Here is a 132,126-nt window from a genome sequence, read left to right on the forward strand (position 1 = left end):
TTACAAACAACAAGTGCTGGAGAGGATGTGGGGAAAAGGGACCCCTCCTACATGTTGGTGGGAATGTAAACTGGTACAGCCACTATGGACAACAGTATGGAGATTTGGGGGTGTCAGTGACACTAAGGAGCAGCACAGAAGCACTTCATCAGGGGAATGGAGGCCAAGGGAAGAGTGAGGGAATAGGACACCGGTGTTGTCATGTCCAAGAGATGTAGCACGAAGAGCTCAAGCTTTAGAACTAGAGGACACCAGTGATCACTGCCTTTCCACATAGATGGGAAAGGGTCATATGAGGACACAGTGAGAACAGGGCCAGGTACAAGCCCAGAGAGGGCTTTCATCAGAAACCAACCCTTCCAGCACTTGATCTTGGACATCCAGCCCCAGAATTGTGAGAAAATAAATTTCAGCTCTTTGAGACACTCATTCTATATTTTGTTGTGGCAGCTCTAGCAGAACTGATAATCATAGCCACATAGAAAACAGTAAAAGTTTAAAAATGCAAACAAAGAAAATTATCATAATTCCATTACACAGACTTCCAGAAAATTTGAGGGATATATTTTTCATTTCTTTAAAAACATACCAGGAATATTTTCTTTCATCATCAAATATGAATCTCAGATTCTGTTGAGCTTTGTTGAAGAATAAAATCCTTAGTTTTAGACCTGCCAAGGTTTAGGGATGCTGGGGTGGCATGAGGGAAATCTTTGTGGTGATGGAATATTGATGGATCTTGATTGCAGTGACAGTTGCAGGAATCTACATATGTGATAAAACGACATGGAGTTACACACACACATCGTACCAATGTCAGTTTCTTCATTTAAATATTGGACTATCATTATATAAAAATGTCATCTTTGTGGGAAAATGACTGAAGATTACACAAGACTGCTTGGTACTCTTTTGCAACTTCCTCTTAATCTATATTTCAAAATAAAAATTAAAAGGTCTGAGTTCTCTGAGCTTGCAGTACCGCTCTCCTCCCCTGGGAAGATTCTTGGCTTCTTTTTTTTTTTTTTTTCCCAGCATGGCCACCAAACACCAGTCTTCACTTCCACCCCAAGTGAAGAAACCAAAGAAAGCGAGGCCAACTCCTGCCTCCAGGCCAGACCAGGCATGTGCTTCTTCAACTTTGCTGAAGGAAGAAAAAGAATAACAAGAAGCAATTGAACATATTGATGAAGTGCAAAATGAGATAGACTTAATGAACAAGCCAGTGAGGAGATTTTGAAAGTAGAATAGAAATATAACAAACTTCACCAACCATTTTTTCAAAAGAGGTCAGAATTGATGGCAAAAATCCCAAAATTTGGGGTAGCAATATTTGATAACCATCCACAAGTGTCTGCACAGCTTGGGGAGGAGGATGAAGAGGCACTACATTATTTGACAAGAGTCAAAGTGACAGAATTTGAAAACATTAAATCAGGTTTCAGAATAGATTTTTACTTTAATGAAAACCCTTACTTTGAAAACAAAATTCTCCCCAACGAATTTCATCTGAATGAGAGTGGTGACCCATCTTCAAAGTCCACTGAAATCAAATGGAAATCTGAAAATGATTTGATGAAATAATCAGATCAAACACAGAATAAAGCCAGCAGGAAGAGACAGCATCAGGAACCAGAAAGCTTCTTCACCTGGTTTACTGATCATTCTGATACAGGTACAGATGAGTTAGGAGAGGTCATCAAAGATGATATTTGCCAAATCCATTACAGTACTACTTGGTTCCTGACATGGATGATGAGGAAGGGGAAGGAGAAGAAGACAACAATGATGAAGAGGATGAAGGATTGGAAGATACTGATGAAGAAGGGAATGAGAATGAAGGTGAAGAAGATGAGGGGGAGGAAGGAGAGGAAGATGAAGGAGATAGATGACTAATGAAAGGAACGATGATGGATTCCAACCTTTTTTTTTATTTTCTCCAGTCCCTGAGAGCAAGTAGCAGTCTTTTTTGTTCTCTCCTCTTGTTCTCAGTAGCCCTGCTTTTGAAGTCTCTTTTCTCTTTATACCATGGTTCAAACTTATTTGGGGGGTGGGGGGGGGAATACCTTGAGCAGAATTCAGTGATGCTAGAAGAATACTAGATTCTTCAGTAAAGAATCTCTACCCATTTCTGTTCCAAATTCATTTTTATCCCTTCCTGTCTCAACAAAAATTTTATGGAATCAATACCACCATGCTCTGCGAGAAAAAAAAGAAAAACCTTCTGCTCCCTTAGCTCTGCTGGAAACTGGAGGGTGCTAGGCCCCTGTGTAGTAGTGCATAGAATTCTAGCTTTTTTCCTCTTTTCTCTGTATATTGGGCTCAGAGAGTACACTGTGTCTCTATATGAATGTGGACAGTTAGCATTTACCAACATGTATCTGTCTACTTTCTCTTGTTTAAAAAAAAAGAAAAAATACTTTAAAATCAGGTTTATAGGGTTAGCAAAGGGTGGTTTCAGATGTTTGTGGGTTAGTGGGCATTTTGACAACATGGCCTCCTTTGGCATGTTTAATTGTGATGTTTAATGAAATCCTTAAGTTAAGACATTTTAAAATAAAATTCTCTCCTAATGATGACTTGAGCCCTGCCGCTTGCTGGGAGAATCAGCAGAACCTGTAGGATCTTATTTGCTATCAAAGTTCTCTATTGTAATTTTGCTCCTGTTTATTCTTAAACTTTTCTTTTTGTTTCACTGGAAAGGAAAGATAATGCTCAGTTTTAAACGTTAAAAGTGTACAAGTTGCTTGGTTACAATAAAACTAAATGTGTACACAAAAATATTTTTTAATCTGTTAATATATAGCAAATAAATAATTCTATTCACTCTGAACCAAGGTCCTCATACATGCAAAAAGACCAGTAAAATGAGTCTTCATGTTTGATATAGGTCTTCATATATCAAAACAATATAAAAACCACTTTTGAAGAGTCTTGCGGTACAAATACCAGTAATGTTATGCAAATGCTTAGAAATTTCAGAGAAGTAATCATCAGGCAAAACAGGAGGAAGAAACATCCAGACCAGTGATTTCCTGTTAAGTAATGAAAAGCAGCATGCATGTGCTAAGTCGCTTCAGTCATGTCCGACTCTTTGTGACCCTATGGGCCATAGCCTGCCAGGCTCCTCTGTCCACAGGATTCTCCAGGCAAGAATACTGGAGTGGATCACCATGCCCTTGTCCAGGGGATCTTCCCAACACAGCTATCAAACCCATGTTGGCAGATAGGTTCTTTACCACTAGCGCCACCTGGATGAGCCCCATGAAAAGCAGAAGTCATACTGAAAGCCAGAAGTCCCTCCCCGACACACAGAGAAAGATAAGACATCTTCTGTGGCTGGGCTTTCTGCTCTCTGCACCATGAGAAACAAGTATCTAAGTTTGCTTCCAGGTAAGTAGAATTATAACGATGGAGTTAGACAACTAAAGCTGTCTGAGACTCTTTATCCAGTTTGAGAATTTCCTCTGTTCTTTACTTTTAAAAGCTTTTGCTTTATTTCTGGTTTTCCCACTATCTTTACAAAGGAAAGCAGGGAAGGAAATTTAAGAAGGGTATTAACTCAATTATGTTAAGTTCTCAAAGGAGAAGGTTGGTGAAACTTTTAATTAGTTAGTTAATTTATATTTTTGGTTGTGCTGGGTCCTTGCTGTTGTATGTGGGCTTTCTCTGTTTGCTGTGCATGGAGGCTCCTTTTGGCTGCAGTGCAAGGGCTTCTCATTTTTTTGGCAACTCCCTCTTTTATTTTTTTAATATAAATTTATTTATATTAATTGGAGGCTAATTAATTTACAATATTATAGTGGTTTTGCCATACATTGACATGAATCCGCCATGGGTGTACATGTGTTCCACATCCTGAACACGCCTCCCACCTCCCTCCCCATCCCATCCCTCTGGGTCATCCCAGTACACCAGCCCCAAGCACCTTGTCTCATGCATTGAACCTGGACTGGCGATCCATTTCACATATGATAATATACATGTTTCAATGCCATTCTCGCAAATCATCCCACCCTCAACCTGTCCCACAGAGTCCAAAAGACTGCTCTATACATCTATGTCTCTTCTTCTGTCTCGCATACCGGGTTATCGTTACCACCTTTCTAAATTCCATTTATATGCGTTAGTATACTGTATTGGTGTTTTTCTTTCTGCCTTACTTCACTCTGTATAATAGGCTCCAGTTTCATCCACCTCATTAGAACTGATTCAAATGTATTCTTTTTAATGGCTGAGTAATATTCCATTGTGTATATGTACCACAGTTTTCTTATCCATTCGTCTGCTGATGAACATCTAGGTTGCTTCCTTATCCTGGCTATTATAAACAGTGCTGTGATGAACATTGTGGTACATGTGTCTCTTTCAATTCTGGTTTCCTTGGTGTGTGTGCCCAGCAGTGGGATTGCTGGGTCATATGGCAGTTCTATTTCTAGTTTTTTAAGGAATCTCCACTGTTCTCCATACTAGCTGTACTAGTCTGGATTCCCACCAACAGTGTAAGAGGGTTCCCTTTTCTCCACCCTCTCCAGCATTTATTGCTCATAGACTTTTGGATAGCAGCCATTCTGACTGGCATGAAATGGTACCTCATTGTGGTTTTGATTTGCATTTCTCTGATAATGAGTGATGTTGAGCATCTTCTCATGTGTTTGTTAGTCATCTGTATGTCTTCTTTGGAGAGATGTCTGTTTAGTTCTTTGGCCCATTTTTTGATTGGGTCATTTATTTTTTCTGGAATTGAGCTGCAGGAGTTGCTTGTATATTTTTGAGATTAATTCTTTGTTGTGCAGAAGCTTTTAATTTTAATTAGGTCCAATTTGTTTATTTTTGCTTTTATTTTCAATATTCTGTTAGGTGGGTCATAGAGGATCCTGCTGTGATTTATGTCGGAGAGTGTTTTGCCTATGTTCTCCTCTAGGAGTTGTATATTTTCTGGTCTTACATTCATATCTTTAATCCATTTTGAGTTTATTTTTGTGTATGGTGTTAGAAAGTGTTCTAGTTTCATTCTTTTACAAATGACCAGTTTTCCCAGCACCACTTGTTAAAGAGATTGTCTCCATTGTATATTCTTGCCTCCTTTGTCAAAGATAAGGTGTCCATAGGTGTGTGGATTTATCTCTCAGCTTTCTATTTTGTTCCATTGATCTATATTTCTGTCTTTGTGCCAGTACCATACTGTCTTGATGACTGTGGCTTTGAAGTCAGGCAAGTTGATTCCTCCAGTTCCATTCTTCTTTCTCAAGATTGCTTTGGCTATTCGAGGTTTTTTGTATTTCCATACAAATTGTGAAATTATTTGTTCTAGTTCTCTGAAAAATACCATTGGTAGCTTGATAGGGATTGCATAGAATCTACAGATTGCTTTGGGTAATATACTCATTTTCACTATATTGATTCTTCTGATCCATGAACATGGTCTATTTCTCCATCTATTTATGTCCTATTTGATTTCTTTCACCAGTGTTTTATAGTTTTATATATAGAGATCTTTTATTTCATTAGATAGATATATTCCTAAGTATTTAATTCTTTTTGTTGCAATGGTGAATGGAATTGTTTCCTTAATTTCTCTTTCTGTTTTCTCATTGTGTATAGGAATGCAAGGGATTTCTGTGTGTTAGTTTTATATCCTGCAACTTTACTATATTCATTGATTAGCTCTAGTAATTTTCTGGTGGAGTCTTCAGGGTTCTCTATGTAGAGGATCATGTCATCTGAAAACAGTGAGAGTTTTACTTCTTCTTTTCCAATTTGGATTCCTTCTATTTCTTTTTCTGCTCTGATTGCTGTGGCCAAAACTTCCAAAACTATGTTGAATAGTAGTGGTGAGAGTGGGCACCCTTGTTGTTTTCCTAACTTTAGGGGAAATGCTTTCAATTTTTCACCATTGAGGATAATGTTTGCTGTGGGTTTGTCATATATAGCTTTTATTATGTTGAGGTATGTTCTTTCTATTCCTGTTTTCTGGAGAGTTTTTATCATAAATGGATGTTGAATTTTGTCAAAGGCTTTCTTTGCATCTATTGAGATAATCATATGATTTTTATCTTACAATTAGTTAATGTGGTGTATTACATTCATTGATTTGTGGATATTAAACAATCCTTGTATCCCTGGGATAAAGCCCACTTGGTCATGATGTATGATCTTTTTCATATGTTGTTGAATTCTGATTGCTAGAATTTTGTTAAGGATTTTTGCATCTATGTTCATCAGTGATATTGGCCTGTAGTTTTCTTTTTTTGTGGCATCTTTGTCAAGTTTTGGTATTAGGGTGATGGTGGCCTCATAGAATGAGTTTGGAAGTGTACATTCCCCTGCAATTTTCTGGAAGAGTTTGAGTAGGATAGGTGTTCAGTTCAATTCAGTTCAGTCGCTCAGTCATGTCCGACTCTGCGATCCCATGAATCGCAGCAGCCAGGCCTCCCTGTCCATCACCAACTCCCGGAGTTCACTCAAACTCATGTCCATTGAGTCGGTAATGCCATCCAGCTATCTCATCCTCTGTCGTCCCCTTCTCTTCTTGCCCCCAATCCCTCCCAGCATCAGAGTCTTTTCCAATGAGTCAATTCTTTGCATGAGGTGGCCAAAGTATTGGAGTTTCAGCTTTAGCATCAGTCCTTCCAATGAACACCCAGGACTGATCTCCTTTAGAATGGACTGGTTGGATCTCCTTGCAGTCCAAGGGACTCTCAAGAGTCTTCTCCAACACCACAGTTCAAAAGCATTAATTCTTCTGCACTCAGCCTTCTTCACAGTCCAACTCTCACATCCATACATGACCACAGGAAAAACCATAGCCTTGACTAGATGAACCTTTGTTGGCAAAGTAATGTCTCTGATTTTGAATATGCTATCTAAGTTGGTCATAATTTTCCTTCCAAGGAGTAAGCGTCTTTTAATTTCATGGCTGCAGTCACCATCTGTAGTGATTTTGGAGCCCAGAAAAATAAAATCTGACCAGCTTGGCTTTGTTGATTTTTGCTGTGGTCTCCTTTGTTTCTTTTGCATTTATTTCTGCCTTAGTTTTTAAGATTTCTTTCCTTCTACTAACCCTGGGGTTCTTCATTTCTTCCTTTTCTAGTTGCTTTAGGTGTAGAGTTAGGTTATTTGTTTGACTTTTTTCTTGTTTATTGAGGTAAGCTTGTATTGCTATGAACCTTCCCCTTAGCACTGCTTTTACAGTGTCCCATAAGTTTTGGGTTGTTGTGTTTTCATTTTCATTCATTTTTATCCATGTTTTGATTTCTCTTTTATTTCTTCTGTGATTTGTTGGTTATTCAGCAGCGTGTTGTTCAGCCTCCATATGTTGGAATTTTTAATAGCTTTTCCCCTGTAATTGACATTTAATCTTACTGCATTGTGGTCAGAAAAGATGCTTGGAATGATTGAATTTTTTAAATTTACCAAGGCTAGATTTATGGCCCAGGATGTCATCTATCCTGGAGAAGGTTCCATGTGCACTTGAGAAAAAGGTGAAATTCATTGTCTTGGGGTGAAATGTCCTATAGATATCAATTATGTCTAACTGGCTATTGTATCATTTAAAGTTTGTGTTTCCTTGTTAATTTTCTGTTCAGTTGATCTATCCATAGGTGTGAGTGGTGTATTAAAGTCTCCCACTATTATTGTGTTACTGTTAATTTCCCCTTTTTACTTGTTAGCATTTCCCTTACATAATGTGATGCTCCTATGTTGGGTGCATATATATTTATAATTGTTATATATTCTTCTTGGATTGACCCTTTGATCATTATGTAGTATCCTTCTCTGTCTCTTTTCACAGCCTTTATTTCAAAGAGTATTTTATCTGATATGAGTGTTGCTGTTCCTGCTTTTTTTTTTTTTTTTTTTTGGTCTCCAATTGCATGAAATATCTTTTTTCAGCCTTTCACTTTCAGTCTGTATGTTTCCCTTGTTTTGAGGTGGGTCTCTTGTAGACAGCATATATAGGGGTCTTGTTTTTGTATCCATTTAGCCAGTCTTTGTCTTTTGGTTGGGGCATTCAACCACTTTATGTTTAAGGTAATTATTGATAAGTATGATCCAGTTGCCATTTACTTTGTTGTTTTGGGTTCGAGTTTATCCACTTTTCTGTGTTTTCTGTCTAGAGAAGATCCTTTAACATTTGTTGGAGAGCTGGTTTGGTGGTGCTGAATTCTCTCAGCTTCTGCTTGTCTGTAAAGCTTTTGATTTCTCCTTCATATTTGAATGAGATCCTTGCTGGGTACAGTAATTTGGGTTGTAGGTTTTTCTTTCATCACTTTAAGTATGTCCTGCCATTCCCTTCTGGCCTGAAGAGTTTCTATTGAAAGATCAGCTGTTATCCTTATGGGAATCCCTTGTGTGTTATTTGTTGTTTTTCCCTTGCTGCTTTTAATATTTGTTCTTTATGTTTGATCTTTGTTAATTTGATTAACATGTGTTTTGGGATGTTTCGTCTTGGGTTTATCCTGTTTGGGACTCTCTGGGTTTTTTGGACTTAGGTGATTATTTCCTTCCCCATTTTAGGGACGTTTTCAACTATTATCTCCTCAAGCATTTTCTCATGGTCTTTCTTTTCATCTTCTTCTTCTGGGACTCCTATGATTCGAATGTTGGGGCATTTAACATTGTCCCCGAGGTCTCTGAGATTGTCCTCATTTCTTTAATTCTTTTTTCCTTTTTCCTCTCTGATTCATTTATTTCTCCCATTCTGTCTTCTACCTCACTTATCCTATCTTCTGCCTCTGTTATTCTACTTTTGGTTCCCTCCAGAGTGTTTTTGGTCTCATTATTGCATTATTCATTATATATTGCCTCTTTTTTATTTCTTCTAAGCCCTTGTTAAACATTTCTTGCACCTTTTCAATCCTTGTCTCCAGGCTATTTATCTGTAACTACATTTTGTTTTCAAGATTTTGAATCATTTTTACTATCATCATTCAGAATTCTTTGTCAGGTAGATATCCTATCTCTTCCTCTTTTGTTTGTTTTGGTGGGCATTTATCCTGTTCCCTTACTTGCTGAGTATTTCTCTGCCTTTGCATCTTGTTTATATTGCTCTGTTTTGGGTGGCCTTTCCATATTCTGGCAGTTTGTGGTTCCTCTTTATTGTGGAAGTTTCTTGCTGCGGGTGGGGCTGGAAGGGTGGCTTGTCAAGGTTTCTAGGTTAGGAAATCTTGTGTCGGTGTTCTGGTGGATGGAGCTGGATCTCTTCTCTCTGGAGTGCAATGAAGTGCCCAGTAATGAGTTTTGAGATATCTATGGGTTTGGTGTGACTTTGGGCAGCCTGTATATTGAAGTTCAGGGCTATGTCCCTGTGTTGCTGGAGATTTTGCTTGGTATGTCTTGCTCTGGAACTGGTTGGCTCTTGGGTGGTGCTTGGTTTCAGTGTAGGTATGGAGGCTTTTGATGAGCTCTTATTGATTAATGTTCCCTGGAGTCAGGAGTTCTCTGGTGTTCTCAGGTTTTGGACTTAAGCCTCCTGCCTCTGGTTTTCAGTCTTATTCTTACAGTAGCCTCAAGACTTCTCCATCTCTATAGCACCAATGATAAAACATCTTGGTTAATGATGAAAAGTTTCTCCACAGTGAGGGCCACCCAGAGAGGTTCACAGTGTTACATGGAGAAAAGAAGAGGGAGGAGGGAGATAAAGGTGACCAGGAGAAGAAGATGGGGGATCAAAAGAGGAGAGAGCAATCTAGCTAGTAATCATTTCCCTATGTGCTCTCCACAGTCTGGGCTGCTTAGAGATGTTCATGGAGTTACACAGAGAAGAGACGAGGGAGAAAGGAGACAGAGGTGGCCAGGAGGATAAAAGGGAGAATCAAAAGGAGAGAGATCCAGCCAGTAATCAGTTCCCTAAGTGTTCTCCACAGCCTGGAACACACAAAGAGATTCACAGAGTTGGGTAGAGAAGAAAAGGGGGAGGGAGGAGATAGAGGAAACCTGGTGGAGAAAAAGGAGAGTCAAAAGGGGGAGAGATCAGGCAAGCTAGTAATCTTGCTCCCAAGTAAAACTGGGTACTGAAGATTGGGTTCTTAAAGGTACAAAATTGATAACAAATACCGAAAAGCAAAGATTAAACATCTAGGGTAGAGGCTAGACTCTCAAAAATACAATATTAAAAAAACAGAACAAAGTCACAAAAATAATAAAATATATATGTGAAGTTTGCTTAAAAACAGGGTCTTTTTTTTTTTCAAGGTAATAGTAGGTTATAAAAATGAAAATTAAAGGAGCAATAGAGACTTAAAATTTTTTAACATTTTTAATTTAAAAAATGATAATAGTAAAAATATATCTAGGAATTTCTCTGGAGCTGTTGCGGACAGTGTGGGGTCAATTCATTTTCAGATAGTTCTTTGATCCAGCTTATACTTCTCAAGATCTATAGGCACCTTCCTATGTAGTCGGTGCTAACTACAAGGTTTTAATCTTTTGCACCTGTCACTTCCAAAGTGGTTCCCTCTGTTTATTTTAGCTTTTTCTGTTTGCTGGCCTCTTCAGTGTCTAATTTCTGCCCTGACACAAGGGGGCGATGGTGGTCACTTTTTTAGGCTCACTTGTTCAGTTGTGCTGTGGGGAGGGAGGAACACTGCAAACAAATATCACTGGCATGTGTGGGGAGTGCTCGCAGTGTCTCGGCCACACTGGGTTTGCCCCTGCTCACAGCGTGTGTGCTTTCATGGTCTACACTTCTCAGGCTCTAGATTGCTCTGCCGGGACTGTCTGAGGCGGGCCCTGGGTTGCGTGCACTTCCCAGGCTTAAGCCGCTCAGGTTCAGGTTCTCAGGTACTCCACAAAGGCACAGACTGGGTTGGGCCTGCATTCTGTGCCCTTCCCATGTCCAAGCAGCTCAGATGATCAGGTGCTTGGCAAGCACAGTCACCCCTAGGTGGGGGGTGCGTCTTATCCCCTCCCCCATCCCAGCCACTCAGTTTTCTGGGTGCACAATGGGTGCACCTTCTCAGGTGTGCCGTGTGTCTCTTCTGGGGAGCTGATCTCTGGCTATGACCCTCCTGGTGAATGTCAACCATCCAGAATCCCAAGAAGTCTTGGTTAGCAGTGAAGCCTGCTTTCAGTTTGGTAGAGATGCCTCTTTGGAGCCAGGACTGCCCCCTTCCAGCTCTGGCTGCTCCCGCCTGCCTGTCTCCTGCGGGGGATGGGCCAGTCCACAGCTGACTAGCTCTGCTCAGTCCTTTGTTCTGTGAGCAGGCCTGGCAGTGTCTTAGGTTAGAGCTTTTCACTGGATAGTTCTCTCTCTCTCTCTCTCTCTCTCTCTCTCTCTCTCTGGCTATCCCCCAGTCTGGGTTGATATCTCATGTTAGTTCCCTCAGATTGTCCTTGGGGCATTCAGGCCAGGTCCTTACCCTAAGCAATGCAGTCCTCGCCTCCCTGCCCAGCCCCCGCTTGCTAGCGGTGGATGCTAGCATCTGGGCTGCTTTTCCGCTGGAAGTTGCCGTTAGGCACGGAATCTGTGGGGTTTAATTAGGTATTTATTTAGTTTTCCTTGCACTTATGTTGCCCTATGAGATTCCAAGACTTGCCACAGACCCGCAGGTGAGAGTGTTTCCTGGTGTTTGGAAATTTCTCTTTTTTAAGACTCCCTTCCTGGGACAGATCTCCGTCCCTACCTCTCTTGTCTCTCATATCTTTTATATTTCATCCCATCTCCTTTCAAAGACAATGGGCTGCCTTTCTGGTGCCTGATGTCCTCTACAAGCATTCAGAAGTTGTTTTGTGGAACTTGCTCAGTCTTCAAATGTTCTTTCCATGAATTTGTGGGGGAGAAAGTGGTCTCCCTGTCCTATTCCTCCACCATCTTAGGACCACCCCCAACTCTCTCTTTTAAAAAAAACTTTGTATTACATATTGACATATAGCTGATTAAGGGATAGGCTAGCTACTCCAATATTCTTGGGCTTCCATTGTGGTTCAGCTGGTAAAGAATTGCAAGCAATGTGGGAGACCTGGGTTTGATCCCTAGGTTGGGAAGATTCCTGGGAGAAGGGAAAGGCTACCCACTCTACTATTCTGGCCTGAACAATTCCATGGACTGTATAGTCCATGGGGTCCAAAGAGCTGGACACAACTGAGCGACTTTCACTTTTACTTTTCATAGCCGATTAACAATGTTATGATAGTTTCAGGTGGGCAGCAAAGGCACTCAGCCTTACATCTATATGAACCCATTCTCCTCCAAACTCTGGTGGCTTCTCATTGCAGAGCATGGTCTCTATGTGTGTGGCTGTGGCTCATGGGGTTAAGTTGTTCTGCAGCATGTGGGACCATCCAGACCAGGAATTGAATTTGTGTCCCCTGCATTGGCAGGCAGATTCTTGCCCACTGGACTACCAGGAAAGTCCCAAGTTGGTGAAATAAATTCCTAGTGAAACTTAACTAAGATTTCTCATTTTACCACCTATATTAGCCCAGGTTCTCAAGACGAACAGAACCAATAGGATGAATCTATAGAGGTGAGAAAGGATTTTATTTAAGAAACTGATTCATGAAGTTGTGGAGGTTGGAAAGTCCAAAAATCTCAAGAACCAGCAGCACACTGGAAACCCAGGATGATCTGATGTTGCATCTCACATTCAAGGGTCACCAGAAGCTTTTTTTTCTTCTTCAAGGAGGTCCATTTTCTTTTTCCTCTTAGGCCTTCAACTGATTGGATGAGGTTCACCTAAATTATGGAGGGTAATGTGGTTTATTCAGAGTCTACTGATGTAAATCTTAAATCAGAAACAGACTCACTGACTTAGAAAATAAGCTTATGATTACAGGGGGGAAGTGAGGGATGAGAGATAGATTGGGAGTTTGGGATTCACATGTACCCACTTCTATATTTAAAATAGATAATCAACAAGCACCTATTGCATAGCACAGGGAACTCTATTCAATATCCTGTAATAACCTAAATGCAAAAACAATTTGGAAAAGAATAGATATATGTATATGTATAATGAAGAGAAGCGAAAAGCAAAGGAGAAAAGGAAAGATATAAACATCTGAATGCAGAGTTCCAAAGAATAGCAGTAAGAGATGAAGTTCAGTGATCAATGGGAAAGACTAGAGATCTCTTCAAGAAAATCAGAGATACCAAAGGAACATTTCATGTAAAGATGAGCTCCATAAACAACAGGAAATGATATGTACCTAACAGAAGCAGAAGATATTAAGAAGAGATGGCAAGAATACACAGAAGAACTGTACAAAAAGACCTTCACAACCCAGATAATCATGATGGTGTGATCACTGACCTAGAGCCAGACATTCTGGAATGTGAAGTCAAGTGGGCCTTAGAAAGCATCACTACGAACAAAGCTAGTGGAGGTGATGGAATTCCAGTGGAGCTCTTTCAAATCCTGAAAGATGATGCTGTGAGAGTGCTGCACTCAATATGCCAGCAAATTTGGGAAACTCAGCAGTGGCCACAGGACTGGAAAAAGGTCAGTTTTCATTCCAATCCCAAAGAAAGGCAATGCCAAAGAATGCTCAAACTACCGCACAATTGCATCATCTCACATGCTAGTAAAGTAATGCTCAAAATTCTCCAAGCCAGGCTTCAGCAATATATGCATGCACCGTGAACTTCCTGATGTTCAAGCTGGTTTTAGAAAAGGCTGAGGAACCAGAGATCAAATTGCCAACATCTGCTGGATCATGGAAAAAGCAAGAAAGTTCCAGAAAAACATCCATTTCTGCTTTATTGACTATGCCAAAGCCTTTGACTGTGTGGATCACAATAAACTGTGGAAAATTCTGAAAGAGATGGGAATACCAGACCACCTGATCGGCCTGTTGAGCAATTTGTATGCAGGTCAGGAAGCAAATGTTAGAACTGGACATGGAACAACAGACTGGTTCCAATAGGAAAAGGAGTTCGTCAAGGCTGTATATGGTCACCCTGTTTATTTAACTTATATGCAGAGTACATCATGAGAAACACTGGACTGGAATAAACACAAGCTGGAATCAAGATTGCCGGGAGAAATCTCAATAACCTCAGATATGCAGATGACACTACCCTTATGACAGAAAGTGAAGAGGAACTAAAAAGCCTCTTGAGAAAATGAAAGTGGAGAGTGAAAAAGTTTGCTTAAAGCTCACATTCAGAAAATGAAGATCATCGCATCCGGTCCCATCACTTCATGGGAAATAGATGGGGAAACAGTGAAAACAGTGTCAGATTTCATTTTTCTGGGCTCCAAAATCACTGCAGATGGTGACTGCAGCCATGAAATTAAAAGACACTTACTCCTTGGAAGGAAAGTTATGACCAACCTAGATAGCATATTCAAAAGCAGAGACATTACTTTGCCAACAAAGGTTCGTCTAGTCAAGGCTATGGTTTTTCCTGTGGTCATGTATGGATGTGAGAGTTGGACTGTGAAGAAGGCTGAGCGCTGAAGAATTGATGCTTTTGAACTGTGGTGTTGGAGAAGACTCTTGAGAGTCCTTTGGACTACAAGGAGATCCAACCAGTCCATTCTGAAGGAGATCAGCCCTGGGATTTCTTTGGAAGGAATGATGCTAAAGCTGAAACTCCAGTACTTTGGCCACCTCATGAAGAGTTGACTCATTGGAAAGACTCTGATGCTGGGAGGGATTGAGAAGGGGACGACAGAGGATGAGATGGCTGGATGGCATCACTGACTCGATAGACGTAAGTCTGAGTGAACTCCAGGAGTTGATGATGGACAGGAAGGCCTGGCGTGCTGCGATTCATGAGGTCGCAGAGAGTCGGACACGACTGAGCGACTGATCTGATCTGATCTAATCCGATAATTGAATCTCTTTGCTATACATCTGAAACTAACACAAAATTGTTAATCAACTGTGATCCACTATAAGATAAAGATGAAAGAAATTATTTTTCCTGCCAAACAATGCTAGTTCATGTAAAACCTTCACAGCAATATCTGGAATAGTGTGAGACCAAATATGTGGGTACAGCGGCCCAGCCACATTGATACATAAAATTAACCATAATATCAACTAAACCTTATTAGTCTTCAGTCATCTACAACTGAAATAAAGCTCATGCTATTATGCTATTACTACCATTGCACTCATTTGATCAAACCAGTCAGTTCTGAAGAATATCAACTCTGAATATTCTTTGAAAGGACTGATGCTGAAGCTGAAGCTCCAATACTTAGGCTACCTGATGCAAAGAGCTGACACACTGGGAAAAAAATGCTGATGCTGGGAAAAATCGAGGGCATGAGGAGAAGGCGGCAATAGAAGAGGAGATGTTTGGATAGCATCATTGACTCAAGGGACATGAGTTTGAGCAAACTCTGGGAGGTAGTGGAGGACAGAGAAGCCTGATGTGCTGCAGTCTATGGGGCCACAAAGAGTTGGACACGACTTAACAACTGAAGAACAACTCATTTTGCATTGGGGAAATTGTGCTTCAAAGGACAGGTGACATTTCCAAAGACAAGTGGCCACCAAGTGAAAGTTTGTATGCAGACTTGGGTCTCCAAATCCATTCTCCACCAGGATCCTCTGTCACATAACAGTGTTGAAGTGGCAGTACAGCCTGGAGGAGGAATTCTTTTTTATCTTTCCTAAGAAGAAAGATCCTGTAAGGCACACAGCTCTGAAAAGATTTTCTTAGGGTTCAATTTCTCACTTGGATGGGATGACAGACTGGGTACTGTTTGTAGGTAGACTTGATCCCTTTACACCCACAGTGGTTTCATATCACAAAGCCTACTGCTGTCAGTGATTCATTTCAGGCCTGGACTGAGATCAAGGAGAGGAGCTGTGCCCTCAGTGCACTACAGAAAGGCCAGGAGCTCATCTGCAGGGAACCATAGCAGCCACAGCTGCTGAACCTAGAGAGGCCACTTATCCAGGGCAGACTGGATCTACCTGCAGATACCTTAGTTCTCATATCTACCTGTCCTCACCCTCTCCTGATCCCAGGGTTCCATGTCCTACTGACATCATCATGAGGTAGGGCTTGGACTGTGTAACTCCAAACTTGGACCGCAATATCCATGCTCTTCCTATGTGTCCTGAAACATGTAACTTCAACAGAAGAAACCATCCTGGAGAGAAATCCAGAGAGATTTCGGCCACTGCCAGAGGACCAAGAACCTGAGTATGGGCAAAGGCACCAATCTGAGGACTTTCTTCCTCCTTCAAATATGCACCCTCATTTGGGAGAGTTTGGGGTTTCTAAGATGTGTCCTTGTCATCAGCTCTCTGTGTATACTCTGTCCCTTTACATCTAGCACCTGAGGTTCCATGAGGGCTGTGCCTGTCAGTAACTGATTCCTTGTGGAGTCCCAGGAGATGCAGGGGAAAGGCAGAGTCCTCAGTTCTGTGCAAAGCACAGGAACCTTGGGGAGGCTGCTGGAAAGTGGTGGGCAGCAGAGACACCACCATCTCCCCAGGAGGCAGGGGCCACATGGAAAGGCTTGAAATTGAAGCTCCATTTTCCTATGTTTGTCATCTCTGTCTTTCTGCCCCAGGACTCTTGGTGCTGCTGCTGTTTCCAATGGGACCTACAGCCCAGAACAGTAAAGGTGAGTCTGGGGAAAGGTGGAGAATGCATGCCAGGGTCTGGGTTCTCTCACCGACAAGGGAGAGAAGGAGACTTATTTTTCAAGTGAGGTTCAGAAATGGTTCTCTGGGAACAAGAGAAGTTGTTTCTTCTACCCAAATGCCCAGAGTGTTCTGAGCTCTTCCCCTTGGATAGCATTGTCTCTTCCCCTTCCTCCCTCCCTTCCTCCCATTCATGCTTCCTTCCATTCTGCCCATGGACCCCCAGATGATAGCTTTCTTTCATTCTCTGGAACTTCTGATGACGGTCTCCATCCCCACTTCTTCCCCCCACAGCCTGCGCTCTGCGATGCCCTCCAAACTCCTCATGTGTCAATGGTACCACCTGCCGCTGCACTCCAGGATTCATTTCTGTTTCTGGGGAGATCTTCACGGACCCCTTGGAGAGCTGTTATGGTATGAAGACTTGGGGTGGTGGCAGGACATGCAGAGAATGTGGGGTACAGCCCAGTACCCATGGGAAACATGGATATTTGGTGGGTGCCTCAGGCTTTGTCCTCAGAACTGTCAAGCACAGAAAAAAGAAAAACAAAAAGATACAAAGGTGGAGAGATGAGACATGAATAATCCTGGCTTCCTGGAGAGGAGCTGGGTCTTCAGGAGTCTGGAGTCTGAGCCTCAGTTTGTCCTTTCAGGACTGAGGAGGGAGATGCAGAACATCTACCCACTCCCCACTTCAGCACTGCCCACTGTGTCCCTATCTGGGCTGCCAGTCAGAGGGCTAGGAAGATCAGAGCTGACTGCACAAGCTTCAGGGATGGCTTGTTCCAGCTGCATCCTAGACTCAGCAGTATTGACCAAGAGTCTAAATTGTTCCAAAAAGACATGGATTACATATCAGGCCTAGTGCTGCCGAGTCAGGTAGGGGATGGGGATCTCTGTCTTGAGGGGACACACATCTTTGGGAGGTGACCCTTTGCCCTGTTGTGTTCCAGACATCAATGAGTGTGGACCGCCCTCACCAGTGTACTGTGGAATTTCAGCAGACTGCCAGAACCTGGAAGGAGGCTACTACTGCACATGCAGCCCAGGATATGAGCCTGTTTCTGGGGCAACAATCTTCAGGAATGAGAGTGAGAACACATGTCGAGGTAAGAATGAGGCTGCATTTCCTGCCTCTCATTTTTGACATTTCAGGGCCAAAATGCTGAGTCATTTCTGAAGCATCCAGGGGACAGGACCTTGGTTACAGGTGTAGCACCCAGGTCTGAGTTGGGACAGTTTACAGATACCTGTCCCACCCGCACAGAGAGGCAGATGGTACGAGCCAGGGACCCAGGTCCCGGCTTTGCCACCTGAGAGCTGCATGTGTGACACTGGCCAGGACTCTTTTTCAGAAATCACTGTTAACATGGGAGATGTGATAATATTATTGTGATTTTCTGTTTTCTTTTAAGTACCCCTATCTTGCACAAATAAAAACAAAAGCAACTTTGCCAAGATCAGTACGTGACCTTGGACAAGTTAATTCACCTCTCTCTGTGCCCCAGCTTACCTGACTATAAAAAATGGGGGCAGGAGGAATTATGGTGTTTACCTCATAGAATTGCTGGAAAGGTATATGAGGTCAAAAAGCACAAAACACTGATGGCTGTTTGGATTTTAAATTATAGTCATCATGATCTAACATACCCTCTCCATGATGGACATCCTTGGGGGCTCTGCCCCAGGGTGGGTGCTCAGGAGCAGCTGTCCTGCCCACTCCCTCACCAGGACCAGGAGGAGCATGGCCTCCACACATCACCAGGCTTTGCCCCACTTCCAGGGGGAGCAGGCAGGTAGGGAAAGGGGCAAGGGGCCAGCAGTGGGTCAGACAGGACTCCAGAGAGGGGTCCATGAAGAGGGATAGACCTGAACACTGAGGGTGAGGAGGGGAGGAGAGAGAAGGTGGGAGGTGAGAAGAATGCTGAGCTCAGGGTACAGAGGACTCTGAAGAGGGTTCTTTGACCACCCTGCTACAGGGAGAAGAGCCAGCGACTGTGGGCCCAGTCCTTTCCTTCCTGCCCTGCAGACAGAGGGCAGCAGAGCCTCCCCAGTGGGAGGGAAGAGGGGACCTGCATCTGTGTGGAGTCCCTGCTAGCCTATAGCAGCCTCGGTGGGTGGCTGTTGTGCTTGAACTCATGACCTGGTCAGAAGACAGAGCCTTCAGTAAATTAGTAATGGTCCCTCATCTCCAGGCCTACTGTGTGTTTGGGGAATGGAGACTGAGTTGACTTTCCACCCCCAATTTGCCTCATTGGCCAGATACTCTTGTGCAGTAAGCAACCTGCACAACTGCACATGGTGATCATTGATCACACTCAGTGTGTCTGCACTAAGGGGGCTGCTCACTCATTGTTGTGAGACCCTCCAGAGACAGAGATGTAGAAGACTGATGTGGGAGGGGACCTCAACAGACCTCAAGGTGGATGACAGGGAGAGAGCCACCTGCTGGTTTGCATCAAAACCTTCTGCCTGAAGACCTAGATCTGTGACAGGCTCAGCTGGATTGTCTTACACTCCCCACCTCAGCATTCCAGCCCTCACTGCACCCAAGTACATCTCCATCCATGTTCAGGCCATGAGGTCTGCCATGAGAAGAAGACCTGGGCTGGGTCCCTGGGCTCCTTGTTCAACTTTTCCAGGCATCAGATGGCTGTCCTGTGTGCCTGTCTAGTCTCCCAACCCTCTCTGAACCCCAAGACTCAGAACCTCTGCAAAGGGTCTCTTCTGGATGTTCAGAACATCCCACTGTCACATGGCCTCTTATCTTCTTAAAACAAAAGAGGGAGTGACATTCAAGATATTCAGTGTGGTCACAGCACCGTGTGTTTCATAACACTATCTGTCCTCATTGCCACTGTTAGTGCTGTCTGGGAGAAGACCTGCGCCCACTGGGGCTTCTGAGACCCTGGGTCATGGTGGACTCTGGGGCCCCATCCAGAAATGTGAGAGGAGGAAGACTCAAGGAATGCTCCCCATTCCTTGAGTCCCCACCCATCACTGACCCTGCCGGCAAACTGCCTGGAGAAGATGTCTCCTGGCACCCTGATGCAACATCTCAACTGCTCAGCTTCCATTTATTTCCCCACACAAGGTTCCACCTGACCCTCTCCCATAATTTCAGTTCATGGGCCTGAGGTAGCTCTGATGACTGCGGCCTGGGAGGATGTTGTGTCAGGGGTGTGGCAGGATGACATCAACCCCCAACTCACTGGAAGAATCAGGTAAATGAAGAGGTTTTCCATCTGGTCTCAGTGATAAGCTGTCACCAGGGACCATTTCCTCCGGTCTGACCCTCTACTAAGGAGGTCAACCCAGACTGCACAATGACCCAGACCATGTGAGGACAGAAGGTGGAGGCTGAGCCCCACCCAGCAGTGTGCACATGTCCACATCTCTAGTGGGAGGCCAAGTGTCAAGATGGCAGAAACACCTGCCACCCTTCGCCCATGAGCACCTTCTCCCTGCTCCAGCCACCCAGCCCTCGCCCATCATGAGCCTTGCTCAGCTGTGGATTCTCATCACTTCCTGCAAGTCTGGGGTATGCCTTCATGGGAATCAGATAAAGGCACCTTCACAGCCCTAAAGCTGACTATCCAGACAACAAACCCAATGTCCAGCACAGCCTGGTGCCCACTGAGCTTCCCTGGTAGCTCAGAGGTTAAAGCATCTGCCTGCAATGCAGGAGACCTGGGTTTGATCCCTGGGTCAGGAAAATCCCCTGGAGAAGGAAATGGCAACCCACTCCAGTATTCTTGCCTGGAGAATCCCATGGACAGAGGGGCCTGGTGGGCTACAGTCCACAGGGTCGCAAAGAGTCGGACACGACTGAACGACTTCACTTTCACTTTCATTTTCTATGCAACTGCCCACAAGCCTCATCGTTGAGCTGCATGACTCAGGGGTGGGTCTTCATCCATGTCCACAGAGCTGGAGTCTCAGAGTTAGCATGAATGGAAAAGCGCTGTCCTGCCAGGGTCAGCAGGATCCAAGGAGAACTCAGTGGCAGCATTGCCCTGGGGAAGTCAGAACAAAGTGCATCACTGGGAACCAAGATGGGCCCTGCTCAAGGAACAAAGCTGTACTCAGTTACGAAGAAGACCCACCCAGGCCTTTGTCCAAATCTTTAGCCTTGGACACGGGCAGCTGTGATGCCCCCATCCCAGCTGGGTTATTCCCCGGGAGGCTCACGAAGTCAGAGATAGCAGATTGGGTAACTGGGCCACTTACGGTCACTTCTAGACAACAGAACTTCCGGGTCACCATGCTCATCCATAGCATAATTCAATCTGAATGAGGAGAGGCCCCCACTCACCAAAGAAGAGAGAGCAGGCCCTTCTAGATGCTTCTATGCTGAGAAACGTGGCTGACATCCAGACCAGAAGGCTGTCCACAGCAGCAGGTATCCATCACACTCTCCTTCCCCTTGCAGACGTGGACGAATGTCAGCACAGACCCCGAGTCTGTAAAGACCTCAGCGTCTGCATCAACACCGAGGGCAGCTACACCTGCCAGCGCCCACCCGGCTTGGAGTTCACCCCAGAGGACCAGAGGCATTGCACATGTAGACCCTCGGAAGACAGTGTGAGGCAGGCCTGGAGCTGGGGAAGGAGCTGAGGTGGTTCAGGGACCCCAAGAATGATGGAGACGAGACTCAGGCTCCTGTGACACCAAGGGCCTGCTGGGGCCCTGTCCAAGGATCACCTCCTCAAATGGTCCCACCACAGACCAGGGAGACAGCAGAGCCTTCTGGGCCTGGGGTTTCTTTGTAGAGTTCCCTGCCCCCCAAGAACATCCCCAGACCTCACCCCTTCCACATCTGCTACATTCGAGCAGAGGGAGGTGTCACCTCTGGCTTTTAGAGGGGGAACCTCGGTCCAGGGCTAAAGAGAATGTGAGTAAGAGCCTTGATGGGGAAGTCGAGCTTCCATGACTCAGTTTCTATCTTCGCCTCATTTTTCTTCTTAAAAATAGGAACAATGTCCCAGCTGGAGTCATCTTAAGGGAAGCTGCCATGACAAACTTTGGCAATGAAGAGGCAGCAGCACTATGAGGAGAGCTGTGTCCTCAGCACAGTGAGGAGCTAGGAGACCTGGGCTGCACAGGACTGGTCCTCTGGGTTCTGTTCTAATAAAGGCAGGGATGCAGCTCCAGATGGCAGTGGTGCCTCCCCCTCACCCACCACATCACACGTGGTCATGATCAGTGCTACAACCTCCCTGGTTAGAAGCCCACAGAGCCTCCTGCACCAGACATGAAAGGATTCAGCTTGGTCTGAGATTACACCCGCACCCACAAAGTTGTCCCCATCCACCCTGCAGGGAAGATCTGAGCTTATGGAACTTTTGCATTAGAAAATGCTATCACACATTTGTAACCCAGCAGGCCAAGTAACTTGCAGACAGAGGGTGTCCTCAGAGCGCAGCGCTAAGAAATCTGAGAAGGGGCTTGAAGAATGGGTGCAGTGAGTGAAGGTGGGTAGCTCTGATCTGGGTTTTTCCTCAGATGTGAATGAATGCACGTCTGGGAGAAACCCATGCCACAGCTCCGCCCACTGCCTCAACTCCATGGGCAGCTTTGAGTGCTGCTGTCGCACTGGCTGGAAGCCGATCCAATGGCCCAAACAGCACAGTCTGTTTAGATTGTTTAAAGGTTTAGAGCTCAGGGGCTACACTCTTGGAGACCCTCACTCAAAACATCTAATTATATACTCATTGGTACCCACACAAACCAAACAGAAAGATCACTGGGGGTCCCCTGCTGTGTAAGGTGTTATGCATTTTGAGGCTAAATGTGAAAAAATCTTGGAGGGGTGTGGGGGTCCTAGAGAAGGAGCTGGGATACCAAGCAGAAGCCTCCCAGGGACCCCAGGCAACAGCAAATTACCAACTGGAAAGAGGATATGTCAGTATTTTCACAAGCTGTACTTGTCTCATCTGCTGTCTGTCAGAACTCTACACACTTCCTATATATATTTTCACAGCATCCACTACTCAAGGATGTGCTGTCCTTGATTCTAGGAGGTGGCGTCACCTCCTGGGGAACTAATATGGGAAAAAAGAGGGGCACAAGGAGGACAGGGGCCTCACAGGACTGAGGCAGAGTCTGACCCCCTCCTTCTTGTCCCCAGATGTGGATGAGTGCAGCTCCGGGCAGCATCAGTGTCACAACTCCACCGTCTGTGTCAACACTGTGGGTTCATACAGGTGCCACTGCCGGCAAGGTTGGGAGCCTAAACCTGGATTATGGTATAAGCAAATGAACACCATCTGTAAAGGTACCTGTCCTGCCCTGATCTAAGACCCACCCACAGCAAACACAGACACTGCCACACCTAATGAGTTGCTCACCTGTCCCCTGCAGAGATCTCCTTCCCCACCTGGACTGCTCCCTCTGGAATCAAGAGCCAGGTGAGTGGCCCCAAAGGGACAGGCAGCAGGAAATCTCTTTGCAAAGCCCGTTCATTTCCCCCAAGCTCCCACACTCACATGAGGCTCTCTGACCATCTTGTCTTCTCCCCTAGGCGCTCTCTCACTTCTTGAACAGAATCCAGGATCTGGGCAGAAACTTCAGTTCAGCCTCTGTCCTGAACACTGTTGGGGTAAGGGCCGGACCCAAGGGAGGCAGGCAGAAGCATCCCATAGAAGCCTTGGGAAAATTTGATCTGGAAAGGGACACCCCAGCAACAATGGTGCACTCTCCCACAGGGTGGGTGGGAACAGTGGACACGTGTAGTGACTACTGAACACCATGGCACATCTACTAATGCCCTTTCCTTTCCCTATTTCTGGATATTGGGTTTACATCATCCTTGACACTAATGAAAAAGTTTGACCTCTGAGTGGCTGGATTGAAGGGGCAAAAATCACCCAGGGAATCCCATCCAGTACCACCTGTATCACCCAGAGAGTCTCTTTAGTCTGTTCTCTGTGACTGGGTCATAACTTCATACGGCCTCTCAGATGCATGGGCTACTGGCTTTGTGTCCCCATCCCCCCAGGACCTCGTACAGGAGACGGGTGATTTGCTGGAGACCCCCGGGGACCTGAAAACCCTGCCCTTCTCAGAGCAGCACTTTGTGGTCCCTAACCTGCTCTTTGGCCTGGAAAATGTCCTGAGAGGGGTGAGCAAGGCACTGCCTAAAGGGTCATTTACCTTCAATTCATCTGCAGGCATAGGTAAGTCAGTACCTGAGTCTGACCGCAGGTTCCTGCTTCGCTTGTTCCCTGCCTCCTTGCTCTTCCAATCCCACTAGAGCAAAGTGACCATGCCTATATCTCCCTTTAATGTCATAAACAAATTAAAATAAAAGGTTAAGGGCAAAATCGTTGAGAGGGATTAATAGGTACAAACTTGTAGTTGTGAAATAAATAAAAGGATGTAAGGTACAGAATCTGGGGAAGGAAATGGCAACCTGCTCCAGTATTCTTGCATGGGGAATTCCATGGACAGAAGACCCTGGAGGGCTACAGTCCAGGGGTTTACAGAAGTCAGACACGACGTAGTGACTAAACCACCAACAACGATGTTCAGCATAGGAAATGTAGTCAATAATATATGGAAATGAATGGTAACTAGAGTTAGTGTGGTGATCATTTTGTAATGTATGATAATATCAAATCATTGTATCGTACACCTGAAACTATTATAATATTCTAGTTCAATTGCACTTCAGTGAAAAACAGAGAGAAAAAGAGGTTAAAAATAAATGAAAAACTAAACTTTCATTGTAAAATGAAGTGTCAGCAAAGGAAATAATTATACTGAAGAATTTATGATAAAATATAAATGGCTTCAAAACAAGACCACCTGCTGTCTCAGATGGTAAAGAATCTGCCTGCAATGCAGGATACCTGGGTTCAATCCCTGGGTCAGTAATATCCCCTAAAGAAGGAAGAGGTAATCCACTCCCAGTACTCCTGCCTGGAGAATCCCAAGGACAGAAGAGTCTGGTGGGCTACAGTCCATGGGATTTCGAAGAGTCAGACAAGAGTCACTAATACTTTCACTGTCTTTTCAAAAGAAAACAAGGTATTAAATTTGGAAGTGTATAAATTTAGTATTATTTGCTATTTAAGTCTGATTTGTTTTATTAAGTTGAAATGCACTTAATATAAATTCACCATTTTAACCAGAGTGTACAATTTGGAGACATGTAGTAGTGTATTCACAGAGGTGTATAACCTTCACCTCTATTTCTAAAACATTTTCATAATCGCAAAGGTATTCTCTGTCCACTAAACAGTCACAAATTTCTCCTTTCCTTCAGCCCTGGCAATCAGTTATTGGTTTTCTGTCCCTATGGATTTCCATCCTGGATAGTTCCTATAAATAGAAATATATATATTATATTTCCTATAAACATTTGGGTTGTTTCTACCTTTTGACTATTGTGAACAGTGTTACTGTGCATATTGATGTATAGGTATTGGCTTGAACATCTATTTTAATTCATTTGAGTCACAAATGAATTAAAAGCTAGGAGTGGTATTGCTGAGTTATGCAGTAGTTCTACTTTCAACTTTTTGAGAAACTACCTATTTTTGCAAAGCAGCTATTTTTCCATTTTCCATTGTCAACAGCAAGGTACAAGAGTTCCAGTCTCCTTATTGTCAGTGACACCTGTTGTTTCCTTTTTTTTTTTTTTTTTCTGTCATTATAGCCATTCTAGTAGCTGTCAGGAGAGATTGCATCACGGTTTAATCTGCATTTCTCTAGTACCTAAGGATGTTTAATTTTTTTTATGTCATTGTTGAGCATTTTTGTACCTTTCTTGGAAATATGTCTATCTACTCAAGTCCTTTTGCCTATTTTTTTTTTCTTTTGGCCATGGCATGCAGCATGCAGGATCTTAATTCCCTGACCAGGGACTGAACCCAGGTCACCACAGTGAAAGCCCAAGTTCTAACCACTAAATGGCCAAGAATTCTCCATCATAATAATTAAACAGATATACTATATAAACACATATAGTATATCTGTGTCTCATTGAAAAAGACCCTGATGCTGGGACAGATTCAAAGCAAAAGGAGAAAGAGGCAGCACAGCATGAGATGGTTAGATAGAAATCACTGACTCAATGGACATGAATTTGATCAAACTCCATGGGTTAGTGAAGCACTGGGAGCCTGACATGAAACAGTCCACGAGGTTGCAAAGAGTTGGACACGACTTAGCAACTGAACAGCATGGTGTTATAGTCATCAAAACAATCACAATTACTAATCTAACTTCCACAATTCATAGAACTGTCACTGGAGGTGCAGGCGCCAAGCTACAGGAATATCACCTTGATTCAGAAACAGACAAAGATGATGCTGACCTGGGATGCAGTGCGTGATTCTGGTGACTCAGGTAATGGCTGAGACAGTGGGTAAGTCTTCACTGTGTGTCAAGATGCCCAAGGATATGACAAATGGGATATTGAAGTTTAAAGGGAATTATGGGTTATGGTGGGGCAAAAGGAAATAGTCCATCTGTAGAAGAAGAGGTCCTTTCGGGCACTGCAAGATGTCAACCTTAGCCTTGTCCTGCAGGTCTTGCTGTGGTGGGCCTCCTGTCCACTCCAGGGATGGACAGATTCCTGGCGGAGGCCCCTCTGGTCCTGGATGCTGAGGAACTGACAACTCTACATGAGACACACAGGGGTTTGCTGCAGGAAACCTCCCACATCCTGCTGTCGGATGTCATATCTGCCTTTATCACCAACAAGGACACTGAGAACCTCAGGTCCCCAGTCACCTTTGTCTTCCAACATGTGAGTCCAGATGGAATGGAGTGGTGGGTGTGGAACAGGCCTGAGTCCTGGGCCCAGCCTTGGGCTTCAGGGGGCTGTGCCATGGGTGCATAAACTGTTTCGGAAAGCCCTTCACAAGCTAGCTTTGGGTCAGCATTTCTGAGCAACAGAACCCCGAACTCACACCCACTTCCTCTTCCTGTTAACACAGTCAGTGACCCCTGGGCCAAGAGAGAAGGTGCACTGTGTGTATTGGGAGCATGGCCAGAATGGAAGTGGTCATTGGGACACCAGAGGCTGCTGGGTGACCAGCACCAGAGACAACAGCACCACCTGCCAGTGCAGCCACCTCAGCATCTTTGCTGTCCTCATGGCCCACTACAGTGTTCAGGTGAGAACTCTCACACAGACAGCATCCAAGGGCTACTGCTGTGTAACAAATTCCCCCACACACAGCAGCTTTAGAAACATAGATTTATTACTATCTCATAGTTTCTGCAAGTTAGCAAATAGCCATGGTTCAGATGAGCTTTCTGTTCAGGTTCCTACAAGTCTTATAAACCTTTCATCAGAAAATTGGGGTCGTCCCTTAACTCCCTGATTTATGGCAGATTTCAGTTCCTGGTGTTAGTAGGATTGAGGTAGTGTTTTCTTTATCTCTGGCAGCAGAGAACCAGGCTCAGTTCCCATGGCTGCCTGCATTCCTTCTCATCTGTTGCTGTTGTTCAGTTGCTAAGTCATGTCCCACACCTTGCGACCCCATATACTATAGCAGGACAGGTTCCCCTGTCCTTCAGTATCTCCCAGATTTTACTCAGATTCATATCCACTAAGGCATTGATGCCACCCAACCATCCCATCCTCTGCTGTCCCGTTCTCCTTTTGCCTTCATTCTTTCCCAGCATCAGGGTCTTCTCCAATGAGTGGACTCTGTGTGCATCAGGGGCCAAAGTATTGGAGCTTCAGCTCAGTCCTTCCAATGAATATTCAGGGTTGATTTCCTTTAGGACTGACTGGTTTGATCTCTTTGCTGTCCAAGGGACTCTCAGCAGTCTTCTACAGCACCACTATTCAAAAGCATCAATTCTTCAGTGCTCACCCTTCTTTCTGGTCCTAATTCTCCTCTGGGACCTCTCACAGTGCACCAGTGAATCTGTCTGGAGATCAGCAGCAGAAACTCCCTCATGTCAGAACTCTCTCAAACTCTGAATCATTTTATCCAAGAAGAGCCTACCTCTTCTGAAGGCTCTTCTGGTTACAACAGGTCCAACCAGGATAAACTCTCTAAGTCAGTTGATGGAGGGCTTGAATTTCACCTGCAACACTCTCTTCACAGCAGCACCTGGGTTGGCTCTTGACTGAACATAGAGCAGAAGATGGACATGAGGCTGTGGTTGCCACATTAAAATTCTGTTTACCCCAGGGGTCTTCACAACAGGGTGCTCAGGGGCTGCAGAAAATATGAATTTTATGCTACCACCATTGTCAAAATATAGTAGACATCCTCCATAAAGGGTTCAGTTCTAATCTATAATCATTAGTTCCCTTCTAAGAATGGATATTTCAGGGATGGGTGAGTCGCGTCCAAGGCAGGTGGTTAATACCTGGACAGAGAGTCTCAGGTACAGACTCTATCACACACCATCACATGGTGGGGATGGAGGGTGGTGTTCAGCATGAAGTTTCATGCCTCTGTGTACCTACTGTGGTAACTGGGAGGCTGAGTCATGCACAAAAGTCTATAGGAAAATAAACCCTTGTGAGTTCCAGAGTTTGTTCTTGACTAAAGATTCTCCTGTCCCTCTGTCCTTCCAGGGACAGAATTCATCATTCAGATCCCATAAAATTCTAACATTCAGAAGCTGGAGAAAGCTATCCACAAATATACCAAGTCTATCTAGGTCTTCTATTCTGATTTTTCTATTTCTAAAAAGAAAAATGGTGGAAGGGTCATTACCCAGAGCAGGAAAGCATGACTGTGGTCCCCTCTCTGCTGGGTCCCAGGAGGAGGATTCCGCACTGACTGTGATCACCTACGTGGGGCTGAGCCTCTCTCTGCTCTGCCTCCTCCTGGCGGCCCTCACCTTCCTGCTGTGCAAAGCCATCCAGAACACCAGCACCTCGCTCCACCTGCAGCTCTCACTCTGCCTCTTCCTGGCCCACCTGCTCTTCCTCACAGCCATCGACAGAACTGAGAGCAAGGTTCATATACTTTTCCAAAATACTCCTCCCCCAGGGGATTCTGAGTTTATGGAGCCACACTGCTTTGGACACTTTAATAAAATGACTTGGGTTTCAGGTAAGGTTAAATTGGTAAATAACCAGTCTCACATTGACTGCCATGACTAGAAGACAAACACTCTGTTGACAAATTCTTCATATACATCAAAGTTCTCCCTAGTGGAAAGTTATAGAAGTACCGGGGCCGTGCTCCACCCTGACAGTCCCTCCTCGTGACACCTTCCTCCTCCTGCAGGTGCTGTGTGCCATCATTGCAGGTGCCTTACACTATCTCTACCTGGCCTCCTTCACCTGGATGCTGCTGGTGGGCCTGCACCTCTTCCTCTCTGCACGCAACCTGACGGTGGTCAACTACTCCGGTATCAACAGGTTCATGAAGAAGGCCATGTTCCCTGTTGGCTACGGAGTCCCTGCTGTGATTGTGGCCATTTCTGCAGCATCCAGGCCTCATCTTTATGGGACTTCCACCAGGTAAATTAACTTCCAACTGTTCTTATCTCTCCAGCACAATCATGTGTTGTAGAACAAATGTAGTATTTGACTATGACAGATCCCAATACATAGACACTAAGTAATAATCCCTAGGTCATCTTTGGTAGAGGATGATAATATTGAAGGAGAATGCCTTCAACCTCTGTTCATGAAATAACAAAGAGGAAATCAAAAGAAGTGCTTAGGGCACCATTTAGAAAAATATAGCCTGCTTTTTTATCCTAATTCTATAGGATGTTTCAATTTTTCATTTGTAATAGTAGACACTGTAATTCACCCCACTTTACAGGTAAGTAAACTGAAGCACAAATAGTTTAAGTAAATGCAGAAACGTGCACAGTTTAATTCAGTTTAGTAGGTAGCCAAGCTTAATTCAAATTCAGAGTCAAGATTCTTAGCTTACACTTTTATTTTCAGCTTTTAATACTAGACTTACTGTTTTCGCATTTTTGTTGACATATGCTACATATATTGTAGGGCTTCCCCTGTGGCTCAGCTGGTAAAGAATCTGCCTGAGATGTGGGAGACCTGGGTTCGATCCCTGGGTTGGGAAGAAACCCTGGAGAAGGGAAAGGCTACCACTCCAGTATTCTGGCCAGGAGAATTCCATGGATTGAATAGTCCAGGGGGTCACAAGGAGTCAGACGTGACTGAGCAACTTTCACTTGCTCACTGCAAAATTCACCCTTTAAAAGTGTACAAATCAGTGGTTTTTAGAATAGCCACAGGGTACTGCAGCTATCATCACAGTCTAATTTTACAACATTTTCAACTCCCCAAAGAAACCTCATACACAATAAAATTCACTTCTCATTCCTTCTACCCACTCCTCTGCCCCAACCCCTGACAAATGCTTATCTACTTTCTGTCTCTATTGGATATTTCACATAAATGCAATTATGCATGTGGTCTTTTGTGGATGTTTTTACTTAGCCTGAAGTTTTCAAGGTTCATTCATATCGTAGTATGAATCATGACCTCACTTTTTGTTGTTGTTTTTGTTGCTATCATTTTGCAAATAATATTCCATTATATGGATATGTCACATTTTATTTATCCAACCATCAGCTGATAGACATTTAGCTTATTTACCTTTTTGTAAAGCTATTATGAATGAGATCACTACAAACATAAATGTACAAGTTTCATTTCTCCTGGTTATATATCTACTCTACAAGTAGAATCTTGGGGTCAAAGGGAAGATCTGGTTAGCCTTCTGACAAACCACCACTTGTTTTCCAAAGCTTCTGGACCATTTTACAAGCCAACTAGCAATATAAGAGGCTTTCAGTTTCTCCATGTCATTATCAATAGTTATATTCTATGTTTAAAAATTTAGCTATCCTAATGAGAATGGAGTCAAATTTCATTGTGGTTTCAATTTCTGATTTCTCCAATGACTATTGATGTTGAGCATCTTTTCACCTGCTTATTGACCATTTGCATATTTTCTTTGGAGAAACACATATTCAAATATTTTACCTTTTTTTGAAACTTTTGATTTTATTAATATTGCCATTGAAAATACCAGGTAATGCCTTTTCAGAAAAAAATGGTGTTGGATTATCAAAAATCGTGACATGAATCCAACTCTCAAGGAAGAAATGTCTATAGGGTCAAGATGATACTACAAAGCAGAACAAAGCCGGATGTTATTGCAGTCAACAGGCAAAAAGTTAGTAACTTCTAGAATCCACTCCTTGGGCTCCTTAGAACTATGTACATATTTCTACACATATTTGAAGATATCCACATATCCATCATCAACAGCAATATAGTTTTTGTTTCTACCTTATGGGATGCAGTCATCCATCTTAAGTGAAAATGATTTTTCACTCTTCTCAGAATAAAAAGTCACATCCTCCCAAAGGGTATTATATTAATTACTGGCCTATATTAAGTATTTCATTATTTCTTTGGTTTATTTTTAAACTGAAATATAGTTGATTTACAATGTCATGTTAATTTCTTCTGTACAACAGACTGATTCAGTTATATATGAACATATGCATATATATTATTTTCAATACTATTTTCAATTATGCATTTTTTAAAATTGGAGGATAATTGCTTTACAATGTTGTGTTGGTTTATGCCATACAACAGTGTGAATCAGCCATGATTACATATATATATACTCTGCCCCTTTGAGTCTCCCTCCCTTCCCACCATCCCACCCCTCCAGGTCATCACAGAGCACCAGGCTGGGCTCCCTGTATTAGACAACAACTTCTTATCAGCTATTTGTTGTACACATGGTGGTGTATATATGTCAATGTTATTTTCACAGTTCATCCTACCTTGTTCTTCCCTCACTGTATCCACAATTCTATTCTCCACATCTGCATCTCCATTCCTTCCCTGAAAATAGCTTCATCAGTATTATTTTTCTAGATGCTATATAACCACATTACTATATGATATTGGTTTTCCCTTTTTGACTTACTTCACTCTTGGTAACAGTCTCTAGGTTCATCCACTGCACTACAACTAATTCAAATTTGTTCTTTTTTACAGCTGAGTAAGATTCCATTATATATTTATACCACAACTTCTTTATCTATTCATCTGTCAGTGGATATCTAGGTTGCTTCCATGTCCTGGCTATTGTAAATAGCACTGCAGTGAACACTGCAATGGCACCCCACTCCAGTACTCTTGCCTGGAAAATCCCATGGATGGAAGAGCCTGGAAGGCTGCAGTCCACGGGGTCGCTAAGAGTCAGACATGACTGAGCAACTTGACTTTCACTTTCACTTTCATGCATTGGAGAAGGAAACGGCAAGCAACTCCAGTGTTCTTGCGTGGAGAATCCCAGGGATGGGGGAGCCTGGTGGGCTGCCGTTCTATGGGGTCGCACAGAGTCGGACACAACTGAAGCGACTTAGCAGCAGCAGAATACTGGGGTACATGTGTCTTTTTAAATTATGGTTTTCTCAGGGTAATTGCACAGTAGTGAGATTGCTGGGTCATATGTTTGTTTTAATTCTAGATTTTTTAGGAATCTCCATACCATTCTCCATAGTGTCTGTATCAATTTACATTCCCATCAACATGCACCCACACCCTCTCCAGCATTTTTGTTTGTACATTTTTTGATGATGGCTATGAATTTAACTCAGATGACCATTGTATCTACTACTGTGGACAGGAATCCCTTAGAAGAAATGGAGTAGCCATCATGGTCAACAAAAGAGTCTGAAATGCAGCACTTGGATGCAATCTCAAAAACGACAGAATGATCTCTGTTCGTTTCCAAGGCAAACCATTCAATATCACAGTAATCCAAGCCTATGTCCCAACCAGTAACGCTGAAGAAGCTGAAGTTGAACAGTTCTGTGAAGACCTATAAGACCTTTCAGAACTAACACCCAAAAAAGATGTCCTTTTCATTATAGGGGACTGGAATGCAAAAGTAGGAACTCAAGAAACACCTGGGATAACAGGCAAATTTGGCCTTTGATTACGGAATGAAGCAGGGCAAAGACTAATAGAGTTTTGCCAGGAGAACGCACAGGTCATAGCAAACACCCTCTTCCAACAACAAGAGAAGACTCTATGTATGGATATCACCAGATGGTCAACACCAAAATCAGATTGATTATATTCTTTGCAGCCACAGATGGAGAAGCTCTATACAGTCAGCAAAAACAAGATTGAGAGCTGACTGCGGCTCAGATCATGAACTTCTTATTGCCAAATTCAGACTTAAGTTGACGAAAGTGGGGAAAACCACTAGGCCATTCAGGAATGACCTAAATCAAATCCCTTATGATTATACAGTGGAAGTGAGAAATAGTTTTAAGGGACCAGATCTGATAGATAGAGTGCCTGATGAACTGTGGACGGAGGTTCATGACATTGTACAGGAGACAGGAATCAAGACCATCCCCAAGAAAAAGAAATGCAAAAAAGCAAAATGGCTGTCTGGGAGGCCTTACAAATAGCTATGAAAAGAAGAGAAGCAAAAGCAAAGGAGAAAAGGAAAGGTATAAGCATCTAAATGCAGAGTTCCAAAGAACAGCAAGGAGAGATAAGAAAGCCTTCCTCAGAGATCAATGCAAAGAAAGAGAGGAAAACAATAGAATGGGAAAGACTAGCGCTCTCTTCAAGCCCATCAGAGATTCTCCAGGCAAGAACACTGAAGCGGGTTGCCATTTCCTTCTCCAATGCATGAAAGTGAAAAGGGACTGGAGCCTATGAGGCTCCTCCATCCATGGGATTTTCCAGGCAAGAGTACTGGAGTGGGGTGCCATTACCTTCTCTGGGGAAAGACTAGAGATTTCTTCAAAAAAAATTAGAGATACCAAGGGAACATTTCATGCAAATATGGGCTCAATAAAGGACAGAAATGGTATGGACCTAACACAAGCAGAAGATATTAGGAAGAGGTGTCAAGAATACACAGAACTGTACAAGATCTTCACGACCAAGATAATCACGATGGTGTGATCACTGACCTGGAGCCAGACATACTGGAATGTGAAGTCAAGTGGGCCTTAGAAAGCATCACTATGAACAAAGCTAGTGAAGGTGATGGAATTCCAGTTGAGCTATTTCAAATCCTGAAAGATGATGCTGTGAAAGTCCTGCACTCAATATGCCAACAAATTTGGGGAACTCAGCAGTGGCCACAGGACTGGAAAAGGTCAGTTTTCATTCCAATCCCAAAGAAAGCAAATACCAAAGAATGCTCAAACTACCACACAATTGCACTCATCTCACACACTAGTAAAGTAATGCTCAAAATTCTCCGAGCCAGGCTTCAGCAATACATGAACCGTGAACTCCCAGATGTTCAAGCTGGTTTTAGAAAAGGCAGAGGAACCAGAGACCAAATTGCCAACATCTGCTGGATCATCGAAAAAGCAAGGGAGTTCCAGAAAAACATCTATTTCTGCTTTATTGACTACACCAATGTCTTTGACTGTGTGGATCACAGGAAACTGTGGGAAATTCTGAAAGAGATGGGAATACCAGACCACCTGACCTACCTCTTGAGAAACCTATATGCAGGTCAGGAAGCAACAGTTAGAACTGGACATGGAACAACAGACTAGTTCCAAATAGGAAAAGGAGTACGTCAAGGCTGTATATTGTCACCCTGCTTATTTAACTTCTATGCAGAGTACATCATGAGAAACGCTGGACTGGAAGAAACACAAGTTGGAATCAAGATTGCCGAGAGAAATATCAATAACCTCAGATATGCAGATGACACCACCCTTATGGCAGAAAGTGAAGAGGAACTAAAAAACCTCTTGATGAAAGTGAAAGTGGAGAGTGAAAAAGTTGACTTAAAGCTCAACATTCAGAAAACTAAGATCATGGCATCTGGTCCCATCACTTCATGGAAAATATATGGGGAAACGGTGGAAACTGGCTGACTTTATTTTGGGGGCTCCAAAGTCACCGCAGATGGTGATTGTAGCCATGAAATTAAAAGATGCTTACTCCTTGGAAAGAAAGTTATGACCAACCTAGATAGCATATTAAAAAGCAGAGACATTACTTTCCCAACAAAAGTCTGTCTAGTCAAGGCTGTTTTTTCAGTGGCCATGTATGGATGTGAGAGTTGGACTGTGAAGAAAGCTGAGCACCAAAGAATTGATACTTTTGAACTGTGGTGTTGGAATAGACTCTTGAGAGCCCCTTGTACTGCAAGGAGATCCAACCAGTCCATTCTAAAGGAAATCTGTCCTAGGGTTCATTGGAAATCTGTCCTAGCTAAAGCTGAAACCCCAATACTTTGGCCACCTCATGGGAAGAGTTGACTCATTGGAAAAGAAACTGATGCTGGGAGGGATTCGGGGCAGGAGGAGAAGGGGACGACAGAGGATGAGATTTCTGGATGGCATCACTGACTCGATGGACATGAGTTTGAGTGAACTCCAGAAGTTGGTGATGGATTCCTGGTATGCTGTGAATCATGGGGTCGCAAAGAGTCAGACACAACTGAGCGACTGAACTGAACTGAAGTGAACTGAATTCTGACCAGTGTGAGTTGATACCTCACTGTAGTTTTGATTTGCGTTTCTCTAATAATGAGTGATGTTGAGCATCTTTTCATATGTTTATGCTGATAAACATATGAAATCCAATATTCGATAGGATATTGAACAGAATTCTCTGTACTATGCAACAGGGCCTTGTTGTTTATCCATTCCACATGTAATCACAACCCCCTCCCCCTTGGCAACCACAAGTCTGGCCACTACATCCATGAGTCTGTATCCATTTCATAGATAGATTCATTTGTGTCATATTTTAGATTTCATAGATAAGTGATGTCATATGGTATTTATCTTTCTCTGTCTGACTGACTTCTCTAGTGTGATAATTGCTAGTTGCAGCCATGTTGCTGCTAATGGCACAGTTTCATTATATTTGTGGCAGGATAGTATTTCATTGTGTATATGTACCACATCCTCTTTATCTGTGCCTCTGAGAGACACTTCTCCTTTTTTTTTTCCTCTGTATGTAGCATATTTTCCTGTTTCTTTGTATGTTGCTTAGAAGTAAGTCTCAGTCATGTCCATCTCTTCGCAACCCCATGGACTATAGAATACATGGAATTCTCCAGGCCAGAATACTGGGGTGGGTAGCAGTTCACTTCTCCAGGGGATCTCCCCAACCCAGGTATTGAACCCAGGTCTCCCACATTGCAGGCAGATTCTTTACCAGCTGAGCCACCAGAGATATTATAATTATTGTTTAAAACTAGATGTTTTAGATAATACATTGTAACACTCCAGTTATCAGATCTCTCTGCCTTCGAAGATTTCTTGTTTTTAGTTTGCTGCTCTTTGTTTACTAGTTTAATGACATTCCTAGACTAGTTCTGTGTATTGATAATTGCCTGCAGTGTGTGGCCTTTGAGTTCTAGTTTAGGTTCTTGTTTTTAGTTTTTAGTTCTACATGCCTAGGATCTCATATTTGGTTCAGTATAATCTAGTGGCCAACCAGTGTTTGGCCATAAGATTTCCTTTTTTTTTTTTTTTTTTTTATTAATTGGAGATTTCCTTAAATGCTTTGCCTGTATGTTTTGCACACTTCCACAAAGGCATCTGTGTGAGAAGCCACATCTTCAGACTTCAGGAAGATTATTTAACAGTGTGGGCTTTCACTTCCTGACTGCACAAGCGTCAAGATCAGCCAGAGATGAGAGACTGTTGTCTTCTTTCTCAGGTCTTCACTGAGCATGGGCATATCCTTGTGCATCCATGGATTTCTGGGAATATTTCAGAACTTTTCAAAGTTCCCCATGTCCCTGATTTTCTCCAATACTTCCTTTAAATTCACAATCTAGTTGACTCCACCTGAGATCATATCTTTGGGAAACTGGAGATGTGACAGTAATTTGTATTATTTTGGTAATGTCCTAAAGGTGGGCTTTTATTATGTCCCTCACTAAGATGAGCTGTCACCCAAATCAAAAAACCACCAAAGTTGGAGACTAAACAGTTCTCAAGGAGCCAAAATTGAAAAAAATAAATGTACCCCAATGTTCATTGCAGCACTATTTACAATAGCTAGAACATGGAAGCAATCTAGATGTCCATCAACAGATGAATGGACAAAGAAGCTGTGGTACATATACACAGTGGAATATTACTCAGTCATAATAAGGAATGTATTTGAGTCAGTGCTAGTGAGGTGGATGAACCTAGAACCCAGTATACAGAGTGAAGTAAGTCAGAGGAAACAAAAATCATATATTAACACATATACATGGAATCTAGAAAGGTGGTACTGCTGAACCTATTTTCAGGGCACCAATGGCTTCCCAGAATCTGCCTACCAATAAACGGGACACAGGTTCAATCCCTGAGTCAGGGAGATCCCCCAGATAAGGAAACTGCAACCCTTTCCAGTATTCTTGCCTTCTAAATTGCATGGACAGAGGAGCGTGGTGGGCTACAGTCCAGAGCATCACAAACAGTCAGACATGACTGAGTGACTAAACAGCAGTCGGGACACAGATACAGAGAACAGACTTATGGATGGTGTTGGGGGGAAGGAGGTGAGGATGGAATGTATGTAGAGTGCAATATGGAAACATATACATTACCATATGTAAAATAGATACTCAGTGGGAATTGGCTGTGTGGCTCAGGGATCTCAAATCGGGGCTCTGTAACAACCTAGAAGGGTGGGATGTGGTGGCAGAGAGGTTCAAGAGGGAAGGGTCTTAGGTATACCTATGGCTGTGTCAACTACAAATCGGCACTTACCAAGAGCATTGCTAATGGCTGAACAACAAAGGCATTTGCCATCTGCTTCTATGGAGATGGAACCCCATGCTGCTATAGTGTTGACCTTCAACAATCCCTGAGGGAGTTTAGGGTGGAGTGAGGCACTCTGTGCTCCAGAGAATCTGGTGGGACAGGTCTTTAGATAGTTGGATGTTTTTAGGAACAGATTTTATGATCTCAATCCTTGCATCTCCTTATTTAGTGCTTCTCCCTTCATGGTGACATCCTCATGACTAACAAAAGCCGTTTGTAAAATAAGTGCTTCATGGCGTTGAACTCCCCCTTCACCAAAACCTTATATATTGACTTTCCCCCACTGCCTCTTTGGAGCAGTCTCTCAGAGCTGTCTGAGATGCTGCCCCCACCCTCCTGGGCTGCAGTCCTCATTTTGCCCCAAATAAAACTAAACTCACAACTCTCAAGTTAAACATCTTTTTTTTTCAGTCGACAGCTGATTCATGTTGATATATGACAAAAACTAACACAATATTGTAAAGCAATTATCCTTCAATTAAAAATAAATTTAGTTAGTTTAAAAAAGAGTTCCCAGGGAGCTAAAGGGTCAGAAAAAGATATTGACTGTGCTCTGGGTATAATATGATGCTTTTAATGAAGCTCCAAAAACAGTCACACATCTTTACTGCCTGCAATGCTATTAGCGTTTGGCTGCTGCACCACTTAGCTGGGGAGAGATGGAATGGAAATAGTTCAAAGGGAAACATTACAGACTTTTCCCCCCCATCTTATTGGGGTTCCACAGTTTCTCTTGGATCAATGATTTTCAGTTTGTTCTGTGGCCTTGGATAACTGCCAGAGTTTTGAAATGGTTGGTTTTAGTTATTTTGCTTGTATTTTTGTTGTTTTCGGAGGAGTTCAAGTTTACCAAGGTCTTCAGTCTCCTTTTCAGGAAGTCATTCTCCCAGAACGTGCACCCTTAACCATACCATGCTGCTAAAGTTGATGCTTATCTGTGTCAACTGAGCTCTCTCCAGGAATCCTTGAACACTTCAGTTTTTTCAAGCTTAATGCAATGAAATGTACTTCACTTTTCTCAGTGGCTGCTATATTTTCCTGAAATGTCCTACCATGCTCTCTGTTATTCTAGAATGTCTCACTCTCTAGTTTACCATACTGTAAGACCAAGAGTGATTTCTATCTGCAAAACCTTGGGCAATAGACTTCAGTTCTCTATACTTCAGTTTCTAATCAGTTACTCGATAAGAGAACTTCTGTTTTTCACTGTTGTTAAAATTAAATTGAATAACTCAACAAGAAAAGACAAATAACTCAATTTAACAATGGACACAGCATTCGGGAGTTGGGAGAGGAGAAAGTCCTAAGACTTCATAATACCCTCCACTGCCAAGTCATGACTCTCTACCCACATTCACCACACAATCTTTCCCAGGATGGGATCACTCTCCAGGCTCATAGTGGGAACAGCCTCTCACTCCAGACTTGGCAGTGCTGGAACCTAAGAAAAATTAATCCATTAGTCTCTGTGGACATGCTCATTTTTAAATTTTACTTATTTTAAATGAAAGAAACATTAATATTTTAATGATAAAAGGTACAATTCACAAAGACAGTAGACATCATAAACCATTAAACACCTTTTCAACAAAGACAAAGATACATAAAGCAAGAATCAAAAGAAATATAAAGAAAAAGAAAAAATATATAATTATAGTGAAACATATTAATATTTCTCTGAGAATATTTTATCAATTGTGTAAAAAATAATAGAGGAGCATCTTGAATGATGTCTTAATAACTTAAATAGTTCAGTTCAGTTCAGTCACTCAGTCGTGTCCGACTCTCTGCGACCCCATGAACCGCAGCACGCCCAGCCTCCCTGTCCATCACCAACTCCCAGAGTTCACCCAAACCCATATTCATCAAGTCAATGATGTCATCCAACCATCTCATCCTCTGTTGTCCCCTTCTCCTCCTGTCCTCAATCTTTCCAAGCATCAGGGTCTTTTCCAATGAGTCAGCTCTTTGCATCAGGTGGCCAAAGTATGGAGTTTCAGCTTCAACATCAGTCCTTCCAATGAACACCCAGGACTGATCTCCTTCAGGATGGACTGGTTGGATCTCTTTGCAGTTCAAGGGACTCTCAAGAGTCTTCTCCAACACCACAGTTAAAAAGCATCAATTATTCAACACTCTAAAGCTTTCTTTATAGTCCAACTCTCACATCCATACATGACCACTGGAAAAACCATAGCTTTTTAATATACTATCTAGATTGGTCATAACTTTCCTTCCAAGGAGTAAGTATTTTTTAATTTCATTGCTGCAATCACTGTCTGCAGTGATTTGGGAGCCCAGAAAATAAAGTCAGCCACTGTTTCCACATCTATCTACCATGAAGTGATGGGACCAGATGCCATGATCTTAGTTTTCTGAATGCTGAGCTTTAAGCCAACTTTTTCGCTCTCCTCTTTCACTTTCATCAAGAGGCTCTTTAGTTCTTCTTCACTTTCTGCCATAAGGGTGGTGTCATCTGCATACCTGAGGTTATTGATATTTCTCCTGCAATCTTGATTCCAGCTTGTGCTTCCTCCAGCCCAGCGTTTCTCATGATGTACTCTGCATAGAAGTTAAATAAGCAGGGTGACAATATACAGCCTTGACGTACTTCTTTTCCTTTTGGAACCAGTCTGTTGTTCCATTGTCAGTTCTAACTGTTGCTTCCTGACCTGCATACAGATTTCTCAAGAAGCAGGTCAGGTGGTCTAGTATTCCCATCTCTTTCAGAATTTTCCACAGTTTCCTGTGATCCACACAGTCAAAGATATTGGTGTAGTCAATAAAGCAGAAATAGATGTTTTTCTGGAACTCCCTTGCTTTTTTGATGATCCATCAGATGTTGGCAATTTGATCTCTGGTTCCCCTGCCTTTTCTAAAACCAGATTGAACATCTGGAAGTTCATGGTTCACGTATTGCTGAAGCCTGGCTTGGAGAATTTTGAGCATTACTTTACTAGCGTGTGAGATGAGTGCAATTGTGTGGTAGTTTGAGCGTTCTTTGGTATTGCCTTTCTTTGGGACTGGAATAAAAACTGACCATTTCCAGTCCTGTGGCCACTGCTGAGTTTTCCAAATTTGCTGGCATATTGAGTGTAGCACTTTCACAGCATCATCTTTCAGGATTTGAAATAGCTCAACTGGAATTCCATCACCTCCACTAGCTTTTTTCGTAGTGATGCTTCCTAAGGCCCACTTTACTTCACATTCCAGGATGTCTAGCTCTAGGTGAGTGATCACACCATCACGATTATCTTGGTCATAAAGATCTTTTTTGTACAGTTCTTCTGTGTATTCTTGGCACCTCTTTTTACTATCTTCTGCTTGTGTTAGGTCCATACCATTTCTGTCCTTTATTGAGCCCATCTTTGCATGAAATGTTCCCTTGGTATCTCTAATTTTCTTGAAGAGATCTCTAGTCTTTCCCTATTGTTTCTCTATTGTTTTCCTCTATTTCTTTGTATTGATCACTGAGGAAAGCTTTCTTATCTCTTCTTACTATTCTTTGGAAATCTGCATTCAGATGGGTATACCTTTCCTTTTCTCCTTTGCTTTTCGCTTCCCGTCTTTTCACAGCTATTTGTAAGGCCTCCTCAGACAGCCATTTTGCTTTTATGCATTTCTTTTTCTTGGGGATGGTCTTGATTCCTGTCTCCTGTACAATGTCATGAACCTCCATCCATAGTTCATCAGGCACTCTATCATTCAGATCTACTCCCTTAAATCTATTTCTCATTTCCACTGTATAGTCATAAGGGATTTGATTTAGGTCATACCTGAGTGGTCTAGTGGTTTTCTTCACTTTCTTCCATTTCAGTCTGAATTTGGCAATAAGGAGTTCATGATCCCAGCCATAGTCAGCTCCCAGTCTTGCTTTTGCTGACTGTGTAGAGCTTCTCCATCTTTGGCTGCAAAGAATATAATCAATCAGATTTTGGTGTCGACCTTCATATTTAATTCATTTATATTAAGCATATGCTACACACATATATTTAAAAGTTTGAATCTTATACATTGTTCTTAGATGTCCATAGGGCATTTAGAAAAACTGGCAAAAGGATAAACATTACTAAATTTCAAGAGTAGAATTCTTTTGTGTGTGTGTGATTCAGTTATACATGTACACATATAATATTTTTTAAATTATTTTCCATTATAGGTCATTATACAAGATATTGACTACAGTTCCCTGTGCTATACAGTAAACCTTTGTTTCTTGTTGCATATCCTTTTTTTTAAATTAGAAATCTAGCATTCTCTTCATACTAAGTCAAGCAAGTGGAATCAAAATGTCATAAACTTTTTAGTTAGGCAAAAATTAATGTTTTTGAAAATATATATTACACATATTATTTATATGTGTATTATTTATTTGTGTATGGGTTAGCTAAGAGTCAGACATGACTGAGTGACCTCACTTTCACTTTTCACTTTCATGGATTGGAAATGGCACCCCATTCCAGTGTTCTTGCCTGTAGAATCCCAGGGACGGGAGAGCCTGGTGGGCTGCTGTCTATAGGGTCACACAGAGTCAGACAGGACTGAAGTGAATTAGCAGCAGTAGCAGCATACCAAACCTTTTGAACTACACTTGATAAAGGCCTGAGAAAGAATGTCAAAAAAAAGAAGAGATGAAGAAATTGGAAAACATAAACTAAATGAAATGGGAGCCATGAATATGAAATATAAAAAGTGAAACAAAAGATAAAAGTAAAAGTTCCAGTTGTTTTTAAATGTAGCTGCTCATTAGAAACATATCTGGAGCTCTGGCCAAAAAAAAAGAAAGAAAGAAATGCAATACCTGGGAATTAGTATTTTCAAATATTCCAAGGTAATTCTGATATCTGTTCAGTTCATTTCAGTAGCTCAGTCGTGTTCGACTCTCTGCGATCCCATGGACTGCAGCCCACCAGGCTGCACGCCGGGCCTCCCTGTCCATCACCAACTCCCGGAGTTCACACAGACTCGCATCCATTGAGTCAGTCATGCCATCCAGCCATCTCATCCTCTGTCGTCCCCTTCTCCTCCTGCCCCCAATCCCTCCTAGCATCAGAGTCTTTTCCAATGAGTCAACTCTTCACATGAGGTGGCCAAAGTACTGGAGTTTCAGCTTTAGCATCATTCCTTCCAAAGAAATCCCAGGGCTGATCTCCTTCAGAATGGACTGGTTGGATCTCCTTGTAGTCCAAAGGACTCTCAAGAGTCTTCTCCAACACCACAGTTCAAAAGCATCAATTCTTTGGCGTTCAGCCTTCTTCACAATCCAACTTTCACATCCATACATGACTACAGGAAAAATCATAGCCTTGACTAGACAGACATTTGTTGGCAAAGTAATGTCTCTGCTTTTGAATATGCTATCTAGATTGATCATAACTTTTCTTCTAGGGAGTAAGTGTCTTTTAATTTCATGGCTGCAGTCACCATCTGCAGTGATTTTGGAGCCCAAAAAATAAAGTCTGACACTATTTCCACTGTTTCCCGATCTATTTCCCATGAACTGATGGGACCCGATGCCATGATCTTAGTTTTCTGAATGTTGAGCTTTGAGCCAACTTTTTCACTCTCCTCTTTCACTTTCATCAAGAGGCTTTTTAGTTCTTCTTCACTTTCTGCCATAAGGGTGGTGTCATCTGCATACCTAAGGTTATTGATATTTCTCCCAGCAATCTTGATTCCAGCTTGTGCTTCTTCCAGCCCAGCTTTTCTCATGATGTACTCTGCATAGAAGTTAAATAAGCACAGTGACAATATACAGCCTTGACCTACTCCTTTTCCTATTTGGAACCAGTCTGTTGTTCCATGTCCAGTTCTAACTGTTGCTTCCTGATCTGCATACAGGTTTCTCAAAAGGCAGGTCTGGTGGTCTGGTATTCCCATCTCTTTCAGAATTTTCCACAGTTTATTGTGATCCACACAGTCAAAGGCTTTGGCATCATCAATAAAGCAGAAATAGATGTTTTTCTGGAACTCTCTTGCTTTTTCGATGATCCATCAGATGTTGGCAATTTGATCTCTGGTTCCTCTGCCTTTTCTAAAACCAGCTTGAACATCTGGAATTTCATGGTTCATGTATTGCTGAAGCCTGGCTTGGAGAATTTTGACCATTACTTTACTAGCATGTGAGATGAGTGCAATTGTGTGGTAGTTTGAGCATTCTTTGGCATTGCCTTTCTTTGGGATTGGAATGAAAACTGACCTTTTCCAGTCCTGTGGCCACTGCTGAGTTTTCTAAATTTGCTGGCATATTGAGTGCAGCACTTTCACAGCATCATCTTTCAGGATTTGAAATAGCTCAACTGGAATTCTATCACCTCCACTAGCTTTGTTTGTAGTGATGCTTTCTAAGGCCCACTTGACTTCTCATCCCAGGATGTCTGGCTCTAGGTCAGTGATCACACCATCATGATTATCTGGGTCGTGAAGATCTTTTTGTGCAGTTCTTCTGTGTATTCTTGCCACCTCTTCTTACTATCTTCTGCTTGTGTTAGGTCCATACCATTTCTGTCCTTTATCGAGCCCATCTTTGCATGAAATGTCCCCTTGGTATCTCTAATTTTCTTGAAGAGATCTCTAGTCTTTCCCATTCTGTTGTTTTCCTCTGTTTCTTTGCAATGATCACTGGGGAAAGCTTTCTTATCTCTTCTTGCTATTCTTTGGAACTCTGCATTCAGATGCTTATGTCTTTCCTTTTCTCCTTTGCTTTTCACTTCTCTTCTTTTCACAGCTATTTGTAAGGCCTCCCCAGACAGCCATTTTGCTTTTTGCATTTCTTTTCCATGGGGATGGTCTTGATCCCTGTGTCCTGTACAATGTCATGAACCTCAGTCTATAGTTCATCAAGCACTCTGTCTAATATACATATGGACTTTAAAAACTTATTACAGATTTTCTAATTAATACTAGTTTTTGGTGATATAGAATTCTATAATTTTCTGTTGACCAATCATGATACAATAATACTAAGTGAGTAATCATGTAGTTCAGTTCAGTCGCTCAGTCATGACTGACTCTGCACAACTTCAGGCTTCCTGTCCATCATCAACCCCTGGAGCTTGCTCAAATTCATGTCCATTGAGTCAGTGATGCCATTCAACTGTCTCATCCTCTGTCTTCCCCTTCTCTTCCTGCCTTCAATCTTTCCCAGCATCAGGGTCTTTTCCAATGAGTCAATTCTTAGCATCAGGTGGCCAAAGTATTGGAGTTTCAGCTTCAGCATCAGTCCTTCCAATGAATATTCAGCACTGATTTCCTTTAGGATGGACTCGTTGGATGTCCTTGCTGTCCAAGGGACTCTCAAGAGTCTTCTCCAACACCACAGTACAAAAGCATCAGTTCTTTGGTGCTCAGGTTTCTTTATGGTCCAACACTCACATCTACACATGACTACTGGAAAAAGCATAGCTTTGACTAGAGGGACCTTTGTTGACAAAGTAATGTCTCTGTTTTTTAATATGCTGTCTAGGTTGGTCATAGCTTTTCTTCTAAGGAGCAAGTGTCTTTTAATTTCATGGGTGCAGTCACATTCAGCAGTGGTTTTGAACCCTAGAAAATAAAGTCTGTCACTGTATCCATTGTTTTCCCACCTATTTGCAGTGAAATGCTGGATCCAGATGCCATGATCTTAGTTTTTGAATGTTGAGTTTTAAGTCAGCTTTTCTCTCTCCTCTTTTCACTTTCATCAAGAGGCTCTTTAGCTCCCCCTTTGCCTTCTGCCTAAGGGTGGTGTCACCTGCATATCTGAGGTTATTGATTTCCCTGCAATCTTGAATCCATCTTGTGCTTCATTCTGTCTGGCATTTCACTAGACGTACTCTGCATATAAGTTAAATAAGCAAGGTGACAATGTTCAGCCTTAAAATACTCCTTTTCCAACTTGGAACCAGTCAGTTGTACCATGTCTGGTTCTAACTGTTACTTCTTGACCTGCATACAGATTTTTCAGGAAGCAGGTAAGGTGGTCTGATAATCCCCTCTCTTTAAGAATTTTCCACAGTTTGTGTTGATCTACACAGTCAAAGGCTTTAGTGTAGTTAATGAAACAAAAGTAGATGTTTCTCTGGAATTCTCTTGTTTTTTCTATGATCCAACAGGTGTTGGCAATTTAATAGTTACAGAATCACAGAATGGATGCTCATAAGTTTTCACAATTGATAGCCAGACAAAAAATAAAAGATGATTACAATTGCAAACCATAATGGGAACATGATTAATCTAACAATATAAAATAATTACATACAATTGGGGGTGGGGGGTGTCAAGCAGAGTGATGTGGTAAATGGAAGTACATACCTGGACATGTTTTCATCTGCTCAGCCAGTCTATGTCTTTTGGTTGGTGCACTTAATCCATTTACCCTTAAGATAATTACCGATATATATGATCCTATTATCATTTTCATAATTGTTTGGGGTGCATTTTCTTTATGTAGGGCTTTTCCTTTTCTGTTTCCAGCCTACAGAAGTTCTTTTACCATTTGTTATATAGCTGGTTTGGTGGTGCTGAATTCTCTTAACTTTGGTTGTCTGGAAAGCATTTGACTTCATCAAATCTGAAGGAGAGTCTTGCTGGATAGAGTATTCTTGGTTATAGATTCTTCTCTTTCATCACTCTAAATACTTCATACCATTTGCTTCTGGCTTGTAGAGTTTCTGTTGAGAAATCAACTGATGGCCTGATGGAAGTTCCCTTGTATGTAATTTGCTATTTTTCCCTTGTTGCTTTTAATATTTTATCTCTGTCTTTAATTTTTGCCAATTTGATTACCATGTGTCTCAGTGTGTTCCTCCTTGGATTTACCCTGCCTGGACTCAATGTGCTTCTTGGACTTGGTTGACTATTTTCTTTCCCATGTTAGGGAAGTTTTTAGCTATTATCTCTTCAAATATGTTCTCAGGTCATTTATCTCTCTCTTCTCCTTCTGGGACCCCTATAATGTGACTGTTTGCGCATTTAATATCCCAGAGTTCTCTTAGGCTGCCTGCATTTCTTTTCATTCTTTCTTCATTCTTTCATTCTTTCTGCCTATATTCTGTTCTATGGCAGTGATTTCTACCATTCTGTCCTCCAGGTCATTTATCCGCCTCAGTTATTCTGTTATGGATTCCTTCTAGGGTATTATTCATCTCTGCTTCTTTGTTCTTTAGTTCTTGTAGGCCTTTGGTAAACATTTCTTGTATCTTCTCAATCTTTGCCTCCATACTTTTCCCAATATCCTGAATCATATTCATTATCATTATTCTGAACACTTTTTGTGGACTGTTGCCTACATCCACATCATTTAGCTGTTTTTCTGGGGTTTTATCGTGTCCCTTCATCTGGGATGTAACTTTCTGCTTTGTCATGCTGATTAACTCTGGTGTGGTTTTGTTTTGGTTGCTGTGGGATTGTGGTTCTTCTTGCTTCTTCTCTTTGTGTAAGCTTCCTAATGGCAGGGACTGGTGGTTGGAAAACCTGGGTCATGCTTTGGTGGGCAGGGCCTTACTCAATAAAGCTTTAATCCAATTATCTGCTGATGGATGGGGTTGCACTTCCTCTCTGGTAGTTTTTTGGCTGAGGTGACCCAACCCTCAGGTCTATGGGCTCTGTGGTCAGGTTAATTTCTCCAAGAGGGTTTACACCAAAGGAGACATTCCCAGACAGCTGCTGCCAGTCCCCTCTGTCCCTGTGATGAGCCCCTGCTGACCCACACCTCCACAGGATACCCTCCAACATTGCAGGTAGTTTTGGTTCAGTTTCCTGTGGAGTCACTGCTCTTTTCCTTTGAGTCTTGGTGCATGCAAGGTTTTGTTTGTGCCCTCCAAGAGTAGAGTCTCTGTTTCCCCCAGTTCTGTGGAAGTCTTGTAATCAAATCCCACTAGGCTTCCCAGTCAGATTCCCTGAGGATTCCCAGTTCTTTTGTTGGGCTCCCAGGCTAGAAGTCTGACGTGTGGTTCCAAACCTTCACAATGGTGGGTGATCTTCTTTTGTATTATTGTTCTCCAGGTTGTGGGTTACCCACTCGGTGGGTATAGGATTTGATTTTATCGTGACTGTGCCCCTCCTACCATCTCCTGCCATTTCTTCTTTATCTTTGGGCGTGGAGTATCTTTCTTTGGTAGATTCCAGCGTCCTCCTGTCTGTGGTTGTTCAACAGCTAGTTGTGATTTTGGTGGTTTTGCAGGAGGAGATGAGCAGAATCCTTCTATTCCTCCATCTTGAACCAGAAGCCCTGGACATGCTCCCTTTCACTTGTAGGTCTCTTCTTGGTTGTGACTCAGAAAGGCCAAGTCCTCATTCCGTTTGACTCCAGGTCTATCTCTTCAATTTTTCTGCCTGTTTGCTAGTTATGACCCTCTCCTCAATCTGGTTAAGTATTCATGTCAAGTATTGTTCTTCTGAAAACAGAATTTCTGTCTCTAATACCAAGTTCAACAGTGATTCCTTGCCTGCTTGCTTAGTCACTAAGATGTATCCAACTCTTTGCAACCCCATGGACTGTAGCTTTCCAGGCTCCTCTGCCCATGGATTTCCCAGGCAAGAATATTGGAATGGGTTGGCATACCCAGGGAATCTGCCTGACCCTGGGTCAAACCTGAGTCACTTGCATCTCCTGCATTGAAAATCAGATTCTTTACCACTCGCCACCATTCCCCAAAAAAGGACACTAATTTTGAATAAAGATTTCTCCAAAGATAAGTAAATGACAATAAGTGCATGAAAAGATGTTCAACATCATTAGTCATTAGGAAAATACAAATTAAAACCCACAAAAGAACACGTCACTTCATACTCATTCACTTAAATGATTAAAGGAAATAAAGACTGACAATTAGAAAAATGAAAAGTTATGGAACAATTAGAACCCTCATATATTGCTTGCTGAAATGAAATTAGTGCAACCACTTGTAGAAAACAATTTCTCAAAAGTTTTGATATGTAGGTACGAAATGACCCAGCAATTCCACTCTTAGGCATATATCCTAAACACATGTCAATCCACACAAAAAAATCACATCAGTGTTCATTGCAGCATTATTCAGAATACCCAAAGCCTGAGAATGACATACGTCCATCAGCTGATGAAGGCATACCAAAAAGTAGCATAGCCACATAATAGAATATTATTCAGCTATGAAGAAAGACTAAAAATGAGTTTTCAGCCATAAAACCATGTTGCAACATGAATGAACCTTGAAAACATTAAGTGAAAGAATCTAGTCACAGAAGACCACGTACTGTATGATTCCATTTATGTGAGTATCCTGAACAGGCAGGTCCACAGTGACAGAAAGTTGATTAATGGTACCCGGGGGCTAGGATCAGGGTTGGATGCATGGAAGTGGGAATGAGGATTTCCTCATGCTATTGTGAATGCAGTTTCTGTTTGAGGAGTTGAAAGTGTTCTGAAGTTAGACTGTGGTGATGGTTGCACAACTCTGTGACTATCCAGAGATCACTCAACTGTACAGTTTTAATGGATAAATTTCATTGGATGTGAAATCATATCTCAATAAAACCATAATTTAAAAAAAAGCAGTGGATGAGTTTTACAGTAGACAAAAAATTAAATTGAATAATGCAAGAAAGGCTCTTAAAACTATGTTAGGTTCAGAGGACTCTCAAAAACTAACACATTTACAGACTTCCCTGCTTCAACCCTGATTATCTCAGAAACATCAATTCATCGGTCTTGTTTCTACTGAAACATGATTTCTTTGGGAATCTTCCTTAACCCATTCTATTTCCTTAGACCCAAAACTGAGCATTACATTCAAACATACATTGTCATAACCTCCCTTTTTTATCATTAAATTGTGTATCTCCTGCCAATACGGGATTTACATGTATAGTCTCTTCACCACTTTATTGTCAGAGAAAATCACAGAATCTATCAAAAAAGAGATGCTCAATACGTCTTGAATAAGGAGTGAATTATATAATTATTATAGATCCCTAAGGATAAATGCATTTTTTTAATTTTTTAAGGGAGTCACTTTTTAAATATCTGGGTTTTTTTATTTTTTATATATTATATTTTATTTTTTAACTTTACAATATTGTATTGGTTTTGCCATATATCAATATGAATCCACCACAGGTATACACGTGTTCCCCATCCTGAACCCTCCTCCCTCCTCCCTCCCCATACCATCCCACTGGGTCGTCCCAGTGCACCAGCCCCAAACATCCAGTATCGTGCATCAAACCTGGACTGGTGACTCATTTCATATATGATATTACACATGTTTCAATGCCATTCTCCCAAATCATCCCATCTTCTACCTCTCCCACAGAGTCCAAAAGACTGTTCTATACATCTGCGTCTCTTTTGCTGTCTTGTATACATGGTTATTGTTACCATCTTTCTAAATTCCATATATATGCCTTAGTATACTGTATTGGTGTTTTTCTTTCAGGCTTACTTCACTCTGTATAATAGGCTCCAGTTTCATCCACCTAGTTAGAACTGATTCAAATGTATTCTTTTTAATGGCTGAGTAATACTCCATTGTGTATATGTACCACTGCTTTCTTATCCATTCATCTGCTGATGGACATCTAGGTTGCTTCCTTATCCTGGCTATTATAAACAGTGCTGTGATGAACATTGGGGTACATGTGTCTCTTTCCCTTCTGGTTTCCTTAGTGTGTATGCCCAGCAGTGGGATTGCTGGATCACAAGGCAGTTCTATTTCCAGTTTTTTAAGGAATCTCCACACTGTTCTCCTTAGTGGCTGTACTAGTTTTTGTTCCCACCAACAGTGTAAGAGGATTCCCTTTTCTCCACACCCTGTCCAGCATTTATTGCTTGTAGACTTTTGGATCCCAGCCATTCTGACTGGTGTGAAATGGTACCTCACAGTGGTTTTGATTTGCATTTCTCTGATAATGAGTGATGTTGAGCATCTTTTCATGTGTTCGTTAGCCATCTGTATGTCTTCTTTGGAGAAATGTCTATTTAGTTCTTTGGCCCATTTTTTGATTGGGTCATTTATTTTTCTGGAATTGAGCTGTAGGAGTTGCTTGTATATTTTTGAGATTAGTTGTTTGTCAGTTGCTTCATTTGCTATTATTTTCTCCCATTCTGAAGGCTGTCTTTTCACCTTGCTTATAATTTCCTTTGTTGTGCAGAAGCTTTAAAGTTTAATTAGGTCCCATTTGTTTATTTTTGCTTTTATTTCCAATATTCTGGGAGGTGGGTCATAGAAGATCCTGCTGTGATGTATATTGGAGAGTGTTTTGCCTATGTTCTCCTCTGGGAGTTCTATAGTTTCTGGTCTTACGTTTAGATCTTTAATCCATTTTGAGTTTATTTTTGTGTATGGTGTTAGAAAGTGTTCTAGTTTCATTCTTTTACAAGTTAAAGATCATACACCATGACCAAGTGGGCTTTATCCCAGGGATGCAAGGATTCTTCAATATCCACAAATCAATCAATGTAATACACCACATTAACAAATTGAAAAATAAAAACCATATGATTATCTCAATAGATGCAGAGAAAGCCTTTGACAAAATTCAACATCCATTTATGATAAAAACTCTCCATAAAGCAGGAATAGAAGAAATATACCTCAACATAATAAAAGCTATATATGACAAACCCACAGCAAACATTATCCTCAAGGGTGAAAAATTGAAAGCATTTCCTCTAAAGTCAGGAACAAGACAAGGGTGCCCACTTTCACCATTACTATTCAACATAGTTTTGGAAGTTTTGGCCACAGCAATCAGAGCAGAAAAATAAATAAAAGGAATCCAAAATGGAAAAGAAGAAGTAAAACTCTCACTGTTTGTAGATGACATGATCCTCTACATAGAAAACCCTAAAGACTCCACCAGAAAATTACTAGAACTAATCAATGAATATAGTAAAATTGCAGGATATAAAATCAACACACAGAAATCCCTTGCATTCCTATACACTAATAATGAGAAAACAGAAAGAGAAATTAAGGTAACAATTCCATTCACCATTGCAACGAAAAGAATAAAATACTTAGGAATATATCTACCTAAAGAAACTAAAGACCTATATATATAAAACTATAAAACACTAGGAGAAGGCAATGGCACCCCACTCCAGCACTCTCACCTGGAAAATCCCATGGACGGAGGAGCCTGGTGGGCCACAGTCCATGGGGTCGCTAAGAGTCAGACAAGACTCAGAGACTTCACTTTCACTTTTCACTTACATGCATTGGAGAAGGAAATGGCAACCCACTCCAGTGTTCTTGCCTGGAGAATCCCAGGGATGGGGGAGCCTTGCGGGCTGCCATCAGTGGGGTTGCACAGAGTCGGACATGACTGAAGTGACTTAGCAGCAGCAGCAGTAGCATAAAACACTGGTGAAAGAAATCAAAGAGGACACTAATAGATGGAGAAATATACCATGTTCATGGATTGGAAGAATCAATATAGTGAAAATGAGTATACTACCCAAAGCAATTTATAGATTCAATGCAATCCCTATCAAGATACCAACGGTATTTTTCAGAGAGCTAGAACAAACAATTTCACTATTTGTATGGAAATACAAAAAACCTCGAATAGCCAAAGCAATCTTGAGAAAGAAGAATGGAACGGAGGAATCAACCTGCCTGACTTCAGGCTCTACTACAAAGCCACAGTCATCAAGACAGTATGGTATTGGCACAAAGACAGAAATATTGATCAATGGAACAAAATAGAAAGCCCAGAGATAAATCCACGCACCTAGGGACACCTTATCTTTGACAAAGGAGGCAGGAATATACAATGGATTAAAGACAATCTCTTTAACAAGTGGTGCTGGGAAAACTGGTCAACCACTTGTTAAAAAAATGAAACTAAATATCTGTTTTTAATTGGAGGATAATTGCCTTGCAGTGTCCTATTTGTTTCTGCCATACAACAATGTGAATCACCCATAAATATGCATACATTTCCCCTTCTTGATACTCCCTCCCACCCACCCCCATCCCATGCCTCTAGGTTGTCACAGGGCATTGGGTTGAGTTCCCTGTGTTATGCAACAATTTCCCACTAACTATTTTACACATGGTAATGTACACATTTCAATGCTGCTCTCTCAATTCACCCCACATTCTCCCCTCATTGTGTCCACAAGTCTGTTCTCTATGTCTGTGCCTCTCTTCCTGATCTACAAATAAATTCACCAGTACCATTTTTCTAGATTCCATATATATGCACTCATATGCAATGCAAATTCACTTTTTTTTTAAACTTTACATAATTGTATTAATTTTGCCAAATATCATAATGAATCTGCCACAGGTATACATGTGTTCCTTCATTGGAATATAGTTGATTTACAATGTTGTGTTAGTTTTTGCTGTACAGCAAAGTGAATCAATTATCCATATACATATATTCAGCCCCTTTTCAGATTCTTTTTGCATATAGGTCATTACAAAGTATTGAGTACAGTACCATGAGCTCTATAGTAGGTACTTATTAGTTATCTGTTTTAAATATAACAGCGTGTATATGTCAATCCCACTCACCCAACTTGTTCCCTCCTTTCCCCCTTTGTAACTATAAGCTTGTTTTCTACATCTGCGACTTTATTTGTTTTGTAAATAGGCTCATTTATATACTTTTTTTAAGATACTGCATATAAGCAATATCATATGATATTTGTCTTTCTCTATCTGACTTACTTCACTTAGTATGACAATCTCTAGGTCCATTCATGTCACTGCAGATGGCATTATTTAGTTCCTTCTGACTGAGTAATATTCCACCGTAAATATATACCACATCTTCTTGACCACAAATGCATTTTTTATTCTCTCCCTTCTCAGCTGCTGGCTCCACTCAGAAAAGGGATTTAAATGGGGTTTCCTTGGACCAGTCTGTGCCATCTTCTCTGTGAGTGATGACATCAAAGCATCTTTAATACTCAGCTAAGCATCATTTAAAGAGAACTAAAAGTGGGGGGCATGGGTTGGTGACAGAGGTGACAAGAACAGGAGTGTTCCTGGGTTATCATGGGTTTGGTTGCATTTTCTAAGACCATTCTTAAAACTTAACACACTGATATGGTTAAAAATAGAAACTACTTAAGTGTGGAAATGATGTTGGACAGGCTAGACAAGGGACTGAAATTTTACTCAATAAATCTTTTCTGGTTTCCTGAAGGTCAATTTAGCCTTCTTTCTGATGACCCTTTGGATTTTGAAAAGAAAACTCTGTTCCCTCAATAGTGAGGTGTCCACCCTCCAGAACACGAGGTAAGATGGAGAAGAGACTGACAGCCCTGCAGATGTGTGGTTGCAAAAGTGAAGGCATGTGCCTGAACAGGTCCTTGTGTCCATTCTCAGGTTTTCTAAGGAAAGCCAGAGTAAAATGAATGGAGGTGTCCTAAGGCAGCAAGTTCAGACCCAGTGGTGTTCTCTATCCATCTCTAATTCCAGTTTGTGACCTTGTGACTCCCTCAGCAACATTCTCTGGACTTTGTCAGCAGTCCTATGACAAATGTGCAGAGAACAATTATGTTCCCATGAAGCACTTAGAGGAATATGTGACCACTTCCACATATTCTAGTACACTTTCACACCCCACATTTCAAGCTCGTTCTCACCTCTCTCCCACTCCTCTTCCTGGTAAAAATCCCAGTGAACATTAAATCTTCTAAGAGGTTTAGGCAGACCTTTGTTCCAGGAAATCTTGTGCATATCTGATGCTCTTTCTTTTGCATTTCTACCATTATCTTTTCTAAATTATGCATCTTACTGTTTTGTTGTATTAGTCATTTGAGTAGATCATGAGCTTTATGAAAATAGATATCTCACCTTTGTGATGTTTAATGCCCAGGACCCAACACAGAGTGTGATGCATGGTACTTCCTCAGGAACATTGGTTGAATGAAATTAGGTATCTCCACAGAGGATCATAAAGATTTTGCAACTTATGAAGTGTCGCTTCCCTTTCCATCCAAATCAAAATGTCATTCTAGACCTCAGTGGCATTTCTATTGTGGAGCATCATTGACAGCAAAGAATAAAACCAATCACAACCCAGTCTGAGAAGTCATTACCAACAGGGAAAGGAAGGACCATCCATGAGTGAAGATGAGAATGGCTCTGGTTGTATCAGGAACTTACTTTCTCCTCCTACTCAGGATGCTGACATTTAAAGCCACAGCTCAGCTCTTCATCTTGGGATGCACGTGGTTTCTGGGAATCCTGCAGGTGGGACAGGCTGCCCGCGTCATGGCCTACCTCTTCACCATCATCAACAGCCTGCAGGGCGTCTTCATCTTCCTGGTGTACTGCCTCCTCAGCCAGCAGGTACCACTGTCTTGACTCCCTGTCAGGACCCATCCCACCCTCACTCCTCTCAGGTGAGCTGACTCAGAGCATGCTTTGCAGGTCCGTGAGCAATACAGGAAGTGGTTGAAAAGAATCAGGAAAAGCAAAGCTGAGTCTGAGAAGTACACGCTCTCCAGCAGGACCATGTCTGAAGGTTGCAAACACAGTGAGGTAAGATCATGCACTGCCCCCAGAGCACTTCACTAACCAATTCATTGATCAGCACATGCCTAGCACACTGGACAGCTGCATATGAGCTGTTGCTGTCTTAGGATGGCTTACCCTTTGTTTACTGTTTCACTCATTCTCAAGTGGCATTGGTGGTAAAGAATCTGTCTGTCAATGCAGGAGATGCCAGATACCTGGGTTTGAACCCTGAGTCAGGAAGATCCCCTAGGTAGAAAATGGCAATGAACTCCAGAATTCTTGCCTGGAAAATTCCATGCACAAAGGAGCCTGGCAGGTACAGTCCATTGGGTTGCACACAATTGGACACTACTGAGCATGCATGCATGTGTGCACGCGCACACACACACACACACACACACACTAACCATTAGCAGTGGTCTCAGTTTGTTTACAAAATGTATTTCACTTGTATTCCTTCGAGGAACTGTGTCCATCTTGACTCATATCAGTATTCCTAATGAAAACTTACTATGTGCCATGCATGGTCAACTAAATAAGCAACTATCAAAGATCTGAAATGGTGAGGTACATTCTATTCAGAGTCACATTATCCTACCATTTTGCTGTACACCTGTCTCTATGTAACACTCAGCAGCACCCCTCAAAAATGCAGAAAATGGGGGGAGATTATGTACTTATCTGTGCACCAAAGAGAAAGGTGTTAGCTGGAATTTTAGACTTTCTTAACAAGATTGCCTGATATTGGGGCACTCTCTGTGCTATGCTGTGCTGTGCTGTGCTGTGCTGTGCTCCATTGCTTCAGTTGTGTCTGATTCCGTGCCTTCCTATGGACTACAGCACGCCAGGATCCTCTGTCTATGGGATTCTCTAGCAAGAATACTGGAGTGGGTTGTCATGCACTCCTCCAGGGGATCTTCCCAATCCAGGGATCAAATGCAGGTCTCCTGCACAGCAGACAGATTCTTTACCCCTGAGACACTGGTAAAGCCCCTTGGTTCCCTCTACCCACCACAGAACTGAAAAAGATAAGCAGTAGTGACACAAGATAACTCATGGCAGTGATGACCAAGAAACAACACTTACTGGTTTAGACTTACAAACTTATTTTCCTTATATTTTCTGACCTCTTCCATCTTCTATTTAATGCCTTCAATCTTCCATCTCACTGAAAGGAAACTACTATTTGCCTGGAAGCCCTTCTGCATTTCTCACATTACCTGTCCCCCCAACTTCCATAAGCACTGCTTCCACCATTGAATCTTCTACCACTTTGCCCTTTCTCAACAAATGTTCTCAGCACTTATTTCACAAAGAAAATCAACCTTGTGGTGATGATACTTTGTGAACTCTATGCCATAAAAACTATCAGTGTGCATCCTCTTATATCATTGAGACAATGAACCTTCTCCTCTCTGAAGACAATTATTCCACCTCTGCTTTGAATACCATTATTAATGCTTATCAATTTCCCTTATACTCTTTTTCACACATATTCTCTCATTCTCTCTTCCCCTTACCCTTCTTCCCTCACTCTTTCCTCTCATTTTCAACAGTATTTTCCCCGTAGCTGTGGATACATGTTTGGTTCTCTTCTGTCTTACCAACATGTACTACTTGGCCATCTTCTAGCTACCAGCCAAGAGTTGACATTTCTGTCTTTATTTCCCTGCCTTAAACTCATGCCTTCAGCCTACCAGGGTCCAGCCCTGGTTGGATCCAGGGATTCCCTCGGGAGGACAGCGTTGGCAAAAGAATAGCAAAAGGGGAGAGACAAAGCCTTGATCTAACTGGTTTACCCGGAAAGCCAATAAAACCTGTGACATCAGGTTTGCACTGACCACGGAGGCCACAGGTGCCCTCTCAAATCGTGGAAAGTGCCCCACCTTAGGCACCTTCTCGAGTGGGTCTTAGAAGCCTGGGCAAATAAGTGGTCTCAGAGGGCCCCCACGCTCCAAGTTAGTCATCCTGAAGGAAGAACAGAGAAGAAAACGAGAGAAAAGGAAACAAGAAAAAATGACACAGGGAGACCAAGCCTGATGAGCAAGGCCCACAACTTTATTTTCCAAAGTAGCTTTTATACCTTAAGTTGTGCATAGAGGATAATAGGGGTAGAGAGTCATGCAAGATCAGCAGTCCTTGACCCTTATCGAAGCCAGGCTTTCTTTCTGCAAACTTATCATATGGCTTTAGATGATTTACATCATCTTCTGGCCAAGAGGCCTGTTAACATTTTATGACCCTTTCTTCTGAATAATGGTTAGTCAATCAGAAAACTTATTTTCTCTAAAGGTGATTATTCTGAAGTCAGGCGCCACCCTCCGGAAGCATTAAAGTTGCATTCCTATAGGGCAAAAGACTGGTGGGCTATAACAATGAAAGAATTAACTCAAGGGTCCAAGGTTATTAACACCAAGGTTACTACTTATTTTCCCTATATACCAACTATATCAATTAATATACTCCCAAGGACACAATACAGGGGATGTGGAAACTTGGCAGCAAGTATTGGCTCAACAATAAAACCCTCCACCAGTGCTATTCTAATAATTTCTTAACTCTCCGAGAAGCTCTGCATTGTTAGAATATCTTAAGCTTCCCGTGCCAATCACATTCGTAGCTGCAGGAATCTGAACAAACCTGTCAGACAAGCTAAAAAGTCATCAGAGAGGTTTGAATTGGAACACACCTATTATACCTTGGAGACTTATTACCTAGAACTCTAAGTTGATTTTCTTCAGAGAAATGGTGGTCGGGGATAGCCCCCACCCCCACCCCCACCCCCGTTAATGTCAGAAAAGTTGGTGAAAGTCATGAAATAGTGAAACAGATTTTGGTTTTGGGGTAGATGCTTGGGCAGGTCCAGGCGGCCTCTCGGGTCCTGATTCACCTTTGCATGTCAGGTCCTCTCCGCATGACCTTTGTCATGGGTGGGAACTCCCGTGCTGGCTCCCATGCAAATTATAGTTTCTTTCCCCTATAGTTCACCAAAACAAATATCTCTTAGATTTACAATGATCTCCATCTCCCAGAAAATCTTTCACAATTTCTGATCATTCTCTGCTGTTTTCTCATAAAACACTCCATCCTTATCCTCACTAGATTCTACTTACACATTCCTCTTTGTCTTTCTTCCATTCTCTCTTGCTAATCTCTGTCTCCTTTGTAGTTCCATACAAGTGATTGGTTCCAGAACAACTTTAATTCCTGTTTTATTCTTTTCTCCTAGACAACATTTATTCCTTAGATTCAGTCACAATAGCTGCAAATGGTGACCATTAGTTTCTTTATCTCTTACTTCTCCTCTTAAATCTAAAGGAGTATGGAGTATTTGACATTTTTGGTATCTCAAAGTCTTCATCAACTCAGCTTTCCAATTTAAGGCTTGCAGTCTTTACCCTAATCCAGTTCTTTCTCATGGTGTCCTTCTCAATCTTCATGATACCACATTCATCCTTTGGCACAAGTTTGGATCCTGAAAGTTACTCTCAACAGCTATCTTATTACCATCACAACATACCACCTTTGATCTTTTTGTTCTTATCTTTTCAATATGTCCACAATCTCTCCTGCTATCTCAACTTCCATCACCTCCTCCTTAGCCAGGCTGCCAGCTTGCCTAAACACCTGCTATGCTCACCTCACTGATTATTCTTTCCATCCTTGTCACCTCCCAATACATCCTTTACCCAGAAATCAGAAAGATCTTTTCAAAACACAAATAAAATCATTGCACTCTTTGGTAAAAACATTACATATAGGGTCAAAACCAAGAGCCATACATCAGTGAGAATTTGTTTGATTCATCTCCTGCTTTCCTCTCCAGCTTCATATACCATGTACTCACCATTATTCCAGCCACATCAAATTTCTTTCAATTTTGAAAATTCAGTGTGCCTCTTTGGGACAAAGGCTTTGCACATATTCCTTCTCTTTAAAACACTCTTTTTTATTCCTTGACTCAAAACTATGTACTCCTTCAGACATATCTCTACATGTTGATTCTTCCATGAAGCCTGTACCTGCTCAGGTTAGACCAGATTCTTCCATGTTTCTTTCCAATAGCCCCTAGAGAGTTTTGTCAGAGTCACTTTGCTCTTGATTTTCTCTATTTGATTAATATCTGTTTCCTTCTAGATTTACCATCTGCAGGCACCATTTTGCTTTTCCTGTCTGTTATATCTTCAATATTTCACACAGTGCCAGACATGTAGAACTACTCAATGCATAATTGCTACATGATTGGTTAAATTAATGAGTGAATAATCTGCACCTGAAAGAAGGGGCAGAAACTGTATTATTCATCAATCTCTCTCTCCAGTGTTTAACATTTTCCAAATGATCAGAAATTACTTACTAAACAAAAATGAATGAATGAATAACTGATCATTAAGGGGGTAAAATATCAGACAAAATTATTGATTATTTTATGGTGCTTCTTTCCTTTGGAAATATCAAAGTAATTCTCTCTCCTACTATATTTTTTTTTATTATTAACCATCCTGTATACCAATTAAACCCAAGTATTTCCTTATGATCCCAGAGCATTGTGTAGATCCTAGTTCCCAGGCTGAAACAAATCTGGAATGAAATATTAGCTCAACCAAGTGTTTGCTGTGTGAGCTAGGTCAAATTGCTTTTCAAATTGTTTCAAAATTGTGAAACATTTAAACTCTCAGTTGCCTCATTTGTCTCCTCCCTCCAAATTAAGACCATTTTCTTAAATTAACTCAATCAGAACTAACCACATGCTTCCCTTTTCAGACTCTAAGTGGGTCAAGCCTTAGTGGGGGGCGGGGGGTGCTGAACATCCTCCTCACACTAAATTCTGATTCAGCCAAGGTTGCAGAGTATAACCTAGTGGGAGTTAATGTGGCTTCCCTCATACAATTGATGCTGTCCACATGGGGAGGACCCCACAGATCTAAGAGATTCAATGACTTGCTCTACCACAGCCCTGTCCCACTCATGGATTACACTCATTCAGAGAGAATAGAACAAATAACTCATGAGTCTCTGCTTAAGGGAATGCTAATGGTGTGTGACTCTCCATGTTCTTGAGTCAACTCAGCCTCATCAAGGGCATAACCCTGTCCCTGGGAGACACAGAACAGAATCTGAGCTTCCCTCACTTTAGAATCCAAGAAAACTTACACTTCCATAGTGTAGTTTCCTACCGTTGCTGTAACAGGTTACCACACACTTGCTGCTAAAAACAAACAAATTTATCCTACAGATCTAGAGGTCAAAAGTTCAAAATGGATCTTATAGAACTAAAATTAAAATGTCTGTATCCCTTCTGGAGACTTTAGGGAAATACACATTTCTTCACCTTTTTTTTAACTTCTTGGTGATGCCTGCATTCCATGGTTAGTGGCCTCGTAATTCACTCAATCTTCAAAGTCTGTTTAGTGTAGCTTTTCAGATCAGTCAGCTCACCTCTATCCTCCTCCTCCTTCTTCCCCTTCTTCTTTTCCTCCTCTTTCATCTCTCTCTCTCTCTCTCTCTCTCTCTCTCTCTCTCTCTCTCTCTCTCTCTTCCTCACCTCCATCATTATATCTTTTCCCGCGTCTTACTCTCTTACTTTCCTCTCTCCTTTATGAAGACCCAGATCATTACATTGGCTCATCAGGGTAATCCAGGATACATTTTCCACCTAAAGATCATAAAAATTCATTTTTCCATGTAAGCTCATATATTTTTGCAGCTTCCAGAGTTAAGATGTTGACATCTTTGTGGGATCATTATTCTGCTAGCACATCTATTGTACGTGGGTTAGGTTTATAGTTCAGTTCAGTTGTTCAGTCATGTCCAGCTCTTTGCAGCCCCATGGACTGCAGCACGCCAGGCCTCCCTGTCTATCACCAATTCCTGGAGTTTACTCAAACTCATCTCCATTGAGTCAGTGATGCCATCCAACCATCTCATCCTCTGTCGTCCCCTTCTCCTCCTGCCTTCAATCTTTCCCAGCATCAGGGTCTTTTCCAATGAGTCAGCTCCTCACATCAGGTGGCCAAAGTACTGGAGTTTTGGCTTCAACATCAGTCCCTCAGATGAACACTTAGGACTGATCTCCTTTAGGTGGACTAGTTGGATCTCCTTGCTGTCCAAGGGACTCTCAAGAGTCTTCTCCAACACCACAGTTCAAAAGCATCAATTCTTTGGCGCTCAGCTTTCTTTATAGTCCAACTCTCACATGCATACATGACTACTGCAAAAACCATAGCTTTGACTAGACGGACCTTTGTTGGCAAAGTAATATCTCTGCTTTTTAATATGCTGTCTAGGTTAGTTGTAACCTTCCTTCCAAGGAGTAAGCATCTTTTAATCTCATGATTTATAGTAGAAATACTGAAATCTTCTTCATATTATATATATATGTGTGTGTGTGTGTGTGTGTGTGTGTGTGTGTGAATAAATATTTGCCACTGTCCCCTACTTCCTGCAGAGATGATATACATAGTGAAGAAACGAAATATACTTTCTCTATAGAGAAACACAGTAATGGCATCAGATAGCCATTGAAGGATTCTAAACTTCAAGTAATCTGGTCAGCTATTTCTACTATCTATGGGCAAAGGACCAAACAAATCCATGGCTTAATGAAATTACATCTTCTACTTTCTCCTAAAATTTGGTGTCTCTTGTGCTTAAAAGTGGAGAAGGCAATGGCAACCCACTCCAGTACTCTTGCCTGGAAAATCCCATGGATGGAGGGGCCTGGTGGGCTGCAGTCCATGGGGTCGCTAAGAGTCGGACACGACTGAGCAACTTCACTTTATTTTTTCACTTTCATGCATTGGAGAAGGAAATGGCAACCCACTCCAGTGTTCTTGCCTGGAGAATCCCAGGGATGGGGGAGCCTGGTGGGCTGCCGTCTATGGGGTCGCACAGAGTTGGACACGATTGAAGAGACTTAGCAGTAGCAGCAGTGCTTAAAAGTTAGGGATATCTTTCTTTCATTCTGGAATTTTCTTCTATGGCTTCCTGTCGTCTTGTTCAAGAAAAACAAAATTTATCTGTGTTCCATTGTGCATAATTTCCTGGAGCACAATATTTGAAACCTTCGTGAGTGAAGTTGCCCATCCCAAACACCAGAAATTTCCCTGAGCTTTCTATAGACCTAGGAATAAATAACTCATACTGGGGATGGTAAGGATTGTCCCAAAGGACTTCAGTGACTTTTCCTTTACATCTCAGGCAATTAACAACAGATAACTTTTCTAGACTTTTATCAATTTTCAAACTGACATTTTATGACTCCATGAAGAAAACATTTCCTAAACTCTGATTAGAGGAATCAAGACATACAATTAGAAACAGATAGATTTTTTTTTTTGAAGGACATTTAACTGTTATTATATTCTATAACTTCAGGGTTAGGAAACGTAGGGAGATGGGACTTCTGAGAAAGACCAGGCTCAACCAAATTTCATCCAGTCTGATAGGTATTTTGATCTTATCCTGACAAGTCCATCTGACAAGGAAATTTTTTTTTAACTAAAGAATTCTTAAATTTCTTTTCTTTCTTTCAAAGAAAATATTTATCTTTCTATGGTCTCATGTATCATTTCTAAAATATTACCTTTCCAAGTTACTTTAAAAGATCTTTGATTTTTCACAGAGCTAGGACAAGTAATTTCACAATTTGTATGGAAACATAAAAAACTTTGAGTAGCCAAAATAATCTTGAGAAAGAAGAATGGAACTGGAGGCATCAACCTTCCTGACTTCAGACTATGCTATAAAGTACAGTCATCAAGACAGTATGGGACTGGCACAAAGACAGAAATATAGATCAATGGAATAAAATAAAAAGCCCAGAGATAAATCCATTCACCTATGGACACCTTATCTTTGACTAAGGAGGCAAAAATATATAATGGAGAAAAGACAATCTCTTTAACAAGTGGTGTTGGGAAAACTGGCTGACCACCCATACAAGAATGAAACTAGAGCACTTTCTAACACTGTGCACAAAAATAAACTCAAAATGGATTAAAGATCTAAACATAAGACTAGAAACTATAAAACTCTTAGAAGAAAACATAGGTAGAACAGTCTCTGACATAAATCACAGCAGGATCCTCTATGACCCACCTCCCAGAGTAAAGGAAATAAAAACAAAATAAACAAATTGGGCCTAATTAAAAGTAAAAGCTTTCACACAATGAAGGAAACTATAAACAAGGTGAAAAGGCAGCCTTCAGAATGGGAGAAAATAATAGCAAATGAAGCAACTGACAACAAAGAATTGAACTCCAAAATATACAAACAGCTCATGCAGCTCAATACCAGAAAAACAAATGACACAATCAAAAACTGGGCCAAAGAACTAAACAGACATTTCTCCAAAGAAGACCTATAGATGGTTAATAAACACAGGAAAAGATACTCAATATTGCTCATTATCAGAAAATGCTAATCAAAACCTCAATGAGATACCATCTCACACCTTTCAGCATGGCTGCCATCAGAAAGTCTACAAACAATAAGTGCTGGAGAGGGTGTGAAGAAAAGGGAACCCTCTTATACTGTTGGTGTAAATGCAGACTAGTATGGCCACTGTTCTCTATGGAGAACAGTGTGGAGATTCCTTAAAAAGCTGGAAATAGAACTGCCATATGACCCAGCATCCCACTGCTGGGCATACACACCAAAGAAACCAGAATTGAAAGAAACACGTGTACCCCAGTGTTCATTGCTGCACTGTTTACAATAGCTAGGGCATGGAAATAACCTAGATGTCCATCGGCAGATGAATGGATAAGGAAGTTGTGGTACATATACTGAATGGAAAATTACTCAGCTATAAAAAAGAATGCATTTGTGTCAGTTCTAATGAGGGGGATGAAGTTGGAGCCTATTATATAGAGTGAAATAAGTCAGAAAGAGAAACACCAATATAGGATATTAATGCATATATATAGAATGTAGTGGAGAAGGCAATGACACCTCACTCCAGCACTCTTGCCTGGAAAACCCCATGGACAGAGGAGCCTGGTAGGCTGCGGTCCATGGGGTCGCTAAGAGTCGGACACGACCGAGCGACTTCACTTTCACTTTTCACTTTCATGCATTGGAGAAGGAAATGGCAACCCACTCCAGTGTTCTTGCCTGGAAAATCCCAGGGACGGGGGAGCCTGGTAGGCTACCGTCTATGGGGTCACATAGAGTCGGACATGACTGAAGTGACTTAGCATAGCATAGCAGCATAGCATAGAATGTAGAAAGATGGTAATGATGACCCTATTTGCAAGACAGCTAAAGAGAGGCAGAGGTAAAGAACAGACTTTTGGACTATGTGGGAGAAGGTGAAAGTGGGGTGATTTGAGAGACTAGCATTGAAACATGTATATTACATATGTAAAATAGATGACCAGTGCAAGTCTGATGCATGAAACAGGCCACTCAGAACCAGTGCTCTGGGACAACCCAGAGGGATGTGGAAGGGAGACATGGGAGTGGGGTTCAGGATGGGGAAACCTATGTACATCCATGGCTGATTCATGTTAATGTATGGCAAAAGCCACCCCAATACTGTAAAGTAATTAGCCTCCAATTAAAATGAATTAAGTAATTTTAAAAAGATCTTTGGAGGGATTCCCTGGCAGTCCAGTGGTTAAGACTTGGCACTTTCACTGCTCTGCGCCCAGCTTCAGTCCCTGCTCAGGAAATTAAGATCCCTCAAGCTGTGCAGAGTGGCAGAAAAAAAATCATTTGAACTGTATCTTCTTATTGCATGGAAAACCTGAAGTGTTATTCTTTGAGCCATTAAGTGAGAACAAAAGATACTTAGTTGTGTGTGTTTCAAGAAATTCATCATGTCATCAGTGTGAAAGAAGTCATGGTGGTGGACTTATTGGTTACTCAATTCCTGCAAATCCGGAATTTTACTGTGTCCCAAGGACTGATGTTGAAGCTGAAACTCCAATACTTTGGGCACCTGATGCGAAGAGCTGACTCATTTGAAAAGACCCTGATTCTAGGAAAGATTGAGAGCAGGAGAAGAAGGGGACGACCGAGGATAAGATAGTTGGATGGCATCACCGACTCAGTGGACATGGGTTTAGGTGGACTCCGGGAGTTGGAGATGGACAAGAAGGCCTGGCGTATTGCAGTTCATGAGGTCACAAAGAGTCGGACACGACTGAGCAACTGAACTGAACTGAACAGTGCATTCAAAAAAACTGTAAACACCTAAGACAAATCATAATGGAAAATAATATAAAAAGAATGTATATATGTGCATAACTGAGTCACCTTGCTGTATCTAATTATTAGAGAAACCTTGCCCCACTAAGAGCAGCCTCTTGTGGCCACTAACCATGAAACAAAATGAAAGTTTAAAAGGAATTGCAGGTTATGATGGGGCTACAAAGAAAGTCCATCTAAAAGAGGGGTCATGTTGGGTACTCCCAGATGTCAATCTTGTCCTTGTCCTGCAGGTCCTATAGTAGTAGGGCTTATCTCCACACCTGGGATGGGAAAGTTGCTGGATAAAGTCCCCCTGGTCCTGGATACTGAGGAACAGGCAATTGCACATGAGACACACAGGGGTTTGCTGTGGGAAGTCTCCCCCATCCTGATGTCAGATGGTATATCCACCTTTATCAGCAACAATAACACCCAGAACCTCAGCTCCCCTGTCACCTTGGTCTTCCAACATGTGAGTCCTGCTGGGATGGAACTGTGGATGTGGAAGAGTCCTGAGTCCTGGGCAGAGCCTTGGGTTTCAGAGGGCTCCCCCACAAGTGCATCATATCCCCAGGAAAGCCTAGCATAAGCTAGCTCTGGGTCAGCATTTCTGAGCAATAGACCCACCAGCTCACACCTACTTCCTGTCCCTATAGTCAGTGATCCTTGGGCCAAAGAAGAATGCATACTGCATCTTCTGGGAGTGTGGCCAGAATGTAAGTGGTCACCAGGCCACCAGAGGCTGCAAGATGGTGGGAACCACCTGCCAGTGCACCCACCTCAGCAGCTTTGCTGTCCTCATGGCCCACTATGATGTGCAGAGGAGAACCCTCAGAGTGGCTACATTCAATGTGTGCTGCTGGGTAACAAATTCCCACCCATGTAAAACAAGAAAAAATTAAATCTTGCATGGTACAACTGGGATGGATGCTCAGATTTTTACAATGCTGAAATCATTCTGTCCACCTGGACTGCATTCTTATTGAGGCTCGGAATCCTCATCCAACCCTCTGACTTCTGGCAAGGTTCAGTTCCTTGTGGTTGTTGGACTGAGGTCTCATTGTCTTCCTATCTGTCAGCAAGGGAGCTGGTATAGCTCTCAGGGCCTATATGTGTTCCTTCTCAGGTGGCCTCTCCTGGACCCTCTCACAGTGTCTCTATCTGGAAGCCACCAGGAGAAGCTCCCTTACATGAAAACTCTCTAAACTTTGAATGTTTTCTCCAAAAACAAAGAAAGCTCAGTTTGTGTTTTTGCTTTTTTTTTGTAGAGGAAGTTCTTTTTTTGTTTGTTTGTTTGTTTGTTTTTCTCAAACTGGAGGATAATTGCTTTACAATGTTGTTTTGGCTTCAGTGATAAAACAATGTGAATTAGCCATGGTGGTTTAGTCTCTAAGTCATCTCCAACTCTTGCAACCCAATAGGCTGTAGCCCCCAAGACTGCTTTTCCATGGACTTTCCCAGGAAAGAATACTGGAGTGGGTAGCCATTCTCTTCTCCATGGGATCGTCCCAACCCTGGGATGAAACCTGTGTCTCATGTCTCCTGTGTTCTTTACTGCATTCTTTATCACCACCTTGGAAGCCCACCCAGATTCGCATTTGATTTCAAACCTGGAAGTGGTTATGTATACCACAGGGGACAGTGACATGGTTGTCAATAGAATTCTCAATACCATGAGAGTCTTCTGGAATTGAGTGCACAAGGGCTGTAGAAAGAAAGATTTGATGATGGCAGAGGTCAGAGGGGACCAGAGGAACCAGTGAGTACAGGTGAGTCAGGAGCAATCTTTGCCTCTTCACCTGACCAAGTGAGCTGCTTACTTTCTCTGGTTCATCAAAACCAACACTCTCTGGCAACCTGAAACAATGGGGAATTTACTGAAATACAAATGGCACTCACATGAAAGCAAGCATGAAATGACTGTAGCACAAAATGCTTAAGAATCACAGGAGCCCCCAGAAGTTTGAACAACAATCCAAGGCCATGTTTCCTACAGCCATGTGACTAGATGTCAAAATATCCATACTTAATACACAATTTTACACTTGTTGAAGAGTTAAAATATTGGGGCTTTGAATGCCAAGACAATAAGAAAGGAACCATCTCCATCTCACTTCGAACTCCAGACACTGAATTCCTCTTGGTCCAAAAACCAAAGTTGGCTTCTCCTGCACGTGTCAATAGATGTTTTACACAGTAAATACAATCTATGTATTTCTTATTTGATCCTTCTTTTTTCACACATCTGATAGATTATTCTCTTGAGTCTACAAAGAGATTCTCCATTATTTTTTGACCATGTGGCATTCTGTTGGATAAACTACATATCAAGGCTCTTATAGTGAGTGTTTTTGTTAGATCATTTGCTAATACAAATAATGTTGCAACTGTTTACACTTACTTCATTGATCTCATTTTTGATTATGCAGTTAGGTTGGATACTGCGTCAAATTCACAACTGCATGTTTGTAGATACTTCCATATTTCAACATCTTGAGGTCACTCCATCGACCCTGACAACAGTAGTATGTGTGTGTGTGCTCACTTTTGGTGAACTCTGTTGTGATTCCATGTACTGTAGCCTGCAAGCTCCTCTATCCATGGGATTTTCTGGGCAAGAACACTAGAGTGCATTGCCATGTCCACTTCCAGGATCTTGCCAACCTAGGGGTCAAACTCACATCTCTTGCATTTCTTGCATTGGCAGGCAGATTTTTTATCCTGAGCCACATATTTCCCTACAGCCTCACCACAAGGTTATTATCCAATTTTGTACTTTTACCCATCTGAGAGGAAAATAGCATATCTAGGGAAAGATGTGTATCTTTGTATCCTTTTTATTATTAGTGAAAGGGAACATCTTTCTTTATGAGTCAGTAATATTTCAATCTCTGGAAACAATTTGTTCATATCCTTGGTATATTTTTCTATTAGCTTGTAGTACTTTTCTTATGGGTTGGGGGACACTCTTAAGATATGCTGTTGGTGAAACTAAAGACTCTCAAGTCTTACAGTACATCAAAAATCATCTGGAGGGCTTGTTATTTATTTGACATTTTACTGATAAATGTCATACCTAACCTAGGACCCAGCATACCAATTCATGCCCATATCTTTATTCATGAACTTCCCACTACCCTCATCCACACTACTGTACCTGGTGAAATCAGGTTCACTGATTTCAGGTTCACTGATTTCCACTTATCACATCTTTTAAGAAGCCAGGGAGGTCCTTTGTTTTCTTTTCATTAACACAGAGAGAATCATCTGGACAGAGAATGCTCTAGGTCATTTCATGGAGAGCAAAAAGATAGGGACATCATTGGAGGGACCAGGCCAGAGGGACCTCCCATTTCACAAATATAATTGACCATTTGTATTTGTCTTCCCACTAGATGGTAAGGTTTGTGAAATCAGAAATCTTGCCTGTGTTATTTTTAATGCACAGGGTCAGCACAAAGCCATGTGCACAAAACATCCACAGTAATATCAGTTGATTGAAACTGGGGATATTTATTCAACATCATAAGGTTACTGAGATGTTGATAAGGATTGCATTGAATCTATAGGTCAATTTGCTGCAATGCTACCATTTTAACAGTATTGTCTTCTGATCCATGAATGTGGCATGTTGATCCATTTCTTTGTGTCTTTTTTGACTTCTTTTGACAATCTTCTTTAGTTTTCGGTGTAAAAGTTTTGCAGTTTCTAACAAAGTGTCATTTTTACATATTCCTTCTCAGGAGACTTAAATTAACGGCTAAATCAGATGATCTTGTATCCTGTTCGGAAAGGAAAATTCTGAACCGTCATCTCTGGGCAAAACTTTTAAAATATGTTTTCATGTTTGTTAAAGGAACTCTTCACAGAACCATTGTGTAAGGAAGTATGATGGGAATTGTTGATATTTAGATTGCTGGGAGAATTTTGCTTTTCTACTCCATATGGTATGCTCACCTCACTCTTGGCATAGTCAAAGGGCTCTGATGTAATTCCCCAGTTGCCTTAGATTAAATCACCTGCTTCAACCTTTTTCTACAAAGTTCCTCAAGTTTGTAGGTATATGAAGATATTTGAAGGTATATGACAAGGAAAATGAGCTTCAGAAAACTGACTTAAAATACCATAAGACAGGAAAGTAAGATTCAAATATATACATGGAGGGTAAACAATTGCTATGGTGTCCCAAATTTTTCCTGGGTTATGTCCTAAAAACACTTGAGTTACAAGCAAGCAGGACAGTTGGTTTCAATACATACATGCTTCAACTTCTTCACCCTCAAACTTATGCATGAGAAAAATATATTTTACTACTCACCATATGTGTGGGTGTTTGTAAGTCGCTCCATAGTGTCTGACTCTTTGTGACCCCATAGTCCATAGCCCACCAGGCTCTTCTGCCCATGGAATTCTCCAGGCAAGAATACTGGAGTGGATAGCTATTCCTTTCTTCAGGGGATCTTCCTGACCCACGGATTGATGTCAGGCCTCCTGCATTGCAGGCAGATTCTTTACCATCTGAGCCACCATGGAAGCTCAGTACACACCATGTACTGCACTAAATTAAAAGATCTAGTTTCTAATTTCACAGAGCTTACATGTTAAAGAAAAGGTTTTGTTAAGAATGAAATCAGAATCCTGTAAATAAATAAAATCTCTACATCCTTACATTTGTAAGGTGTGCTGGATTAGAAAGAGTATATTGCTACTGCACATTTTTTAAGTTTTACTTACATGTATAACAAACTATTTCATTCTCAGAATGAGATCTTAGCAAGATCCAAGACCAGTGGGACATAGAAATGTCCCATGGACATCCACTGACCAGATTTGTATCAATTTAAACCAAATGGAAAATGACTTTAAATGATCATAACGTGTTAAATTTAAAATATCCATGAGTACATAATGATACTTAACATATTTGAAAATAAGTGTAGAAGATATGACAGAAGTAGATAATGACAATTTTTCAGTATCCAGTAAATCACCACTAAAAGCACTGGGGGAAATCTTGTTGAAAAACTGGCCAATCTCACAATGCTAAAGAATTCTCTTAAGTGATTATTGATTTATTACAAGGACCAAAGTGTATTTTTGTAATGTTAGATCAGATAGGCACCAAATGAACTTAATGATCAATCTTAACATCAATAATATCAGTCTGATGTTATATATTTCCTGATAAGACATGAACTGAAAACATCCCGTTTGTGCTAAATAAAGGTTTGTGTCCATATCATAAGTGTGTGTGTGTGTGTGTGTGTGTGTGCTGTTGCTTCAGTCATGTCCAGCCCTCCAGGCTCCTCTCCAGGCAAGAATACAGAGTGGGTTGCCTCTAGTATTGATCTCTTCCAGGGCATCTTTCTGATTGAGGGATCGAACCCTCATCTGCCTGTGTCTTCCTGCATTGCAGGCAGATTCTTTACCCACTAAGCCATTGGGGAAGCCCAGTCAATTTAACCTATATCTAATTGTCACGCGAGTGTATGTTCCTTGGTTCTTTGTGTCGTCACAACAAAGATTTGGAGCAATGGACATTAAAGCCCTCGGCGCATCACAGCTCTTGGGTCTTGGACAAACCGTGTTACAGCTCTTAGGCAAATCAGAGTTACAGCTCCATTTTATTTAGAAGATAGCAGGAGAATCCAAGACTCGAAGAGAAGGGAGTGGAGGAGTGCGTGGGGAGGGAGAAAGAGAGAGAGAGAAAGAGAGAGAGAGAAAAAGAGAGAGCGTGCGCATGCACGCGGGAGAGAGAGTCCTTGAGAAGCTCTTTGGCTCCTCCTTTTATATGTTTTTTTCCTCCACCTGGGCCTGCCCTATGCAAATTGGGCTTAGCCAGGAGTGCTGTTTGTTCTGCCTGAAGTTTTCACTCTGGTCCTCAGACCTTCCTTTGACTGTCCTTGTCTTTTAGCCACCGCCATTTTGGATTCCTTTTCCCTATTCTACCTACCTAACATAATCTAACCTTTAGACCGAGGCTTAGCAAATCCAGGAAGCTGCCTGTCTTGAGTGCTTGTGAAACAGTCTGCATTGCGGGCTGATTCTTTACCCACTATGCCATCGGAGAAGCCCAATCAATTTAACCTATATCTAATCTAACCTTTAGACCGAGGCTTAGCAAATCCAGGAAGCTGCCTGTCTTGCAAATAAACTCTTACTGGTTCAGAACCACACTATTCACTGGTTTATTGCCCATAGTTGCTTTCAGGCTACAGTGTGAAGTTGAGTGCTTGTGAAACAGTCTGAAAGACCACAAAGCCAAAATTGTTTACTATCTGGCCCGTTCTAGAAAAACCTTTCTGGTACCTGTTCTTTGAGACCAGACTTTCAGTACACATGAAACACAGGGGAAAGACACACAAGTTAAATAACCAGTCTGTTGTTCCATGTCCAGTTCTAACTGTTGCTTCCTGACCTGCATACAGATTTCTCAGGAGTTTTGCTAAGAAAATGCACTGGTCATAGCAAACACCCTCCTCCAACAACATAAGACAAGACTCTATACATGGACATCACCAGATGGTCAACACCGAAATCAGATTGATTATATTCTTTGCAGCCAAAGATGGAGAAGCTCTATACAGTCAACAAAAACAAGACCAGGAGCTGACTGTGGCTCAGATCATGAACTCCTTTTTACCAAATTCAGACTTAAATTGAAGAAAGTAGGGAAAACCACTAGACGATTCAGGTATGACCTAAATCAAGTCCCTTATGATTATACAGTGGAAGTGAGAAATAGATTTAAGTGCCTAAATCTGATAGATAGACTGCCTGATGAACTATGGAATGAGGTTCGTGACATCGTACAGGAGACAGGGATCAAGACCATCCCCATGGAAAAGAAATGCAAAAAAGCAAAATGGCTGTCTGGGGAGGCCTTACAAATAGCTGTGAAAAGACGAGAAGTGAAAAGCAAAGGAGAAAAGGAAAGATATAAGCATCTGAATGCAGAATTCCAAAGAATAGCAAGGAGAGATAAGAAAGCCTTCCTCAGCAATCGATGCAAGGAAATAGAGGAAAACAACAGAAGGGGAAAGACTAGAGATCTCTTCAAGAAAAATTAGAGATACCAAGGGAATATTTCATGCAAAGATGGGCTCGATAAAGGACAGAAATAGTATGAAACTAATACAAGCAGAAGATATTAAGAAGAGATGGCAAGAATCCACAGGAGAACTGTACAAAAAGATCTTCACGACCCAGATAGTCACGATGGTGTGATCACTGACCTAGAGCCAGACATCCTGGAATGTGAAGTCAAGTGGGCCTTAGAAAGCATCACTACGAACAAAGCTAGTGGAGGTGATGGAATTCCAGTTGAGCTATTTCAAATCCTGAAAGATGATGCTGTGAAAGTGCTGCACTCAATATGCCAGCAAATTTGGAAAACTCAGCAGTGGCCACAGGACTGGAAAAGGTCAGTTTTCAGTCCAATCCCAAAGAAAGGCAATAAAAAAAGAATGCTCAAACTACTGCACAATTGCTTCAGCAATACATGAACCATGAACTTCCTGATGTTCAAGCTGCTTTTAGAAAAGGCAGAGGAACCAGAGATCAAATTGCCAACATCTGCTGGATCATCGAAAAAGCAAGAGAGTTCCAGAAAAACATATATTTCTGCTTTATTGACTATAAAGCCTTTGACTGTGTGGATCACAGTAAACTGTGGAAAATTCTGAAAGAGATAGGAATACCAGACCACCTGACCTGCCTCTTGAGAAATCTGTATGCAGGTCAGAAATGCAAAGGATCATAAGAGACTACTGTCAGCAACTATATGCCAATAAAATGGACAACGTGGAAGAAGTGGACAAATTCTTAGAAAAGTACAACTTTCCAAAACTGGACCAGGAAGAAATAGAAAATCTTAACAGACCCATCACAAGCACGGAAATTGAAACTGTAATAAGAAATCTTCCAGCAAACAAAAGCCCAGGTCCAGACGGCTTCACAGTTGAATTCTACCAAAAATTTAGAGAAGAGCTAACACCTATCCTGCTCAAACTCTTCCAGAAAATTGCAGAGGAAGGTAAACTTCCAAACTCATTCTATGAGGCCACCATCACCCTAATACCAAAACCTGACAAAGATGCCACAAAAAAAGAAAACTACAGGCCAATATCACTGATGAACAAAATTCTAGCAATCAGAATCCAACAACACATTAAAAAGATCATACACCATGACCAAGTAGGCTTTATCCCAGGGATGCAAGGATTCTTCAATATCCACAAATCAAACAACACACCACATTAACAAATTGAAAAATAAAAACCATATGATTATCTCAATAGATGCAGAGAAAGCCTGTGACAAAATTCAACATCCATTTATGATAAAAACTCTCCATAAAGCAGGAATAGAAGAAATATACCTCAACATAATAAAAGCTATATATGACAAACCCACAGCAAACATTATCCTCAAGGGTGAAAAATTGAAAGCATTTCCTCTAAAGTCAGGAACAAGACAAGGGTGCCCACTTTCACCATTACTATTCGACATAGTTTTGGAAGTTTTGGCCACAGTAATCAGAGCAGAAAAAGAAATAACAGGAATCCAAGTTGGAAAAGAAGAAGTAAAACTCTCACTGTTTGCAGATGACATGATCCTCTACATAGAGAACCCTAAAGACTCCACCAGAAAATTGTTAGAACTAATCAATGAATACAGTAAAGTTGCAGGATATAAAATCAACACACAGAAATCCCTTGCATTCCTATACACTAATAATGAGAAAATAGAAAGAGAAATTAAGGAAACAATTCCATTCACCATTGCATCGAAAAGAATAAAATACTTAGGAATGTATCTACCTAAAGAAACTAAAGACCTATACATGGAAAACTATAAAACACTGGTGAAAGAAATCAAAGAGGACACTAATAGATGGAGAAATATACCATGTTTATGGATCGGAAGAATTAATATAGTGAAAATGAGTATACTACCCAAAGCAATCTATATATTCTATGCAATCCCTATCAAGCTACCAATGGTATTTTCCACAGAACTAGAACAAATAGAACAAAACTAGAACAAACTTCACAGTTTGTATGGAAATACAAAAAACCTCGAATAGCCAAAGCAATCTTGAGAAAGAAGAATGGAACTGGAGGAATCAACCTTCCTGACTTTAGGCTCTACTACAAAGCCACAGTCATTAAGACAGGATGCTACTGGCACAAAGACAGAAATATAGATCAATGGAACAAAATAGAAAGCCCAGAGATAAATCCACGCACCTAGGGACACCTTATCTTTGACAAAGGAGGCAGGAATATACAATGGATTAAAAACAATCTCTTTCACAAGTGGTGCTGGGAAAACTGGTCAACCACTTGTAAAAGAATGAAACTAGAACACTTTCTAACACCATACACAAAAATAAACTCAAAATGGATTAAAGATCTAAACGTAAGACCAGAAACTATAGAACTCCTAGAGGAGAACACAGGCAAAACACTCTCCGACATACATCACAGCAGGATCCTCTATGACCCACCTCCCAGAATATTGGAAATAAAAGCAAAAATAAACAAATGGGACCTAATTAAACTTAAAAGCTTCTGCACAACAAAGGAAACTATAAGCAAGGTGAAAAGACAGCCTTCAGAATGGGAGAAAATAATAGCAAATGAAGCAACTGACAAACAACTAATCTCAAAAATATACAAGCAACTCCTACAGCTCAATTCCAGAAAAATAAATGACCCAATCAAAAAATGGGCCAAAGAACTAAATAGACATTTCTCCAAAGAAGACATACAGATGGCTAACGAACACATGAAAAGAAGCTCAACATCACTCATTATCAGAGAAATGCAAATCAAAACCACTATGAGGTACCATTTCACGCCAGTCAGAATGGCTGCTATCCGAAAGTCTACAAGCAATAAATGCTGGACAGGGTGTGGAGAAAAGGGAATCCTCTTACACTGTTGGTGGGAACAAAAACTAGTACAGCCACTAAGGAGAACAGTGTGGAGATTCCTTAAAAAACTGGAAATAGAACTGCCTTGTGATCCAGCAATCCCACTGCTGGGCATACACACTGAGGAAACCAGAATTGAAAGAGACACGTGTACCCCAATGTTCATCACAGCACTGTTTATAATAGCCAGGATAAGGAAGCAACCTAGATGTCCATCAGCAGATGAATGGATAAAGAAAGCAGTGGTACATATACACAATGGAGTATTACTCAGCCATTAAAAAGAATACATTTGAACCAGTTCTAATGAGGTGGATGAAACTGGAGCCTATTATACAGAGTGAAGTAAGCCAGAAAGAAAAACACCAATACAGTATACTAACGCATATATATGGAATTTAGAAAGATGGTAACAATAACCCTGTATACGAGACAGCAAAAGAGACACTGATGTATAGAACAGTCTTTTGGACTCTGTGGGAGAGGGAGAGGGTGGGATGGTTTGGGAGAATGGCATTGAAACATGTATAATATCATATATGAAACAAGTCACCAGTCCAGGTTCGATGCACGATACTGGATGCTTGGGGCTGGTGCACTGGAACGACCCAGAGGGATGGTATGGGGAGGGAAGAGGGACGAGGGTTCAGGATGGGGAACACATGTATACCTGTGGCGGATTCATTTTGATATATGGCAAAACCAATACAATATTGTAAAGTTAAAAAATAAGATAAAATTTTTTCAAAAAGCATCAACTCTTCGGCGCTCAGTTTTCTTCAAAGTCCAACTTTCACATCCATACATCACCACTGGGAAAACCATAGCCTTGACTAGATGGACCTTTGTTGGCAAAGTAATGTCTCTGTAGATAACTACAGATAAATGCCTGTAGAAAGCAAAGCACTGAGTACCCAAGTATTTTCTGTCTTACAGCTTTTTAGTGAAAGAAGTGCATTGGGTTGGTGGGTTGCTTCTAAAGGCACAGGAGAACTTGGAGAAGGAAATATTGAACTCAGGATTTGAAATGCTTCAGTTCCCAGTTCAAGTTTCAGGCAAGGAAAATCAACAGTCTGTTACCAGAAGTATTTCATAAATTTGTTCTACTATCAAGTGCTTGTAAGGTGCAAAGGTATTGATTCTCTTCTGTACTGTGCTAATTCAATAGACAGATAAGGCAGAGAGTGATGTCAGCAACATGGTGGAGTGCAAAGCTGCCTTTGTCTTTCCCCATCAATCTACAACCAGTAAAACAAACACAGTTCAGCAAGTGTGCTCCAGCATACCAAGATGCTGGATTATTACATGCATCTGTACATCTAGAGGTGGATAGACTGAAATATATAGAGGAGGTGAAACTGAGGGAACGATGGAGGCACTGCCTGCAACCCAAGCACCTGTCTGTGATAGCTGAACCTGCAGCCCCAGAGAACCTGGTAGGATTTAGGGGACGAGGAACACAAGACTCTGGCCTCCCAGCCACAAGGACACTTGTGGCCATTGATAACTGAGTAACAGTGGCAGTGGGCCCTTGGATCCTGTTCTTCCAACCAGTGAGGTGCCCATGACTGTGGACCCCCATCCCCACCTTGCAACAGTGGAGCTCATGAGCCTTAAAACACTAGGCACAGCAAAGGCACCTGCATGACCCCAGCTCCCCTGGGGTAGTAGTACCTGCAAATCATGCCATCCTGGATATGAAGGATGAACTCAACATCAGCGTGAACCAGGCAGCAATAAATGGTAGCAGCAAGGCACCAGCAACCTCAGAGACACAACAAATGATAATGAAGGCACAGAGCCACACCTTGCAGGCAGCATATAGTTGGGTCTTATTTTTAATCCATCTAACTCCTTGACAGAAGCAGTGCAGGATGGAAAGTGCAGTTTCTCAAATATAACCACAGGCAGCTCAGGTAAAAGAAATAAACAAACAAAATGCTATATTGCCACCTACTGGAAACAAAAGAGAGGTCTTCAAAGTCTGATGCATTGAATCATTAGAAACAAACAGAAAGGTGTTTCATACTTCAAATGTGCAGAAGTACAACTCATCACCACCCTTATGGCAGAAAGTGAAGAGGAACTAAAAAGACTCTTGATGAAAGTGAAAGTGGAGAGTGAAAAAGTTGGCTTAAAGCTCAACATTCAGAATATGAAGATCATGGCATCCGGTCCCCATCACTTCATGGGAAATAGATGGGGAAACAGTGGAAGCAGTGTCAGACTTTATTTTTCTGGGCTCCAAAATCATTGCAGATGGTGATTGCAGCCATGAAATTAAAAGACACTTACTCCTTGGAAGGAAAGTTATGACCAACCTAGATAGCATATTCAAAAGCAAAGACATTACTTTGTCAACAAAGGTCCGTTTAGTCAAGGCTATGGTTTTTCCAGTGGTCATGTATGGATGTGAGAGTTGGACTATAAAGAAAGCTGAGCGCTGAAGAATTGATGCTTTTGAACTGTGGTGTTGGAGAAGACTCTTGAGAGTCCCTGGGACTGCAAGGAGATCCAACCAGTCCATCCTAAAGGAGATCAGTCCTGGGTGTTCATTGGAAGGACTGATATTGAAGCTGACACTCCAATACTTTGGCCACCTGATGCAAAGAGCTGACTCATTTGAAAAGACCCTGATGCTGGGAAAATTTGAGGGCAGGAGGAAAAGGGGATGACAGAGGGTGAGATGGCTGGATGGCATCACCGACTCAATGGACGTGGATTTGGGTGGACTCCGGGAGTTGGTGATGGACAGGGAGGCCTGGCATGCTGTGGTTCATGGGGTCACAAAGAGTTGGACACAACCAAGAGACTGAACTGAACTGAACTGACAACTCATCAAGCACTATGAAGAACCAGAATAATGTTATCACAGAAAGAAAATTATAATCCTCTAGAAACCAAGCTTAAAGTCACAGAGTATAGAGACTGAACTGACAGAGGATTCAAACAGCTGCCATGAAGAAACTCAACCAACTATGAGAAAATTCAGAAAGGTAGTTTAATGAGCTCAGAAATAAAATTAATGAACAAAAGGAATACTTCAAAAAAAAAAGATTGAACCTCTAAAAAAGAACCAAACATAAAGTTTGGAGCTTAGGAACTCAATAAACAAGGTAAAGAATGCACTAGACAGCATTGGAGATTGAGCAAGGTGATAAACACAGAATCAGGGAACTGCAACTCTTTATCAGCATAGGTTTATAACAATTTAATACAGCATAAAGGCTAAAGGGGGAAATAAAGCAGGAAAATAACTATAGTTACCTCAACTTGGTAACAAATTCACAATATAAAATCAGATAATTTGAGACAACCAGAACACAAAATAAAAAAGATGGAATCCATGTAGGTAGGTGTAGATAAGATGTTATCAACAGAAAAAAAGAACTATTTAATCTGAGACACTGTATACAAACCTCATGGCAACCACAAAACATAAATCTAAGTCAGAGAAGCAAAACATTAAAAAAAGAGGAAACTGAGAAAAACATCTAAGAAAATCACCAAACCAAAATTGGCAGACAAAAATACTTGGAAAAAGGAACAATGAATATATAGAACAACCAGAAAACAAAAGATAAAATGGCACTACTAATTCTTTTATCTACCAATAATCATCCTAAATGTAAATAGATTGAATTCATCCAAAAAACAGAGAGTAGCTAGATTGATTAGAAACAAGAGGCGGTGGGGCGGTGGGGGGGTAGGGGGGTTGGGGGGGTGGGGGCATGGTCCTAAGATGGCGGAGGAATAGGACGGGGAGATGACTTTCTCCCCCACAAATTCTTCAAAAGAACATTTTAACTCTGAGCAAATTCCACAAAACAACTTCTGAATCCTGGCAGAGGACATCAGGCACCCAGAAAGGCAGCCCATTGTCTTCAAAAATATAAAAGATAAAAAGAGAGGCAAAAGAGGTAGGGATGGAGATCTGTCCTGGGAAGGGAGTCTTAAAAAAGAGAAAAGTTTCCAAACACCAGGAAACACTCTCACCAGAGGGTCTGTGGTGAGTCTTGGAATCTCAGAGGACAACATAACCGGGAGGAAAGATAAATAAATAAAACCTACAGATTACGTGCCTAACAGCAACTCCCAGCAGAGAAGCAGCGCAGACACTCGCTTTTGCCACCAGCAAGCAGGGGCTGGACAGGGAGGCAAAGGCTGCATTGCTTAGGGTAAGGACCAGGCCTGAATGCCCGAGGACAATCTGAGTGAACTAACATGAGATATCAACCCAGACTGGGGGATAGCACAGAAAGAGGAAAAAAAAGAGAGAGAGAGAGGAAACTATCCTGCGAAAAGCCCTAACCTAAGACACCACCCGGCCCGTTCACAGAACAAAGGACTGAGCAGAGCTAGCCAGCTGTGGACCGGCCCATCCCCCACCGGAGATAGGCATGCGAGGGCAGCGAAAGCCAGAAGGGGGCAATCACGGCCCCAGTGAGGCATCATCTACCAAACTGCAAGGACACTTTCTTGCTAATCAAGACTTCTTGGGATTCTGAATGGTTGACATCCGCTGGGAGGGTCGCAGCCAGAGATCAGCTCCCCAGAAGGGACACATAGCACACCTGAGAAGGCATGCCCATTGTACACCCAGAAAACCAAGTGCCTGGGATGGGGGAGGCAATAAGACGTACCCCCCAACTGCAGGTGGCTACACTCGCCAAGCACCTGGTCACCTGAGCTGCTTGGACCTGGGAAGGGCACAAAACGCAGGCCCAACCAAGTCTGCGCCTTTGTAGAGTACCCAAGAACCTGAACCTGAGCGGCTTAGACCTGGGAAGTGCATGCAACCCAGGGCCCGCCTCAGACAGTTCCCAGCAGAGTAACCTAGAGCCTGAGAAGTGTAGACTGTGAAAGCACACACACCGAGCGGGGGCAAACCCAGTGCGGCTGAAACACTGTGAGCACTCCCCACACACGCCACTGATATTTGTTTGCAGTGTTCCTCCCTCCCCACAGCACGACTGAACAAGTGAGCCTAAAAAAAGTGACCACCATCGCCCCCTTGTGTCAGGGCAGAAATTAGACACCAAAAAGACCAGCAAACAGAAGAAGCTAAAATAAACACAGGGAACCGCTTTGGAAATGACAGGTGCAATAGATTAAAACCCTGTAGTTAGCACCGACTACATAGGAAGGGACCTATAGATCTTGAGAGGTATAAGCCAGATCAAGGAACTATCTGAAAGTGAACTGACCCCACACTGTCCACAAAAACACCAGAGAAAGTCCTAGATATATATTTACTATTATCATTCTTTAAATTTTTAAAAAAAAATTTATTTTTATTTTTAAGTCCTCTATTACTCCTTTAATTTTCATTTGTATAACCTACTATCACCTTGCAAAACAAAAAAAAAGACCCCATTTTAAAGCAAACTTCATATATATTTTTTATAATTTTTGTGACTTTGTTTTGTTTTTTGAATATTGTATTTTTGAGAATCTAACCTCTACTCTAGATTTTTAATCTTTGCTTTTTGGTATTTATCAATTTTGTACCTTTAAGAACCCAATCTTCAGTACCCATTTTTACTTGGGAGTGAGATTACTGGCTTGACTGCTCTCTCCCCCTTTTGATTCTCCTTTTTCTCCACCAGGTCGCTTCCATCTCCCCTCTCCCCCTTTTCTTCTCTACCCAACTCTGAATCTCTTTGTCTGTTCCAGACTGTGGATAGCACTTAGGGAAGTCATTACTGGCTGGATCTGTCTCTCTCCTTTTGATTCCCCTCTTCTCCTCCTGGTCACCTCTATCTCCCTCCTCCCTCTTCTCTTCTCCATGTAACTCTGTGAACCTCTCTGGGTGTCCCTCACTGTGGAGAAACTTTTCATTATTAACCTAGATGTTTGATCATCAATGCTGTATAGATGGAGAAGTCTTGAGGCTACTGTAAGAATAAGACTGAAAACCAAAGGCAGGCGGCTTAAGTCCAAAACCTGAGAACACCAGAGAACTCCTGACTCCAGGGAACATTAATCGGTAAGAGCTCATCAAAAGCCTCCATACCTACACTGAAACCAAGAACCACCCAAAAGCCAACCAGCTCCAGAGCAAGACATACCACACAAACTCTCCAGCAACACAGGGACATAGTCCTGAGTTTGAATATACAGGCTGCCCAAAGTCACACTAAACCCACTGACATGTCAAAACTCACTACTGGACACCTCATTGCACTCCAAGGAGAAGAAATCCAGCTCCACCCACCAGAACACAGACGCAAGCTTCCCTAACCAGCAAACCTAGACAAGCCACTCGTCCAACCCCACCCACAGCAAGGAACCTCCACAATAAAGAGAACTCCACAAACTGCCAGAATATGGAAAGCTCACCCCAAATACAGCAATATAAGCAAGACAAAAAGGCAGAGAAATATTCAGCAGGTAAAGAAACACAATAATTAACCATCAAACCAAACAAAAGAGGAAGAGATAGGGGATCTACCTGATAAAGAATTCAGAATAATGATAGTAAAAATTATCCAAAAGCTTGAAAACAAAATGGAGTTACAGATAAATAGCCTGGAAACAAGGATTGAGAAGATGCAGCAAATGTTTTAAAAGGATCTAGAAGAAATTTTAGAAGAGTCAATATATAATGAATAATGCAATAAATGAGATTAGGAACACTCTGGGGGGAATCAACAGTAGAATAATAGAGGCAGCAGATAGGATAAGTGAGGCAGAAGATAGAATGGTAAAAATAAATGAAGCAGAGAGGAAAAAAGAAAAAAGAATTAAAAGAAATGAGGACAACCTTAGAGACCGCTGCTGCTGCTGCTGCTGCTGCTGTTGCTAAGTCACTTCAGTCATGTCTGACTCTGTGCGACCCCATAGATGGCAGCCCACCAGGCTCCCCCGTCCCTGGGATTTTCCAGGCAAGAACGTTGGAGTGGGTTGCCATTTCCTTCGCCAATGCATGAAAGTGAAAAGTGAAAGTCAAGTCGCTCAGTCGTGTCTGACTCTTAGCGACCCCACAGACTGCAGCCTACCAGGCTCCTCTGTCCATGGGATTTTCCAGGCAAGAGTACTGGAGTGGGGTGCCATTGGGATGATGTTAAATGCCCCAACATTCGAATCATAGGAGTCCCAGAAGATGAAGACAGAAAGAAAGACCATGAGAAAATACTGGAGGAGATAATAATTGAAAATTTCCCTAAAATGGGGAAGGAAATAGTCACCTAAGTCCAAGAAACCCAGAGAATCCCAAACAGGATAAACCCAAGGTGAAACACCCCAAGACACATATTAATCAAATTAACAAAGATCAAACACAAAGAACAAATATTAAAAGCAGCAAGGGAAAAACAACAAATAACACGCAATGAGATTCCCATAAGGATAACAGCTGATCTTTCAATAGAAACCCTTCACACCAGAAGGGAATGGCAGGACATACTTAAAGTGATGATAAAGAAAAAACTACAACCCAGATTACTGTACCCAGCAAGGATCTCATTCAAATATGGAGGAGAAATTAAAAGCTTAACAGAAAAGCAAAAGCTGAGAGAATTCAGCACCACCAAACCAGCTCTCCAATGAATGCTAAAGGATCTTCTCTAGACAGGAAACACAGAAAGTGTGTATAAACTCGAACCCAAAACAACAAAGTAAATGGCAATGGGATCATATTTATCAATAATTATTTTAAATGTAAATGGGTTGAATGCCCCAACCAAAAGACAAAGACTGGCTGGATGGATACAAAAACAAGACCCCTACATATGTTGTCTACAAAAGACCCACCTCAAAACAAGGGACACATACTGAAGAAAGTGAAGGACTGGGGAAAGGTATTCCACACAAATAGAGACCAAAAGAAAGCAGGAGTAGCAATACTCATATCAGATAAAATAGACCTTAAAATAAAGGCTGTGAAAAGAGACAAAGAAGGACACTACATAATGATCAAAGGATCAATCCAAGAAGAAGATATAACAATTATAAATATATATGCACTCAACATAGGAGCACCGCGATATGTAAGGCAAATGCTAACAAGTATGGAAGCGGAAATTAACAATAACACAATAATAGTGGGAGACTTTAATACCCCACTCACACCTATAGATAGATCAACTAAACAGAAAACTGACAAGGAAACACAAACTTTAAATGATACAGTAGACCTGTTAGACCTAATTGATGTCTATAGGACATTTCACCCCAAAACAATGAATTTCACCTTTTTCTCAAGTGGACATGGAACCTTCTCCAGGATAGATGACATCCTGGGCCATAAACTTACACTTCGTAAATTCAAAAAAATTGAATTCACTCCAAGAATCTTTTCTGATCACAATGCAGTAAGATTAGATGTCAATTACAGGAGAAAAACTATTAAAAATTCCAAAATATGGAGGCTTAACAACACGCTGCTGAATAACCAACAAATCACAGAAGAAATCAAAATATGCATAGAAATGAATGAAAATGAAAACACAACAACCCAAAACCTATCAGATCAGATCAGATCAGTCGTTCAGTCGTGTCCAACTTTTGCGACCCCATGAATCGCAGCACACCAGGCCTCCCTGTCCAACACCAACTCCCAGAGTTCACTGAGACTCACGTCCATCGAGTCAGTGATGCCATCCAGCCATCTCATCCTCTGTCGTCCCCTTCTCCTCCTGCCCCCAATCCCTCCCAGCATCAGGGTCTTTTCCAATGAATCAACTCTTCGCATGAGGTGGCCAAAGTACTGGAGTTTCAGCTTTAGCATCATTCCTTCCAAAGATATCCCAGGGCTGATCTCCTTCAGAAAGGACTGGTTGGATCTCCTTGCAGTCCAAGGGACTCTCAAGAGTCTTCTCCAACACCACAGTTCAAGAGCATCAATTCTTCGGTGCTCAGCTTTCTTCACAGTCCAACTCTCACATCCATACATGACCACAGGAAAAACCATAGCCTTGACTAGATGAACCTTTGTTGGCAAAGTAATGTCTCTGCTTTTGAATATGCTATCTAGGTTGGTTATAACTTTCCTCCCAAGGAGTAAGCGTCTTTTAATTTCATGGCTGCAGTCACCATCTGCAGTGATTTTGGAGCCCAAAAAAATAAAGTCTGACACTGTTTCCACTGTTTCCCCATCTATTTCCCATGAAGTGGTGGGACCGGATGCCATGATCTTCGTTTTCTGAGTGTTGAGCTTTAAGCCAACTTTTTCACTCTCCACTTTCACTTTCATCAAGAGGCTTTTTAGTTCCTCTTCACTTTCTGCCATAAGGGTGGTGTCATCTGCATATCTGAGGTTATTGATACTTCTCCCAGCGATCTTGATTCCAGTTTGTGTTTCTTCCAGTCCAGCGTTTCTCATGATGTACTCTGCATATAAGTTAAATAAACAGGGTGACAATATACAGCCTTGACGAACTCCTTTTCCTATTTGGAACCAGTCTGTTGTTCCATGTCCAGTTCTAACTGTTGCTTCCTGACCTGCAAAACCTATGGGACACTGTAAAAGCAGTGCTAAGGGGAAGGTTCATAGCAATACAGGCTTACCTCAAGAAACAAGAAAAAAGTCAAATAAATAACCTAACTCTACACCTAAAGCAACTAGAAAAGGAATAAATGAAGAACCCCAGGGTTAGTAGAAGGAAAGAAATCTTAAAAATTAGGGCAGAAATAAATGTAAAAGAAACAAAAGAGACCATAGCAAAAATCAGCAAAGCCAAAGCTGGTTCTTTGAGAAGATAAATAAAATTGAGAAACCATTAGCCAGGCTCATCAAGAAACAAAGGGAGAAGAACCAAATCAACAAAATTAGAAATGAAAATGGAAAAATCACAACAGACAACATAGAAATACAAAGGATCATAAGAGACTACTGTCAGCAACTATATGCCAATAAAATGGACAACTTGGAAGAAATGGACAAATTCTTAGAATAGTACAACTTTCCAAACTGAACCGGGAAGAAATAGAAAATCTTAACAGACCCATCACAAGCAGGGAAATTGAAACTGTAATCAGAAATCTTCCAGCAAACAAAAACCCAGGACCAGATGGCTTCACAGCTGAATTCTACCAAAAATTTAGAGAAAAGCTAACACCTATCCTACTCAAACTCTTCCAAAAAATTGTAGAGGAAGGTAAACTTCCAAACTCACTCTATGAGGCCACCATGACCCTAATACCAAAACCTGACAAAGATGCCACACAAAAAAAAACAAAACTACAGGCCAATATCACTGATGAACATAGATGCAAAAATCCTTAACCAAATTCTAGCAAACAGAATCCAACAACATATTTAAAAGATCATACATCATAACCAAGTGGACTTTATCACAGGGATGCAAGGATTCTTCAATATCTGCAAATCAATTGATGCTATATACCACATTAACAAATTGAAAGATAAAAACCATATGATTATCTCAATAGATGCAGAGAAAGCCTTTGACAAAATTCAACATCCATTTATGATAAAAAAAAAAAAACCCTCCATAAAGCAGGAATATAAGGAACATACCTCAACATAATAAAAGCTATATATGACAAACCCACAACAAACATTATCCTCAAGGGTGAAAAATGGAAAGCATTTCCCCTGAAGTCAGGAACACGACAAGGGTGCCCACTCTCACCACTACTATTCAACATAGTTTTGGAAGTTTTGGCCACAGCAATCAGAGCAGAAAAAGAAATAAAAGGAATCCAGATTGGAAAAGAAGAAGTAAAACTCTCACTGTTCACAGATAACATGATCCTCTACATAGAAAACCCTAAAGACTCCACCAGAAAATTACTAGAGCTAATCAATGAATATAGTAAAGTTGCAGGATATGAAATTAACACAGAGAAATCCCTTGCATTCCTATACACTACCAATGAGAAAACAGAAAGAGAAATTAAGGAAACAATTCCATTCACCATTGCAACGAAAAGAATAAAATACTTAGGAATATATTTACCTAAAGAAACAAAAGACCTATGTATAGAAAACTATAAAACACTGGTGAAAGAAATCAAAGAGGACACAAATAGATGGAGAAATATAGCATGTTCATGGATCGGAAGAATCAATATAGTGAAAATGAGTATACTACCCAAAGCAATCTAGATTCAATGCAAACCCTATCAAACTACCAATGGTATTTTCCACAGAACTAGAACAAATAATTTCACAATTTGTATGGAAATACAAAAAAACCTCGAATAGCCAAAGCAATCTTGAGAAAGAAGAATGGAACTGGAGCAATCAACCTGCCTGACTTCAGGCTCTAATACAAAGCTACAGTCATCAAGACAGTATGGTACTGGCACAAACACAGAAATATAGATCAATGGAACAAAATAGAAAGCCCAGAGATAAATCCACACACCTATGGACAACTTATCTTCAACAAAGGAGGCAAAAATACACAATGGAGAAAAGACAATCTCTTTAACAAGTGGTGCTGGGAAAACTGGTCAACCACTTGTAAAAGAATGAAACTAGAACACTTTCTAACACCATACACAAAAATAAATTCAAAATGGATTAAAGATCTAAATGTAAGACCAGAAAATATAAAACTCCTAGAGGAAAACATAGGCAAAACACTCTCCGACATACATCACAGCAGGATCCTCTATGACCCACCTCCCAGAATATTGGAAATAAAAGCAAAAATAAACAAATGGGACCTAATTAAACTTAAAAGCTTTTGCACAACAAAGGAAATTATAAGCAAGGTGAAAAGACAGCCTTCAGAATGGGAGAAAATAATTAATTATTCTTTCTGAGAAAGAATTAATCTCAAGAATATACAAGCAACTCCTACAGCTCAATTCCAGAAAAATAAACGACCCAGTGAAAAAATGGGCCAAAGAACTAAACAGACATTTCTCCGAAGAACACATACAGATGGCTAACAAACACATGAAAAGACGCTCAACATCACTCATTATCAGAGAAATGCAAATCAAAACCACCATGAGGTACCATTTCACGCCAGTCAGAATGGCTGCGATCCGAAAGTCTACAAGCAATAAATGCTGGAGAGGGTGTGGAGGAAAGGGAACCCTCTTACACTGTTGGTGGGAATGTAAACTAGTACAGCCACTATGGAGAACAATGTGGATATTCCTTTAAAAACTAGAAATAGAAATGCCATATGACCCAGCAATCCCACTGCTGGGCATACACACTAAGGAAACCAGAATTGAAAGAGACACATGTACCCCAATGTTCATCACAGCACTGTTTACAATAGCCAGGACATGGAAGCAACCTAGATGTCCATCAGCAGACAAATGGATAAGAAAGCTGTGGTACATGTACACAATGGAATGTTACTCAGCCATTAAAAAGAAAACATTTGAATCAGTTCTAATGAGGTGGATGAAACTAGAGCCTATTATACAGAGTGAAGTAAGCCAGAAAGAAAAACACCAATACAGTATACTAATGCATATATATGGAATTTAGAAAGATGGTAACAATAACGCTACATGCAAGACAGCAAAAGAGACACAGATGTATAGAACAGTCTTTTGGACTCTGTGGGAAAGGGCGAAGGTGGGATGATTTCGGAGAATGGCATTGAAACATGTATATTATCATATGTGAAATGGATCGCCAGTCCAGGTTTGATGCATGATACAGGGTGTTTGGGGCTGGTGCACTGGGATGACCCAGAGGGATGGGATGGGATGGGATGGGAGGTGGGAGGAGGGTCAGGATGGGGAACACATGTACACCCATGGTGGATCCATGTCAATGTATGGCAAAACCACTACAATATTGTAAAGTAATTAGCCTCCAATTAAAATAAATTAATTTATAATAAAAAAATAAAAACAAGACCCAACTATATGCTGCCTGTGGGAGACTCACTTCAGTTCCAAAGGACAATATAGGCTCAAAGTCAAGGGACAGGAGATGATACTTCAAGCAAATGATAGCCAAAAAAATGTGTGTGTAGCTATACTTATATCACACAAAATATACTTCAAGCCAAAAAGTAACAGGAGGTAAATACAGACAGTATATAATGATAAAAAGGACAATTCATCAAGAAGAAATTATTGTTATTAATATTAATATTTACAGACCTAATAAAGGAGCACCAAAGTATATTAAGCAATTATTCAGTTCAGTTCAGTTCAGTCGCTCAGTCATGTCTGAGTCTGCAACACCATGACCTGCAGCACACCAGGCCTCCTTGTCCATCACCAACCCCCGAAGTCCACCCAAATCCATGTCCATTGAGTCGGTGATGCCATCCAACCATCTCATCCTCTGTCATCCCATTCTCCTCCTGCCCTCAATCTCCCCCAGCATCAGGGTCTTTTCAAATGAGTCAGCTCTTTGCATCAGGTGGCCAAAGTATTGGAGTTTCAGCTTCAACATCAGTCCTTCCAATGAACACCCAGGACTGATCTCCTTTAGGATGGACTGGTTGGATCTCCTTGAAGTCCAAGCAATTATTAAGAGTCCTCAAGAGAGAAAATGCCCTTTTTGCCACTCTTTTTTTACTTCTTCAATTTTTGAAATTATGAAAACACATTTACAGGAGATTTGGAAAATACAGAACAAACATACATATAGTTCCACTATATATTACAATTGTTTTTTAAGTAGATAAATTAAATTTTTACCACTATGAGCCAATTCAACATAATTAATATTTATACAATTTTCACACAACAGCAGGATACAAATTCTATTCAAGTTCCCATAGACTATAAGCCAGTAGACAATAGAACATTTCCAGGGACATAAAACAAGGTGTAAAATTTTCATGGTCCAAAGGTATTAAAATCATACAGAGTCTGTTCTTTTATCACAGGAATAATGTTAGAAATCAATATCAAAATATATTTGAAAATAATGCACATATTTTCAAGTGCTATGTGACATTTACCAAGAGAGATATTTTATTTGAATTTGAATTTGATTTTAATGATTGATACCCTCAATAAAGTTAAAAGACTGAAAAAAAACCGAGGATGATTGCAGAGAAGAAAGTATATAAATGAGAAAATTAATATCACAGCTACTTTAAAAACCACATGTATTTGGAAATTAAATGTCCACTTTTAAATGATAGGTATATCTAAGAAGCCATAACAAGGAAAATTAGAAAATATTTATAACAGAATAAAAATGAAAAGAATATAAACTTCAATTGAAGAAAGTGGGGAAAACCACTAGACCATTCCGGTATGACCTAAATCAAATCCTTTATGATTATACAATGGAAGTGAGAAATAGATTTAAGGGACTAGATCTGATAGACAGAGTGCCTGATGAACTATGGAAGGAGGTTCATGACATTGTACAGGAAACAGAGATCAAGACCATCCCCATGGAAAAGAAATGAAAAAAGCAAAATGGCTGTCTGAGGAGGCCTTACAAACAGCTGTGAAAGAATGGAAGTAAAAAGCAAAGGAGAAAAAGAAAGATATAAGCATCTGAATGCAGACTTCCAAAGAATAGCAAGGAGAGATAAGAAAGCCTTCCTCAGCAATCAATGCAAAGAAATGAAGGAAAACAACAGAATAGGAAAGACTAGAGATCTCTTCAAGAAAATTAGAGCTACCAAGGGAACATTTCATGCAAAGATGGACTCGATAAGGACAGAAATGGTATGGACCTAAGAGAAGCAGAAGATATTAAGAAGAGGTGGCAAGAATACACAGAAGAACTGAACAAAAAAGATCTTTATGACCAAGATAATCACGATGGTGTGATCACTCACCTAGAGCCAGACATCCTGGAATGTGAAGTCAAGAGGGCTTTAGAAAGCATCACTACAAACAAAGCTAGTGGAGGTGATGGATTTCCAGTTGAGCTATTTCAAATCCTGAAAGATGATGCTGTGAAAGTGCTGCACTCAATATGCCAGCAAATTTGGAAAACTCAGCAGTGGCCACAGGACTGGAAAAGGTCAGTTTTCATTCCAATCCCAAAGAAAGGCAATGCCAAAGAATGCTCACACTACTGCACAATTGCATTCATCTCACACGCTAGTAAAGTAATGCTCAAAATTCTCCGAGCCAGGCTTCAGCAATACGTGAACCATGTACTTCCAGATGTTCAAGCTGCTTTTAGAAAAGGCAGAGGAACCAGAGATCAAATTGCCAACATCTGCTGGATCATGGAAAAAGCAAGAGAGTTCCAGAAAAACATCTATTTCTGCTTTATTGACTATGCCAAAGCCTTTGACTGTGTGGATCACAATAACCTGTGGAAAATTCTGAAAGAGATAGGAATACCAGACCACCTGACCTGCCTCTTGAGAAACTTATATGCAGGTCAGGAAGCAACAGTTAGAACTGGACATGGAACGACAGAGTGGTTCCAAATAGGAAAAGGAGTACGTCAAGGTTGTACATTGTCACCCTGCTTATTTAACTTATATGCAGAGTACATCATGAGAAACACTGGGCTGGAAGAAGCACAAGCTGGAATCAAGATTGCCAGGAGAAATATCAATAACCTCAGATATGCAGATGATACCGCCCTTATGGAAGAAAGTGAAGAGAAACTAAAAAGCCTCTTGATTAAAGTGAAAGTGGAGAGTTAAAAAGTTGGCTTAAATTCAACATTCAGAAAACGAAGATCATGGCATCTGATCCCATCACTTCATGGCAAATAGATGGGGAAACAGTGGAAACAGTGTCAGACTTTATTTTTGGGGGCTCCAAAATCATTGCAGATGGTAATTGCAGCCATGAAATTAAAAGACGCTTACTCCTTGGAAGGAAAGTTATGACCAACCTAGATAGCATATTGAAAAGCAGAGACATTACTTTGCCAACAAAGGTCCATCTAGTCAGGGCTATGGTTTTACCTGTGGTCATGTATGGATGTGAGAGTGGGACTATAAAGAAAGCTAAGCGCTGAAGAATTGATGCTTTTGAACTGTGGTGTTGGAGAAGACTCTTGAGAGTCCCTTGGACTGCAAGCAGAGCCAACCAGTCCATCCTAAAGGAGATCAGTCCTAGGTGTTCATTGGAAGGAATGATGCTGAAGCTGAAACTCCAATACTTTGGCCACCTCATGGGCATAGTTGACTCATTGGAAAAGACTCTGATACTGGGAGGGATTGGGGGCAGGAAGAGAAGGGGACGACAGAGGATGAGATGGCTGGATGGCATCACCAATTGATGGACATGAGTTTGGGTAAACTCTGGGAGTTGGTGATGGTCAGGGAGGCCAGGCATGCTGCAATTCATGGGGTCACAAAGAGTCGGACACAACTGAGCGACTGAACTAAACTGAACTGAACTGAAGTTACTCAGTGCAACACAATACAATATGAAAATCTTGAATAAGGTATGAAAACAAATAATGGATGCAACACTAGCAAAAAATACTGTGAAATTTGATCAAAATCTGTACTTTAGTCATAATACTGTTTCACATGTTAATATCCTGGGGGTTTTTTTTTACAGCCTAGCTTCTCTTTATATTCTCAGAAGTGGATCAGAAATTGCAAGCCTCATCAAATTTATTTTTTAAAAATCACTAAAATAATAAGCTTTCTAGATTTTTAGCAGTAATACTAGATGCCAGAACAAATGGAACTATACAAAGTTTTAGATGAATATAAGTTAGAAAACTAGCATTCTATTCATATTTAGTCAAAGCGTGAAGTCAAAATGTCATATTTTTTAACTAAGCAAAAATTTGTAAGTTTTCTAAAATATGGATATTATATATATAATATAAATGTTTTATACACACACACACACACACACACACACACACACACACACACACATATTTGTTGTTCATTCACTAAGTCACATTCTGCTCTTTGCAACCCCATGGACTGCAGCATGCCTGGCTTCCCTTCCTTCACTATCTCCCAGAGTCTGCTCAAACTCATGTCCATTGAGTCGGTGGTGTTATCTAACCATCTTATTCTCTGTCGCCCCCTTCTTCTCCTGCCTTCAGTCTTTCCCAGCATCACAGCCTTTTCCAGTGAGTCAGCTCTTTACATCAGGTGGCCAAAATATTGGAGCTTCAGCTTCAGTCCTTCCAATGACTATTCAGGGTTGATCTCCTTTAGGATTGACTGGCTTGCTCTCCTTGCAGTCCAAGGGACTCTCAAGAGTCTTCTCCAGCACCACAATTCAAAAATATCAATTCTTTGGCACTCAGCTTTCTTTATGGTCCAACTCTCACATCTGGACATGACTACTGGAAAAATGATAGCTTTAACTATACAGACCTTTGTTGGCAAAGTAATGTCTCTGCTTTTTAATACACTGTCTAGTTTTGTCATAGCTTTTCCTCCAATGAGCAACATCTTTTAATTTCATGGTTGCAGTCACCATTCACAGTGACTTTGGAGCCCAAGAAAATAAAATCTGTCACTGTTTCCACCTTTTTTTCCAACCCAGCTAAGCCAGCTTACCAGATCCCTGACACAGAGAAAGTCATATAATAAATTTGTGTTGTCTTAAGCTGGTAAGTTTGGGGGGTAATTTGTGATAAAGCCATTAAAAACTAATACACCCCATAAGAGAATTCTCCTTGATGAGGCTTGACATTATCTTCTCAGCCTTATCTTCCCCTCCACACTAGACAGTGCTCCTCTGACACCTGAATGTTGAAAGGCCAGGTTTTATCTTACACTGTTCCTGTCTCAAGGAGCCTCCAACTCCATCTAAGAAATGATCCTTTCTGTGTATTGTACAAATGGGTAATATAGCTAATATTCTGTAATAACTGTAAATGGACTGTAACCTTTAAAATTGTATTAAATGTTTTACATTTTTATGAATTAAAAATTATATAGACTTATGGATTGAATAGATTTATAAAGCTGTGTTAGTTTCAGGTGTAAGGCAAAGTGAATCAGTTATTCAGTTATGTGTATAGATATAGATATATATTCATTCTTTTTCAGATTATTCTCCTATACAGGTTACTACAGAATATTGAGTAGAATTCCTGTGCTAAACACTATGTCCTTATTAGCTATCTATTTTATGTATAGTAGTGTATATGTCAATCCAAATCTCCTAATTTATTACTTCTCCCCATGTTTCCCCTTGGGTACATTTGGTAAGTTTGGTTTTTATCTTTTATAATTTTTATTGGGGTATAGTTGATTCTGTTTCCCTGGTGGTTCAGAGGTTAAAAAAAAGAACCCCACTTGTCAGTGTAGGAGATGTGGGTTTGATCCCTGTGTCAGGAAGATCCCCTTGAGAAGGAAATAGCAACTCACTCCAGTATTCTTTCCTAGAGAATCCCATGGACAGAGGAGCCTGGTGGGCTGCTGTCCATAGGGTCGCACAGAGTCAGACATGACTGAAGCAACTTAGCATGCATGCATACATTGGAGAAGGAAATGGCAACCCATTCCAGTACTCTTGCCTGGAAAATCCCAAGGACAGAGGAGCCTGGTGGGCTGCTGTCTATGGGGTCGCATAGAGTTGGACATGACTGAAGCGACTTAGCAGCAGCAGCAGCAGCCAGTATTCTTGCCTGGGAAATCCCATGAATAGAAAGAGCCAGGTGGGCTACAGTGCAAGGGGTCATGAAGTAGTCAGACATGACTAAGTGAATAAACAACAACAATAGTTGACTTACAATGTTATGTTCGTTTCAGTATACAGCAAAGTGAATCTGATTTTTTTAATTTTTTTAACCGATGACCATAGTGGTGCCCAGGACCTCAGCTGCAGTGAGGTATCTGTCTGCACTTCCATGACAAGCCTCTATTTTTGGAGTTCATAACTCAATGATAGAAATATGCTTTGCAATGAACAACAACAACAAAAAAAAATCCTTTCTAACCAAAGCCTACATGTCAGTCAGTTCAGTTCAGTTCAGTCGCTCAGTTGTATCCAACTCTTTGTGACCCCATGCACTGCAGCACGCCAGGCCTCCCTGTCCATCACCAACTGCCAGAGTCTACCCAAACCCATGTCCATTGAGTCGGTGATGCCATCCAACCATCTCATCCTCTGTCATCACTTTCTCCCCTTACCCTCAATCTTCCCCAGCATCAGGGTCTTTTCAAATGAGTCAGCTCTTTGCATCAGGTGGCCAAAATATTGGAGTTTCAGCTTCAACATCAGTCCTTCCAATGAACACCCAGGACTGATCTTCTTTAGGATGAACTGGTTGGATCTCCTTGCAGTCCCAGGGACTCTCAAGAGTCTTCTCCAACACCACAGTTCAAAAGCATCAATTCTTGAGCGGTCAGCTTTCTTTATAGTCCAACTCTCACATCCATACATGACCACTGGAAAAACCATAGCCTTGACTAGATGGACTTTTGTTGACAAAGTAATGTCTCTGCTTTTCAATATGCTGTCTAGGTTGGTCATAACTTTCCTTCCAAGGAGTAAACGTCTTTTAATTTCATGGCTGCAGTCACCATCTGCAGTGATCTTGGAGCCCAAAAAAAAAATAAAGTCAGCCACTGTTTCCACTGTTTCCCCATCTATTTGCCATGAAGTGGCAAATATATTAACGCATATATATGGAATTTAGAAAGATGGTAATGATGACCCTATATGCAAGACAGCAAAAGAGACACAGATGTAAAGAACAGACTTTCGGACTCTGTGGGAGCAGGCAAGGGTGGGATGATTTGAGAGAATAGCACTGAAACATGAATATTACCATATGTGAAACAGATCGCCAGTCCAGGTTCGATGCGTGAGACAGGTGCTCAGGGCTGGTGCACTGGGATGACCCTGAGGGATGGGATGGGGAGGGAGATGGAAGAGGGGTTCAGGGTGGGGAACACATGTACACCCATGGCAGATTCATATCAATGTATGACAAAAACCACTACAATATTGTAAAGTAATTAGCCTCTAATTAAAATAAATAAATATTTTTTTTTAAAAAGAAATAAAAATCAAAATTGGAAAAAAAAAAAAAGAACCTGAACTTAAACTAGGTCTGTGATCTCAGTTGGAAGACCATGGGTTTTAGCTGGGTTTGAATCCCAGCCACGTGGGTGAGAGTCCCAAACAGCGTTTTGGCTGGGTTTGAGTCCCAACACACAGTTTCAAGTCCCAATCTGAGGTAAATTGTTTCACTCTCACCATTGATTACTTTTTCCTGTTCTTAAACATTCCCAAGTAGCTTGAAATGGACCATACATGTGATTATAATCCTACGGATTCTTTACCAGCTGAGCTAGCAGGGAGGCCCAAGCTTCCTGGGAGAAATGGTAAATAGCCACTCCTTAGGGTGCATGAATTGGAGAAGGAAATGGCAACCCACTCCAGTGTTCTTGCCTGGAGAATCCCAGGGACGGGGGAGCCTGGTGGGCTGCCGTCTATGGAGTCGCACAGAGTCAGACACGACTGACGTGACTTAGCAGCAGCAGCACGGTGCACAAGCTCTCAAGCTCAGCTGTGGAGAAATTTCTGCTTTTGATTTTAAGTGATAAAAATACTTCTTATTAAAATAAATCACATGAGAATTTACATGTATGTGTCCGTAGATGAACTGACAGGAAATATCTAGCATACATGCTTTCTTCCTCATGGTTTATTATGAGACCCACAGTTCTGCTTTTTTTATTCCTGGTATTACCAGCAAAAGTACAGCCTGCCTACTTGGTGGTGGTTCAAGTTTCCTACTAATAAGGGAGCAAAGGATGCAACTGCCCCCAGCTCACCCGCAAAAGAAAGTTTTGTGAATATCTCACTAAAGGATTCCCTCAACTCTGAAACTGGCATCAATCTACTGGTCATTCAATGAGGAGACGGGTCTGATATCACAAAACTAGTGACTGGCAGGGCCAAGCATCAGATTCTGTTTAATGGCAAAGCTTGTGCTCTTTCTACTATATTGCTCTCTTGTCTAACTAACATAACTGGAGTGGATGCAAAGAAAAACAAAAAAATGAAAATGAAAACAGCTAGGATAGAGAACCTAGCTTGGTGCCTGGCAATGCACAGGAATGGTCATCACATGTGAGCTTTATGGCATTATTTGTAAATGAGGCCTGAGGGGTGGATAGGCAGTAGGCACTGCAGGCTGAGGGATAACAGGATGGAGCATCTCAGGGGTGGATTGTTTTCCAGATAAGTAACTGGGATCATGGAACTACGATTCTTCAGGGCTAGGCTAGGAAATGTGAACCTCTTTCTGAGAGCAGTAGAGATCTATAAAAGAATCTTAGGGGACAGATGTTTGAAAGCCCAGAATCTATGGGAAGCAGTGGGACAGTCAGTTGGAGTCAGCACAAGCACCAGAATGCTCTAGGATGAAGTACAAAAGTCTAGTTGGCATTCACCCTAAATTAGGAAACTCCCTAGGCAAGTCTATTCCTACATAGAAATCAAACAGGCACCCAAATGCCAAAAAATGGGGGGCTTCTTTGTTAAGCTACCAACATTGGGGTGGTCATGACAGCATCATTTGCATCTCTCCAGTTACTAGGTACAGTTGTCAAGCAGCAAGCTGATGTAGGAGAAACACAGTCTCTACTTGCCCTCTTCCAAGGAGTCACAGCATTGCACATACATCCTCCATTTAGGAGCATTTGTCCATGTGAATTCATGTAGACTTAATGAGTATGTTTAAAGTTTATTTTCTGTCAGGCACGGTGCTAGACTTAAAGGAAGTGATAGTGAACAGGCTCCACGTGATCTCTAATCTCAGGGACCTTACAGAAAAGAGGAAGATAAAGTCCAGTAAACAATTCCCAAAAGCAGTGTGATTTAGGAAGTAAAGAACCTCATTTCTGGCTTCCATCGTGGATAGAGAAAACTGGTACACTTTGCTGCTACCACAGCAACAAGAAAAGCCTGAATAATTGGCAGAAACATAAATTTCTTGGAGGGAAGGGATTGTTAGGGAGTTTAGGACAGACATGTACACATTGCTATATTTTAAATGGATAGGACTTCCCTGGTGGTCCATGGGTTAAGAATCTGCCTGCCAACATAGGGAACATGGGTTCAATCCCTGGTCCAGGAAGAGTCCACACGTCACGGGGCAACTAAGACCATGAGCCACAACTACTGAGCCTGCGCTCTAAAGCCAGTGCTCTGCAATAAGAGAAGCCACCACAATGCGACGCCCGTGCCCCTGCTCATCGCAATTAGAGAAAGCCCACATGCAGCAACAAAGAACTGCCTCAGCCAAAACTAAATAAAAATTTTATTAGAATAAATAAAAAATGAAGTGGATAACCAAGGACCTACTGTATAGCACAGGGAACTCTGCTCAATGTTATGTGGCAGCCTGGATGGGATGAGAGTTAGAAGGAGAATGGATACACGTATACATATGGCTGAGTCCCTTCCCTGTTCACCTGAAACTATCACAATATTGTTCATTTTCTATACCCCAATATAAAATTAAAAGTGTAAATAAAATATAAAAAGAAACACACACACACAAAAAAAAAACCCACATAACTTTCTTGAACCCAGAAAGTGTAACCAACTAACCTGAAATCTAGGGGATGAGATATGGACAGAGATATGGATATGAGCACTGGCTCACCCATAGCACAGGATGAAGACAAGAGAGTAAGATGCGTGCTAGAATTTGTAATCAAGTGCTAAATGCCAGACATGTGTCTGATAGAGACTCTGGAAGCTTCACACACAAGGCAAGTTCTAACCCACTCAAGATTCTTCTTGCACCACCAGGCACTCATAAGGAAGATTATGGAGAGGGCCAGAGATGGGGAGAAAGTGTCCCTCCTCAGCCAGATCCACAGAATCACTAGGACATGTTCTATCTTCTAAGTTACTACAGACAACATTACCACCAGTGGTTTCCCTACCACATAACCACAAAGCCTTTTCCTAACCTCTAGCGGCAGTTTTCTCACCATATTTATAGCCATTAAGTTTCCTCACCCTTCTCATCTGCTTACTTGCTCCAAAGTTCTAAAGTCAATGCCACACTTTAAGCTTTTGTTTCAGCCACATCCTATTTCTGATACAAACGTCTGCGTCAGTTATGTATTGCTGCCTAACCAGCTTATATGCTCACAGTTCTTTGAGTCAGCATTTGAGATGAACTCAGCTGGGCAGTTCTGATACCCAGGGTCATTCATGAGACTTAAGTCACCTGATGGCTTGTCTGGAGTCAGATGGTCTAAGAAGGCCTCACTCACCTGTCTGAGGATTGTTGCTGACCATCAGCAAATCCTCTCTATGTGGAGTCTACTCCTAGAAGAGGCTGGCCCAGGTTTCATCATGCTGCCAAGAATCTAATCTTGAGCTAAAAGATGGCAAAGGCTAATGTGTTTTTCTTCTTTTTTTAATCATTTACATTTGGCTGCACTGGGTCTTCGTTGCTTACTCTCATTGCAGTAAGCAGGGGCTCCTGTCTAGTGCAGTGCACAGGCTTCTCACTGCAGTGGGTTCTCTTTGTTGCAGAGCACAGGCTCTATAGGATGGGCAGTTTTCAGTTAACTTCAGCTCCCAGGCTCTAGAGCACAGACTCAATAGTTGTAGCTCACAGAGTTGCCCCATGGCCTGTGGGATCTTTCTGGACCAGGGATCAAACCAGTGTCCCCTACACTGGCAGGTGGATTCTCAACCATTGGACCACCAGGGAAGTCCCCCAATGTGTTTTTCTAGCTTCTATTTCTATCATGTTTGATAATGTTTCACTGACCAAAGAAAGTCATGTGATCAAGTTCATCTTCAAAGGGTAGAGAAATAAACTCCACCTCTTGATACGAGGAGCATCAAAGTCACACTGAAGAGAGGTGTGCATAAGAGAATGGATGAAATTACCATGTAGCAATCTACAACATCGCTATTCACACACACAAAATAAAGCAAGACAAAACATAAGAAATTACTCACCCACTAATACAGCTATAAACAAATTGACAGTAGCATGTGCTGTCCAGGATATGAAGCACATGAAACTTTACTGATGTGGTGGTTGGTTGTTTACTTGCTGAGTCATATCCAACACTTTCTCAACCCCACGGACTGTACCCTGCCAGACTCCTCTGTCTATGGGATTTCCCAGGCAAGAATACTGGAGTGAGTTGCCATTCCCTTCACCAGGGGATCTTCCCAGCCCAGGAACTGAACTGCCATCTCCGCCTGGTGGCTCAGAGGTTAAAGCGTCTGCCTCCAATGCGGGAGACCCGGGTTTGATCTCTGGGTGGGGAAGATCCCCTGGAGAAGGAAATGGCAACCCACTCCAGTGTTCTTGCCTGGAGAATCCCATGGACGGAGAAGCCTGGTAGGCTACAGTCCACGGGGTTGCAAAGAGTCAGACATGACTGAGCGACTTCACTTTCTTTCTTTTTCTTTCTTTCTTTCTTTCTCTTTCCCATTGAAAGTGATTTGCTCCTTTACCATTTAACCACTGAGTCACCAGGGATTCCCAATTGTTGATGGAAGTACGAATTGTTTCAACCACTCTGGAAAACTGTTTAGCAATATCTACTGAAGCTAAAAATATGCCTATGCAATGACCCAGAAATTCCACGTCTAGGTTTTATACCCAAGAGAAATAAGAAGATATGTTCACAATAAGATGTACACAAGAATACTCATAGCAGCTTTATTCATAACAGCATTGGCAAAGAACCCAGATGTCCATGAACAGAGTGAAATTTTTTAACTGTAGTGTATTCAGACAATGGAATATTACACAGCAATTTTAAAAGAGCTCTACTGATAATGTGACAAAGAAAGTTCATAGGCACTATATTAAGTGAAAACATCAGACACAAGAAGGCGTACTGTGTGGTTCTATTTTTCTGAACAAGAAAAACAAATCTATGGTGCTAGAAGTCAGAATACTGGTTAACTCTGGAGATGGGGCTTATCAACCTGGGCTGGGCCCAAGAGGACTTTCTGGAAAGATAGAATATTTTCTTTTTGATGTGGGTGGTATGAAAGTGTCACTCAATCGTGTCCAACTTTGTGACCCTATGAACTGTAGGCCACCAGGCTCTCTGTCCATGGACTTCTCCAGGCAAGAATACTGCAGTGGGTAGCCACTCCCTTCTCTAGAGTGGTATAGATATAGATATAAAATTCACTGAGGTGAACACTGAGACTTATGGACTTTTACATAAGTTATGTCTCAATTAAAGAACTTTAAGGGAATTCCCTGGCAGTCCAGTGGTTAGGACTCTGCACTTTCACTGCCAAGGGTGTGGGTTCAATCCTTTGTCAGGAACTGAGATCCCACAAAGCCTTTCAGAGTGGGGAAAAAAAAAAAAAACTTTGAAACACAAAAACAGAACTTTGAGTACAGGGGAAAATGGAGAACAGCTCCCTGCAGTGAAGTTCTGTAGAGAGAGCCAAACTGTCACTTACCACCTGCAGGACCTCAGTTAACTCAACTTATCAGGCCTCAGTTTCCTCATCTGTGAATTGGGTATAATAACAGTACCTTCCTCAAAGTGTCATTGTAAGGACTAAATAACTTAAAAGATACAAAGTTTAGGGTAGTAACTATAATACTATCTAGCAATAATAAGCATAAATAATCATTTGCTATTATGATGACGAATGGCTAAATATTCATTGCTAGGGAGAAAGATGGCCACTATAAGAATAAAAGGAACAATTAACTGAAAGCTTACAAGATGTCAAAAATCTTTTAATTCCATTGCTTCAAAATATATGAAATTTAAAATGAACAGAATTAAAAGACTCATTCAGCAATTCATACGTATGGTGGGAGAGTTTAACTTTCTCAGTAAACGACAGACTGGAAACTGCTAAGGACTAAATGTTGGTGCTCCCAGGAGTTGACATGCTGAAGCCTAACTCCCAAGGGGATGGTGTTAGGAGGTGAGGCCCTTGGGAGGTGATTAGGTCATAGGGATGGAGCCCTCATGAATGGGATCAGTGCCCTTACAAAAGAGACCCCAGGGAGCTCTCTTGCTCTCCTTCTGCCATGTGAGACATGGCAAGAAGATGGCCATTTATGAACCAGGAAGTGGGGCCTCCCCAGACATCAAATCTGCCAGCCGTGATCTTGGACTTCCTATCTCTAGGAACTGTGAGAAATAAATTTCTGTTGTTTGTAAGCCACCCAGTATTTTTGTTATAGCAGCCTGAGCTAAGACAGAAACCAGTATTTTAAAATGTGTAAAAGACTTTTATACACAAAGAGCATGCTCCATCTAGTGGACATCTGTAGGATACAATACATTGATTTCCACTGTTCAAGAAGCATTTCTAAAAATGAATCATATATTAAGTGCATCAGTTAGAGACTGCATTCAGCCACAATAAACCCATCCCTGCCCTCCCCCAGATTCCCCTCCCCCCAAAAAAGACAATGTCATGTACCAGTAAGAAGTGCATCTTTTTCGTGTAAACAAGATGTCCAGAAACAAACAACCCAGGGCTGGTACACCCTCACGAGGGTACCAACCGGGGAACCAGGATGGTTGTAGCTCTGGCCACAGTCTATTATTTTTTAATCTATTATTTTTATATGTTTAATTTGGCAGCACCATACAGTTGTGGGATCTTAGTTCCCTGACCAGGGTCAAACCCTCAGCCCTGTATTGGAAGCTCAAAGTCCTAACCACTGGACCACTAGGGAAGTCCCCCACACTCTAGACTGTGGCTTTTGCCCTTGTGGTCACAGGATGCCTCCTCTAGCACCAGATATGGTGCCCGCTTGTACAAAAGGCAAGAAGGAGAGAAAGTGAAAGCGTTAGTCGCTCAGTTGTGTCTGAAGACTCTTTGTGACCCCATGGACTGTAGTCCGCCAGACTCCTCTGTTCATGGAATTCTCCAGGCAAGAATACTGGAGTAGGTAGCCATCCTTCTCCAGGGGATCTTCCTGACCCAGGGATTGAAGCTGGGTCTCCCGCATTGTGGGCAGATTTTTCACCGTCCGAGCCACCAGGAAAGGAGGAGGGGGATCTGGCTAAATGAAACCATTCCTTTGTGACATCTTCCCCAGGACTCACACTCAATGATGTCTCCTGCTGGCCAGGACTGGAGAAGTGGCCTCCCCTGCCAGCAAGAACGACAGGGAGGTGGAAGTATCTTAATCATGCACATTCCCTGATGGTGTAGTGGTTTGAATGTGGCCCCGACCACCACCATCACCAAAAGACATGCCCACCCAGAAACTCTGGTGGTGAACTCAGTTGGAAAAGAGTCTTTGTAGATGTCATTAAATTAAAGATCTTGAGATGAGGCCATCCTGGGTATCTGGGTAGACCCTAAATCCGATGATGTGTCCTTATAAGAGACACTTAGGAGACACAGGAGAGGACACTGACACACAGAGGAGAAGGCCGTATGAAGATGGAGGCAGCGACGGGGACGACACTGCTACAAGGCAAGGCACACCTGCGGCCACCAAAAGTGGGAAGAGGCAAAGAAGCCTCCTCTCCTAGAGACTTTAGAGGGGACGTGGCCCTGCAGACACCTTGATTCAACTTGTGCCCTCCACAAGTGTGAGAGAATAAAATTCTCTTGCTTTAAGCCACAAAATATATATATATACATTGCATAGTCTCAAACTGAACAAATAAAACCTAGGTGCTTTTGCAAGTAAGAAGGGGCAGTTTTGGCAGGCAACTACCGAGACATGCCATTTTCCAGGCAAGAGTACTGGAGTGGGTTGCTTTTTCCTTCTCCAGGGGATCTTCCCAACCCAGGGATCAAACCCAGGTCTCCCGCATTGCAGGCAGACACTTTACCGCCTGAGCCATCAGGGAAGCCCTAGCCCTAAAAGCAAATCTCCACAAATACTTAACATTCAACAACATAAAGATCACACACTCTGCTTGTGGTGTGTTATGTGTGTGTGTACACGTGCTCAGTGGTGTCTGAGTCTTTGTGACCCCAGGGACTGCAGCCTACCAGGATCCATGGGATTTCCCAGGGAAGAATACTGAAGTGGGTTGCCATTTCCTTCTCCAGGGGATCTTCCTAACCCAGGGATACACCCCTCCTCTCCTACATTGGCAGGCAATTCTTCACCACTGAGCCACCATATAGGATGTCACTAAAGGAGTACTATGGGAGATGATTACGGCCCCAGATGTTTAGTCTGTAGAAACAGGAAGTTCATCAGCAAGGGGCCCTTCCATGGGAAGAGACACAGATAAAGGAAGGTTGTCAGTCCTGACGTTTTCTCCCCTGGCGTGAATCCTCTTGTGCACGCTGAGTGAAGAGCTGTGTCGGAAGGCTTTGTCACACTGAGTGCATTCGTAGGGTCTCCCCGTGGTGTGGGTTCTCACATGGACGATGAGGTGCGAGGACTGGCCGAAGGCTCGCCCGCACTGCGGACAGACGTAGGGCTTCTTGCCGGTGTGGGTCCTCGCGTGTTTCCTGAGGGATGAGGGCTCCCCGAAGGCTCGTCCGCACTCTGGGCACGGGTAGGGCTTCTCTCCGGTGTGGATCCGCATGTGACTCTTGAGGGTGGAGAGCCGACTCAGGACCTGCCCGCAGGTGGCGCACTCGTACAGCTTCTCACCAGTGTGGATCCTCTTGTGCACGTTCAGGTTGGTGCTCGTGCGGAAGGGCTTCCCGCAGTGGTTGCACTGGTAGGGCTTCTCTCTGGTGTGGGTGCGCACGTGCGTCTTCAGCGACGAGTGCTCCCGGAAGGTCTTCCCACAGTGGCCGCATTCGAAGGGCTTCTCTCCGGTGTGGGTCCTCATGTGGCTCCTCAGGGAGGATGGCTGGGTGAAAGCCTTCCCACAGTCCTTGCATGAGTAGGGCTTCTCGCCCATGTGGTTCCTCTGGTGCAGGATCAGGTTGAAGTTCCTCGTGAAGGTCTTCCCGCACTGGCTGCACTCGAAGGGCTTCTCGCCGCCGTGGGTCTTCAGGTGGCGCCGCAAGTTGGAGAAGTACTTGAAGGCCTGCCGGCACTCCTGACACTCGAAGCACTTCTCCGCGGTGTGCGTCTTCTCGTGACGGATGAGCTCGGAGCTGTACCTGAAGGATCTTGCACATTTGTCGCACGTGTAGGTTTTATCCCCGCTGGGGACTTTCTCGGGCACGATGAGGCGGGTGGTCCGGAGGAAGGATTTTCGGCTCTCTCGGCCTTCAAAGGGGTTTCCTTCAGTAGGAAATCCCGGGTACTGAAAAAGCGGTTTGATGCTGTCAAAGGGCTTCCCAAGCTCATCGTATTTATAGAGGTTTTCTCCGACCTGAGGTGGCTCCTGTCAATTGAGGAAAATGGGAAGACCAGAGGCTTTACTGCAGTCACAGGTATTCTCCCACAAGCAAACTGTGTGTAGGAGAGAGGCGGTCCTATAGCTCAAACTTTTACCGACCTAGTGTATCTCTGCCATTGCTACCCTGAGTTCCTTCAAGAGGATACTCTGCCACAAAGAGCCATCATTTTCATTACCTTCATGGGACTTCTTAGAAGAAGATTTTTTTTTTAATTGTTAAAGGCTAAATTAAGTCTTGAATGTTCTACATCTATGTCAGATTTACAAAAATGGTAAACTTTGCACTGTTTACAACAGCCAAGACATGGAAGCAACCTAAATGTACATCGACAGAGGGATGGATAAATTAGATAAAGTAATGGACTACTACTCAGCCATTAAAAAGAATGAAATAATGCCATTTGCAGCAACACGGATGGACCTAGAGATGGTCACATCTGAGTCAGAGAAGGAGAACTATCGTATGACGTCCATTGTAAATGGAATCTAAAAAGAAATGATATAAATGACCTCACTTGCAAAACAGAAACAGACTCACAGACTTAACAGTACAACCTTTGGATGGTTGCTGGCCCGGCGGGGGAGGGGGGTGGGCGGAGGGGGAGGAAGCAGGGGGTGGGGACAGGAAGGGACAGTTAGGGAGTAGGGAATTTGGGTAGCGATGGACATGATGGACATGTACACACTGCTATATCTAAAATGGATAACAAAAGGACCTACTGTATAGCACAGGAAACTCTGCTCAATGTTATGTGGCAGCCTGGATGGGAGGGGAGTGTGGGGGAGAATGGAGACATGCATATGTATGGCTGAGTCCCTTCACTGTTCACCTGAAACTGAACATTCTCCTGAAACACAATACTGTTAACCGGCTATACCCCAACACAACATACAAAGGTTTTAAAAACGGCTAGCTTTGGGGACTCTGTTAAGATACATCTTGATCTACATTTAGAGGTTTTCCCCCCAATTCATGACATTCATAGACTCTCTCCCAACAAACTGCTTTCTCCTAGGTGAGTACCACTGGCCTTGAGTCTCTCTCTGAGCTTCCTGAGTTTCTAGCCTCCAGCAATCCCAGGCTTTTCCTACTGTAGAGGACCAAGAATAATCCCTTTATGCCTTACCCTTTTCATGCCAATGGATGGAATTGCCGCCAAAATATCTTGATTAGGAATTGAGTCTTGGTGTTGAAAGTGAGGACCTGGAATGAATTAAGGGGGAGGAAATATCAAGTGCACAGGGAAGGAAACTCTGGGATAAAAAGGACCAGTAAGCTAGATACATGCACATTTTTTTAAAATATTAATCCTAAATATGTGAAGAAACTGAATAAGAGGAACATATCAGGACTTCCCTGGTCCAGTGGTTAAGACACCATACTTCCAATGCAAGGGGTCCAGGTTTGATCTCTGGTTGGGGAACTAAGATCTCACATGCCACATGATGTAGCCAAAAAATAAAAATTTTTTTTTAAAAAAAAAGGAAAATATTAAGGAGCAAAAACAATTTTTAAGGTGTTTGGCTATGTGAAGAGTTAAGAAGTAATCACAGGAACAAGGAGTGGAAATCGTAGATAATTTTCTAAGAAAAGATTCCATGAAGACTGAGCCTGATGTTGAGAGAAAGTCTTAGTTAAAAACAGAGTGGGGAGGAACTGGATGAAATATACACATGAAAGTGCTAAATGTAAATAGGAGGTAGGATAATTTACTATGTTCTATGAAACCAGAGTAAAGTATTAGAGGTAAAAAGGCAAGGGAAAGAGGAAAGAAAGTGAAATTTACTGAGGAAGCTCAACCCAACAGCCTTCCCCATCAAGGATTCTGAAAGTGTTTCTAAATCTAACACACTCATCTTAGCGACCAGAGCAGGTGCTCCCCTCGCCTGCCTGGTGCTCACCTAAGTGGGCTCCTGGGAAGATCCCTCTCTCTGTGACGCACAGCTCTTCTCTTTGCTCCAAATGGGAAGACATCCTGGTTTTACAGAGTTGATCACCTGCTCATGGGAAAAGATACAGGGTGTGAGCAGACTGTGCCTGCCACGCAATTGGGGCTGATACTCTAAAGTCTTCAGGGTCAATGCAGATGGGAACAGCAAAAAGGCACGCCTACATTCTGATGTAGGCTTCCTTCACAAAGGAACTAAAGTGCAAGCTCCCTCACTGGGTCCCGAAGAACAGTAGGGCTCTCTAATCCCCACAACCCAGGGCCTGGCTCAAGGAGGCACTTAAGGAGCCCAGGGAGAGCAGACAGGCCTTCATTTCCATAAGGAAGCCACAAGACCATAATGAGCACCATGAGGTGCTATCTCTTCACTGGTCTGTCTCTTCACCTCTGGATTCCCCAGACCAGCACAGTTCTGGGAACCCCCAGTGGCTGCAAGAATGTGTGCATGAAGCAGCAAGGCTGGCCTTACCCACAGAGGCCAGGTTCCTGTAGTTCTCCAGCATCACGTCTCTGTAGAGGCTTTTCTGGGCAGAGTCTAGAAACAGCCATTCTTCCGGTGTGAACAGCACAGCCACATCCGCGAAGGTGACTGGCTCCTAAAATATACATCCAAGGGTTCAGCCAGAGGCCAGGGGTTCAGCCAGAGGCCAGCGCCCCCAGGACTCGAGAGGACAGTGAGGGGCTTGCAGGCCTGGGGAAGGGAGACTCCCACACACAGGATGTTCAGATATGGTTCTAAGGTCCCTCAGCTCAGGCCTCAGAACTGGAACTTTTCTCCATCTATTCTTCCCTCCAAAAATGAGAGCATCCCGAAGTGTGGCAGCCAAGGACCTCAACTTCATGACATGACTTAGCTACTAACAACTAGCCAGGACTTCCCTGGTGGCATAGTGGGTAAAAATCTGCCTGCCAATGCAGGGGACACAGGTTCAATTCCTGGTCCGAGAAGATCCCACATGCCACAGACTAAGCCCACGTGCCACAACTACTGAAGCCCGTGCACCCAGAGCCCATGCGCCACAAGAAGAGAAGCCAGTGCAATGAGAAGCCCGTGCACTGCAACGAAGAGTGGCCCTTGCTTGCTGCAACTAGAGAAAGCCTGAGCGCAGCTACAAAGACCCAGTGCAGGCAAAAATAAATAAATGATTTAAAATAAAACAACAACTAGCCTGGAAATCCTTGCCCCTAACCCCAGGGTCCAGCAAGTGAAGTCACTGCTCACCCACCACTAGAGGCCCAGTGCCTGGAAGCCTAGACACCAGCCCTGTGGGGTTGAGAAGCTCCCAGACACGGGGAGGGGACAAGGAGGCAAAGCAGCAAGAAGAGCAAGGACTTCTTGCTTACCTGTGGATAGGTGGTCAGTCCCCCAGGAGTCATGGCTTCTTCTTCTATGCTCCCCTTCTGGAGCCAGGCAGGGCCTTGAGCGGACAGAGCTGCAGGAGAATAGGAGAGCCATGAGGGTCTCAGCAGCAGGGCTGAGGCTGCCCACCTTGACTGTGAGTGACCACAGGTGCACACACTCCCTTGGACAAACACACACACGTACTGTACACTGAGACAAGCATGCACATATGCTTGCAAACACCCACAGCTACTTGGGCACGTGGGCACACTCACCCACACCAGTACACACACATGCATACACTACGTGCAGAGACACATACACAGAGACGCACCACACATACACAAGCACACATACAAACACACAGAAATATACAGAAACACACACAGCTCTTTCATCTCAGACACCAATATGCCATCCAGACTAAGGAAGACCCGAAAACTTAGGGGCCACATGAGCCACGCCCGCATCATGGGAAACACCCAGGAAGCTGAGCTAACACTGGTGGCCTGCTTCACCACAGGATCAACTTGGATGAATATCATGCAGGAGACTTTGGGAAAGTCGGTACAAGGCATTACCACTTAAAGAGGAACTAGAGCCTCTGTCCAACTGTCAAACTTGATAAACTGTTAACCTTGGTCGGTGAGAAGATCCAGATAAGTACTGTTGAGAACAAGACTGAAGCTGTCCCTATCACTGATGTGGTGTGATCAGAAAGATCTGGGGGAAAAAAACTCCCAAAGCAGCCTGTCATCATGAAGGCCAAATTCTACAGCAGAAGAGCTGAGAAGAAGACTATGGGTGTGGGAGGGGCTTGCAGAGAAGGAAATGGCAACTCACTTTAGTATTCTTGCCTGGGAAATCCCAGGGACAGAGGAGCCTGGCGGGCTACAGTCCATAAGGTCAAAAGGGGTTGGACATGACTTAGCAACTGAACACCACCACACCAGCTTGAAGCCACATGGTGGGAAATTCATTAAATGTCATCAAATGCTCCCGCATGGAACTCTGTTCAATGTTATGTGGCAGCCCAGATGGGAGGGGAGTTTGGGGGAGAATAGATACATGTATACGTATGGCTGAGTCCTATATGTATATGACTCAGCTTCACTGTTCACCTGAAACTATCACAACATCATTAACTGTCTATACCCCAATAAAAACTAAAACGTTTTTATTTTTAATGTTAACGAGTACTTTAAAAAAAAGAAAAGAAACACACACACATTTCCTCCATTCCAAATTTCTGAAGCCACAGTCTCGATTCACCAACAGACTCTGAAGTTTCTAAAGCGCTCCTTTCTCCCCCTTGACTCAGCCCTGGGTCAGCCGTTCCTCCCTGACTGCAGGGCCCCTTCCTCTGTCCTGACTCTGCAGGGTTGGTACCGCCCAGGACATACCACAAGCCGAGCACAGAGAAACCACCACTTCCCTGGGAGCCTGCCTGAGAAGGAAGTGTCCTTCCCTTCCTGTCTTCAGATCGATAACATTCCTCCCCCACACCAGGCTCCTCACTCTGGCCTGCCACAGAGGAGAAGTGATGCCCGCCATCCCATCTCCCTATACCCCCACTTCCTCTCTCAGTGGGACTTTTCCCTCAGTCATTAAATCTGAACCATGTCCAATCCTGATCCCATGTTATCAGTTTCCCAGGGCAGCTATTAAAAAAATAATAATAATACCACAACTGGGTGGCTTAGAACAACAGAATTGTATTCTCTCAGGGTTCTGGCAGCCAGAAGTCCAGGATCAAGCCGTCAGCAGGGCCAAACTCCCTCTGAAACTCCGGCTGAGTCATTCCTTGCCTTTTCTTGGCTTAAGGTTGTTGTCGTTATCCTTAAGTCGTATCTGACTCTTTGCAACCCCATGGACTGCAGCATACCAAGTTCCCCTGTCCTTCACTACCTCCCGGAGAGTTGGTGATGCCATCCAACCATCTCATCTTCTGTCATCCCCTTCTCCTCCTGCTCTCAATCGTTCCCGGCATCAGGGTCTTTTCCAGTGAGTCAGCTCTTTGCATCAGGTGGCCAAAGTATTGGAGCAACAGCTTCAGCATCAGTCCTTCCAGTGAATATTCAGGACTGATTTCCTTTAGGGTTGACTGGTTGATCTCCGTGCAGTTGAAGGGACTCTCAAGAGTCTCCTCCAGCACCACAATTCAAAAGCATCAATTCTTTGGCACTCAACTTTCTTTATGGTCCAACTCTCACATCCATACATGACCACTGGAAAAACTTTGGCTTCTGGTAGTGAAGGTCAATCCTGGGCTTATAACTGTGTCCCTCAAATCACTGCCTCTGTTGTCATGTGACCTTCTCCCCCACGTGTCTCTGTTTTCACAAGGCATCTTCCCCTTCTTAAAATGGCACAATTCATATGGGATTAGGGTCACGACCTCATCTTAACCTGATGTCATCTGCAAAGACCCTATTTCCAAACAAGGTCACGTTCACAGGTAACAAGGGTTAGAACTTCAATATAGTCTGGTGGGAGGGGGGCCCACAATACAGCTCTAATACTCCACCTTTCCCTCTGGCTACTGTTTTATCTCTTTGTTCCCCATCATGGGCAATCTTTGTACTCATTCCCTCACCTTGTATTCAGTTCCAAAACACTACCATTCAACAACCAGCACCTCACTAGGGTCCCCTGTGACCTCCATCTACAGGGAGGATCTAGTAGAAATGTTCAGTCATCCAATCCCTCTATCTTAAAACCCACCACCCCGGGCTTCGGAGGGCTTCCCTGGTGGCTCAATTGGTAAAGAATATGCCTGCAATGGGGGAGACCTGAGTCAGGAAGATCTCCCTGGAGAAGAAAATGGCAACCCACTCTAGTATTCTTGCCTGAAAAATCCCATGTACAGAGCCTGGCAGGCAACAGTCCCTGGGGTCACAAAGAGTCGGACCTGAATGAGTAACTAAACACTTCCACTTTGCCAGGCTTCGGCACCTAACTCCCAGCCTCCTCCTCCACTCCTGTTCAAGTTCCTGCCCCATCACTTGCTGGTGTCCCATAGGGATGCCAGCATGCTTCTCCTGCATTGGCAGGTGGGTTCTTTAATGCTGAGCCACCAGGGAAGCCCCCAGTTCCCCTCCCATAAGTGCCCCAAATTGGTAAATGAATGTATACATAACCCACCAAACTATCTCAACTTGACCTCCTGAATACATTTTACATAGTTCCATGCTTCCCTACTGTGCAGACAAAAGTTAACATAGCCCTCCTGACTGCTCTCCTTAGCAAAGCCAGCTGGCAAGGCTGGCCCTTAGCTGGCCGCACAGCATGTGGGATCTTAGTTCCCCAACCAGGGATTGAACCCATGCCCCCTACATTGGAAGCATGGGGTCTTAACCACTGGACCACCAGGGAAGTCCCAGAACTTGGATTTCGAGACAGTTCCCCTGACCCTAACTGATAAGAGGGGCTCACTCTGCTTAAACTGTCTGTACAAATAACGCAGTCCATGTTGGATGCCTGCTTTCTTTCCAGAAGCCTGGAGTTTAGATATGTGTTGGGCAGATGGTGCCTACATGACCAGCCCCCAGGGAAAACCCTGGGCTCTGAGTCTATAATGAACCTCGGTGTAAATTTCACTGTGCACGTGTTGTCACAACTTGCTGCTGAAGGAATTAAGCGTGTCCTGTGTGACTCCACTGGGAGAGGACTCCGAAAGCTTGTGCCTGGGTTCCTCCAGGCATCACCCCAAAAGCCTTTTCCCTTTGCTGGTTTTGCTTTGCATTCCTTCACTGGACTAAATCAGAGCCATGAGTACAACTGTAAGCTGAGTTTGGGGCGTGGCCTTAGGGACCCCTGACACGCCTACCCCATACTCACTCCCCAGACTGCAAGGCCCCAGGGGGAAGGTGTCAGGGGTTTGTCTGCAATTGCTTCCCAGTGTCCTTCTCACCACAGGATGACAGTCTAGAGCCCTTCCAGGGTAATTTAAGAGCAAAGAGTACTCCAAGTACTCCACGAGTACTTTATAGCACAGATGGCCAAAAAGCACGTAAAAAGATGCTCAGCATCGCTGGTCATTAGAGACGTGCAGATCAAAACTACAGTGAAGTTATCACCTTGTACCTGTCAGAATGGCCATCATCAAAAAATCTACAAACAATAAATGCTGGACAGGGTGTGGAGAAAAGGGGACCCTCCTTCACTGTTGGTGGGAACGCAAATTGATACAGTCACTATGGAGAACAGTATGGAGGTGCCTTAAGAAACTAAAAATAGAACTACCATATGGCTCAGCAATCCCTCTCCTGGACATATACATGGAGAAAATCATAATTCAAAAAGATACATGCACTCCAACGTTCACTGCAGCACTTATTTACAATAGCCAGGATACCGAACCAACCTAAATGTCCATTGAGAGAGAAACGGATAAAGAAGACATATATACGATGGAATACTGTTTGTGCTACATTTTCAGACGTGTCCAACTTTTGCAACTCCACAGCCTGTGGCATGCCAGGCTCCTCTGTCCATGGGATACTCTAGGCTAGAATACTGGAGTGGGTTGTCATGCCCTCCTCCAGGGGATCTTCCCAATCCAGGGATCAAACCCACATCTCTTTTGTCTCCTGCATTGGCAGGCAGGTTCTTTACCACAAGTGCCACCTGGGGAGCCCATAAAAAATAAGATGACTTTATATATTCTCTCCCTAAGACAACGACTGCAGTCAGAAGAAAGGAAGGTGGATCCAAGTTCCCAGACACAACAGAACACAACACAGGAGGGCCCTCGGGCTGTAATTCCACCAGGCTCTTACTCACCAGCACCCCCAGCCCTCCACAGTCTGGGGAGGCCCAGCGCAGGCTCCAGCGTGGCCACCCTCTGCATCTGCACAGCCACCTTCAGCCCCTGAACAAAGTGACAGGAACAGATTGTAGAGTCACAGCGTGGGTGGGATCCGCTCACACCTGTTCACCCAGACTGAACTGGTGTGACTGGCCCTGCTTTGGGAAACATGCTAAGAGGAGGGACAAGGCTCGTTCACCACGTCCAGGTTTACAACTCCTCAACACAAAGCTAATCAGTGTCATGGAATTTCAAGTCCAAGACAGGACAGAGAGAGGGGGCCCAGGTAGGGAAGGCCTCATCTAAGCAGCCTCTGGGCAGGGTGGGGGGTTGATTCTGGGGCACAGAGAAGCAGTAGATGGCCAGTAGACTGAGGGGTGAGGCAGGAGGCATGGGTGGAGCCCTGCAAATGAGGGGGTGTTAGTAAACTATTCCCAAGGGGAAAATCCCTGCTGTGGGAGAAGGGAACGGGAACCCTCCTATACCAACGGCCACTCCCTTGGGAAAGGTGTTTGAACCAACTTGTATATATTTCTTTTTAATTTCTATTTATGTTTGGCTGTGCTGGGTCTTCGTTGCTGCGCCTGGGCTTTCTCTAGTTCTGGTGTGCAGCACTCTCTAGTTGTGGTGAGGGGATTCTCACTATAGTGGCTTCTCTTTTTGCAGAAAACAGGCTCAATAGTTGTGGCTCTTAGGCTCTAGAGCTCGGGCTCAATAGTTGTGGTACACGGTCTTAGTTGCCCCGTGGCACATGGAATCTTTCTGGACCAGGGATCGAACCCGTGTGCCCTGCACTGGCAAGTGGATTCTTAAACCACTGGGCCACCAGGAAAGCCCCTGACTTGCTTTCTATAGGATGTCTCTGGCCTCCATGTCCAGCAGAAGGCTGGGTCCAGGAGAACTAACAGTGGCTCTGGGTAAGGTGGTGGCACCAGGGCCAGGAGGAGCAGTCAGAGGCAAGTTTATATTTTGGAGGAAAAGCTGGCAGGACTTGGTGAAGGTTGGGAAGCAAATGTGGCTGGTTCCTCAGGGCAGGTGATGGGTGGGAGACAGGGGAGAATAGGCCCCTTCTCCTCAGGGCAGGGCTCCAAGCACACCTTAAAGTATCCTTCTCTGTAACTCTCTCCACCTCAGAACCAAAACATAAGGCCCTGATCCCAGAGCATGATTACCAGCCTGAACACTCTCCACACAGCCCTTGGGTCACAGGACCTGCTCATTCCTGCAGGTTTCCTGGCCATGGAAAGGATGGAAGGATTGAAGAAGGAAATCTGGACCCAGAGAGGCAAGACCTGGATCCTGGGTGCCACCCCCTCCCCTAGGACTGCCCTGGGCATGACATCACGCTGGGGATATTTACACTCAGTGCAGAAACACCAAGGCCTGTTCAGTAGTTCTCACCAGGAGCTAAGCTTAGGTCTCCAGCATGTTCCCAATTTCCTATCTAGTTGGCCTTCCATTCCTCCCTCCCTCCTGCCTCCCCACTTACAGACATATCCTGAACCTTGGGCCTTCTTGGCAGGGGCTGGGGCCCTCCTGGCAGACCACTTCCCAGGCCTACTGCATATTCAGAAGACTGCTGGAGAGCTGACCAGTCCTCTGGAGCTGGAGGCATCACCTCCTCTTCCATCTCAGACTTGATCTCTATCTTCAGGTCCAGCTCTGGCCCCTGGGAAAAGGAGTAGAGGGTGCTAAGCAGGAAGAGGTGGTATGGAGGCTGTCCTCACCCTAAGAGACCCAAAGTTTGGGGGTAGTACCATCAGAATTTGGGGTCCGTGGGACTTCCTTGGCGGTCCAGTGGCTAAGACTCTGCACTCCCAATGCAGTAGGCCTGGGTTCTATCCCTGGTCAGGGAACTAGATCCCACTTGTCACAACTAAAGTGTTAATTGCTCAGTCATGTCTGACTCTTTGAGACCCCACGGACTGTAGTACGCCAGGTTCCTCTACCCGTGATTCTCTAGGCAAGAATGCTGAAATGGGTTGCCATTCTCTGCTCCAGGGGGATCTTCCTGACCCAGGAATTGAACCTAGGTCGGTCCCACATTGCAGGCAGATTCTTTACTGTCTGAGCGACAGGGAAGCCCATGTCGCAACTAAGACCCAGCCAAATTAATTAATTAAGAAAAGAATTTGGGCAATGCGGGTCTGGCAGTTTCAGACCTGGAAACTCCCCTACTTCACTGTGGGCACCAAACACCAAGGGTCTCTGAGGACCGACTGAACCAGGGACTTGGACGCACACACCTGACCCTTTTCTGGTTCTGGGGGGCCTGTGGCTGGAGGGTAGACCACCAACCCTCAGAGGCACTGCGAGGTATTTTACTAGAAAGGTTTTTGCTTTGTTCCAGGCAGCACTGCACAGCTTGTGAGATCTTCTTAATCCGACCAGGGATTAAACTTGAGACCCTGGCAGTGAAACTGCAGAGTCCTAACCACTAGCCTGCCAGGGGAGTCCCTAAAAAGGTTTTTATAGAAAAGTTGGGAGCATTTAGTTCTGAATATGAACACACTGTTCTGTGTTTTCCTAGGTTCTGTATCTGCCTACCTGGTATCTGTCAATCACAGGGCCACAGTTAGTTATCCACATCTCCCGTGACCCACAGCCCACACTCTGAACCGCCTCCTTTATGGAGTTCTCACACACCAAGCCAATACTCCCCCCACCCTAAATCACCCAAAATGGGTGCTCCCTCTAGATACTTCATGTCCTGGAGGAAACACCTTGGCTCAAGTGTCTGCCTGGCCCTGGTGTGCGCATCCAACTCAGCTACTCCTCACCTTCTCCTATGAAAGGGAATGAAGAATCGTCCCACATGAATCTTACCATCTGCAAATTATAGGATGAGTTTTCTTCTGAAATATCCTGCAGAGAAGTAGGCTCTTTGGGTGTAAATTGAGATTCCCAGTCTAAAATGAATGGGGAAAAAAAAAATTACCTTATTTCAGAAAGAAGTCATAGTATGAAACTGACACCTTTTTTTTTTTTTAATACTGACCCTAAACTTGGGACAATACTGAAAGGTAGAAGGTATCAATGAGCAAGGTTTCAATGTGCTGTGTGCTCAGTCATGTCCAACTCTTTGTGACCCCATGGACCCCGCCAGGTTGCTCTGTCCATGGGATTCCTCAGGCAAGAATACTGGAGTGGGTTGCCATTTCCTCCTCCAGGGGATCTTCCCAATCCTTGAGAGTCTCTTGTGTCTCCTGCATTGGCAGGCAGATTCTTTACCACTGCAGTGAGCAAAGGGAGATTCTAAAGATTAGGGCTGTGTGTAGAGTTGGGCAGTGATGGGATGAGGTGGAAACCAGAGGCCTTTCCTGGTAAAAGAATTCATGGAGACTTCTTTTAATATTTATTTATTTTTGGCTGTGCTGGGTCTTCACTGCGGCATGCGGGATCTTTCGCTGCAGTGCGTGCGCCTCTCTGGTTGTGGTCCACAGGCACATGGGCTCTGTAGTTGCAGCTCAAGGGCTCTCCAGTTATGGCACCGGGGCTTAGTTGCCCTAGCTATGTGGGATCTCAGGTCCCTGACCATGTATGGAGCCCGCATCTCATGCACTGGAAGGTGGATTCTTAACCACTGGAAGTCCCCTCCATGGAGATTTAGACTGATATTGCCAAAAAGTGTGTTATCAGAGAAACAAGAAGCAATCAAACAAGAAATATACATAGAAATGTTCAAATAAAGATTAACTTGGTTATACCCCAATACAAAATAAAAAGTTTGAAGAAGAGAAAAAAAAAAAGACAAACTTGTGACTTCCCTGGTGGTCCAGTGGTTAAGGCTCCACACACCCAATGCAAGGGACCCGGGTTCAATCCCTGGTGAAGGAACTAAGATCCCATACACCACTGCAAGTAAAGACCCTTTGTGCTGCAACTAAGACCTGCCACAACCAAATAAATAAATAAATATTTTCAAATTAAAAAAAAAAAAAACTAAACAAAAAGTGTGTATATGACATGGAGAAATCAGAATCCTCACCCACCACTGGGGGAAAGGTAAATTAGCGTCCTTAATCTCAAAAGAGGGCAACAGAGGATCAGACAGTTGGATGGCATCACCAAAACCACAGACATGGACTTGGGCAAACTCTGGGAGATGGTGAAGGACAGAGAAGCCTGGCATGCTACAGTCCATGGGGTCACAAAGAGTCGGACATGACTTGGCGACTAAACAAGAACAACAAATCTCAAAAGCAGTTTGACTGAAATTGAAGCTGTGATCAAAAATCTCCCAAAAAACAAAAGCCCATGACCAGATGGCTTCACAGAATTCTATCAAACATTTAGAGAAGAGATAATGGCTGTCCTTCTAAAACTCTTTCAAAAAACTACAGAGGAAAGAACATTTCCAAACTCATTCTACGAGGCCACCATCACCCTGATACCAAAACTAGACAAAGACAACATAAAAAAAGAAAACTACAGGCCAATGTCACTGATGAACATAGATGCAAAAATCCTCAACAAAATTTTAGCAAACAGAATTCAGCAACACATCAAAAAGACAAACTTGTGACTTCCCTGGTCAAGTTGGGTTTATTCCAAGAATGCAAGGATTCTTCAATATATGCAAATCAATCAATGTGATACACCATATTAACAAATTGAAAGATAAAACCATATGATCATCTCAATAGATGCAGAAAAAGCCTTTGACAAAATTCAGCACCCATTTATGATTAAAACTCTTCAAAAAATGGGCACAGAAGGAACCTACTTCAACATAGTAAAGGTCATATATGATAAGCCTACAGCAAACATTATTCTCCATGGTGAAAAACTGAAAGCATTTACTCTAAGATCAGGAACAAAACAAGGGTGTCCACTTTCACCACTATTATTCAACATAGTTCTGGAAGTCCCAGCTACAGCAATCAGAAAAGAAAAAGAAATAAGAGGAATCCAGATCAGAAAAGAAGAAGTAAAGCTCTCACTGTTTGCAGATGACATGATACTGTACGCAGAAAACCCTAAAGATAGTATCAGAAAATTACTAGAGCTAATCAGTGAATTTAGCAAAGTTGGAGGATACAAAATCAATGTACAGAAATCACTTGCATTTCTATATACTAACAATGAAAAATCAGAGAAATTAAGGAATCAATCCCATTTACCATTGCAACAAGAAGAATTAAAAATCTAGGAATAAACTTACCTAAGGAAACAAAAGAACTGTACACAGAAAATTATAAGACACTGATGAAAGAAATCAAAGACAACATAAACAGATGGAGAGATATTCTATGTTCCTGGGTAGGAAGAATCAATATTGTGAAAATGACTCTATTACCACATGCAATCTACAGATTCAATGTGATCCCTATCAAACTACCAATGGCCTTTTTCACAGAACTAGAACAAAAAATTTCACAATTCATATGGAAACACAAAAGACACCAAACAGCCAAAGCAGTCTTGAGAAAGAAGAATGGAGCTGGAGAAATCAACCTTCCTGACTTCAGATTATACTATAAAGCTACAGTCATCAAGACAGTGTGCTACTGGAACAAAAACAGAAATATAGACCAATGGAATGAGATAGAAAGCCCAAAAATAAACCCATGCACCTACTGGTACCTTATTTTTGACAAAGGAGGCAAGAATATACAATGGGGCAAAGATAGCCTCTTCAATAAACAGTGCTGGGAAAACTGGACAGCTACATGTAAAAGAATGAAATTAGAACACTTCCTAACACCACACACAAAGATAAACTCAAAATGGATGAAAGACCTAAGTAAGACCGGAAAGTATAAAACCCTTAGAGGAAAACATAGGCAGAACACTCTCTGACATAAAGTAAGATCCTCCATGACCCACCTCCGAGAGTAATGGAAATAAAAACAAGAGTAAACAAGTAGGACTTGATTAAACTTAAAAGCTTTTGCACAGCAAAAGAACTTATAAGCAAGGTGAAAAGACAACCCTCAGAATGGGGAAAATAATAGCAAATGAAAGAACTGACAAAGGATTAATTTCCAAAATATATAAGCAGCTCATACAACTCAATACCAGAAAAACAAACAATCCAATCAAAAAGTGGGAAAAATACCTAAACAGACATTTCTCCAAAGAAGACATACAGATGGCTAACAAACACATGAAAAGATGCTCAACATCACTCATTATTAGAGAAATGCAAACCAAACCACAATGAGATATCACCTCACACCAGTCAGAATGGCCATCAAAAAGTCTACAAACAATAAATGCTGGAGAAGGTGTGGAGAAAAGGGAACACTGTACTGCTGGTGGGAATGTAAATTGATACAGCCTCTATGAAAGATGGTAAGGAGATTCCTTAAAAAACTAGGAATAAAACCACCATATGATCCAGCAATCCCACTCTTAGGCATATACCCTGAGGAAACCAAAATCGAAAAAGACACATGTATCCCACTGTTCACTGCAGCACTATTTACAATAGCTAGAACATGAAGCAACCTAGATGTCCATCGACAGATGAATGGATAAAGAACTTGTGGTACATATACACAATGGAAAATTACTCAGCCATAAAAAGGAACTCATTTGAGTCAGTTCTGATGAGGTGGATGGACCTAGAATCTATTATACAGAGTGAAGTAGGTCAGAAAGAGAAAGATAAATATCATATTCTAATGCACATATATGCAATCTAGAAAATGGTACTGAATAATTTATTTACAGGGCAGCAATGGAGAAACAGACATAGAGAACAATCTTATGGACATGGGGAGAGGGAAGGAGCGGGTGAGATGCATGGAAAGAGTAACATGGAAACTTACATTACCATATGTAAAATAGATAGCCAACAGGAATTTGCTGTATGGCTCAGGAAACTCAAACAGGGGCTCTGTATCAACCTAGAGGGGTGGGTTGGGGAGGGAGATGGGAGGGAGGTTCAAAAGGGAGGGGATACATGTATACCTATGGCTGATTCATGCTGAGGTTTGACAGAAAACAACAAAATTCTGTAAAGCAATTATCCTTCAATAAAAAAATAAATTAAAAAGAAAAAATAAATTTTTTAAAGCAATTTGGCAGTTCTTCAGAAAGTTTAACAAAATGACCCAGCAATTCCACACCTAAGTGGAATTCTCACACTCAAGGCAAACGAAAACACATCCACAAAACTTCTTGCACACAAATATTCAGAGTAGCACTACTCACAGTCACCAAAAGTAAAAACCAACACCCACCACCTGATGAATGGATCAACAGAATGTGGTCCTTCCACAAGGAGGACGGCCATTCAGCCTTAAAATGCAATGAAGCCTCTCATGCTATGACATGAAGGAGCCTCAAAAAACACGATGCTGAGTGAAAGAAGACAGATACGGATGTATGAGTCCATCTGTATGAAATGTCCAGGACAGGCAAATCCCCAGAGACAGAAGGTGGATTAGCGGTTGCTGGGGGCTGCGGGAGGAGGGATGGGAAGTGACCACTAATCAGTACAGGGTTTCTTTTTGAGGTGATGGAAGTGTTCCAGAGCTGGATAGTGGTGATGGTTGCACAACTTTGTGAACATACTAAAAACCGGTGAACTGTACACTTTAAAAGGGTGAAGTTTACAGTGTGTGAATATCTCAATTAAAAAAAAGAAAAAGACAAGTTGATTTGCAGGGCAGGAATAGAGACACAGATATAGAGAACAGACTTGTGTACACAGCAGGGGAAGGAGAGGGTGGGATGAACTGAGAGAGGAGCACTGAAACATATACACTACCGTATGTAAAACAGATAGCTACTGAGAAGTTCTGTGTAACACAGGGAGCTCAACCAGTGCTCTGCGACAACCTAGAGTGGTGGGATGGGGTCGGGGGGTGGGAGGGAGCTTCAAGAGAGAGCAGGTGTGTGTATACTTGTGGCTGATTCATTTGTGGAAGAGCAGAAGCCAACACAACACTAAAGCGATTATCCTCCAATTTTAAAAACAGTATACACTTTAAAAAAAAAAAAAAAAAAAACCTTAAAAAAAAGAAACTGAAACAGATCTTTTTTAAATTTTTTTAATTTATTTTTAATTGGAGGATAACGGCTTTACAATGTTGTGCTGGTTTCTGCCATACATCAACGTGAATCTGAAACCAACAATTAGAGGAGAGTTAGAAAGTGAAAAAGAGAAGTTAAAGGAACTCACCCCAAACAGTCTTATTTCCCCTCAGAATACAGAATCTTACAAATACTCTCAAATGGACACTTCCCAGCAGCACCCACCCCCCAACATCAGTCTGGGTGGGTCACGACACCCTCTGCCCCTGGGTACTTACCCACACCCGTGGCACAGAGAACACCATGCTCTGCTGCTTTCAGCTCTTCTCTTGGCTCCACCTGGGAGACGAGACTGGCTTTGCATGGTGGAGTCCCTGCTGCTGGAGAAGGACATATGGGCCGAGGGAGGAAGGGCTTGCAGAGGAAAATAAATGCTTCCCCAGCCTGCCCACTCTCCACCTGGGCCTTAGCTCCTGAAGCCAAGCAAGTAGGCGGGGACCTAAGCAATCACATTCAATTTTTTTTTTAATGAATACAATGAGGTTCCTTTACAAGGGCCCAAACCACAAACACTCTCCTCTCCGTCCTTCTGAACTGAGGTTCTCTAAGTTCCAAGGCCAAACTCAAGGAGACCTATGCAGGTCCTGACCATGGAGAAAGTATTAGTCACTCAGTCGTGTCCAACTCTTTGCAACCTCTATGAACTGTAGCCCGCTAGGCTCCTCTGTAGTTTCTATGTCCATGGAATTCTCCAGGCAAGAATACTGAGTGGGTAGCCATTCCCTCCTCCAGAGGATCTTCCTGACCCAGTGACTGACCCTGAGTCTCCCACAATGCAGGCAGATTCTTTACCATCTGAGCCACCAGGGAAGCCCTGACTATAGAGAGAATGAAGTCCACTCAATGCATGCAGCTGTTATCCTATGAAAGCCCATGAATGACAAACCTTCTGAAACCCACACTGCATCACTGTGGCCATGTGGCAAGCACTTAAAGGGCATTTGCAGGGCTTCCCCACCTACCAATGCAGGAGACGTGGTGGGTTCAATCTCCGGTCCAGGAAGATCACTCATGCTGTGGGGCCACTAAGCCCATGCACCACAACCACCGAGCCAGTGCTCTAGAGCCAGGGAGCCACAACTACTGAAGCCTGCGCATCCCAGAGCTTGTACTCCATAACAAGAGAAGTCGCTGCAGTGAGAAACCCGCGCACCGCAACCAGAGAGTAGGTCCCCCTCACCCCAAGTAAAGAAAGACCCAGCACAGCCATAAATAAATAAATAAGTAATTTAAAAAAAAGAAAAAAAGAGCATCTGCATACAGGAAGAACCAGAGTAGCAAAAGCCTTACCCCTGGGCGCCGGGGTCCTGCAGTTGTCCTGCAGCACGTGTCTGCACAGGTTCCTCCCAGCATCGTCCAGCAACGTCCACTCCTGGATGAGCTCCATCGCCACATCCTCTAAGGTGACTGATTCCTAAGGCAGTGCATGTATTGCGGCTCAGCAAGGACCACCCCCACCATTCTACAGAATGAGGGTTTATCCCTTGGGGAAGGCAGACCCAGTGCGAGAATATTCAGTGTTCTCTGCAAAGCTGGGCTCAGCAAACCTGGCCTGCCTCCTGTTTGTCTAAATAAAGTTTTATTGGCACATGGCCACACCCATCTGTTCACCTCTGTGGTTGTCACTGTGCTACTAGGGCAGAACTGAAGAGTTGCTGGGACAGAGCTCATATGGCGTACCCAACCAAAAATAATTACTTTCTTTTAACATTTGAACAAATCTGAAAGTATAAGCATTGGCTCTCTGCTGCTCCAGTATCCAGTGATGACAGAGACTGTTCTCAGCTTTACTGAGTTTTTCCTGAACTCCTTATTCAAGGCATCAGAAGTTTGAGCTTGCTCTTTTCATTTTCATGAAGTCCCTAGGATGAGTCATTGTTTTATGCCTGTTAAAACTGGACTTCCACTGCATCTGAGAAACGTGATGGCCTTTTAATCTCTGAATTCTCTAGAACAGCACTGACTGGTAAAGCTCTCTGTCATGAATGGAATGTTCTATGCCTGCACTTTCCAAAAAAAGGCAGCCACCAGCACGTGTGGCTCCTGAGCACTTGAGAAATGTGGTTTGGTAACTGAGAAGCTGAGGTTTAAATTTTGTTGGATTTTAATTAACCTTAATTTTTAGAGCCACGTGTGTTTTCGGTAGGTCTCACAAGCGATGGCAGGGATGGCCGTGGAGGAGTTCTGTGGCTGCCGGCTCAATCTGAGCCCCCTCACTGCCATTAGACTCCGGAATTAGGTACCAAACCCCAGGGTTGCTTTGGGAACCCTCCATCCAAGCCAGTTCCCTCCAGAACTGTAGGTCATGCACTGAAAGAGGCTAAAAAGTCCCAGGGATGGGGCTAAAGATGCTCCACACTTCCCTCCTGTTTCCGAGAGAGCAGACAGGGTCCCGAGTACAAGATTATCCCACCCCCACAACCATCCAGACTCAGTCTTCCCCCTCACCATGATACCAGCGCCAGGGTTTAAAGTTTCAGTGTGTGTCCTTCCTGCAATAAGAAAGACGGAGGTAAGAGGAGAAACCAGAGTGGAAGCAGAACACCAAGCCGGGGTTTGGCCTGGGTAATTAATTCCATTTCTGTGGACCATGAGCAGGGCGCCAATCCAAACAGCCAAATTACTCGGAAATTTACTTCAATACGCAACATATTGGGCTCCTCATCGTCTTTCACACCACAGGCCCTGACCATTTCCACTGACTCCTCTCACGTAATAAAAGGACCACATCTCCTCTTTGTTGTTGTTGTTGTGCGGTCACTAAGTTATGTCCGACTCTGTGACACCATGGACTGTGGCCCACCAGGCTCCTCTTGTCCATGGGATTTCCCAGGCAAGAATACTGGAATGGGTTACCATTTCCTTCAAACTTGAGTCTCCTGCATTAACAGGCAGATTCTTTACCACTGAGCCACCTAGGAAGCTCCCTTAAAACACAAGGGACTTCCCTGGCAGTCTGGTAATTAAGACTTCGCCCTTCAATGCAGGGGGTTTGAGTTCTATCTCTGGTCAGGCAGCTAAGATCCCACATGCCTCGTGGCCAAGAAACCAAAACAAAACAGAAACATCATTGTAACAGATTAAATGATTATAAAAAGTCCACATCAACAACAACAACAAAATTTTTTAAACAAAAAAACCTCTAACACTTTCTACTTTTCCTCCATTACTTTTATCAAGTTGGGATTTTTATATGTATTTGTTTAGGTGAGTTTGCCTCTCTCTCTCCAACCACGACGTAAACCCTCCAAGTACAGAACTGTGTCCCTCACCTTATCTTTGACAAAGGAGGCAAGAATATACAGTGGAGAAAAGACAATCTCTTTAACAAGTGGTGCTGGGAAAACTGGTCAACCACTTGTAAAAGAATGAAACTAGAACACTTTCTAACACCATACACAAAAATAAACTCAAAATGGATTAAAGATCTAAACGTAAGACCAGAAACTATAAAACTCCTAGAGAAGAACATAGGCAAAACACTCTCCGACATACATCACAGCAGGATCCTCTATGACCCACCTCCCAGAATACTGGAAATAAAAGCAAAAATAAACAAATGGGACCTAATTAAACTTAAAAGCTTCTGCACAACAAAGGAAACTATAAGCAAGGTGAAAAGACAGCCTTCAGAATGGGAGAAAATAATAGCAAATGAAGCAACTGACAAACAACTAATCTCAAAAATATACAAGCAACTCCTACAGCTCAATTCCAGAAAAATAAATGACCCAATCAAAAAAATGGGCCAAAAAACTAAATAGACATTTCTCCAAAGAAGACATACAGATGGCTAACAAACACATGAAAAGATGCTCAACATCACTCATTATCAGAGAAATGCAAATCAAAACCACTATGAGGTACCATTTCACGCCAGTCAGAATGGCTTCGATCCATAAGTCTACAAGCAATAAATGCTGGAGAGGGTGTGGAGAAAAGGGAACCCTCTTACACTGTTGGTGGGAATGCAAACTAGTACAGCCACTATGGAGAACAATGTGGAGATCCCTTAAAAAACTGGAAATAGAACTGCCTTATGATCCAGCAATCCCACTGCTGGGCATACACACTGAGGAAACCAGAATTGAAAGAGACACGTGTACCCCAATGTTCATCGCAGCACTGTTTATAATAGCCAGGACATGGAAGCAACCTAGATGTCCATCAACAGATGAATGGATAAGAAAGCTGTGGTACATATACACAATGGAGTATTACTCAGCCATTAAAAAGAATACATTTGAATCAGTTCTAATGAGGTGGATGAAACTGGAGCCTATTATACAGAGTGAAGTAAGCCAGAAAGAAAAACACCAATACAGTATACTAAGGCATATATATGGAATTTAGAAAGATGGTAACAATAACCCTGTGTACGAGACAGCAAAAGAGACACTGATGTATAGAACAGTCTTTCGGACTCTGTGGGAGAGGGAGAGGGTGGGATGATTTGGGAGAATGGCATTGAAATACGTATAATATCATATATGGAACGATTCGCCAGACCAGGTTCGATGCACAATACTGGATGCTTGGGGCTGGTGCACTGGGACGACCCAGAGGGATGGTATGGGGAGGGAGGAGGGAGGAGGGTTCAGGATGGGGAACATATGTATACCTGTGGCAGATTCATTTCGATATTTGGCAAAACCAATACAATATTGTAAAGTTTAAAAATAAAATTAAATTTTAAAAAAAAGAACTGTGTCCCTAAAATTAAAAGACACTTGCTCCTTGAAAGAAAAGCTGTTACAAACCTAGACAGTGACCTAAAAAGCACAGACATCACTTTGCTGACAAAGGCCTGTGCAGTCAAAGCTACGGTTTTTCCAGTAGTCATGTACAGATGTGAGAGCGGGACCATAAGGAAGGCTGCACACTGAAGAATTGATGCTTTCGAGCTGTGGTGTTGTAGAAGACTACTGAGAGTCCCTTGGACAGCAAAGAGATCAAACCAGTCAATCCTAAAAAAATTCAACTCTGAATAATCATTGGAAGGACTGATACTGAAGCTGATTCTCTAATACTTTGGCCACCACTGATGTGAAGAGCTGCCTCACTGGAAAAGACCCTGATCCTGGGAAAGATTGAGGGCAGGAGGAGAAGGGGGTGACAGAGAATGAGATGACTGGATGGCATCACTGACTCAATCAATGGACATGAGTTTGAACAAACTCCAGGATACGGTGAACGACAGGGAAGCCTGGGGTGCTGCAGTGCATAGGGTCACAAAGAGTCGGTCATGACTTAGCGACTGATCAACAACCACTTTCTTCAGGACTCCAAATCCTGCCACCAGCAAGGCACTTGATGTGTACTTTATACGTTAGAGGTTGGCAAACTTTTTGTATAGACAGCTAGATAGTAAATAGCTTAGGATTTGTGGGCCACAGGACTTCCCTGGTGGTCCAGTGGCTAAGACTCTGCACTCCCAATGCAGGGGGCCCAGGTCTGATCCCTGGTCAGGGAACTATATCCTACATGCCACAACTAAGAGTTCACCTGGTGGGCTTCCCTGGGGGCTCATGGTAAAGAATACACCTGCCAATGCAGGAGACACAGATTCGATCCGTGATCAGGGAAGGTCCCACTTGGCTCACAGCAACTAAGCCTGTGCACCACAATACTGAGCCTATGCTCTAGAGCCTGGGAACTGCAACTACTAAGCCCACGTGCTACAACTCTGAAGCTCACATGCCTAGAACCTGTGCTCTGCAACAAGAGAAGCCACCACAATGAGAAGCCCGTGCACCGCAACTAGAGAGTAGCCCCTACTTGCCACAACTAGAGGAAAGTCTGTGCAGCAACAAAGACCCAGCACAGTTAAAAATAATAAATAAATAATGAAATCAGGAAACTGAGGGGGAAAAGTCTGTGAGCCACATGTATGGCAACTATTTAATTGTGATTGTAGCACAGAAACAGCCATAGGGAGCATATAAACACATGTGTTCCAATGAGTGAATGAGTGAGTCACTCAGTCGTGTCCAACTCTTTGTGACCCCGTGGACTGTAGCTTGCCAGGCTCCTCTGTCCACAGAATTCTCCAGGCAAGAATATTGTGTTTTATCCTGTTCAAATAAAACTTTATTAATAGAAACTAGCACTGGAGCAGTTTTGGCTCACAGGTCACAGTTTGCCAATCCCTACTCTGTATCATGGGCTTCCCTGGTGGTTCAGATGGTAAAGAATCTGCCTGCAATGCGGGAGACCCAGGTTCAAAACCTGAGTTGGCAAGATCCCCTGGAGAAGGGAATGGCAACTCACTCCAGTATTCTTGCCTGAAGAATTCCATGGACAGAGGAGCCTGGCGGGCTCCAGTCCATGGGTCACAAAGAGTCAGACATGACTGAGCAACTAACTTATACACTTACTCTACATCATGTGGTAGAGAGAATACACCAAACACCAAATACTCTAATTCTACCTCCTACACATCTTAAACATCCAAGCTTTTCCAATTTCACCATCATCACCAAACCCCAACTTTTTCAGCTCCAAAATCATCTGAGTTCTGAACTTACCCAAACTTCTACATGTGTGGACTCTGCATTCATTTTTATTCATCCTAAACTCCATGCTGAATCCAGAAGCTAGTGTTTTGTTTAAATCATCAACAAAATCATATTACTCTGTATTTAAAACTCTGATTCAATGGCTTCCAAATGGCCTTAGAACAAGGTCCAAAGCTTACCATGATCTTCCATGCCCTCCCTCCTCTCCACCCAACTCTTTCACTCCACACTTGGTTTTCTGTTTTAACTATCCCCATCTTTTCTCAGCTCCTGGAACACACCAGGCTTTGTACTGCCTAAGAGATTATGCTTCTATGGTTCTTTCAAATCTCCTCCCTACTCCGACTCCATAGCCTGACTCTTTGTCTAGCTATATACAACGCATCTTTCAGGTTCAAACGTTTGTCCCTTTTAAGATACTTTTCCTGACTTTCTTACGTTCTCCTCCTCTGTGTTTTCTATTGGTTTGGCCAAAAAGTTCAAATGGAATTTTGTGTGACATCTTACAGGTGTGTCAACTACAACTGGCACTTGTCAAGGGCATCAGCCATCTGCCTCTCCTGGGACTGTATCCTGTGATGCTGCTGGGGCTGCCACTGACCTTTGACGGGCCCTGAAGAGAGTTCAGGGTGGAGAATACGAATGAGGAAATATGCCTCAGGGAAACTGGTGGAACAGGTCTTCAGATAGATATTTTTAGGAACTGGTTTTATGAACCCAATCTTTTCATCTCCTCATATCTAGAAAAGCACTAACTCCCTTCATGGTGACATCAGCTTCTCATGACTAGCAGACAACTTTCTGTAAAGTAAGTACCTGGTTGCATTGAACTCCCCCTTCACCAAAATCTTATATATTGACCTTCCTCCCCTACCTCTTGGGAACAGTTTCTCAGAACTATCTGAGGTGCTGTCTCCTGGGCTGCGGTCCTCATTTTGCCCCAAATAAAACAACGCACAACTCTCAAGTTGTGCAATTTTTCACATTGTGCAATATTTTTAAGTTGCCACACATATCACCCTTATTGTTAATTTAAAATCTGTCTTCCCAGCTAGACTAAAACCTCCACAGGGGCAAGCGCTAAATCTATTTTAGTCACATTGTTTCCCCTGTTCAGGTCCAGTTCATTAAACATCGGCCCCCCTCCAATGAAAATGTGCCCAAAAAATCAACTCAAGAATAAATCAGCACAGCTAGATTAAAAAGGCACATGCCTACATAAATACATACACACACACACACACACACACACATATAACACCACCACCACCACAAAAGTCAAAAATAAAAATAATTTTAAATGTCTGATATAAAATCACAACACCAGATTTCAGGTATCTTTAAGAAACATTGATTCTTTCTAAAAAGACACAGTGGGACATGAATTCTCTGAAAAGAAATACCTCATTCATTAAATCAAAATCTGACATTTAACTTTCCTCCAGTATTAGTTTCTTCCTCATTTCTTATTAGAAGTGAGTCTTAAATGCAAATCAAAACCACAATGAGGTACCATCTCACGCAGGTCAGAACGGCTGCCATCTACAAACAAAAGTCTACAAACAAATGCTGGAGAGGGTGTGAAGAAAAGGGAACCCTCTTACACTGTTGGTGGGAATGCAAACTAGTACAGCCAGTATGGAGAACAGCATGGATTCTCTAAAAAACTGAAAACAGAACTGCCATACAACCCAGCAATCCCACTGCTGGGCATACACACCAAGGAAACCAGAATGAAACAGACACATGTACCCCAATGTTCATCCCAGCACTGTTTACAATAGCCAGGACATGGAAGCAACCTAGATGTCCATCGGCAGATAAATGGATAAGAAAGCTGTGGTACATATGCACAATGGATTAGCCATTAAAAAGAGCACATTTGAGTCAGTTCTAATGAAGTGGATGAAACTACAGCCTATTATACAGAGTGAAGTAAATCAGAAAGAAAAACACCAATACAGTATATTAACACATATATATGGAATTTAGAAAGATGATAGCGATGATCCCACGTGCAAGACAGCAAAAGAGACACGGATATAAAAAACAGACTTTAGGACTCTGTGGGAGAAGACGAGGGTCGGATGATTTGAGAGAATGGCATTGAAACATGTATATTACCATATGTGAAACAGATGACCAGTTCAAGTTCAATGCATGAAACAGGGCGCTTAAAACTGGTGCACTGGGACAACCCAGAGGGATGGGATGGAGAGGGAGGTGGGGGGGTGGGGGGTGGGACAGGGGAAACATGTACACCTGTGGCTGATTCATGTCAATGTATGGCAAAAACCACCACAATATTGTAATTAGCCTCCAGTTAAAATAAATTAATAAAAAAAAAAAAAGAAGTGAGTCTTAACCCTATTATTTTAAAAAGACATTCAATTTACTGCCAACTCAACTTCAGTTCCCAGTACTAACAAACTTATGTTCTTTTTCCTGGAGTCGCAAGTTTTGAAGCCTTCTGGTGATTTACAGGCTGGAGCCAACTTGAAAAGAACTAAATAACCTTACTTTTCATTGACGTTAGTAAGACTTGTGACATAAGTGAAAAATAGCTTTTATTAAGACTGGCTTCCCTTGCAGTAAGTAAAATTGATACAAAGTAAAAGTCACAAATTTAAAGCGCTTTTTAAGGAAAGAAAGGAAAGAAGGAAGAAGGAGAAAGAAAACCAAAGGGAAAGGAAAACTAACAGGTCCTAAGCTAAGGAACTGCAAATTGTCAGTCGCAAAAAAAAAAAAAAAAAAAAAAATCATCTAATTCATCCCTCGATAGAAAGTACATTCCATTTTTCAAATCCACATGCCAAGTCACTCAAACGAATCTGCACACGTAGACTCAGCCCTAAATTTCCTTGAGCAGAGCTGGATAATCTGAAACGCAATATGCAACAAAACGTGATTTATTAATAAAAAAATTATCCTGCATAAAAGAGATACAGTAGGCCTACAAATCCGGAAGGACAAGTGAATGCTGGAGCCAGCTGGTGCACCACTCCTTCGCTGCGGGACCTGGACTATACTTCGTGATTTCCCGCGCAGTAAGTGGATGACAGTCCTGTCTCCCCAAACAAGGAGTACCTGAGCGCGACAGACTGGAGAGGGGGAGCTCAGCTGCACAGCCAAGCTGTGCGGTAGCCGCCCCAGACCCAGGCGGACAGCGGGGAGGAAGTCCCTTGGCCAGCTAATCCATTCTAGGCCCTCAGACCCCTCCCCGCTCCCGCCGAGCATTCCCGAGGGGATGGGCCGCACCTGCAGACTGGCCGGAGACACTCCCACCGCAAGGCGCCGCGCGGTCCAGCACAGCCACCTCCGTCCGCGGCCGCGGCGCACTTCCGCTTCCGGTGTCAGGGACCCCAGCAGCGGAAGTGGCCGAGACACTGGCTTTCAGGGCCGAAGGAGTTGCGGACTGTGGCGGAAAGGCTAACTCCTCTTTATATGACTTTGGAGGAGAAATTCTAGGTTCTTTCCCCCGGTTGGGGGTAAGGTTAAGGTCTGGGGTGGGGTCTGACCGGACCTAGAGGGTGGAGTTAGGGGCGGGGCGTATGCCACATGGTCCGGGCTAGTTGTTATTGTTTGTTCAGTTGCTAAGTCGTATCCGACTCTGTGACCCCATGGACTGCAGCGCGCCAGGTTTCCTGTCCTTCGCTATTTTCCAGAGTTTGCACAAATCCACTTCCATTGAGTCGGTGATGCTATCTAACCATTTCATCCTCTGCCGGCCTTCCTTCTTCTTTTGCCCTCAGTCTTTTCCAGCATCGGGGTCTTTTTCCAATGAGTCGGCTCTTCGCATCCGGTGGCCCAAGTATTGACGCTTCAACAACAGTCCTTCCAATGTCTGTTCTCGGATGAACTTAAGCCTGTGGAGTGGGGATTGGGGCGGGACCTAGACTTGGTGGGTGGGGCGGCGCTTCGCTGGCACTTTGGGATGCTCAGTGTTTGACTTTCCTCTTTCCTTCCGCCCCCCACCCCTCGCCTGCCCCGCCCTGCCTTTCTCCTTTGTTTTTGGTTGGGTTTAGGGGTTCGACGGGGGGCGGTTGTTGTTTTCTTTTTGGCTTTTTTAGAAGAGAATAGAGTTTTTTAGACCAGGAGAGGATGTAAGAAGGGAGAGCCGACCTTTCTCGTGGATAGTAGCCAATTGTTTGGGGTTGGGTTTTTTTTATGTTTTGATGCCTTATACACAGGAATGATATATTTTACAAACTAGTCAGTTGCAACATTAGCCTGTAAAATCAAAAACATTTCTTAATATGTCTCAAAGGAAAAGGGAACTTTATAATGACACGCTTTCACATTAACCAGTATGACAAATCATAAGAAACTTAACACCATGTTCAAAATAAAATATACAGAACAAGCATTTTGAAGTCAACTATTGTGTGTAACTCACAGTTAATATAGGAGAAGGCAGTGGCACCCCTCTCCAGTACTCTTGCCTGGAAAATCCCATGGACGGAAGAGCCTGGTAGGCTGCAGTCCATGGGGGTCGCTAAGAGTCGGACACGACTGAGCGACTTCACTTTCACTTTTCACTTTCATGCATTGGAAAAGGAAATGGCAACCCGCTCCAGTGTTCTTGCCCGGAGAATACCAGGGACGGTGGAGCCTGATGGGCTGCCCTCTATGGGGTCGCACAGAGTCAGACAGGACTGAAGCGACTTAGCAGCAGTAGCAGCACAGTTAATATTATGTGTACACGTCTCATTATTTCCTCCAAGGTTATCAACCAATGAAGCAAATATTCCTTTGATACAGAAGCACAAACACATATTTGTTTTTTAGTTGAGCAAGTTTTATTGAGTCTCATCACTAGAATTTGGTATCTAAATGAAACATATATTTGCCTTTTTTTTCCCTCCACATTACAAAAGAAAAACAGACTAACTGAAAAAAAAAACTTGTGAAAAAAAACCTAAACTATGTATTATAATCACTTAATACCTGTTTTGAATTGTATCATTTCTTCCAAAGCAATTTTGGCTTACTAGCAAAAATCATTTATTGTTTTTCTTAACTTCAATTCTTTTAGTTTTTTTAACCTTTTTATTGATCTGTAACATACATATAGAAAATTGCTTTGCAGTGTACATACAGAAACATACAGGAATATACAGAAATCGACATAGCTCAAAGAATTTTCACAAAGTGAACACACTCAGAAAGTTCCCTCATGTCTGTTTCATTTACTGTCTGCTTCCTCAAAGGAAAATCACTATCCTGATTTCTACTACTATAGGTTGGCTTTGTCTATTTTAATATTTTATATAAATAAACTCACACTGTATGAATTCTTTTTTCTTTGATTTCTTGGCTCAACATCATGTTTGTAATCTTTGTTCATGTTATTGCACATTGAATAAATAATTCCATACAGTGCAATGTGGTGAAGTCATTAACGTTTAAGTGGTATATAGTTTACAATAGCTACTCAAAATATGTCAGTGTTATGAGTTAACTACACAACAACATCTTTATTTTAATC

At 42.5% G+C, this 132,126-nt stretch overlaps 2 protein-coding genes, 1 non-coding gene and 2 pseudogenes across 8 annotated transcripts; 4 read left to right on the forward strand and 1 right to left on the reverse strand.

Annotated features, from left to right (window-relative positions):
• Positions 1 to 1,015: 1,015 nt before the first annotated feature.
• LOC133251959 (protein SET-like) lies at positions 1,016 to 1,966 on the forward strand (annotated as a pseudogene).
• Positions 1,967 to 3,225: 1,259 nt separating this feature from the next.
• LOC133250516 (adhesion G protein-coupled receptor E2-like) lies at positions 3,226 to 70,521 on the forward strand. Of its 3 annotated transcripts, XM_061421836.1 has the most exons (18): positions 3,226 to 3,393; positions 16,485 to 16,538; positions 16,852 to 16,971; positions 17,511 to 17,666; positions 22,688 to 22,834; positions 22,921 to 22,967; positions 23,081 to 23,158; positions 23,558 to 23,735; positions 25,804 to 25,911; positions 26,094 to 26,314; positions 26,505 to 26,684; positions 28,298 to 28,495; positions 28,770 to 29,005; positions 53,103 to 53,169; positions 53,440 to 53,531; positions 54,422 to 54,590; positions 54,672 to 54,782; positions 68,699 to 70,521. In XM_061421836.1, exons 1-18 carry the CDS (start codon positions 3,363 to 3,365, stop codon positions 68,705 to 68,707), a joined length of 2,202 nt encoding a protein of 733 aa, XP_061277820.1. In that variant the 5' UTR covers positions 3,226 to 3,362; the 3' UTR covers positions 68,708 to 70,521. The 3 variants fall into 3 exon arrangements, with proteins under 3 accessions (XP_061277820.1, XP_061277822.1, XP_061277821.1); XM_061421838.1 differs by lacking the exons at positions 54,672 to 54,782; positions 68,699 to 70,521 and having other exon boundaries at positions 54,115 to 54,515; XM_061421837.1 differs by lacking the exons at positions 54,672 to 54,782; positions 68,699 to 70,521 and having other exon boundaries at positions 54,257 to 54,515.
• A 28,825-nt stretch (positions 70,522 to 99,346) lies between these two features.
• ZNF333 (zinc finger protein 333) lies at positions 99,347 to 130,155 on the reverse strand. Of its 4 annotated transcripts, none has more exons than XM_061421842.1 (12): positions 129,897 to 130,155; positions 122,569 to 122,612; positions 121,411 to 121,534; positions 120,339 to 120,440; positions 114,901 to 114,983; positions 113,564 to 113,743; positions 112,050 to 112,137; positions 107,267 to 107,355; positions 106,392 to 106,518; positions 105,876 to 105,971; positions 105,101 to 105,177; positions 99,347 to 103,958 (listed from the first exon to the last, which is right to left on the reverse strand). In XM_061421842.1, exons 2-12 carry the CDS (start codon positions 122,569 to 122,571, stop codon positions 102,840 to 102,842), a joined length of 2,088 nt encoding a protein of 695 aa, XP_061277826.1. In that variant the 5' UTR covers positions 122,572 to 122,612; positions 129,897 to 130,155; the 3' UTR covers positions 99,347 to 102,839. The 4 variants fall into 4 exon arrangements, with proteins under 4 accessions (XP_061277826.1, XP_061277824.1, XP_061277827.1 ...); XM_061421840.1 differs by having other exon boundaries at positions 120,339 to 120,437; positions 129,897 to 129,987; XM_061421843.1 differs by lacking the exon at positions 122,569 to 122,612 and having other exon boundaries at positions 129,897 to 130,030.
• LOC133250518 (large ribosomal subunit protein uL15-like) lies at positions 107,367 to 108,567 on the forward strand (annotated as a pseudogene).
• TRNAG-CCC (transfer RNA glycine (anticodon CCC)) lies at positions 125,521 to 125,593 on the forward strand. The gene has a single exon. It is a non-coding gene; the product is annotated as a tRNA-Gly (tRNA).
• Positions 130,156 to 132,126: the final 1,971 nt, after the last annotated feature.

Source organism: Bos javanicus, chromosome 7 (genome assembly GCF_032452875.1).
Source record: "Bos javanicus breed banteng chromosome 7, ARS-OSU_banteng_1.0, whole genome shotgun sequence".
Lineage (NCBI taxonomy): Eukaryota > Metazoa > Chordata > Mammalia > Artiodactyla > Bovidae > Bos > Bos javanicus.

Coding starts and splice junctions, on each gene's coding strand:
- LOC133250516 (XM_061421836.1), top strand. CDS start 3,363: ATGAGAAACAAGTATCTAAGTTTGCTTCCAG. Junction 3,394..16,484: donor GTATCTAAGTTTGCTTCCAG/GTAAGTAGAATT, acceptor TTTCTGCCCCAG/GACTCTTGGTGCTGCTGCTG. Junction 17,667..22,687: donor GAGTGAGAACACATGTCGAG/GTAAGAATGAGG, acceptor TCTTGTCCCCAG/ATGTGGATGAGTGCAGCTCC.
- ZNF333 (XM_061421842.1), bottom strand. Junction 120,441..121,410: donor CAGGACCCCGGCGCCCAGGG/GTAAGGCTTTTG, acceptor GTCCTTCTCCAG/CAGCAGGGACTCCACCATGC. Junction 105,178..105,875: donor CTTCCCAGGAGCCCACTTAG/GTGAGCACCAGG, acceptor AATTCATTCCAG/GTCCTCACTTTCAACACCAA.